The sequence below is a fragment of the Saccopteryx leptura genome, chromosome 1, assembly GCF_036850995.1.
Source record: "Saccopteryx leptura isolate mSacLep1 chromosome 1, mSacLep1_pri_phased_curated, whole genome shotgun sequence".
Classification (NCBI taxonomy): Eukaryota; Metazoa; Chordata; class Mammalia; order Chiroptera; family Emballonuridae; genus Saccopteryx; species Saccopteryx leptura.
The window spans coordinates 41,139,042-41,260,937 of record NC_089503.1 but is presented as its reverse complement, the minus strand read 5'-3'; the positions used below and the strand labels follow the sequence as shown (position 1 = coordinate 41,260,937).

The following is a 121,896-nucleotide window of genomic DNA, read 5'->3' as shown; positions in this document are numbered from 1 at the left end:
CTGGTTGTCGGTGTGTACACACTAATGGTTATGGGTTTCACTGTGTCCATGTGGACTGCGTGTTTATAGGCTGAAGGGAACCTGTCCTTGCGTTTTATCACCGGGTTATGAGAAAATGTGTGTATCCGTGTGTCCAGGACAGGAATGTTCGTGTCTCACCCAAACGTGCCTCTCATCCAGAAACTGGGGTTACACATTGTTCTGGGACGCCTCCGCAGAGCTTTCCCTGGAGGCCCCGCCCTCCGTCCCCTGGGAGCTAAAAGCCCCCCGGGCCTGGCCGGCGTCTCCAGCCAGGCCCCGCCCCCTCGCACTCCAGCCACCCCATTGGCCCGGGCGGTGACGTCGCGGGGATCGCGGACGGAGCCCCTCAGCGCCCTGCGCGCGGGAGGTATTTATTGTCCGTCACCCCGAGCTTTGATACCTCGTCGCCGCCTCACCTGGCACCTGGAGCGTTCTGGGCGCTGCACCCAGAGCCGGGTGCCGGGAGCCGCCGCCATGGTGTCCCCGGTCACCGTGGTGAGTGTGTTCTGCGCGGCCGGAGCCCACCGGCCTGGGTACTGCCCTGCGGCAGGCCAAGCCTCTGGGGGCCGAGGGCAGGGGTCACGCAGTGGCGGCGTCCCTGGGCGGGAGGCGGTCACTGTTGAGGCCTCCGGCTCCCCAGAACCACGGCACCCTTCCGCCGCGCGCCCCCCGCCTGTCAGCGGCAGGGAGGTACTCCGTGGGCACGTGACTCGGAAGCGTGACTTTGTTGATCTCTGTGTCTGGCGCGGGTCGGTGGGATTGCTGCCGGGGACAGGAGCGAGCTGCCGAGTTCTGCGTGGGCAGACTATAGGGAGGCGTGGGAAGGGCAGGGAGGGCAGGCGGGTGACTGGGCCCTCCTGGGAATCCTATCCCAAATTTGTTTCCTCCCCTTCCTCATTTTATAAGTAAGTCTGGGGCGAGGGAGGGGACGCCGCTGTGTCTCAGCATCGTTGGTAACACCCTGTAAAAAGCGGGGTCATTCTCTATTGACAGCTCTCCCTGTTCCCACTTTATCAACTCTAATCTTTGTCTCTTTTCCCCATCTTTCCTCTAGTGCTGAGTTCTCCCTGACTGTTAAAGGTTCCCCAGCTACTGAGCTACTACTGCCTATTTCTTCTAGGAAATATAGCGTTGGGGGAGGGGTATGCAGCAGACGTTGATGCTTCCAGGGCTAGTAGGTGGATGCTGGGGAGAGCTGGGGACAGCGGGGGCTGTTCCTCTCCTTCAGTCTCCCGCTCTACCTGTGCCCTGTCCTGCCCAGCCTGGAAGGGGGGGGATCTCCAGAGGAAGGCAGGCACGTAGTTATCTCTTCTCCTTGCTCTCAATCTGACAGAGCAAGGGCAGGCTTAGACCTGGACCCATCCATCTTCCTCTTCCCAACCTCTTTCTTCACAGTCTGATCAGTCCCTAGGTAACTGGTGGTCTGGGAATCCGAGTATGTCCCCTGAGCCCTGTGCTGGACAGCTCACCCAGACAGAGGCACAGTCACTTTGGGCAGAGTGTGGGTATACAGGGCAGCTCGGCTGCTCTGAATAATGTAGAGATACTGTACCAGAAGCCCAAGAAAAGGAGTTTCAGGGGATCACATACTCGAAATATCTGCAGCAGCCCCCCTCATTCAGCTTGGAGAGTGCCCATAGTGACCTTGGATACAACCTTTCTTTAGCTGCCCTCCCCCCTGCTAATCCAGCTGAGACCAAGTCAGCTGCTACAACTTCCCCCTCTTAGTTCCCCTTCTCCTCACAGCCTGTCTGCTGGCTTCAGATCAAAAGTTGGGAAGAGAACCCCCACTCACTCCTGCTTCTCTTTCTGATGTGCCTTGAGTTGCTCTTGTCCTCTGGGAAATGAGACTGACACAACTCTCCAACCCCCAGATCCCTGAAATTGCTAGTGTTTCAGGGACAGTTTTCTTGCTCTCCATTCATGGGTCCATTTCTTCAGTCAGTATCTCTATCTTCTCTCCTTGCCTGGCATGGTTACCTTTAGGCTAGCTGGGGTGGAAGCTGAGGAGCAGACTGGCTGAGGAGAGAGCCTGTGGGGCCCCAAGTGGTTGGCAGGGCACTACCTCACACATTCCTGGCACTTACCTGGTGTTGCCAGGTCCTTAAACCTGTGTCCTGGCCCCATTACTGAGGATCACGAGTTGGCTGGTTGTGGTGTCTCTGTGGTTTCCTGCTGACTGCACTCTATTCAGACAGCTGAGGGCTGATGCTGGCAGAGAGGGGCTAAAGGGACTTTGGTGAGGCGACAGGAGGGGGGCAGGAAGAGAGAAGCATTTGGGCTGCAGGAGGGGCCATTATCCCAAGGTTTGTTTTCTGCCCTATGAGTGACCATGCTGGTCCTGCCCCAGGGCCAAAAATGGACGAATAGTGGAGCCCTTCTCCCTCCTAATGAATTAAGCCTCAGGGTAGTGATGGGCTTGTTCACATTCTGATGGCTAGTTGGGGCAGGCCAAACTGGTTTGTATGTGTCAATCGATCCTCCCCAGTTGGGAGGTGGGCCTGTCTCTGGGATGAATATCTGGGCTTAAGGTGCTGGCTCTGAGCTCTTCTATGGCCTTCTGAACTCCCAAGCTCTGAGTCCTGCCCTTGTCCTGTGTCCTCCAGGTGAAGAGTGAGGGGCCCAAGCTGGTGCTCTTCTTCAAGGCCACCTGCGTGTATTTTGTGCTCTGGTTGCCCTCGTCCAGCCCATCGTGGGTCAGCGCCCTCATCAAGTGCCTCCCCATCTTCTGCCTCTGGCTCTTCCTTCTGGCCCACGGCCTAGGATTCCTGCTGGCCCACCCCAGTGCCACCCGCATCTTTGTGGGGCTCGTGTTCTCCGCCCTAGGTGATGCTTTCCTCATCTGGCAGGACCAGGGCTACTTTGTGCACGGTCAGTTACTACAGTAGCTACCTGGGAGAAATCCTGGGGGTTGGGGATTAGAAAGTCCTAGGGGGCCAAGGATTTGGGAGCTTTGAACAAGAATATGGGGACTCTGAAGGGTTCTGAGACCAAAAACTGTGGTGCCCCTGTTGGAGGATGACCTCGCTGGTGATCTGGTGATAGTTCTGGAGTTCCTTAGGAGAGTCAGTGGTGGTGGTGGGGGGTGTCTTTACCTTTATAGATGTCTTCCTACCCCCAAAACAAAGATCCTGGGTTATCCCAAACACTCCACTCCACCCCAGCCCCTGTTACTCATTACTCACCTGAGCCTGCCCTCAGCACCCCTCATTCTCTTACTCCCAGGTCTACTGATGTTTGCTGTGACCCACATGCTCTACGCCTCAGCTTTTGGCATGCAGCCATTGGCTCTTCGGACAGGTCTGGTGATGGCAGTGCTGTCGTGCCTGTTCTATGCCTTCCTCTACCCGGGCCTCTCAGGTGCCTTCACCTACTTGGTGGGAGTCTATGTGGCGCTTGTCAGCTTCATGGGCTGGCGGGCTCTAGCCGGGCTACGGCTGCTCGGGGCAGCCTGGCGCTGGACTGAGCTGGCAGCGGGCAGTGGTGCAGTGCTCTTTATCATCTCAGACCTGACCATCGCCATCAACAAGTTCTGCTTTCCTGTGCCCTACTCGCGGGCACTCATCATGTCCACCTACTATGCTGCCCAGATGCTCATTGCCTTGTCAGCTGTCGAGAGCCGGGAGCCAGCACAAGACTACAAACTGAGCAAGGCCAACTGAGGGGCTAGGGTCTGGTCACCCCTCTCTTCTCCTGGGACTGGGACCCAGAACCTAGGAACCTGCAAGAGCTGGTTCAGGATGGCTGCAGTTCCAGCCTGAAGCAGCAAGTACCTCCTGGAAAATACAAGTTTGAGGGGGTGAGCAGGAAAAGATCTCTCTAGCAAAGCTAGAGGTCCAGGACAATGCCGAGAGCTAAAAAGAGCCAGACAAATGCTCCTTGCTGGAGCCCGAAGTAGACATCTCCCCACCTCAGCCCCATTGGGATCGTCATAGCCCCTCTGGAGGGCGATGGTGCTCAGCTCCTTGACCTCTCCCCTGTTCTACTAAGTAGAGGAGTCTGGCTCACCCACTGCCGCTCTTTCTGATCAATGTAGAGCTGAGGGGAAGGAGAGAAATTTGTGCCAGGGCTTGTAGCCCCTTTTGAAGGCCCCTCGCTGGGAAGATTGGATAGTGGTGGAGTCTCCCTTTCCCTCATCTATCCTTGTTACTTGAACAATCTCAGTCTCTTATGTGATGGGTGGGAAGGTGTCAGTCCAGGTAGGCAAAAGACGGGACTTGTTTGGCCTGGGAGCTTGGGGTATCAAGAATTCAAGTTGGTCCCGTCTCTCTCAGAGGCCAGCCCAGAGCTCAGGCCCCACATCACCACCCTCAGACCCTGTCCCCAGGGCTAGGGTGAACCATGCCAAAGGAAGGGGCCAACCTGTGTGGGTCTGTGTGTGTGCAATCTGTCTCCCCGCCTGTGTCTTTCTCTGCCATCTGTGTTCTGCTGTCTGTTAAAGTCTTATAGGGAGAGGCCTCAGGGAGCTGCTGGAAGGGTGCGGAGCCTGGCTCGGAGAGCTGGAAGTCCCCGAGCCCCCCTGCCCCCCGTGCTTTTCTCCCTGCTACTGCTGCACTGGGAGCAAGAGGAGGGGGGCTCCGATGACACTCTAGGGTCATAAGACCCGAGGCACATTCAATGCAAGGTGAGCAAGGATGGGACAACTCCATCCTTTACTGTTCATATGAAAAAATAAAAACCAAGGGCCATGCTGCCCCGCTTGTCTATCTTTCTGTCTGGATCATGCCTCCCTGGAGAGGAGGGTGTGGGGGCATGGAGCCAGGGGCCCTGGATGTCCTCACAGCCTGGGTCACAGTACTGGCCAGTGCATCTTGGCGCCAGGCTGGCTCCCTGGCTCTGGTAACACTGCTGGTTGGAGAGGGTTTCACTTCCCTGGTCACGTGTGTGGGTGAGGATGTAGTTGAGGAGGACGGGGGGATGGGTAGTATTTGCCACTGTCCAAATTTGTCCTTGATGCACTGGCCTGTGCACGGGTGCCCAGCACTTTTGGTGATCCTTCGTTACCCAGTGTCCCCCTTCCTGCTGTAGTCTCCTCCCTAACCCACCCTAGACTTGCTGTCTGCTCCAAAATGATGCAGGTTCCCTTCAGCCATCTTCTCTTTTCTTGGACTCAGGGCTCAGTTGAACAGCTGGGAGGAATAGGATTAGACTGGGTGATTCATACTTTTGATGTGAAGCCCTGGCAGAATAATGTGTCCCCCACATTCCAGGGACATTTGCATCTTAATGGGCAGTGCTCTGACCCAGAATTCAAAGGGAAGCCTTGGGTGGTGTTGAATACTCCCTTAGTAGAGAGGTTGTACAGTTTGTACAGTTGTGGGAATGTGATAGAAGGCAACTCAAGTCCCTTGTGGGTGTTGGATGAATCAGTGATTTTCAAAAATGGACTTTTATGAAAATATTTAGTGGATGGTAGCAAAAGAGTAAGTGGAGAAATGAGGTGCAAAGACCCTTATCCTTGTTTTAGGCCCAGGAGCTTCTTAAGGTTTTTTTTTTATACAGAGACAGAGAAAGTCAGAGAGAGGGATAGACAGGGACAGACAGACAGGAACGGAGAGAGATGAGAAGCATCAATCATCAGTTTTTTGTTGCGACACCTTAGTTGTTCATTGATTGCTTTCTCATATGTGCCTTGACCATGGAGCTACAGCAGACCGAGTAACCCCTTGCTCAAGCCAGCGCCCTTGGGTCCAAGCTGGTGAGCTTTGCTCAAACCAGATGAGCCCGTGCTCAAGCTGGTGACCTCAGGGTCTCGAAGCTGGGTCCTCCGTATCCCAGTCCGATGCTCTATCCACTGTGCAACCACCTGGTCAGGCTTAAGGTGTTTTTAAAGTAAAGATTCCACTGCAAAAACACAAGCGTTGAAACCTAGAGCTGGATGACTCATCCTTTCTAGCCCTGAGATGCTCTAGTTCTCAAACAGTGGGAACCCTGGACACGAACGAGGAAAGGTCCTGATCCCCTCGAACCCCAGAACTCTGATGACAGACCTACCTGGTATGAAAAAATGGGAGGAAGCAGGACGGGGAGAAGGATGACTCAGGTAAGACTTGCCCACCCGTGCCCTGAGAGGGGAGGGTGCAGTGTGGCTATGGAGGAGGGGAAGGCAAGGGCCCAGTTAAAAGGAGGCAGGTCATTCCCTGTGTGGGTGAGTTTGGACCAGGCTCTCAGCAGTCTGGGTTCTGTCATCCCCACTCCAATTCTGTCTACTCCCATCTTCTTGGTCCCTGCTATATACCAGCTGTACAGGACCCTCAAGAACAGTAAAGGGTGAGCTCGGTCAGTTTATTGTCCCACCCCTTCACTGAGTGTTTACACTGACATGCACCAGACAGCAAACTGGGCTTCCCTTACTGGGGCCAGGCAGAGGACAGGCTAAGATGCCCCACATCACAGCATCCTGTGGCCTGGACTGGGCTGGGCTCACATAAGGTACTTTGATTTCTTCTGGAGGCTCTCGGTGACTGATGCTAGAATTGATTTGTCATCTTTGTCTGAAAGAGCAAAGCAAGTATTTGTTTTAGTGATGCCAGGGGCAAGGGAAACCCCACAATGCTGGACTAGTAGTCACTATGTAGGAACCAGGGGTTGGACCCTACCTGGGACCCTCAATTCTTCCCCATGCTGGGTCCCCACTCCAGTCTCCCAAGGTCAGCTGAGTGTGTGTAGCCAAGAGCTGCCAATGATTCAGCACTTAATATTCGCCAGACACTTCCATACACTATCTCATTTAAGCCTCGCAACAACCCTCAGAAGCAGATGAGAAATAGGCTCAGAGTGGTTTGCCAAGGTCACACCATTGGTCAGTGGTGGAGCCAGGACCTTGCGCCTATGGCTTACAACCAGAATGGAGTTGTCAGCAGCCGTGGTATGAAAGGTAGCTCTCTCCCACAGTGCAATCAATAAACAACTAAAGTGAAGCAATCACGAGTTGATTCTTCTCCTTCCCTCCCTCTCTTTCTCCCCTCTCTCTAAAAATAAAAAAATCTAAAAAAATATTTTTTTGTAACATAAAGATGCCTTTCATGACCCTGCTGGAGAGATTGAGATTGGTGAGTCTGGTTTAAGACTGACCAGTGTCTTTTTCTAGGCAAGTCCAGGCCTACCAAGGATTGCAAACTACGGTCTGCTGAGCATTTGTAAACTCCCAAATGTCTGCAGGGGCCCGAGACATAACGAATGACATTGAGGGTGCAGAATGTACCAACTATGACCAATGTCTACACCACCTGATGGCAGATTAAATGAAAAACTTTGCCAACCATACGAAGAGAGTCAACAACCAACAAGACCACTATTTTGTGCCACTGACCCAGATGGGAGGCAGCCTTCCTCCACCCCACCCCCATCCCCACCCCCATGCCACCCCACCCCATCCTGTAGCCTTCTCACCATAGACGGTGAGCATGCAGCTGCTGCGGTCCTTGCCCAGCTCATTCTCCACCAGCACGCTGTATTCTCCGCTGTCCTTGAGTGTGCAGGTGGGGATGACAATTGTGCACACGCCGCTGGTGGAGTTGTACCAGAACTTGGAGTTAGCCGTGATGTTAACGTCACCCTTGTAGAGGGTCACCGTGGGCCTCGGGTTCCCAAGGAAGGCACAGGTCATGGTGCAGTCTTGACCGCGAAGCACCGTGTGTGGCTTGAGCAGAGTCAGGAAGCGTGGTGCATGGCGCCAGTCCTTCTGTTGGTATGGCTTTAGCTTGGAGCTCAGGTCTTCGACTGCATGGGTGAGATGCAGAGGCCGTGAGCTCCTCCAGGCCCCTACCCACCACTGGTCAGAGCTTGGAAGGAACCCTTGAGCTCTTGGAATTCCAGTGACCTGGGTTACATTCCCAGACACCACCAACTCTGGGGATTGACTTTTTACTGGTTCCTAAAGTTCCTCCTCCACCCCTTGCTGCTTTAGGGTTCCATGACCCAATCCAGCTTCATAGGGTTTTACTTTTCCAGACCTTGGAGTCCTAGACTTCAGCCACCAGCTGCCCAGACCCGAGTTGTTACCCTGCTCTTAATTCCCTCTCTAAGTTTTTCTCAGGGTCCTCCCAGCCTCCATGGGCTCAGCCCTGCATTAGCCCTGCATCTCACTCTTCCTGACACTGTCCCACCCGTCATCCCTGCCCTCCACGGTTGCTGGACTTCACGTTGCTCCCTGCTCCTGGGAGACCCTTCCAGTCCTCACTGCCTTCAGCCCCTGGGCTCAGAGAGGACCCCTCTCAGTACTACACCCCGCCCTTCCCTCTAGCCCCACACCACCGCCCTGTCCCCAAAGGCACCTCCTCACCTCCACCTTAGTCCCACCCCTCAGTGTACCCCACAGGTATCTTCTCCCCTAGGCTTCCTGACCTTTACTTTCCTGCTCGACTTCACAGTGCTCACCCTCAGCCTCAGTGGTGCTCTGATTTTACCTCAGATCTCGGGTAACTCTTGTAAACCCTGACGTCCCATCGGGGATCTCAGATGTAACCTGAACCCTCAAATACCCTGACTCACTCTTGTCCTTGTTGACAAGCCAAGTATCCTTGGAGTCCAGCGGGTCACTGTCTCCGACTTCATTCCGGGCCAACACTCGGAAGTAGTACTTCCTGCCAGGGAGCAACCCAGTCACGGTGTACTTGTTGCTGAAGACGCGCTCTGCTGCTGTGAACCAGGTGGCGGTGCTGGCATCCCGTTTCAAGATGACGTAGTGGGCCTCTCCGTCCTCCTGCACGTCGGGGCTGTGGTTCCAGGTCAGAGTCACTGTGTTGGGGACCTCCTCAAACAGCTGGAGGTTTGTGGGTGGCCGTGGAAAATCTGGAACAGTTAGAGGATCTGTCAGCCACCCTGGGGGGCCTGAAATATTGGCCCCCACACTAGCCACCTGCCAAACCCTTTGAGTCTCAGGTGACTGGTGTCTTGGAGTCAGAAAGACCTGTTTCTAAGGTGTAGCTCTGCCATTTACGAGCCCTGAGAACTTGGCAAATTGTTTTTTCTGAGACTCAATTCCTCATTTGCAAAGTAGGACTAACAACTATCAGAGAAATGTTGGGTAAGTGCCTGGCATGTGGCAGCTGTTCAACAAAAGTTCATTCTTTCATCCATTGGGGGTTTGAGACTTGATTTAAAGCTTCCGCCCCTAAGAGGTTGCCCCAATTTTTAATGGATTATCTTCATCTGTCCCTCCTGCCTGTCACCCATCCTCTACTTTTTTTTTTTGGACCTACTCTACATATGTCCTGAAGCTCACCAGGGATGACTGCAGAAACTGAAACAAGGGTTTGGTCCTAGTTCAATGGCCCTGGGACTTCAGGACCCTCTGCATTAAGGCAAAGGCTGATAAAAATCTCACTTGGCTGCACTGAAGAAGCCTTCACTATTTCAAGGCGGAACTTCATAGTGATAGGAACTCAAGCAGGAGTGGGAGCTATATTTTGGAGAGTGTGCAGGGATGTTCCCTGAGGCCTCTGCCCACTGTCATACCTGTCACTCGTACATGGATGTCATAGTGTGCCTCTCCAAACTCATTCTGGAGCAAGATGCGGTACACTCCAGAGTCAGAGCGCTTGGTGCTGTTGATGAGGAACTGGGAGTGGTTTTTGCCCTTGGAGATGGCTTCCCTGCCCTTGGTGGGGATGCCATCTTTCTGCCAGATCACATTGGGTGGTGGTGAGCCCTGGAGGTGACAGGAGATGGTACCAGGGGTCACCTAGGTGGTATTTGGGGGCAGGCTCTCCCCCAATGTTGAGGAGTCTCCTGCCAGGCTCTAGTGTCAGGTGTCTGGCGAGGGGCAGAATCAGAGGCAGAGACTATGAGAGCTATAGCAGCCATCAGTGAAATAGTGGGCACCTGGGGTCAGGGTCAGGAATGACTCACAGAGAAGGCAGCATGGATGCAGAGGGCTGTTCCAGCACGGACCACCATGTGACTCTTCAGCCGGGCACTGAGGTCAAACTTGGGGGCCGCTGAGATAAAGGAGACAGAGGTTGGGACATGGACCTCTCTTTCCAGAAGACTGAGTTTTAGGCCTTCCTTCCAAAACCTTTCCCAACCTCTCCTCCTCCATGCCCCTGTTACAGGCCATACAGACATCTAACAGCCTGCATCACTATGAAGCATTTATTTGTTTTCTCATCTGTCTCTCTAAGAGTATGTAAGACCCTTGAGGGCAGGTCCAGTGTCTTATTTGTTTCTATATATCTCACACCTATTTTGGCACATAATGATTTTTTCTTTGGTGGGGAAGCCCCTAGGGTCACTCCTGACTCTGTCCAGGCACAACAAATACGATGACTTTTTCTGGATCACAGCATGACCCAATTTTCTCTGAGGTCCCAAGGAGGAAGGTCTAGAAGCTGAGTACTGGGGCCTAAGCCCCTAGCCCTCTGTGTCCTCACCTGGTGGTGGCATGGCACGGACCCCCTCGTCCAGCTCCACAGGCTCCCCAACGCCAGCCTCATTCACAGCCCGGATTCGGAAGAAGTATTTCTGCCTCTCGGTGAGGCCTCCCACCGTGTAGCAGGTGCCCGAGATGGGGATCTTTGTGCACTTGGACCACTCCTTGCTGTCTTCAGCCCGCATCTCCAGGATGTAGCCGGAGGGTGGGTCTCCCTCCGCAGGCTCCCGCCAGGCCAAGGATATGCTGGAGTTGGAGGAATCCGACACGTGCAAGCCCTGCACCAGGCCTGGGGGTTCTGGAGCACAACACATATCCAGTCAGCCCCCAAACTCATCTCCACTCAACCCCATGCCAGTGCCCACACTCAACAGTCCCGAAACCTAACTTTACAACTTCTATCTCCAACTCCCACAGTTAAGACTCTCAATACCTGGCCTTGTACACTCAACGACCTCCAAATTCAATTCTCTCACTGACAACACTTTCACCCTTGAAGTCAGTATCCTCCAAAATCAACAGTCTACCTATTCAAACCCTCTGTATTCAAAACCCCAACCTTTGATTCATCTGTCTCCACCACATCCATTCACATGCAGTACCCCCACCTCAACTCCTAAGCAACATCCTCCCAACCATCCACCTAGCGCCCCTACTTCACGCTCGACCATGTTTCTACTAGCCCAGGATCAGAAATACTCAAGGTTTTATAAAAAAACTTTTTTTTCCAACCTGCCTCCTCACTATCTTTGGTTCTCAATCTTCATTTGCTGACTATGTGTCTGAATTCTGTTCCTTCAGTAAGCTGACAGCTCCCACAAAGTGAAGACTCTTTGATATCACCCCTCCCATTAGACTTTCCCAGAGAAGAAATCCTCTCACTATTGTGAATGGGCTAATTCCACTATGGGTTGGGGCCTGGCAGCCCCAAACTCACTGACAGGGTCTTTGGCCACCACCGAGTTGGATGGTATACTGGGATGTCCGGGGCCCGCCTTATTCACAGCTATAACTCGGAATTCATATTCTGTATCCTCCAGGAGACCATCCACTGTGCACTTGGTGTCTGAAATGGGAATTGGAGGGGTCATGAGGCCAGGAGGTCCATGAGGTAGGAGGGCATGAAGGGAGGGTCATGGGATGCTGCTAAAATCCCCAAAGGAGTGAGGGGAGCGAGTATGTTCAGAGAAGCAGGGGTACATAGTCCACCCAGCAAAGCCTCCCTTACTTCCTCCTGGGCCTCTGTCCCTAGGAACTCACCCTGGATGGGGTCCTTGTTGACAGGCACCCACAGGTTGCTGCCTTTCTTCCTTCGTTCCACAATATAGCCGAGTACTGGGGCTCCCCCATCCTGGGTGGGGGCATTCCATGTGATGGTCATGGCCTCTTTGGTCACATCAGTCACTTGAGGCTGGGAGGCAAGACCAGGGGGCTCTACAGGGCAGAAGTTGAGAGAGGGAGCTTATAGACAGTTGTCCACTCCATGCTAACTTCTGGCCTCCTCCTTAAAAAACGATTAAATCCATGATTCTTAACTCTAGTTGCATATTAATCTGAAGTAGGAAGTTAAAAAAGAAACATACCAATAACTAGTGTCTACCTCCAGATATTTTAATTTGATTGGTCTGGGGTAGAGGTCAGGCACCAGCATTTAAAATTTTTATTTATTGATTGATTTTAGAGAGAGAAGATGGGAAAGAAAGAAAAACATCAATTTGTTGTTCCACTTATGCATTCATTGATTGATTCTTGTATGTGACCTGATGGGATTGAACCAACAACCTTGGCATATCGGGATGATGCTCTAACCAACTGAGCTACCCAGCCAAGGCCAGGCACCGACATTTTAAAAAAGATCTTCAGTGAGCCTGACCAGGCGGTGGCGCAGTGGATAGAGTATTGACCTAGGATGCTGAGGACCCAGGTTCAAAACCACGAGGTTGCTGGCCTAAGCCTGGGCTCACCAGCTTGAGCACAGGGTTACGGTCTTGAATGTGGGATCATAGACATGACCTCATGGTCTCTGACTTGAGCCCAAAGGTTGCTGGCTTGAGCCTAAGGTCACTGGCTTGAGCAAGGGGTCATCAGCTCAGCTGGAGCCCCCAGGTCAAAGCACGTATGAGAAAGCAATCAATGAACAATTAAAGTGCCACAACTAAGAATTGATGTTTCTCATCTCTCTCCCTTCCTCTCTGTCCCCCATTCTGTCTCTCTCTTTTGCTAAAAAAAAAAAAAAAAAAAAAAAAAAGAATAAAAATAAAAAATAAAAAGACTTCAAGTGATTCTACTGTGTAGCCAAGATTGAGAATCACTGACATAAACCTTCTAACCTGTGTCACCTCCAATGCTCTTAAGGTACTGTCTTGACACACTAGGACATGGAGATCAGTTGGAAGAAATGTAGAAAGTAATTAAATAGTAATCATAAGTAAAATATTGAAGTTGTCACAGACTTTTTTTTTTTTTGTATTTTTCTGAAGTGAGAAGCAGGGAGGCAGAGAGACAGACTCCTGCATGTGCTCGACCGGGATCCACCCGGCATGCCCACCAGGGGGCAATGCTCTGCCCATCTGGGTTGTTGCTTCACTGCAACCAGAGCCATTCTAGCACCTGAGGCAGAGGCCATGGAGCCATCTTCAGCACCTGGGCCAACTTTGCTCCAATGGAGCCTTGGCTGTGGGAGAGGAAGAGAGAGATAGAGAGAAGGGAGAGGGGGAAGGGTGAAGAAGCAGATGGGTGTTTCTCCTGTGTGCTCTGGCCGGGAATCAAACCCAGGACTTCTACACACCGGTCCAATGCTTTACCACTGAGCCAACTGGCCAGGGTATCAAAGATTTTCTTTGGAAAAATACTTAGCATGGATTCAAGGTTATCCTTAAAGTAACATCATAAGTGGAATCGGGTCCCTGGAATTGCGCCATTTCGGATATACACACAAGAGTATGTTGTGCATGTGGTCTGATTGGAAAAAGTTGAGAATTCATGCCCCAAACGATGTTCAGCTCTTACTCTGGAATTCATCTGTCTCATGGAGTGGTTAGAGAAATGACACTGTGAAATTCCCCACAGACCAGCATTCCTCACTGGCTGAATGCCCCTATCCTGACCCCTGGATTCCCTGAGGAGCATGGGGCTCTCTCACTGACCGATAGGATTTCCTGCAAACACTTCATCTGACTCCAGAGGGTCGCTCACTCCTTCTGAATTGACGGCCAGAATTCGAAACTGATAGGCTTTTCCCTCTTCCACTTTGTTGGTAGAGAACTTGGTGACTTTGCTGTCCACTTCGCCTATTTTAATCCAGGATTTCTTGCCAACTGCCCTCCGTTCCACTATGAACTGTGTCACAGGCCGCCCTCCGTTGTCCTTTGGGGCCTTCCATTTCATGTGCACACAATTACCTGAGAGCTCCAGAAACTCCACACGGCCCTGGGGGGGCTTGGGACGGTCTGAGGACAGAAGATGGCATCAGAATGGGGGCTTTGGAGCAAATGGTCAGAATGATTCATCTCACTCACCAGAGGTTCAGCCAGACTGGAACATAGGTAGATTCTGAACTTTCTGGATCCCTCACCCTTCCCTGTGTCCACTGACCCTCCTTCTAAGACTTGTCCAAAGAATTTAATCTCCCCTCACCCCCCGTGAGACTCCTGTCTGCCTAGGTGTGAGCAGACTAAAGACCTGAGGGGCCTTGGCAGATACTCCCTCATCCCCCTTCCCAACAACAACGTCTCTCTCTCTCTCCTGAGCTTCCAGAATTCCAGTGTTCTCTGGTATTATCGTCTGTCTTATGTTATAATTACATGTCTACTGGTCCCTTTTGGGTTGAGGGACAGCTGGGGATACTTTACCTCTGTGGCCTCAGGACTGAGAACACTGAGGAGGCGCTAAGTCTTGCTGCTGAGCTGGACTTGACACCCCACAGCTTGGTGGGGATGCAGGAAGAGGGGTGGGGATGGTGTGTATGTGTGTTGCATATGGAAAGAGTTCGTAAGTCCAACTTCTTATCTCTCTCATTAACCTTATGTTCTGACTATCTCAAATCCCATTTCCACCCTTATTCTATCTTTTTCTCCAACTTCATTTAACCCTATCTCCCATCCCCGTACTGTTTCACTTACAACCCAATACCCCACCAACCTCACTTCCATCCCTAAAATCCCACTTATTTCACCTCATTGCCACCGTACTTCCAACCATGTTCTCATCTGTAAGTCAATGAATACATTTGAAGGTCTATTATGTGGTGTGCATTCTGCTGTGTGTTTTAGTCTCTTGAAATAGATACTTAAACACACACACACAAAACCAACAACACCTGTTCTACAAGAGAAACTGAGGTTTTGATAGGTTAATTGACTTGCCCAAGGCCACCTAATTAGGGAAGTGAGCTTCTGGCTACAAAGCCAGCAGCCCAATCCCATTCTCAACCTGAACTCTAACTCTGTCTCCAGTCTACCTCCTACTCTGAACACTGGGCAGCAGGTGCCCTCAGCCCAGCCCAGCCAGGGTCCTGCCCTCACCCAGCACGTTGAGGTGCACAGTGGCCGTGGCTGAGCCGTGGTCATTCTTGAGCCTGAGCATGACAAGGCCGCTGTCTTCCCGCACGCAGTCGGAAATGGTGAGCAGCGCCTGGTCTTCCTTGCGCTCCATGGACACGCGTTCCTCCTCTGTCACCTCCACACCGTCCTTGTACCACGTTACTTTGGGAAGTGGCTTTGCCCGGAAGGGCACCTTGATGTTCGCAGTGTGGCCCACCTTCACAGTCACTGGGTGGGCGGCGAGCGCCTCCAGGACGGAGGGATCGATGGTAGGCGGATCTGGAGGGCGGGGCGGTAAGGAAGGCTAGCCCAGCAGGGGTGGGGGGAGGAGTCCGGGGTGGAGGAGGAGCTATGAACATGTGGGCGGGGCAGGCTTGGTTGAGGTTTGTGCACAATGGGTGGCGACCTTACCTGCAATAAATACCGAGGCTTCGCTCTCTGCGCCTTTGGCTCGGAATGTGTACTTGCCCTCGTACTCTGGGCCCATTCTGGGGAAGATAATCTTGTGTACTGCACCCTGCTTCACGATCTGCACGCCTGGCAAGTCCGTGACCGTGATCTGGGGGGCGAGGGGTGGGCGTGTGTGCGAGTGTATACCCGCTGACCCCCTTCCTCCTTGGTCCCCTTCCCTAGCTAGCCCTTGCTCCAACCTCCTTGCCATCCTTCAGCCACACACCCTCCACCTTCTCGTCGTTCAGCACTACGCACAGCTCAGCCGGGCTGCCGGTGGACGCGTGCACGTCGGACATGCCACTCTTCACCGTGGCCAGACGCTCTGAGAAGAAAGGGAGCGGAGACTTCGGGAAGGGGCAGGTGTGCAGTGTCTATCAAAATCGTTTATGATGAGCAGGAGGTTTGGAAATGGTCAATGGGCGACTGGAAAATGGTCAGTGTGGGGATAGAAGCAAGTAAGTGAGGGCTGGGGAAAGTCAGAGGCATTGGGAAACAGCAACCAGGAAGACTGGGAGATGACTAATCTGGGGGGTGGGTAGCTGATCATCAGAGAATAGTCATGGGGATTTAGGATGCTCAGTGAAGATGGGGAATAGTTGGTGGGGATGCAGGTGGTTAGTGGAATTGGGATGTTTAGTTTTGGTTTTGCTGGTTTGTGGGATGCCCAGGGTTACTGGGAATTGAGGGTAGTATGGGTCTGTGGGGAATTGACAGGGCTAGTGAGTAGGAGGAGTTGGTCAGGGTCAAGTGATGTGGGATGATCGTGGTTGCTGGGGACAGAGGTTGGAAGTAAAGGATGAAGTCAAGGGATTTCAGATAGAGTTTGAGAGGTGGGGGATGATCTGGGTCAAGGAGGTAGAGATGTTCAGGACCTGGGAAGTCAGAGATGGTTAGAATTTAGGAGCTGGGAGTGGTCAGAGTGAAGAAGTAGAAACTGAGCATTGTCTGGGGGAGGGTTGGAATCAATAGGGGGGCTGCTCCATGTCCAGATTAGGGAACTGTTAGGGTCAGAGTTGATCAGTGGGGACAGACAGGGTGGGTGTGTACCCTCTACAGTGACCACGGCAGTACTGCAGTATTCCGTGGGGTCTCCATCCTGCATGGCCACCACGGTGTACTCGCCACCATCACGGAGCTGGGCATCCTCAATGATCAGCTCTGCTCGCTTGCCCTCATGACTCATGCTGTACTTGGTGCCACGCTCCAGCAGCTGCCCATCCTTCTTCCAGCGCAGTGTCACATCCTTGGACGTCAGCTCACACTCCAGGCACGCACGGCTCCTCTCTTTCACGCGTACATTCTTGAGGGTGCTCACAAACTTGATGGGGATGCCTGCAGACAGATAAACACTTGGACTTGCCCCCAACCTGCTACATCCTTTCCTGCAGCTACATGCTGCCCTGCTTCTCTTTTTGGCCCCAGAAAACACAGGGACTTGTGACATAGAGTGTGTTTATGTGCAACATGTGACCCATGGAGGCATCTTTCAGGAAGAGTCCCAGCTCTGCCCCTTATTTGCTAGCTGACTGTATGCAATGCATTCATTCCATGAGTCTCAGTTTCCTCATAAGTAAAACTGAGCCTGTAACTGCAGCCATAACTGCATTGTCTCTTTGGTGTCTGGGTCTTTACACATGCTATTCCCTCTGCTGAGAATGTCCTCTCCTCTTCCTGCTTCTCTGAAAGCTGAACTACTTTTTGTTCTTGTTAGTGAAGCTTGGCCATCACCTCATCCTATTCTTTTCACCATATTCATTGCCAGGTGGTGTCTCTTCTTTAGGCTCCTACAGCTTCTGTGTCTCTCTCTTCATCACAGTAATAAAACATGTCACATGTGTCATGTGGTTCACATGTGTGACATGCTTCTTGGTGTACCCACCATAATGTGCGATTCTCCAAACTAGTTATAACAATGTGAGTAATCAAGAGTGATGTGCTGTAATATATGATAATAGAGCCACAAAGGCTAGTCATTTCTTGGCCTATGATTTCCCAGCTGACAATAGGACCCCAGTTTATTTTGGCTCCTTGCTTGAAAGCTTCTGTTCTAACTGCATTTCCACATGTGCCTCTCCCACTATACTTGGAGTTAGTGGAGGGGCAAACCCTCTTTCTTTCTAGTACCCATCACAGGGTCCTGCAAAGAGGAGATGGATGGGTGGATGGAGGGATAGATGGAGGGTTGAATGAATGGATGGATGACTGCTCACATGGAGGTTTCTGTGGCATAAAGCCCACCCCTCAAGCCCTGGCCCAACCACTCACGGTCAATAGTGAGCTGGGCCTTCTGGACCAGGTTCCCCACCTCCGCAGAGAACTCGCCACTGTCACTGAGCCTGGCATCCTTAATCTTGAGGGTGTGGGTCAGACCATCCTCGGACACTGTGATTTCATATTTTTCATCCCTCTTCAGCTCCTTCCCATTGAATTTCCACACGAAGTCGGGCACTTTCTTGGAGAGGCGGATCTCGAATACTGCTGTCTGGCGCTCTGTCACCTTCATTGGCTTCATCTCTCCCAAGAACTTCAGCGGTTCATCTGCAGCAAAAAGTAGTCATTGGACTGCAGCCTTAGTCTCTCCTGGGGAGTAGGATGGTGAAGGGGGCATGAGACTCAGATGTCATTGGCCTCTTGTAGCCCACAGGTGGGGAAAATGTCCTTTCTCTCATTCTGCTTGTGAATCCTAGAGTCCCCTCACACGGTATTTATATGATCTTCTCCCCAGTGACCTTAACAGCAATTTTAAAGAGTATTTGTGTAGTTTAAGATATGTGCTAGGCCCTCTTCTAGCCAATGTGTACATTTTAATGCATCCAATTCTCACACAGATAGATTCTACTATTATTGCCCACTTTATATATGGGGAAACTGGGGCAAAGAGAAGTTAAATAACTTGCCCCAAATCATACAGCTCATAAGTGAGAGAAGCTGGAACTTGAACCCCAATACTCTAATTCCAGAGACTGTGCTCTTCACCACTATGCTACACTGGCCCAAGGCACCTATTATCTCATAGTGCTCTCCCTTATACCACATGTCTCCCTGCCCCATGAACTCCCAGCCCAATTCAGTCCTTTCCTGCATAGCCCCACAGTCCTCTCTTCCATATTCCCAGGGACTGCATCCCTGGCTATTCCTCCCCCTTGGCCTCCTGTACCCCCAGATGCCCACGCTCATACCCAGCACTCTGAGCTCTGCAGTCATCCGCTTGTCGCCCACGGACAGGCTGTAGATGCCTGCATCGTTTGTGTTCACATTGGTAATAACCAGCATGTACTTGGTGCCCAGCTGCTTCACATCATACTTGCCCAGGGAGTACTGGATCCTCAGTGGTTCAGTACCCTGCCTCATGAAACAGGTAGAAAAGCAGATGAAGTGGTTTAGGAGACTTCTAGAGGTTCCCAAGGCCAGTCTGAGCTTGTGCCATGTCATGGCAAGTGTCATGTATACCTCTCTAAGATCCTAAAACACAGCTGGAGGCCCCTAAGATCTCTCTAGCCTTGTCATCTGGCTCAGTGAGATCTAGGGTCCCTACCTTCCCTAAGGCCTGAACTCATAAGATGGATGAGTTCATTTGATGCTTTCTCTTGGAGGCACAGATCCTCAGTGACCTTCAGGACCATCTAGCCCAGCCTTTTCAGATGGGTATACTGAAACAGGGAGAGGAAGGAAACTATCTCAATCTAAACAGCAAAGTGGCAGGACAGCTAAGACTAGAGGCCAGCTCCCAGCCCGTTTCAATCATACCAGGAAGCATCCTCTTGATGGGATAGAAGAGAGGACGTGGCTGATGGACAATAAGAGGGTCTGTGAAGGGACGGGGTACAAAGAGGAAATGATATTGCCAGGCTGGCCCTGACTAGATGCTCTCCCACCTTGACCCATGTCATCTTGATATTGGGGTCCTTCAGCTCCATGATGCATTCAAAGGTCACTGTGGTGTCAATCTTGGTCTCTATGTCTTCCAGGGGCTTCAGAATCCGGATAGTCTAAGAGATTGCGATAATAAAATGGCAGTGTCGGGGCCACCTAAAGCCTGCCCAGTCTGTGTCCCCAGTCCTGGAAGAACTCCCCAAAAGTCTGACTAGACTGATTAGATAGCCATGCTTTTCCGACCTCCTGCCACCGATCAACTGGAAGATCTGGGGGAGACAGATATACTAGGGGAAGAGAAAAGCACCGTCATTCATAGTATGGTTACAGCGAACCTGGGCCCATTACCCAGGTTTTCTACTTCCAGTGTAGATGCTTAATAATGACAAGTTGGTTGAGTAAATGAATGACAACAACAACACAAAAACAACTGAAAGAGGAAAGTATAGTTTCATCTGGCAGATGAGGAAACTGAGGTTCAGAGAGATGCTCAATTTCACATAGTTAATGAGGCAGTAGAACTGGGGTTCGAACCCAGGTCTGACTCCAAGTCCATGCAAGTATTAGGGAGTGGTGAAGAGAGGAGTGGTAGAAGGGAGACAACTTGAGTTCCTTTTCCGCTTTTGCTGTAGAACGCATGCCTTTGAGTATGAGTGTGCAGGCCAGGCACTCGTGCTTTTGGGGAGACCCAGGCCCATCCTGCAGGCCCCTCCCCTAGATTGGCACTGACCTCCACCTCTACTTTTTTCATCCCTTTGAGCTTCTTGAGCAGTCCCCGGAAGTCAGTGAAACCATACTCCATGCAGACCTTCTCAAAATCCTTCTTGGGCACGTTGGCCAAAATCTCCAACATCTCTTTCTCATCCGTCACCTTCTTCTGCTCCTTCTTGGGAGCAGGGGTAGTCCTGGGAGGAGATGGGAGCCACGCTTGGACTCAGCAACTCCCTCTGAAGACAGAGGGAGCCTTTCCTAACCTTGAGCTACCCCTCCCCACTCCATGGATTCTTGGAGCCTGGGCCTTTAAATCAGAGCCCTGTTGAAAGGCCTTCGAGAAGCTCCAGCCTGCAGGGCAGGGGGACAGCACCCTTCACAAAGGACCCTTCAGCCTCACCTCTTCTTCAACATCTTTTTGAAATCCATTTTCTCTTGACCTGAGGACAGAAAGAGGAACAGGGTCAGACAGGGGGGCTCTGACCCTTAAGAAGAAAGGTCAGGAGGGGGGGGCTGGCTCACCCTCTGTCACCAGCAAGGACACAGTATAGATGGCATCTGCATGGTCATTGCTCGCTATGCACTTGTAGTTGTCAGAGTCATCCGAGGTCAGTGGCTCCAGCTGGATCAGATTCAGGCCATTAGTAAGGGACAAGGGAGGGGACCGTAAGGAGACTTTCTGTGAGAAAGAAAGGTGTATTTGGGGGAATGGGGGAGCCGAGTTTTGGGTGTATGTGTGGAGGACTAAACAGCCTCTATGGTTTGGAGGTCTGAGGTAGCAGTGTGTCTGTGTTTGTAGTCTGATTCTGCCGGAGATTCTCCCACTCGGCTATGAGCTCTTGGAAGACAGGGATTTTCTCCGGGTTGTTATTTTATCTGCCGTTCCTGACAATGGGCTGAGTATTCCTTCCTTTAACACATTGTTACTCCTATGTAGTAGGCACTGTGCTGAGCCCCTGAAGAAATAGTGGTGACTAAGACTGTCTTGGTGCCTGTAGCATGGTAATGATATCCCAGGGGGCTCTAAGAAGGGGCTTACTGTGTGAATGAGTTTTTTGTTGTTGTTGTTATTGTTGTTTTTTGTTGTTGTTTTTACAGAGAGAGAGAGAGAGAGAGAGAGAGTGTGTCAGAGAGAGGGATAGATAGGGACAGACAGACAGGAATGGAGAGAGATGAGAAGCATCAATCATCAGTTTTTCGTTGTGATACCTTAGTTGTTCATTGATTGCTTTCTTATATGTGCCTTGACCAGGGGGCTACAGCAGACTGAATAACCCCTTCATCAAGCCAGCGACCTTGGGTCCAAGCTAGTGAGCTTTGCTCAAACCAGATGAGCCCGCGCTCAAGCCAGCGACCTCAGGGTCTCAAATCTGGGTCCTCTGCATCCCAGTCTGACGCTCTATCCACTGCGTCACCGCCTGGACAGACTGAATGAGTTTGTTGTGTAAGGGGTGGCAAGTAGGGCACTCTGGGGGGCTGAGGGTCCAATGATGGGTCTTTGTGAGGAGAGGGAACTGACTTGGGTCTCTGGGGGAGCAGGGAAGCTATTTGCTTTTCACAGTGGGAATAGGGGCAGGATCAAGTGGAACGAGAATAATTATAGGCCTAGGTCTCCCCTAGGGACCCATCCCTCCTTTTCCGCAAAGGGTCAGGAGCCAGAGGTTACAGAAGCTGGTTAGACCTAAGGATTATCCGACCTTGATAAGGCTCTTCTGGAAAAGTCCAGGAACCCAACCCTCACTCCTCCTCTATGACCAGCGCCTCCCTCCATCTCTCCAACTCAGCATCCCTCACCCACTGTGGCCCCGCCCCTTTCTAGCCACGCCCATAGCTTGGTCTCATGGTTCCTCAGGCTCACTCTCCATCTGGGATGCTCCTTCTTTCCCATTTGTGCCAGCCCCTCCTTGTTCCAGCATAGCTCGAGGTCTGCCTTGCTCTGCCCCTAATTTTGGTCCCCTGTTCACCCCTGGAAAGGCCCACTTCCTGACTGGACTCTCTTATCCTGCCCCTCGTCTAGGGCAGCGACGGTCTTTTTTCCCACCTCCCAGTTCTGGGGTCTCGCTGTGACTGTCCGTGGGTGAGAGGACCCAGGCGCGCGCGCGCGCGCGCGTGTGTGTGTGTGTGTGTGTGTGTGTGTGTGTGTGTCCCCTGTCTCTGGGCTCATGGCAACTGGATCTCAGGCTCAGGCCGGCACCTTCAGCACGTGCTCCTTGTTAACGCTGTCGTAGAACATCTTGGCGGACTCCTTGATGGGGATGCCACTTTCCCTCTTCCAGGAGATGTTGGGTTTGGGGTTCCCCTTGACCTGGGCTCGGAACACAGCTTTATCCCCTGCAGTGGGCACAGGACCACGTTCACCTCTTAGCCTCCAGGCTGTACCTTCTGCCTGCTCCCTGCCGCCCTCCGGGGATCTCGCCCCAGCCCAGGCAGGAGAGGGACCCTTGGCGTGTATCTGCCAGTGTTTATATATTGGGGACTGTGGAGGTGCTGGCGGTGGGGTGGCTGGGACACTGGGGAAGAAAGGGGATATCCAGGGGCCTGGGAGACATGGGGTGGGAGCGACGTACCCTCGGGCGCCGTGACCGGGTGAGGCTTCTCCACAAATTCCGGGACACTTTCGCCCTCAGGGATGTTGGTACTCCGAGTCACCAAACTGAAGAACTCGACAGTGCTTGACGATTTCCTCGTCACGACTTCCTCTGTAGCGGCAGGCGAGAGGTCAGAATGGGCTCCAGGCGGAGCTCAGGCCTGGACTGAAGGACCGGCCTTTTCTAAGGTGGGACACCTTAGGCCAGCTTGGGGACCGGCTTTGGCCATGAAAGGAGGTCCTATAGTCGGTGAGTCATTGTATTATGGCAAGTTTCAACCATCAGGGGGCGCCAAAACCCCCACCCCGCCCCCAATAGTCAATCACCCTTTTTGGGCCAGGGCCCTGAGTCCCCATTTTTTTTTTAAGGAGACGTCATTTTGGGGAATTTCTTGATCTCTTGTGCCTCTCTCCTGGAAGTCCTTGTCCCCCAGTAGTATTAGAAGGGGCGGGCCTGCTCCTGCTTGAAAGGCCTGGTCACTTAGCTGAGCTCTGCTGTGGGCCTTCTCCCTGCCCTCCTGTGGGTTCAGCAGTCATTGCCACTATTTCTGAGTGAAGGACAGGTAACAGCAGTCCAGTAGGACAATATATGGGAATCTCATGATCTGAGGGAGCATATTCCATGTGGTAATATAATTTTATACATGGGAAACAAAACTGTTTTTCAGTGTACACTAGACTACACAAAATCTTGTTGTCTAGTGTGTTCATAACAATTGCTCTGAATCATGGAGCCCCTCCTTTTGTCAGGAACTGTACTAAGCATATTTCAGAGATTATTTTATTTAATCCTTACAACGGCCCAGTGAAGGAGGTGCCTTTATTATCCCCACCAGTCAGAATGACAGAGAAAAGCATGTTAAGAAGCCCTGCGGCATGCTGTTAAATAGTGAGCAGAGGTCTCAGATAAGCAGTGTGCAGTTCCACTCAGCCTCCACATGTATTTTATTTGACCTCTACAATGTTTAAACAAAAAGTAGACCTATGGCCCTAGCCCGGTAGAGCGTCGTCCCATCATGCCAAGGTTGTGGGTTTGATCCCTGGTCAGGGCACATACAAGAATCAACCTATTAATGCATAAATAAGTGGAACAACAAATTGATGTTTCTCTATCTCCCTTTCTCTCTCTCTCTCTCTCTAAAAATTAATAATAAAAAAAATTAAAAGTAGCCCTATACCTAGGAATTGTGAGATTTCATATAAAAATTCAGACTTCTGGATTCTCATTGTTTTTCATATGGTAATGACCAGCAGGAGATAATATGGCTTCCCTTTTAGATGGGGTATGCCCTCTCTGGTTCACTTGTCTTTTCTCATGCATTTATGTTCCCTGCCTGGACCCTGTTGGCCAGTGATTTTAAACTCTAGCTGCATAGCAGAATCTCTGGAGAGTTTTAAAAACAAACACCTGGTTTAACAGTTGGGTGAGGCTCAGGTATTGCTATTTTTTTCACTCCTCTCCCTCTTAGCACCACACTAAGATGTCTCTCATGTGCAGCCAGCGCTGAGAATCATTGCTCTAATCACTTGAATTTGCAACTTCTGGTCTCAGGTTCCCCTCTATTTGCTCTGCCTCACAGACCAGGAGGGCTTGGTACAGCATGCTTATCTGGCCTTGATTTCTGTGCACAGAAGCCTTTGAAGGACTGCTTCTGCAGGCCGTTGAGGGAGAAGCAACGGTTGGGAGGACTGGTATTCAATATCCTGGCCCCTAGCTATCTTTTAATCACTTTTCTCTAGAGACGTGACTAAAACAATCTGTTCTGCTCTGAGACCATTTCTCAGCTTTCCTTCGGATCTGCTCCTCCCCCTGTCTGGTCCCCAAGGGCTGAGAGCCTGGAAGCTTAGGTCACTTGTTTATCTGTTCATCCTCTCTCTATGGGCAGCTCAAAGTCTTCTATATCCTAAGTGGAACAGGTTCAACATTATTCATATGCAGACAAGGATGATACCTCCCTAACTTCCTCCAGGCTGAAATTCTACCTTTGGAGATGCATGTGTTTGCCTGTGGCACTGATTTCCTCAAGTAATTACGAGTTCATCAGGCACTCACATACAGCAGTGTGATTGATTTTCCCTAAACTGTTTTCCTGGAGTGCTGATCTATGGGTGAACATATGGTTGGCTGAAGCTTTATCAAGGCACAGCTTGGAAGCACAGGCTGGGATAGGATTGCTCTTGGTATCTTGAGGGGCCCAGTTGTCACAAAGACTGAGGCTGCCCAGGGGGTGGATGTGGAAGAAGAAAGCCTGCCCCTTCCTGATCCCCCACCCCCATTCTACTTGCCTCCCATGATCTTGGTCGTCTGGGAGAAGGTCTGCACGTGGGTGGTGGAGCTGGAGAACTCCATGGACATGTGCTCCTGCAGCATCTGCTTGTGTTGAATGGTTGTCATGGTAACAGCAGGCGTGGGCACTCACCTGGGAGGACAGAGAGAATGAGGCCATGAAGGACAAGGGAGTAGGAGGGAGATTCAGAGATGTTTGTGTGTGTGTGTGTGTGTGTGTGTGTGTGTGTGTGAGAGAGAGAGAGAGAGAGAGAGAGAGAGAGAGGGGGGGGGGAGGACAGGGCAGGTGAACACACGGGGTAATAGCAGTGCACAGGAGAGGGTCAAAGATCAGGCTGCAAGCCTCTTCTGGCCTCTCTTCTTCCCTTCCTACCTCACTTTCCAAGCCTGGTTACAAGGACCAATGGGCTTGTCCCTTACGGAGTAATCCCAAACCATTTCAAGTTCTGAGAGGAGAGCATGTAGGGCTGAGGTTTATCTGGAGAACCAAGGAAGGCCCAAGGGAGTTGAAGATACTTATTGACAGCAACATGGAACTAGGGAGACAGTGCTGGAGGTTTTCTCAGAAGGAAATCAAGTCAGACTTAAGATGGAACTTCCTGACTAAGCCATACTGCAGCAAGCTTTGGAAGGAAGCCGTGGATTTTCTTCCTGGGCCCTGAGGACCTCTGGCATTGGTGGAATGCTAAGACAGGTGACAGCTCATTTCTACAGCTTTTTCTTTGTGACTTAGTTAAGACACAGGTTGAGTTTTTCTTATACTTTTTTTTTGAATTGGTAATTCAATCACATAGTTAGAAAAACAACAATATAGACATCTTTATGAAGAGGCTCCCTTCCACTCTAGAGCCCCTCCATATCCCAAACCCTCCCCCAACAGCTAAGCACTGGTGGTCTCTAGGCCTTTGTGAAAAATACATCTTTGTCCTTGTTCCCCTTTTTAATATGTAAGGTAGTCTACTATCCACTATTCAACCCCCTTTCTTCACGTCATACCTCCTGGAGGTCTCTCCATACCAGCTCATAAACACCCTCCTTCTTGTTAATAGCTATACAGTATTTCAGGGAATGCATGTGCCCACCATCTTTTATCTAACCAGCAGGGCAGTTTTTAAACCCCTGTCTGTATAGGAGGAAACTGATGTCTGAGAGATACAACCAGTCCAAGGTCACTCAGATTGGAATCCTGGCCTCCTGACTCGGAGTCTAGTGCCCTTCCTGGTCCCCCAAAAGCCCTGTTCTGAGCTAGGCAGTGGGAGGTAAACTTCACCCCCCACCCCACCACGATGCTATATCTCTGCCTGTCGTGTTTCTCCCTCTAGGTTCTGAGACCACCTCTTCCCAGCTCCTGCTGTCCCTCTCCGGGCTCAGAAGGTAGCAGGCTCTGCTCCTTCTTGAGGGATGAGGGAAATCTTACCTTTGTGTAACCAGTCCCTCCGAACCTTCAAACGCTGTGTCCACGGCTTTGGAGGTGCAGCTAGTACCCGGGCTGTAGGCCGGCCAGTCTCCTCCTTCCTTTGCCCCAACAGTGAGGCCACCAGGAGTCACCGGTTCCTTAAATGTCTGGCCCCCTGGGGGCAATCCCTTACTCACTCTGCAGCTGCCCCAGCTAGATGACACAGTGCTTTAGGAGGGGGAGGGTTGGGGGGCTTGAGGCTGGGCTCATGCTGGAGGAAGTGCTGCGATGAGCAGGCGGGAGGCGGAGGGTGGTGGCCAAGGGGTGCTTTACCTGACCCCTTGTGGCAGAGGTTGTGTCTCTCACTGCTGCTGGGTAGGAAATCTCAGTTGGTGGGCTTAGGGTAGAGTGTGTGTGTGTGTATGTGTGCACACAGTCCAATGGGAAGGTCAAGGGCCATTTTGCACAAACTCAGGGGGACACCATTCATTTATATATGGTGCCTGCACAGCCTGGGTGGCCTCATGGGATCTCCCTGGGAGAGGACAGGGAAATATTAGCCCTCCTTCCCCTTCCCACTCCTACAGCCCACTCCCCCAATCTGGGTAGAAGGGTAGGAGGGCCCTCCTGCTGTTGGGAGGGGGAGCTGGACAGTATGCCCTACCCTGACCTCCATCCAAACTGTTCAAACCATTTGCTATCCTTTCCTCACTGTCTGTAGCACAGCTGTGTGGCTAGATCCTCGGCCAGCACACCAACAGGAACCTGTAAGGACCTGCAGGTTGACCAGTAGCCCTGCCCTGGGCCCCCTCCTGCCCTGAAATGACCCGCCTGCCAGCCTTGGAGTCACAGCTACTTTTGCTGCATCCCTAGGGGCAGGGGCAAGAATAGAGCAGGAGTGTCCAGAATCTGAACCATGGGCAGATTCTCCAGGTCCCTTGAGAGGCACTACTCTCAGCCCAGGCCTTAAAAGGGAAATTGCCAGGTTGCAGCTGCTGTTGGGACCTGTAGGGCTAACATGGGATGTGCTAGCCAGCAGGGAGGGGTCGGGGGAGGGGGTGACCTGAATGACCCCCTGCTCCAGCACTGGCTTCTCTGGCCCATCTTCCAGAACCGGTGCCCTGCCAGCCACCATGCCTCTGTAGAAGGCTTCCACACCTGTTTTGGAGGCTCCCCCTGTCCCAGGGCTTCTGGCTGGACTGGGGTGAAGATGTGGATTAGCTCCATACTCCCAATGTCCACAAGGGGGCGTTAGGGAGATTGAGAGCCAGGCCGCTAGCAAGTGTGCATGTGCGTGTATAAAATGTGTATCTATATATAGAAGACGGGTATAGGGAGGCCAGGAATGAAGCGGAGAGGCAATCACACAGACCCAGGAGGCTGGTTTGCTCAAAATGCTCTGTTTATTGCTCTATTCAATGACCACGAGCACATTATAAAAAGACACCAAATGTCCCTCTGCCATGGAATAAATATTTAAAGTCAGCAATAAAAACACGTGGCTCCAAGATAACACATGTTGCCAAAGAGTCATGCATGCCCCGCTGATGGGCTCTCAACACACGCATGGACACAGGAACACACGCGGAACTACACACAGCAAGACTTCTGGGAAGGTTTCACAGTGACACAGAAAAATGTTTCACACAGATCCGGGCCCGAGTCCCCACCCCACCCTCGGAGCTCCACCTCTCCCTCCTGCCCCCACCGGGGCCCAGGTCCTCTGGGTTCAGAGCCCCCATCTGTCCCAGTCCTCCCCAGTGCCTCACAGGCTGGTCACTGCCTCCTGAGGGCGTCTGACACCCAGAGGACATTCAGGCTGATACTCCTCTCCCCGGCCAACCCAGAGACCTCTCTCCCAGCTGAGACCTCTCCCCCTACTCAGGAGCTCCCCATGCCTGACCTTCAGGTCCTCAGGCCCTTCTCCACACCTGGTCCGAGGAACTGGGGACAAAATGCGATCTGCCTGCTGGGAGAAGTGGGGTGGGGGCCCGAGCCAGGCACCTCTGCCTGGGCTACTCAGGGGCTGGGGCTCGTTACCCCTGTCCCAGGCCGAGGAGACACAGTGTCCGGTACAGACAGCAGAGATGGACGGACAGACAGGACGCGCTGTGGCAGGGCACTTGGAGTGCAGCACAGAAACACTTTGGATTAAGTAGCAATGGAACCGCCATTAAAAACCGAGGCCCCAGGTCTGCGTGGTGTGGGTCAGGTCCTGGGGCCCCAGGCCTAGCCTGGCACATCCCTCCCCTCCCCTGTTCCCTCCCCAATATATACAGTAAGAAGAGTAATGTTGGGGGGCAGGGGCCAGGCTAGAGAGAAGGAAACAGGAGGAGCAGGGCAGGGAGCAGGATGGGACCCCCGGCAGGGCCCTTGGGGGTGTGGCTGGGGTGAGGACCCAGACTCAGGCTGGGTGGCATCCAGGGGACCTCGGGGTAGCAGTGAGGTCACTCCAGGGACTGGCGAGACAGCTGCTTCTCATAGAGGCTCATGACATGATGCACAAACTGGTACTGCTCACAAGTCTGGATCATGCCGCCCCTGCCCGGCAGAGATGCACAGTGGGGAGGGGGTTGCTGAGGGACTGGCTGTGGGAGGCTGTCCCCCAAGCCCACAGAGCACCAGCCATTCGTGAGGGACCATGTCTCTGCAGCCGGGAGAGGCCAACCCTATTCAGCACTCCTCCCTGCTCCATCTTGTCCCGTAGCTCTGGCAGGTAGCAGGGACAGAGATGGCATGTCCCACCACTCTCGGTCCCTGTCCTGGTCACCAGCTGTTTTTCTTCCCTCTTCATCCAGCCACCAGAGCCAGCTGAGCAGAGCCAGCCCCCTACCTGTCTTCCCTACCCCACCACCCAGCTGGTCCATACCCAGTGTGTTCTCCTGCCCCTCACCCCATGTACGGTCAGTCTCTCCCTTCTTCCCCTAGGGCTCAAGCTCTCCAGGTGACCCTGCCCTGCCCATGGGCTGACCTGTCCTGACGGAGCTGGCATGTGGTCTTCAGGATGTCCACCACGCCCTCCTGCCGCAGCTGCTGGCAGCAGATGCTGGTGGCAATGAAGCAGCCAGTCCTGCCAATCCCTGCACTGAGGGCCGAGGGGATGGCTGGGGTGAGGGGGCGGGACAGCAGGGGGCGGGGCTGCCCTGCCCCTGCGGGTGGCTGGGAAGACCCACCTGCAGTGCACGATGATGGGGGCGCAGTTGGGCCCCTCCTGCTGGGCGGCCTCCTCTACCTCCTGCACCAGGTGCAGGAGTGGGGGGGCCCGGTCTGGGGTCTTCTGGTCAGGCCAGGATGTAAACCAGTAATGCTTCAGGCCTCGCTCTTCCATCCCGCTCTGTCCAGGAGACAGAGGCCCACCCCAGAAATACGTGAGCTCTGAGCCCACAAAGCAGCCCAGAGAGGGGGACGGGATGGAAGGGAGAACACAGAAGGGAGGACAGGGAGTGGGACCTCTGATCTCTGCCATCTACACCACACTGCACGGTGGCACCAGACAGAGACCCAAAGCCAGCTTGGTAGTGGGCGCTGGCCAGCGGCATTGGCATTGCTCTTCACATCAGTTCTGCCCTAGCAGCACCAGCAAACAAGAGGCAGAGTCCCTTCTCCATTTCATTCCCATTATCGTAACACATAGCGCCGTCACCCCTTCGTCACAGAACCAGAGCTCCGGGACCCTTCCTCTCACCTGGCTGCCCACCCACCCCACCCCAGCAGGTGTTCGTTTCCCTCTTCTCCCTGCCCTGCCCCCTCCCACTTCTTCCACTTCGGCGGCTTTTATCATCTCTCCCCTGTTCAGACCTCTTCCTCCCCCGACAGACTCATCGCCACTCCAGTCAGAACGACCTGTCTGCAGCATGAATCGGGACATGCTGCTCTCCTGCTCAAAACCCTTCCACGGTTCTCCTTGCTCTCTGAACAAAACCCACTCTCCTTAGTCTTCAGCCTAGTAAGTAAGACACACTCTGGAGGATCTACCCTTCCACGCCTGTCTCCAGTCCCTGTGTACAGGTACTCATGCTCTCGCATTTCAAATGGTTTGTAGATGAAAACCTTTGCCATGCATGCGCGTGCGCACAAACACACACACACACACACACGCACACACGCACGCACACGCACAGGTGCAGCTGTTTAATCTTTCATGCTCTTTCTTTTACCTTTGCCTGCAAGGCAGAGGAAAAAACCTCTTTTTGTTTGCCCCTTGGTCAACTCTCATTCATCCTTCAGAACTCCCTTCAGTATCACCACTTCCAGGAAGCCCTCAGGAGAACACAGGAGGACACAGGGAACATCCCAGCTGGCAGTGTTCTCTTTCTGTGTTCTCACCTTTCTCTAGCTCAGAACTTACCATTTTATGGGTGCTCCTTGAGGAGAGGACAGGCTTTAGTCAGCTCTGTTCCCATTACCCAACCCAGACCCAGGCCCCGGGAAGATGCTTAGAAAGGTTTACGGAGAGAAGTAAATGCCTCCAACCCCCAAACTGCCCTGGCTCTTCTCTGACCGGTCCTGTGCACGGAGAAGATGCGCCAGCCCCGCCTTTCCTCAGCCTTTCTCAGGAAACGGGCAGCTGGCTCCTTGGGCGTCTGGGTTATCTGACTGTGACAGTACCACAGCCTCTGTCTCCCCACTTCCTGGCCCTTTCTGCCCTCCGGCCAGGCCTGTATTTCAGCTGTTTGGGTGGGCACTGCCCCCTGGGGGGGCTGAGTACTCCCTGACACCCTACATTGCATCCTCTCCAGTGGGAGAGGGGGCAGCTCGAGGAACAGGTCTCAGTGCTAGAACTGGTGGCTGCCAGCATGGCTGGACTTCCCAAGCTGTTTCTGTATCTGGTGTCAGCTTCCTGGTGCCCGGCCCACCTCTTCTCCAAACATGGCTCTCCTCATTTCTCAAAAGGAGAACCCACTGAGCCTCCTGATTCCAAAGGAACAGTCTCTTCTATTATGCTGCTCCTGGAAGAAGCACAACTTCACGGTGGGAGGATGCCTTCCCCCACTCTTCTCGGCTGTTTTGTATTGCTCACATTTTGGGTCTCCCTTTTTTCCCTTTTTCTGTAATCACTATTTCCTCATGCAACCCAAATGCAGTAAGGAGTGTCTGCCCTCTGTTGGAAAGATTGGTTACTACAGTCCAGAAGGGCAGAATCCCAGGTAGAGCAGATGCTTCTAGTCGGGATCTCAAAGTCACCATGGTATTTCAGTTACAAGGGCAGTGCTGGAGGCGGCTGGGGACCCCTTCTCCAGACAGTCCTGAATTTGGGTGCAACTGAAGCACAGCTGGAAGGCATTATGCATGACAGTGTAGACACACAGAGAGCCAAACAGCATGAAATACAACTGAGGTTTGGTCCTGCTTCTGTCCCCCAAGTCCATTCACCCTTCCCTCATCTCCGCTTATCAATAAATCCTGGAAGACCCAGGACTTGATTTCAACTAGAATGGACTCCGAAACCCTGTTCTCCGTGGTCCTGAATAACGCCCTTACCCCTGTCCACTCAGCCCAGCCCCAGGCCTCACCCTGAGGGAGATGAGTCGCAGCCGGTAATCCTCAGTCTGAATGACTTTCCGCACCACGATCTCGACACCATCGTACACCACCTGCTCCTCCGGCCAGTATTCGGTGCACTTCTGTCGGGGCCAAGATCAGGCTGCAACACACTCCCAACCACACTGTCCCCAGTGCCCTTCTAGGGGCAGCAGGGGGTGAGATAAAATGGCAACAGGTCTGCACTGAGAGTACTGGGTTTAAATCGCAGCTTCATAACCTTTAAGTTACTCCCCTTTCCTGAGCCTTAGTTTTATTACCTGGAAAATGGGAGGAATATCCATCTTGAAGGACTTCTCTAGGGGTTCAACCAAAGGGATTGTTATGGGTCTGGGAGTGGCCAGCATCAGTGCCGGCAGCCTCGGAGGCACAGAGCATCCCGCTTAAGGTCCTGGACACTGGAGGCAGAGAAGCCAGCTCCAGGCTCTGCCTCTGACTCTCCGTGTAGTCCTGAGCAAACGACTTAATCTTGCTAAGCCTCATACTTCCTCATCTTCTCAGTGGAGTAAACACTATCAACCTCACAAGACTGTTGTAACAATTTGGGAACAAGAGGTTTAGTGTGGTCACAAAGCAGCAGACGCTTGGTGACGGGACAGAGGTGCCTACCTCGTTCATCTCCTCGATGTTGGTGATCATGACAATGATGGGCGTGTGCTCCTGCCACACCATGCGCCAGAAGTCACCGACCGTGCTGACGATGGGTCCCTGAGTGGCAATGTACACCTTCTCCTCCCCACCGTAGCCCTGCGGCCAGCCAAGTCCAGGTGGTCAGGGTCAGCCGCAGTGTTCCCCGGGGCCCAGTCCCCACACTCAGTTCCTCCTGGGGGCTGGCAGCAGCCACCCTGTCTGAGGGACAAGCCTGGAGGATGGAGCCCACCAGCCTGGGCCTCCTTTTCAGGGAGTGGCCGTCGGGACCGGGCTACGTACCCGGATGTAGTTGGCGTTGATGTAGGAATTCAGAGGGTCGTCAGGGTCTGGTGAAGTCAGACACACTCTGCTGTGAGGGTCTGGAGTGGGGGAAGACAGGAGAGGCTTGGATCTGTAATCCCCTTGGGCAGGGCCTATCTTGCTTGGCCCACATTCCTTCTGGGACTCTTAAGAGTGCCTCTTTCCCCTGCCCAGTAGCTAAACACTGAGCCTTCCCCATGGCCCACCGAGGCCGGTGAGGGCCCAGGCTGAAGAGGAGGGGGGAGTGTGAGAGTGGAGAGCCTCCACCCCTGTAATATCACTGCTTGCCCCTTGCCCGTGCCCCTTAAACTGCCCTGCACTCACTGTGCCTCATGCTCTGGAGAGAAGAGGAGTCAAGAAAGCTGTTCAGGGCACACATACTGGCCAGCAAGGCCAGCAAGGGTTTGAGTGTACACTCTTGCCAGCGGACTGGGTATGTCCGCAGAGCACATGGCCTTTCTAAGGCTCAGTTTTCCCGTTTGTAACATGGGGGCAAAGAGACCGACACTTCCTGGGATTGTTGGGACGACACACGAGGAAGCAGCTGTGAAAGTGCTATGTAAACCGCAAGGCGCTTCGTCACTAGGCAGGGCTGCTACGATCCAGGGGAGGAAAGCCGAGGAAGAATACTGGGATAAAGGAGGAAAGCCTTCCACGTCTGAGACGAGACTGTAGGGTCTCAGCTGCAGACACAAAGAACTTTGTTTTCTTTTCAATTCTTCCGCACATCAAATCCCATAGTAAGAGATCCTCGTGACATCTTGCTCTTCTCCCTGGAGTCGAGTCTGTTTTGTCCCAGCGACAGCCTCTGGGTGCGGACTACTCTGTCAGCCTGCAGAGGCTGGGGCTGAGGGAAGGCAGGCGTGTGGGGCGGGCAGGAAGCTGGCTCGGGTCGGGGGTCGTGGCTACAGCCCAGCTTTGTCACCAGCTCACTGTCTTATCCCTTCTCTGGGCCTCGGTGTCTCTCCTTACACGGAGCGGTGGATTAAAGGTACTTCAGACGTGTGCGACCTGGGCTCTCAAAGTATAGGGGAGTGGTTAAGAGTCTACACCATTGAACCAGTCAGCCTGGGTTCAAATCCTGGCTCTGACTTACCATCTATGTCAGCACGGACCATTTACTTAATCTCCCTGTGCCTTATCTGTAAACTGGGGACATCCCTTTCATCAGAACCTTGTAAAGGTTGAGTCCTTAGTCCAGTGACTTAGCCCAGCATACAGAAAACACTCTGTAGCAAGTTGCTGCTGTTACTGCTGTCATTACAAGTATTACCGTAAGTCAGCTGGTAAAAAGAAGGGGAACTCAGGGTGACCAGCAGAAGAGAGGAGCAGGGCGTGCCGCATGGGTCATCTCCCTTTTCCTTGTCAGTGCCTGCCCAGCTTAGGGGCCCAAGTGGGCACTGCCCCCTCTGGACAGACACCAGGGTCTCCGGTATTCAAGAACCACTGTGGGAACAGGAGTGGTCCTACTGGCCCTACTGACCCTGCTTCTGTGCCTGAGAGTGGGAACTCCGAGATAAACAAGACACAGTCCCTGCCCCTAACTGTTCAGCAGGAAGACAAGCAGCGTGTGGCCCGTGAGTACTGGGGCTGAGGGAACAGAGGAGGCCCTTGACTCAGTTAGGGTGTAACCCTAGCTTCCCAGAAGAGGTGGCACCTGGACTAGGTTTGAGGGACCATAGAAGGAGGGGTAGAGAACACGGTTATGTCTGACTCAAGTGCCCAGGGCCGGGCGGGGGGCTGGAGAGAGTCGAGCCAGAGAGGACCAGCTGACAAAGGGTCTCGTAAACCGTGCTGATCAGGCCGCACCTGAGCCCGAGGAGTCTGCGTTTAGGGAGGACAGAGACATAACTGGATTCTGGTTTTGCATCATGTTGGTGACAATGGTAGAAGACGGACAGGAGGCAGGATGTGGGAGTCAGACCAGTTAGGGAAGATTACTGCAATGGTCCAAGTAGGAAACGTCAGGGGTCAGAGGGCTGCCTGCCCTGCCGAACCCCAGGTGGCATTAAATGTCAGTGCAGTCTCTGTAAATGGCACCGCCTGGAACTGCGGGAGTACCCTTCTACCCCTAAAAGGCCACCTGGCAGTGAGAATGGAAAAGGAGGGCTAGATTCGTTAACTCAGACGGGTGCAAATGTCTATGTGCCAGGCAGTGCTGGCGTTTGGACCCAGTGGCGAAACGGACAGGCTTGCTCCCCTGCACCTTGCTCTCTGTGCTGTCTGCTGGGTTACTGGTCACCCTGTGCTGTGACTGTCCATGGATCTGTCTCTCCCACTAGCCTGTGAGCTCCCTGTGCAGAGTCTGTGTCTCATTCACGTCTGAATCCTCAGCCCTGGGGGCAGGGGCTCAGGAAACGAGCAAAATGAATGTGAGAACAAACCTCAGGGGGTCCTGACTCTGAGGGGGTCTCTGTCAAGCCTTCCCTGCCCTCTGTCACTGCCCCTCATTCCCTCAGCCCCAGCCCAGTCTCTGAGGGCACAGGGTCAATTCTTGCTGGACACAGAACACATTCTCTGTTGACCTTAGAGGCCTGGAGGCTCAAGACGGCTCAAGGCCTCTCAGCAATCCAGTGCCCCGTGGCGTGATGGCCTGACCCGCACCCTCCCGCAGTGGCCTCTCTGAATGGACAGCAAAGGCCTAGGTTCTGAGGCCCCTGAGCCGCCCCTCCCTCCAGGTGGGGCTAGGTGGGTGTGGGGGAGCAAGATGAGGAAAGAGGGGAGCGGCCCTGAGCAGTGCATCCTGGCCTTACATGGTGCTTTGTTTAACCGGAACTACCTAGAGACTATTGTAACCATAGCAACCACAAGTAGATATTTTCAAAGTTAAAAATAAGTCATGACATCTTATGTGTTGTTGGAGATGCTGACAGCAAAACTGCTTTTTAAAAGCCTCGTCACTCCATAAACTGAGTGGAGTAGGTTTGTGGAGATCCACTTTCAATAAGTCACCACCCCAGCCCTGCCCCGCAGCTAGGCCTGGGGCCAGGGGCCAGAACTTGATATGATTAAAATTACCTGAAGGTGACACCCCAGGGTGGAAAGAGAAACATCAGGTCACCTGGTCTACCCCCCACGCCCCTCCCGGCAAAGGGGAAAATCCCCAGCAGGCCTTCCAGGGGACAGCTCACGCTCACGCAGACTTGTCTGGACTGAGTGATGAGGCACATCCCACCCGCCGGGCGGCTCATGCCCTCGTGGGGCTGCTCTGCCTGTGAGAGGATGCACGACGACCTGGACAAACTAAACCCGAGGCAGACACAGGAGTCCAGTTCTGGGGTGGCAGAGGCCTGGTTTGAACTCAGTTCTGTGCTTCCTAGACGTGCGACTGTGGGTGAGCCACTTAACCTCTCTGAGACTTAACTGCCTCTCCTTAAACCTGCCCACTCGGAGGAGACAGAGAAGGTGAAAACACTTTGCTGTCACCACGCACTGTGTAGGAGCTGCTGTTATTGTCACTCTTTCTTTCTTTCTTTCTTTCTTTCTTTCTCTCTTTCCTTCCTTTCTCTCTCTCTCTCTCTCTCTCTTTCTGGGATCCACGGAGCGCAGCATAACTAACGTGGCCAGGGCAAGGGTCGGGAGGGTGCCGTGTGAAGGAACGAACGAGTCTGCCCGCGCTTCGCGGGAGTTCCCCTTCACTGGGCACTGCCACCCTCCATCCCTTCCTGTGACCCTGGAGGCCCAGCTCTGGGGTTAAGGTCTTTCTCAGGGTGACGAGTCACCCAGGGGAGGCTGAGCCTGTCCCCGTCCCCGTTCCTCCCCAGGGCGGTGTGTACTCACTGGGAAGGATGGTTTTGTACCGGTTCTTCCGTACCAGCCCAGGGATGTCATACTCCTTCGGATCCACAAAGTTCATGGGGACTTCCTGCAGGAAGAAGAAACAGGGGTGTGAGCGGCTGTGGGTGGACCTCACAGGCATGGGAACCCAGTGGCTGCTGTGCCCCCAACTTCTCGTCCAGGGGCTGGCTTGAGTGTATGTGTTCAACATATACTACCAAATGACTTAGTGCATATACAAAAAGCATTCAGAATAGTGTCTGATACACATCAAGTATATAATAAATGTCATTACTACTGTCTATTGAAGATCAGTCTGGTCGCTAAGGAAGAACTAGAGTTTGAAAAGCAACCTGGCCTGTCATCACCATCTTCCACAATCCCTGCTCTGCAGCCAAACTGAGGGGCTTTGCTGATCTATGTTCCCACCCTAGACATCCCCACCTCAGACTTCGGGTTGTGCTCACTCGGGCTCCACCCCACCCTCATCTTCTCAAGTCCTGTCCCTCTTAAATGCTACCTCCTCCAACAAGCCTTCCCTGATTCTCTAGCAAGCAAGGAACCACCTGATCTCCCAGCGCTGTTTCTGTACTTCCCAACACTCTGTGTCAAGAGCGCCAAGTCTGGATTTCTCTACCTTGGATGTGAACGAAGTCTTCTGGGACCTGGTCTTTCTGGGACCCGCTTTGGACAGACCCACCCTCTAGATATGCCCATCTCTTCTTGTTGCCAGTATGCCATTTCCCATCTGGCCTCCAGGTCTGGGATCGGGGCATTCCCCTTGTAGGGAGCAGCCCTGTTCAGTTCTCCACCTCATTCCCACCTTGAAGGCTCCGCTGGCCTCACCCGTGTCCTCTGGGATGGCTCCCCAGTGCCTCTCGCCTCCAGCCCCTTGCTGTCTGTCCACGCAGAGTAGCACCGGACCACATACAGTTCGACAATGTTGTGTTTGGGACCACTAAGTATGTCTTTTGTAAAATGAGGATCATAATATTCACTTTCTAGGGTTGTTTTGAGACGCAAAAGAATAAAAAACAAGTGCAAAAGCGCCGTGGAGTGGGTGTGCAGGCTGTGCTCCTCTTCCTCTGGGCAAGATCGACAACGATCTACTGAACATACTCAGCAGGAAATGACAGAGAGGGCCCAAGTCCTTTCTTCAAGGGGAGCAGGGGCTGGGGTGGTCCAGGAAGGCTTTCTAGGGCATCAGGGGTGGGGCATGGTGTGTGAAAAAGTCCAGGAGGAGAAGGACACGGGGCAGGGGTCTAGCCTAGTTGGAAGCCCCAGTCCCTGCAGGGGCTGGGGACATAAAGCTAGAAACAGGGGCTGGGCTAGCCAACTGATGCCGGCCAAACCAAGTTCTGCAGAATTTGGAGCAGTGGGTCACAGGGTGATGAGGGCTTCTCAGAGAGTCATCTGGTGGCAGGGGGCAGGGTGGGCTCGGGTAAGGGGAGTGACGAGGGAGGCACATTGGTTCCCCATCCCTCTGGCTTTGCCCAGGAGGGACTCTCCTCAAATACTCAGGGCCCCTTACCCGTCCTGCCCACAGAGGTGGGCAAGCAACCTGATGGGTATGTTTGAATGAGGACTGAGCTTTTGGGCCCCAGCTCCCTCCTTCCTCCTCCTCTTGGGCCCTCCTGCCAGGAAAGAATTATAGGGTTGCCCCTGGGTCCCAGGATGTGGCAGTACTACCTGGGGTGGGTAGGAGGTTCAATACTGGGGGTTGGTTTTAAGTTGCTCACTGTTGCTACCTACGAAAGCCTCATTGTAAACTTGGTCTTTATCAACAAAAATACAGGTGGCATTGTGTGATCTCCTAGGTCTTAGTTCTTAACTGGTTGAGTGCTCAGGCAGGTAAAACAGAGGTGTCATTTCTTCAGTCCCTCCAAGTCCAACAGGAGGCAGCTGGGGGCTGTTGCAAAGTCTACAGAGGAAGTGATTAGGACCACCCTGAGCCACAGCCACAGGGGTCTCTGGGAGAGAATTCAAAGGGGAATGAACAAAGCTTGGTGGTGTCGGGCAGGAGGGTGGGAAAGCAGCAGTCAGAATGGAAGGTTTTCTACGGCTTTCAAAGCACAGGGCTGGGCACTGAAGACTGGGGAATGCCACTGAACACCAAGCCCCCAGACGGGTGCTTGTTCGTGGTCCTTTAATCCTTGCAACATCCCCATTACCCTTATCCCTGTTTTCTAGATGAGGCCCGGAGGGGAAGCAGCTTGCCCAAAACAAGAGGAGAGCTGATCATGAAATGCAGTTCATCTATCAGCTGCGAGCTCTGGGCACCCCACTCCACTGCCTTGTTAGGCGACAGGCATGAGCAGAGGCCCCACAGCGGGGCAGCCAGGTCAGGGGACTCACAAAGAATTCTGCCTGCAGCAGGAAGGTGTCCAGGGCCTTTTCGTGGAGCTCCTCGGCCTGGAGGACGCGGGAGGCACTGAGCAGGTACTCTCGGGCTGACTCCTCATGTGGGGACATGAGGTAGCCGAAGCCCTCCTCGTTGCAGCCGGGTGTGCACATGTCCAGGGTCAGGGAGACGTTGGAGCCCCTCCTAGAAGGACCGGGAGAGGGGGACTGAGTCTCGGTGGCAGGGAGGGGCATCAGCTGGGCCTTGGAGTGGGAAGGTGAGGAACGGAGGGTCAGGGAGACGTTGGAGCCCCTCCTAGAAGGACCGGGAAAGGGGGACTGAGTCTCGGTGGCAGGGAGGGGCATCAGCTGGGCCTCGGAGTGGGAAGGTGAGGAATGGAGAGATCAGGCGTAGGAACAGGGAGGGCTCCAGGAGGAAGAGTGGAGGCGTGACAGCACCCCTGACATGAGACGCACAGGTCTCACCCCAAGGCTGGAGACTGACTCCCTGCCTCCTGCAGTGGAGTAGCTAACGGAGTGGGGGTTGGGGGCCCCAGTTCCTAAGGTTCCATCTGAGGAGCCTTCACACAGCCCTCCCCTGACTCTCTGTCACCACTGGAGGCAGTGTGCCCAGCTCTGCGACCCCAGGAAGCTTCCAGGGAGTGGGCACCTGCTTGGGTCAGAAAAGCAGGCTTGACCCTCAGTATCCTGGTCCTGAGCCAGTAATCTGGGGTGAGGTTGCCAATGAGTCAAGGACATCTCACCCAGGAGAGGCTGGGGCCCCGGCTGTCAGGGAAAGAGGGGATTCCAAGGGCAGCATAGCTGCAGCAAGGATGTCTCCCCCGAACAAACTCTACTGAGCTCAGTGTCTAAAGGCCCAGAACAGGGAGGGCTCTCGTTATACAGACGGGGAAACCAAGCCCCAGAGAGGGAACGAGGACTGCAGCTCAGGCACTGAGCAGGTAGCAGAGCTGAAACCGAACACTAGGTTTACTGACTCCTCAGACAGTGCTCTGTCCCCACCATGTGGGCAACTCACACCTCGTGCGATCTGGCTTACCCAGCTCGTCTCAGGAGAGAGGGTGTCAACACCTCTCGAAGTACGATCTGTGGAACACTATGGCATACGCTACATAAGTGGGGTGCTTTGGTCAAGTGACTGCCCCCTTATTGATTTACAATGAACACAAGCATGTTAAAGATCCCGACACGTCCTGCAATAAAGAAACCTACCCAAACTTACTTGAGCACAGAAGCGTACGTGTGAGTGTGCTCGTGTATACGCTTGTGGATGCCTATGTGCCGTGTGCAGTAACGGCAAACACCCACCTTGGGGCATCGTGAGCTACGCGCATCAGACCCAAACAGCCTGTGTTTACACTGGCTAAGCTCTGAGAGCAGCTCAGTCCTGGGCGCTGGGAGTTAGAGTCAGGCACCTGCCCTTCCGCCTGGGGGCTGAGAGCTCCAGAGCCCACACAGCCCAGCCCTCCTCCACTCCTACCTCTCCTGCAGACCCACGGACTTGACGGTCAGTGAGGCGGGGTCGGCCTCAGGCTTGATGTCCATCACGCAGTCAAACACGGGAGTCTCCGGGACGGGGTCCAGGTCCAGGAAGTCGTCCTCGACCTTCTCTTCCATCCACTCCGAGTAGGTGAAGGAGGGCTGGCGGCTCACCGACTGGCGCCTGTCCTCGGGGGGCAGCGGGGTGGGGGGCTCTGCGGAAGGCCTCAGGAGATGCCACACCTAGTGGGAGGCATGTGACAGCATGCATGGACCGGGACCACGCCGCTGCCCCCTGGCTGACGGGCTGCCCATAGGAAGCAGCCGCTTGCCCCTCGCTTGGTCTCTGGCAGCCCTGCTCTCGTGGGAGCTCTCTGGACAGCACTGCCCCTCACGCAGACAGGAGGCTCCACTCCTCACCTTGACCTCCACTCCCCTGACCCTCCCTCCCTAACCCCTCAGCTTCTGAGGGGGGAGTATGAGGGCTCCTCCTTCAGTCTTCTCTCTGCCTCAGCCCCTCCCCTGCCTAGAACCCTGTAAATCAATTTTGAAGGTGCCCTCACCCCCTGCTGGGCACCCTGGTGGGAGGAGACGGACACCCCGTCCTCAGCGCTCTCCAGAACGAAAGGGAGCTGGCGGGGTCAGGCCTCGGGGTCAGAGGGGAGCACTGAGGTCAGGTCAGGAGGCGCCTTACCAGGGTGGTAACAAGGAGCACAGAGAGAGACACCAGCAGCAGGCTGGGGACTTCCCAGGTCCCCACGTTCATCCAGACCTGGGGAGTATCAGACAGACAGGTCAGGGTGGCGTTGGGGGGCAGAGTTCTCGTGTGTCTCAACAGGGACGGAACTGAGGCTCTGAACATTCCAGACCAGGTCGGGGTGGGGAGCAGGGAGAAGAGCCTCAGGGGAATGAGGTACCTTCGGAACTCAGAGGCGCGCCCTGCAGGCGCTGGTGGGCTGGAGGCCCCCACCTGCTCCCGCCCAGCCAGAGTCCCCGAGCTTCCTCACCTTGGGCTCCTCCTGCTCCTCCTGCTCCACGAGTGTGGCATTCCGTGACGAGCGGGAGCCATAGCTGCTGAGCCAGAGCACCCCGCAGGCAAGCTGGGACAGGGGACCGAGTTCAGAGCCCGGGCTTTTTGCCCCCATGTTCCCCTGTGTAGAGCCCACCTCAGCCTGGCCCCCCAAGGTCCAGACTGTGCAGCTAAGGGAAGGGCCCAGGTGCTGTGTGTCCAAAAAAGGCCTGAGGACTCTCTCTGGGGAAAAACTGACTAAAGGGAGCCAAGAGAAAGCCCTTCCCAGGGACCCCCCCCCCTCCAGCTACATACATCAAAAGAGAAGTCTCCCAGAGATGCCTCCATAGACAGGAAGTCCTCAGAGCTCAGAGACCCCTGCAGGGCCAGAGGTTGGGGGGGGGGGCGTGTCTAGCTTCTGGAGTTAGGGAGGGCAGGGTGTGAGGGGCTTAGCTATGGAGACTGTTGCTCAAGACTCCAACCTCCTCCTCATGCCAGCCTGAGGGTGGGAGTCACAGGGGGACACTGACAAGGCCCTTCATCTCTCTGCCTGGTGGCCCGGTGGCAGTGCGCTTGGGAATAAAGTGAAGGGCTGTCCCTCAACCCGTACTCTCTCCAGGCCCTCCTGAAGCCTGTGATGTCCTTACCAGGAGCTGGAAGGTAGCTAACAGGCACAGGCTGCTCTTGATCGTGAGGAAGTGTCTCTCGGCAACTTCAGGTGGCTTCTCGGCTGGATCTGAGGGTGGCGAGGGAGGGGGTGGCAGCGGCATTTCTCTCTGTGACTCTGAGTCCGTGGTTCCTTCGGCTCCAGCGGAGTCCCGTGGGCCCAGGGTCTCCATCATCATCGACTGGGGGGGACCTGGGGAAGGCGGACAGCAGGCGGCTGACGCGGGCCTCCCGACCCGCGACTCTCACGCAGCCACCCCTTCTGGGGCGGCCGCGGCTTCCTCTCTATCCGGATCAGTCAGCGTGGCTCCACTTCCAGCAGTCACCCTCGATTAGCAAAGCAATATTCACCTACCTTCGTCAGAAACAGCTAAGTGTGGGTGGACAAATTATTTCTCTTTTATTTCTCCAGTAACAGAGTTAAAATGGCAGGAGGTTTTTCAGGGAGTTTAACATCGCTGTGTTTACGCAGATTCATTCTTTTCCATTTCTTAAGGAAACAAAAAACCACTGCTTTCAAACTTAATTAAAGAGAGAGAGTGAGAAAAAGAAGGCACAACCAGGTTGTGACCTCCTGAGCAACCCACCTACGCCTGCCCCTCTGGGTTTTTTTAAATGCATATATTTATTTATTTTATTTTATTTTAATTGAATTTTATTGGGGTGATACTGGTTAACATAATTATTCAGGTTTCAGGTGCCCAATTCTACAACACATCTCTGTACACCACATGGTGTATTCACAATCGCCCACCAGACCCTCTAGATTAAAAACAATTTTATTTCCATTGGTGGTGGGGGAGAGAGAGAGAGAGAGAGAGAGAGGGAGGCGAAGCATCAACGCATTGTTCCATTTAGTTGTTCAACTTAGTTGTGCACTCACTGATTGCTTCTTGTAGGGGGATCAAACCCGCAACCTTGGTGCACCAGGATGACACTTCGTCCCCATTCCACATACTGAGTTTCCTTTCAGATTATTTCAGCAAAGGGTTCCACTACTAAAATAGTTTGAACACCACTAGCTTAGATCTGAGGCCCTGACTGTCGTCCAGGGATTGTAGCAGCAACCACCTTAGTGAGTCCCAGATGTTGAAGGTCCCTATCCAAACCTACATGGTCTACTGCCCAGAAGAGAGGGACCAGCAACAGGGATGTGAGCTCCTTGACAGTGGGGGTGGGACTGCCCACGCATCACTGTGGATATAGGAGAACGGGCTCCTTTTCTGGTTGGGCAGCAATGGAATTCCCACAGCCAGGACCACATGAGGCCAATGGAGTTGTCTGTCCACGTGCTTGCTCGCTCACGCGACACTGACCGAGCATCTCCCTTGGCATGGACCAACAGTGCGCTGCAGAGCCCAGGTCCCGGAAACAGCTGCAGCTCCATCACAGGCTCTTCCTTGCCAGGTGCTGACCCTGTATGGCTCCCCACCTGCTGTTCCAGCCACACTCTGCACTCCTCAGGTGAGCCCACTCACGGTACTTTGCACATGCTATTCCCTCTGCCTGGAACATCCCTCCAATACCCTGCTCCCCTCCCCTGCCACCCCCCCCCCCCCACACACACACACTCTGTCAAGTTAAATTCATCTTACAGAACTCATTCAAATGTCACCAGATGGAGGTCTTGCCCTATCCTATGGGCCTGGCGCCTATGCCTCCTCCTTCATCCCACCAGCAGCAACAGGACACCTGGAATGTGCAAGGCCTTGCTTTGTGTTTGCTAGTTTACTCACTCCTCACAGTGCCTCTATGAAGCTGGCACTACTAGTGTAATAGCCTCTTTTTACAGAAGACCAACACGAGGTACAGAGAGCTTAGGAGACTTGCACAAGGTCTGTTAGCTAATGAGTGGCTGAGGTGGGTTTAAACTGAGGCAGTTGGACAGGCTCTCGGCTATATTATGCTCACTAGAGTTTGTAAAAATTATTTGTTGAATATTATCTTCCTATTCATCTCTGAGTTCCACAGAGACAGGAGTGGTTATCAGTTTTGTTCATCATGACTGTCCACAACACTTAACACAAGTTCTGGCACATAAGCCTATAGTAAATACTTATTAAACAGGCATATGAGGATGAGTAAGTGATAATCTTTTACTCAGTTTCTTTATTGATAAGTGGGGATAATCATTTATACTTTGAAAAGCTGTTATGAGGACTACAGATAAAATACCCGGCCGGGCACCTGGCATCTAGAAGGTGCATGATAAATGTCAGATTATAATAATGATGACATATGATTCCCAGTCTCCTGGGTAAAAGAGATGGGTGGATATGTGTTTACAATACCGTGTATCAAGTGAAAATTATGAGAGCTGCTGGAGTTGATGGGGGCAAGGGGAGGGCAATCTATCTTTGTCCATAAAGGCTACAGTTACTAACAACAGGAACGCACAGCTCAGATCCTGGCCCGCAATGGGGGGGGGGGGGCTGCTAAGAGATGGATCATGCAGGAAGCCAAGAGTTTCCACTATTGATAAGCAGAGGGTTGGTTACTCAAGTGGCAAGGTCTCCACTCACACCCTCTGAAAAAGCAATTGAGGGATGCTGCCAACTATGGAAGGTTGGGAGGGGTGCAGGCCAGGGTCACGTGGCTTGGCTTTGCAACATACATGCTGTGTACTGTGGACAATCTCTTCTTTGCCTTGGGTCTAAGGTGCCTTATCTGTCAAAAGAGGGGCCTGATCTAGAACTCAGTGCTTTTCAGTTGTTCCTGCCATCCTACGGGGCTAGGGGACTTGGGTTTTGGGGGCATAACAACAAGTCCACGCAAGCCTGACCTTGGTTGCTTCCCCCCCCCCGAAGTTAGAAGCGGGGAGGCAAAGAGACAGACTCCCGCATGTGCCCGACCAGGATCCACCCAGCATGCCCACTAGGGGGCGATGCTCTGCCCATCTGGGATGTTGCTCCATTGCAACTGGAGCCATTCTAGTGCCTGAGGTGAGGCCATGATGCTATCCTCAGTGCCCCAGCCAACTTTTTGCTCCAATGGAGCCTTAGGTGCGGGAGGGGAAGAGACAGAGAGGAAGGAGAAGGGGAAGGGTGGAGAAGCAGATGGTTGCTTTTCCTGTGTGCCCGGGCCGGGAATCAAACCTGGGACTTCCACACATCAGGCCAACACTACACCACTGAGCCAACTGGCCAGGACCTTGGTTGCTTTGTTTTAAAATTCATCGGTATTCTCTATTTTATGCTATGGTATATATGCACTTGTTTGGATAATAAAGTAATATGGGTGTGTGTGTATGTTTCCTCCCAAAGCTTTGAGTCAAATTTATGCTTCAGGAGAATATGCTACATTTATCCTGTGGCTCTGCCCTCAGGGGTACACGCACCCCAGTCTGAGAAGCATGGAATTTGCCTGCAATAAAACATTATGTTGCTCTTATAAATGATTCTGTAGATGAATATTTAATAACGAAAGAAAATTTAATGCTATGGAGCGAAAAAGGCAAGGTTATAAAACAGTATGATCCCCTTGGTCTTAAATTAAGAAAGTATAAATGTGCATATGAAGAGGTGAAGTATTCTCGCTGCAAGACAAGAGGACAAGAAGTTAACATGAGGTGGTGCTTGTAGAGCACATGGCAGTGAATGTCTGGCACACAGAAGTGCTCCATAAATGCACACGGTTGACGGGAAGAACAGAAGCCAGGTATTAACAACAGTTCTTTAGAGGAGTGGGAAATTAGAGGTGATTTTTTTTCATTGTTTATATATCGAGATTTCTTCCAATACATACATACATATATAGATATATATGTATATACCTATATACTATACATATGAAAATACTCATACACACATTTATTTTTAGTAAGAAAAAATATTTTAATTAAGGTGATCACACATTCACTCTGCTTACTCACTGACTCACCCAGAGCAACTTCCGGTTCTGCAAGCTCCATTCCTGAAAGCATAAATGAAAAAAAGAGAAAACATATAAATTATCTGGATTACTTTTTCTCCTTATCTGGGTTTGGACATTTATAGTGGCTGAGAGACAACTCCTTTGAGCAATGACAATTATACTGAAAGTAAAGAACAAAGGGAAGTATATAAGTGCTAAAAAGGTGACTATCAGATGACATCAGAGTAATGGCAGCATGAGAGATAGTCCTGATCTCTCTCCTTGAAATTTCAACAAATTGAACAACTATAACGCATGAAGTAACCCCAGCTGGGCTCATTGGCATGCCTGAAAGACCCATGCACCGAGTGGACTAAAGGTGGGACTGGTGCAAAGGGGGGTGGAAGATAAAATGCATTCGCTGTGGGCTTTGAAGAGGAAACAAACTGGGAGTGACTTCCTCTGCTGGAATATGGGGAGGAGGGAAGTTTGGGCTCTCTGGATTTTGTCTGTAGGGTATAGAGAGGGAAACTCAGAGTGACTGGGTCTCCTTCTGCTGGGAGGAGCAGTGAGATAGAGGGGCAGAGGGGGAGATAAACCAAAGTGGTCTGAGTGAGTGGTCATGGCCAGTGTTCCCATGGTCAGCCTGCAGCTGGCACTTGGCACAGACAGAGAAAGCTCAAGTGCAGCCCCCAGCCTCCCAGATCCTGCCTCTCTCACCTTGCAGTATGGAAAGTGGCAGAGACAAACCCCACACCTAGCTCTCCAGAGCCATTCTCTCCCCTGAAGAACAGAGGTGCTCGGATTCCGGTCCGCAGGTCTATTGAGACGTGGAGAGGAGTGCCTGGAAACCTGAGATCGCCTTTGCTAGAGCCGAAGCCATAAGGCCAACGCCGGGAGGCCCTCACAACATGCCCCACCCACCAACGCAACTGTGGCCCTGCCTACATCATTGTCACAGCAACATCTCATCAATGTACAGCCAGGAACTTCACAGAGCTAAAAGTTCAAGACAGCGACACCTTCTGGAAGAAATCTCTTAAAGCTGAAATTTATTTTTTCCTTCTTATTCTTTTCTTTTTCTCTTTTGAATTACATCTTTTAAAATTTTATTTTTTCCTTACTTTTTGTGGTGTTTTGTTTTTGATTTTTTGTTTGCTTTTGATCTTTTTTTTCTGTTTTTTTTTTCTTGGTCATAATTTTTAAATTTTTATATTTTTTATTGTACTTTTAATTTTAGTTTTTAATTTTTTTAGTTGTTTTTTTTTTGTTAGGGTTCTTAACAATACCACTCTTGAATGCCATCAAGAAAGAAGAAATCGAATATCATGACTACACAAGACAGAGATGTAGTTCCTTTCAGAAAAAAATCTCAATCACATGGAAACTTTGGAGTTAAATGATAGAGAATTCAAAATTGAAGATTTGAAAATACTCGACGAGATGTGAGAAGACACCAATAGGCAACTTAATGAGCTCAGAAAATAAATTAATGAATAAAAGGAATACCTCACTAAGGAGACTGAAACTTTAAAACAGAGATAAAAAGTTCAATACATGAATTGAAGACTGAGATAGCAAGTTTAGCTAATAGAATAAGCTTGATAGAGAAAAGAATCAGTGATATCAAAGACAGGCAACAAGAGATGCTACAGAGAGGAGAGAGACTCACGAATTAAAAAAAACTAAGAGAGCTCTACAAGAATTGTCTGACTCCACCAGAAAGAGCAATATAAGAATAATGGGTATATCAGAAGAAGAGAGGAGGAAGGGAATGGAGAGCCTACTCAAAAGATAATTGATAAGAATTTCCCAAGCCTATGGAATGAATTAAAGCCTTGAATCCAAGGAGCAAACAATGCCAAGACACTGCAACTCAAGCTGATCTTCTCCAAGGCACATTGTAATAAAACTGTCAAAAATCAACGACAAAGAAAGAATCCCCAAGGCAGTTAGGGAAAAAGAAGAACATAACATATAAAGGAAAGCCCATTAGGTTATCATCAGACTTCTCAGCAGAAACTCTACAAGCCAGAAGAGAGTGGACCCAAACACTCAAAGTACTGAAAGATAGGACTTACCAGCCAAGAATACTATATCCATCAAAGTTATTCTTCAAATATGAAGGAGAAATAAAAACTTTTACAGACATGCAGAAGCTGAGGGAATTAATTACCAAAAAACTCCCACTACAGAACTACTCAACGGGGTTATTCGACCAGATAAAAAGAACAAAATAAATCAAACCTACAAGTAAAAGCTCCAACAAGGTCACAATACAAACGAGGAACATTTGACAACAGTAACACAAAAGGGGAGAGGACAAAGATCTGCAGTAGGAAAGAAGAATGGAGTGCAGAAGCACCCATAAGACAAACGATTCTTTTTCCTATGAACATTTTTCTCTTAGTAACCTAAAGGTGACCACCCATGAAAAAGCCACCACTGAAACACACAGCTTAAAAAAAAAAGAAACAGTGGAAAAAAGTATGGAACACTGCCAAACAAAACACCAAACAAAAACAAACGACAGAAACAAAAAAGAGAAGAACCAAACAAGACACACATTACCAGAAAACAAAACATAAAATGGCTCTAGGAAATACTCAAGTGTCAATAATTACTGTAAATGTAAATAGACCGAACCCACCAATAAAGAGGCACAGAGTAGCAGATTAGATTAGAAGGCAAAACCCAACCATGTGCTGTCTTCAAGAGACACATCTAAGCTCCCAGGACAAAAGTAGATTCTAAGTGAAAAGTTGGAAAATGGTTCTCAAAGCAAATAATATTCAAAGAAAAGCAGATGGCCCTGGCCGGCTGGCTCAGTGGTAGAGCGTCGGCCTGGCGTACAGAAGTCCTGGGTTCGATTCCCAGCCAGGGCACACAGGAGAAGCGCCCATCTGCTTCTCCACCCCTCCCCCTCTCCTTCCTCTCTGTCTCTCTCTTTCCCTCCCGCAGCCGAGGCTCCACTGGAGCAAAGATGGCCCGGATGCTGGGGATGGCTCCTTGGCCTCTGCCCCAGGCGCTAGAGTGGCTCTGGTCCCAACAGAGCGACACCCCGGAGGGGCAGAGCATTGCCCCCTGGTGGGCGTGCCGGGTGGATTCCGGTCGGGCGCATGCGGGAATCTGTCTGACTGTCTCTCCCCGTTTCCGGCTTCAGAAAAATACAGAAAGAAAAGAAAAAAAGAAAAAAAAAAAAAAAAAAAAAAAAAAAGAAAAGCAGATGTAGCCATACTCATATTTGACAATGCTAGCTTCAAGACAACAAAGGTAACCAGAGACAAAGCCGGTCATTTTATAATGATAAAGAGAACATTGTATCAAACAGATATAACATTTCTTAATATATATGCACCAAACCAAGGAGCACCAAAACATATAAGACATCTACTAACTGATCTAAAAATAGAAGCAGACAAAAACACAATCATACTTGGAGATTTCAACACATGATTGATGGCTTTAGATAGATCATCCAAACAGAAAATCAATACAGAAATATTGACATTAAATGACACTCTGGACCAAATGGACATAATCGACACTTATAGGACATTTCATCCCAAAATGTCAGACTATAGATATTGATCGACTTATGACCTATGCAACTTACAACCATTCGACTTTACGACCACAATCACTAGCCACGACTGCTCCGCGTGTGGTAGCGTAAGCGTTGCCCAGCTGGGTGTACGACAGTGCGGACCAGCTTCTGACAGCACTACCATCTCCACGTGCACTATTTCAACTGTTATCCCACACTCGGTACAGCAATTTGTGTTTTGTGTCTTGGATATTTTTTATCAACCCCCCCCCCCCCAAGATGTCCACCAAGAAGAAATTGTCTTTGTCTACGCCTCAGCCTGCCAAGAAGGAAAGAAAGGCCATTGATCTCCACACAAAAATGAGCGCGGGCTCATCCGATTTGAGCATGGGTTCACCAGCTTGAGTGCAGGGGTGCTGGCTTGAGCATGGGATAATAGACATGACCCAATGGTCGCTGGTTTGAGCCCAAGGTCACTGGCTTGAGCAAGAAGGGGCCACTTGTTCTGTTGTAACCCCTTGGTCAAGGCACATATAAGAAAGAAATCAATGAACAAGTACAAAGGAGGAAAGAAAGTGAATGTGATCACACATGTTTATGAAAAAACCAACTCCGGTAACCCCAACTGCTGCCTCAGATGACAACATCAACGATCCGCAGTCAAGCACTAGCGGCCAATAAAATGTTTCGTACATGTTTATATATTTTGATATGTTTCGCAATTGGGAAAATGTTTCCTATGGTATTTTTTACACCTGTATTTTGTAATTTTGTATGCACCTGTATTTTGTAATTTTGTATGTTTTGCAAATATTAAACCAGTTGTACTGGTAATGCAGTGTTTTACATAAACCTGATGAATGTAAAAATAAGAAACAAAATGGTGCAGAGATAATACAAATGGCATAAAATGAACAAAGAAAATTATGATATATAATAATTAAAGAAAATTATGATAAAATATGACTTAAAGATTTTTATAACATCATTTCACAGTACTGTACATACAGCCTACTCAACTTACAACCAAATCGTGTTACAACTGATCTGTCAGAACCAATCACGGTCGTAAGTCGAGCACTAGCTATATACATTCTTCTCCAGTGTGCATGGAACATTCTCAAGGATAAACCATATGTTGGGCCACAAAACTAAAATCAACAAATTCAGGAAGATTGAAATTATACCAAGCATATTTTCTGATCATAAGACTTTGAAATTAGAATTCAACTGTAAAAAGTAAGTAAAGAAACCCACAAAAATGTGGAAATTAAACAACATACTTCTAAAAAATGACTGTGTCAAAGAAGAAATAAAAGCAGAGATCAAAAGATATACACAGACAAATGAAAATGACAAAATGACATATCAAAATTTCCAGGATGCAGCCTGACTAGGCAGTGGTGCAGTGGATAGAGCGTTGGACTGGAATGCGGAGGACCCAGGTTCGAGACCCTGAGGTTGCCAGGTTGAACGCGGGCTCATCTGGTTTGAGCAAAGCTCACCAGCTTGGACCCAAGGTCGCTGGCTTGAGTAAGGGGTTACTCAGTCTGCGAAAGGCCCACGGTCAAGGCACATATGAGAAAGCAATCAATGAACAACTAAGGTGTCACAACAAAAAACTGATGATTTGATGCTTCTCATCTCTCTCCATTCCTGTCTGTCTGTCCCTATCTCTCTCTCTGACTCTCTCTCTGTCTCTGAAAAAAAAAATTTCCAGGATGCAGCAAAAGCAGTAAGAAGAGGAAAGTTTTTATCATTACAGGCTTATATCAAGAAACAAGAAAGATCCCAAGTAAACTACCTAACATCACACCATAGGAAACAAGAAAAAGAAGAACAAAGGCAACCCAAAGTCAGCAGAAGAAAGGAAATAGTAAAAATTAGAGCAGAACTAAATGAAATAGAAATAAACTATAAAAAAATTAATACAACCAAGAACTGGTTCTTTGAAAAGATCAATAATATTGACAAACCACTGGCTAGACTCACTAAGGAAAAAAGAGAAAGGATTCATATAAACAAAATCCAAAATTAAAAAGGAGAAATTACTGCAGACATTATGGATATATAAAGGATCATAGTGGAATATTATGAAAAATTATATGCCACCAAATTCAACAACCTAGAGGAAATGGATAAATTCCTAGAACTATACAATCTTCCTAGACTGAGTCACGAAGAAGTAGAAAACCTAAATAGACCTATAAGCAGGGAAGAAATAGAAATAGGCTATCAAAAACCTCCCCCAAAACAAAAGACCAAGACCAGATAGCTACACTGGTGAATTCTACCAAACATTCAAAGAAGAGTTGTCACCTATCCAAAAAATAGAAGAAGCAATACTCCCCAACACATTTTATGAGGCCAACATAACCCTCATACCAAAACCTAGCAAGGACAACACACAAAAAAGAAAATTACAGACCAGTATCTCTAATAGATACAGATGCAAAAGTCCTAAACAAAGTACTAGCAAATCAAATACAACAACACATTAAAAAAATAACACACCATGATCAAGTGGGATTCATTTCAGGAGGAGAAGGATGGTTCAACATACAGAAATCAACCAATGTAATACACCACATCAACAAAACAAAGAACAAAAATCATATGATCCTATCAATCATATGATGCAGAAAAGGCATTCAATAAGACAGAACATCCCTTTATGTTTAAAACACTCAATAAAATCGGAATAGAAGGAAAGTACCTCAACATAATAAAGGCCATATATTACAAACTGTCAGCTAATATCATATGAAATGGTGAAAAAAATGAAGGCTTTTCCTCTAAAATCAAGAACAAGACAAGGCTGCCCAATCTCTACACTCTTATTCAACATAGCTCTGGAAGTTTTAGCCAGAGTGATCAGTCAAGAGAGAGAAATAAAAGGCATCCATATCAGGAAAGAAGAAGTAAAGTTAACACTTTTTGCAAATGACATGATCTTGTACATAGAAAACCCCAAAGACTCCAATAAAAAACGAATAGAAACAACAAACCAATACAGTAAAGTTAAAGGATGGAAAAATCAATATACAAAAGTCCACTGTTTTCCTATATGCCAACGATGAAACACCTCACACCTGTTAGATCAGCTATTATCAACAAGACAGGTAATAACAAGAGTTGGAGAGGCTGTAGAGAAAAAGGAACCCTCATCCACTGTTGGTGGGAATGTAAAGTAGTACAACCATTATGGAAGGAAATATAGTGGCTCCTCAAAAAACTAAGAATAGAACTATCATATGACCCAGCAATCCCTCTACTGGGTATATACTCCCAAAACTCGAAAACATTTGTACATAAAGACACATGCACCCCCATGTTAATCACAGCATTGTTCACAGGGGCCAAGACATGAAAATAACCAAAGTGTCCCTTGACAGAGGATTGGATAAAAAAGATGTGGTACACATATACAATGGAATACTACTCAGCCATAAGAAATGATGACATAGTGACATTTACAACAACATGGATGGACCTTGAGAACATTATACTGAGTGAAATAAGTAAATTAGAAAAAGCTAAGAACTGTATAATTTCAAACATAGGTGGGATATAAAACTGAAACTCTTAGACATAGATAAAAATGAAGTGGTTATCAAGGGAAGGGGATGTGATTGAAGAGGATGGGGGAGGGGTAGAGGGAAGGGGATGTGGGTAAAGGGGATGGAGGAGGGGTGGGGGGAAGGGTGTAAAGAGGGACAAATATAAGGTGATGGAAAATGATTTGACTTTGGGTGATGGGTATACAACATAATCAACAATTCAAATGCTATAGAAATGTTTACCTGAAACCTGTGTACTCTTATTGATCAATGCTACCTATTAAATTTGATTTTCTAAATAAAATTTAACAATAAAAAAAAATAAAAAAGGAGATTACTAGTTTGAATTTAGATACCATGAGGCCTAGTTAATATCCCCAGGTTCTGGGCCCTGACTACATCTGTCACATCTAAATGGATAGAAGCACAGACCAAAGGGATGGTTACCCAGAAGGGAGGGGGTGGGGGGATAGGTGAAAAGGGGAAGGAGAATATAGTCAATATAATATTATGGTGGTAAGTATGCACAGTGACAGATAATAATTACTAGATTGAGCAGAGAGATAACACTGTAAGGTATAAAAATGCTGAATCACTATTGTATACCTGAAACTAATATAACCAATATAAGATTGTATACCAACTATACTTAAAATTTATTTTGAAATCTCAAAAAAATTGTACTGGGTAGGACATAAAAGATTGAAAGAGCGTGACCAGGTGGTGGCACAGTGGATAGGATGTCGGACTGGGACACAGAGGACCCATGTTTGAAACACTATGGTTGCTGACTTGAGCCCAAGGTCAAGGCTTGGCTGGAGCCCCCTGGTCAAGGCACATATGGAATCATCAATGAACAACTAAAGTGATGCAACCACGAGCTGATGTTTCTTCTCTCCCCCTTTTTCGGCTCTGTCTCCCTCCCTGTCTTTCTCTCTCTCTCAAAAAAAAAAAAAAAAAAGCTTGAAAGAGTGTGCGTGTCTGTTTGAAACTCACCCAGCCACAGAACAGCCCCTCAGAGGACAGGCCCGTGGTGATGTATGATCATTACTTTTGCATGAAAGAGGGCAGGTTAACTAATTTGCAGAAAAGAAAACCTGCAGGCTGGTGGGACCCTGTATGTACATCTCAGAGACAGAGGTGGGGAATGTTTTTGTTGTTTTTTTTCTTTTTTAAATCCACAGGTACCTGGAAGTTCTGGAAGCCAAATGAATCCAAGTGGCGGGTCTTCACTGAGCCCGGGGTAGATGCCCGCCTTTCAGAGCAGGGTTTACTTAAAAGTTTTTCTGGGCAGAACTCTAACACTTCTTCTTTTTTTTTTTTTTTTTTGTATTTTTCTGAAGCTAGAAACTGGGAGAGACAGTCAGACAGACTCCCGCATGCGCCCGACCGGGATCCACCCGGCACGCCCACCAGGGGGCGACGCTCTGCCCACCAGGGGGCGATGCTCTGCCCCTCCGGGGCGTCACTCTGCCACGACCAGAGCCACTCTAGCGCCTGGGGCAGAGGCCAAGGAGCCATCCCCAGCGCCCGGGCCATCTTTGCTCCAGTGGAGCCTTGGCTCGGGAGGGGAAGAAAGAGACAGAGAGGAAGGAGAGGGGGAGGGGTGGAGAAGCAAATGGGTGCTTCTCCTGTGTGCCCTGGCCGGGAATCGAACCTGGGACTTCTACACGCCAGGCCGACGCTCTACCACTGAGCCAAACGGCCAGGGCCTTCTAACACTTCTTTAATTAGGAAAACACATTTTCAAACACACAATATATTCCCCATTCAGTTGTGGAGGGGGATCCATGAACCTCAGGCTAAGAGCCTGGTCTCAGCAGTGGGGAGTAGAGGTCTGTGACGGAAAATCGTGAAAGTGGGGGAGGCGGAGAACTGGGCTGACCTCGGTCTCTGCTCACTCCTGTGTGCGTCCAGTTCATGTCTACCAAGCACCAATTACATACTTTGCCAAGGATGAGGGCAGGTTCAAAACAGTCCCTGCCTGCATGGACCATGGTGTTCCTAGGCCCTCTTGTCCTATTGGTCTCTGGTCCCACTCCTGGAGATGACCTCAGTGCTTCCTCTTGTCCAGCACACTGCTCCACTCACTATCTTGCTTTGGGAATGACAGGGCCACTGCGCTGGGCAGGCTCTGTGCAGCTCCCAAAGCGCTCCTGCACATGCAGCTGCTTGCGTCTGCTTCTCTCCGCTTCTCTTGGCAGCGGCCCTGCGAGGTAGATATTGTCATCATCAGCCCCGTTTTGTCGGTGAGAGGCGGCTGCTTGTGTCAAGGGCTGGCTGGCTTTTTAATAGTTCACAGTGAGGTAGCTGCTCTGCCACGCACGCACGCACGAAGCCCTGACTCAGAGGCAGCTTGCTGACAGCGCTGTCCTGACGCACCAGCTCCTCACGCACTTGTCTCTTACGCAGAGTGAAGGGGACTTTCCAGGCGTGGGAACTGAGGCTTAGCGAGGTTAAGTGATACCCAAGGAAGTGCAGACCTGACGTTCGAACACACCAAATGATCTTTCCATTTTGCCATATTGTGTCTCAGGAAAGGGTCACGGCAGCCAAGGCAGGGAGATGGTGAGAGCCTGGGAGGGAGGAGGGGAGGGAGTCCTCGCATCTGGGGGAACCTGGAACCATGACCAGCTGTGCGGGCGTGGGGGTGGTACAGCTCTGGTGCCTGATTCCCCCCGCTGAAGGCTCCTCAAAGGCCGTCTGGTATGGAGGGAAGATGTCCTGGACGACAGACGCTCCAGCTCCCAGGCCAAAGCCCTAGGGACCTGGGTAAGGCCTGCAGACAAAGGGCCTTCAGATTTACCTGCGGCATGTGGGAATACTATGGTCCCTCTCCTGTCACTTCCTCCTGAATCCCACCATTAAACTCTGCAGCTACGTGTGCCCTGGGGCTGGCGGCTCCAGTCAGTGACTCATCCTGGAGCTGCCAGCTGCCAGCCCACCAGAACCGGAGCAGGGCCGGCTCAGCTGTTCCTGTTTACATGAGCAGGGAGGCTGGTTCTGTCCCATTCAGCTTTTCTTCCCTTCCTGAATGTGGGCAGGGTGACCTCCCAGCCATGCCCAGTCACAGGGAGCCCGGACCCCCAGAACATCACACTCAGTCCTCCTGGGCTTCTAGAAACAAGGACATCAGAGCCTGACAGGCCCTGAGAGGCCTTTGGTCCAGTCTGCTAATTTCTTTTTTAATTTCTTTTTAAGTTTTAAAATTTATTGATTGATTTTAGAGAGACAGAGAGAGGGAGAGAAAAAGAAAGGGAGAGAAAGAAGCACTCATTTGTTGTTCTACTTAGTTGTGCATTCATTGGTTGCTTCCCATATGTGCCTTGACCGGGGATTGAATCAGCAACCTTGGTGGTTTGGAATGATGCTCTAACTGACTGAGCTAACTGGCCAGGGCCTAATCTGCTAATTTATTAGATGGGGAAACTAAAGTCCAGAGATGGGAAGTGGCCTTCTCAAGGCCAACAGCTGACCAATGGTAGAGCCGGAACACTGGCTGTTACCATGACCACCATTAGCTAACATATAACGAGTGCTTACCATGTTCTGGGCACTGCTCTAAGCGCTTGACATATACTAACACAGTTTTTACAACAATCCTAGAAGGCAAGTGCTACTCTTACTTTCATTTTATAGAAGAAAACACTGAGGCACAGGGAGGTCAAGTCACTTGGCCAAAGTCAGCTACCAAATGCGTAAACTGAGACTAGAACTCAGGCAATCTGTTTCTAGCACTCACACCATTAACCCACACACTAGATGACTTGCTCAGGTACTCTACTCTCCACTCCACATCCTCTTTAAGACATCGCCAAGATTCTCACTCCTCAGTGTTTCAGAAGTATGGCCTCATCTATCTGGGAGGTGGTGCTGGGCCCCACAGCTCAACACTGTGTCTGAAATCCTACCACCAGACACAGGCATTTGTCTATAGGATTACTGCTCCAATCTCATTGTGAGGATGGGGGGGGGGGGAGTGCAGGAGGGATGAGGGGACAGCCGGAGAAGTTTTCTAACAGCTCCCATCTTTGTTAGAGAGGTTAAACACCAGGGAAGACTCACCCTCCATCTTGCTCCTACTCTGCCAGCTCTGGGCCAGGCCTATCACGAGCCTTATGCTATTCAATACCTATAACCATGCTGTGGGTTGACACTGTTGTCTAATCTCACATGTGGTGCCACAGGGGTACAGAGAGATTAAGTCACTTGCCTAGGGTCACAGAGACAGGAAGTGGAAGGACTGGGATTTTTTTTTTTTTTTTTTTTTTTTGTATTTTTCTGAAGCTGGAAACAGGGAGAGACAGTCAGACAGACTCCCGCATGCGCCCGACTGGGATCCACCCGGCACGCCCACCAGGGGGCGTCGCTCTGTCGCAACCAGAGCCACTCTAGCGCCTGGGGCAGAGGCCAAGGAGCCATCCCCAGCGCCCGGGCCATCTTCGCTCTAATGGAGCCTTGGCTGCGGGAGGGGAAGAGAGAGACAGAGAGGAAGGAGAGGGGGAGGGGTGGAGAAGCAGATGGGCGCTTCTCCTGTGTGCTCTGGCCGGGAATCGAACCCGGGACTTCTGTACGCCAGGCTGACGCTCTACCACTGAGCCAACTGGCCAGGGCCGGAGGACTGGAATTTGAACTTAGCCCTGTGGGCCTCCACAGTTCATGATCTTTCTGCTATTCCATGGAAAGATGTAGAAACTCACTAGGGATTGGGGTAGGGCAGGCCAACGAGGTCTATTTTAAACTTTTGCTTGGGGAGGCCCTGAATGCAGAAATAAGGGAGGTGTTGCTAGGGGAATGAAGGGATGGAAGAGTCTAGAAGAAATAGTCCTGCTCAGCCATTTCTACCATCGCAATCACTACACTGCTCAGCACTGCTCTGGGCTCTGAGAGGACAGCCTGGTCTCACCGGGCACAGCACTGCTATGGCCCCGTCCTCACCAGGAGAGGCTGCAGCAATGGCCCCGAAGTCTGCTTTCCTTTGGGGGGCTATACAGCAGGCAAACCAGGAGTCAGAGAAGATGTACCGGGATGACTGAAAATTCCCCAAAACAACATTTTCACTTGGCAAACATTTACTGTGCACCTGCTCTGGACCTTTGGGACGTTTTATGTCTCAGTACTAATGCTGACAAGCAGGACTCCTAGGAGTGAGGGCAGCCCTGGTGAAAAAAACTGTCTAGCCCCTCTGGGCAAAGGCAAACTGACGGGAGGTGAGGGGCTCTGGGAATTTGCACTGGCTTTTCATGACACCTCCAGCTCCTCAGTTCTGCTGACCAGTGAGCCCCACAGCTAACAAGTCCACAGAAGGAGGTCGTGAGACGACAAGGACCCAGGCTGGGTGCTTGATCCCTTCAGATCATAAGCTGGCTGAGGTCAGGGCCTTGTTCATCTCAGCAGCCCCCCAGCAGGCAGGATGGTGTAGGAAAAGGAAACCCATTTTGACATAAGAGGATTCTGGAATGGAACACGGGTGCTCACCATTTATAAATCACATGACTTGAGCAGGCTGTTTAACCTCTCTGCAACTTGATTCCTGGGCTGGTCTTCAAATGTGTCTGTGAATCTTCAACACTCCTCCCACCAAGAGGGGGCATTTCTGTCCTTACCCCTGGAACTGGGTGACTGCCTTAAAGATGGGAACGTGGCAGGAGGGATGCTATGTGATGTTGAGGTTAGGTTAGAAAAGTCCATGTGGCTTCTGCTGGGTCTCAGGACACTGACCCTAGAAACCTCCAGCAGCCACATAAGAAATCTGGGCACCTGAGGCTGCTTTATGGAGACAGAGAGAAGAAAGAGAGAGGGAGGGAGAGAGAGAGAAAATGGGAATGAGAGAACATGAGAGAGAGCCAGTTCATCAGATGCAGCGGTGCTCAGGAAATTTTGAATGCTGGGTTGAAGTGATCAGCCCAGACACTGAGTAGATGGGCAGTGAAGCAGGAAGGGACCTGCACCACAGGCCCAAGAGGACAGTCAAAAAGCCATTTGTATGGGACTTCTGTGTGTTGTCATCATTATGGGAACTCACCTCAAGTGAGGTGAGAACATTGTACAACAAGGAGAAGGTAGGCAGGCGGCTGTACTGTCCTCCCTCCTGTCTGATGCAGAACGCTCCCCAGCAACTTTCTTCAGCTGGAGACCCTGGTTCTCTGACTGAAACAAGGTGCAAGCCTGTGGGTCTGAGGTTTGGGTTAAGCAAGCTCTGCTTCTTCCAAGTCGCAGACTTTTCTATATTTTTTTTAATTTTTATTTTTAAGCGAGAGACAGACAGATAGGGACAGAGACAGGAAGGGAGAGAGATGACGAGAAGCATCAATTCTTTGTTGCAGCACTTTAGTTGTTCACTGATTGCTGTCTTATATGTACCTTGACCAGGGGATTCCAGCCAAGGCAGTGACCCCTTGCTCAAGCCAGCGATCTTGGGCTTCAAGCCAGCGACTCCATGCTCAAGCCAGATGAGCCTGTGCTCAAGTCAGTGACCTTGGGGTTTTGAACGTGGGTCCTCAGTGTCCCAGGGCGATGCTCTATTCATTGCGCCACTGCCTGGTCAGGCATATACTGTCCTTTCTCTTAACAATCCTAGCAAGACATAGTGCTCAGTGCCCCAGTGACTTGACCAAGATTGACTTGTTGAGTCCTTATAACCATCATATCAGAGAGATGAGAGGACTGTCCTCATTTTACAGACAGAAAAAACAGAAGTCTGAGAGATTAAGCGACTTGCCCAAGGTCATCACAGCTTGTGGACAGAGAGCCAGGACCCAGACCCAGGCAGTTGGATCTGTCCCCTTAAGCAGACTCTGAAGTTAGGCCCCTTAACCAGGCGGGGCCTCTGCTGCTGCTTCCTCTTCCTTCTGGGGGGGGAAGTCAGTCTGAGAAGGAGCTGCTCCCCTCCCCCCCCCCGCAGTCTATCTGCCACACCCAGCACGTGGAGGATGGGGGCAGAGAAAAGCCAGATTGGAACCAGGATGATGGGAAGGTCTGGGAACCACATGTGTTGGATGGTTAGTCTGGAGAGGGGGAGGTTGGGTGGAGGGCAGGGGGCTGAATGCTGTTTGCAGACCCCCGAGAGGATGTGCTAGGGAAGGGGCAGGTCAAGAGGCAAGAGTGGGACCCATGTGTGGACACTCCTGGTAGGCAGATTTCCAAGTTACAAGAAATTTCTGTAAGACCTGACCCTAGAAGGCTGTACTGCAGCTCTTCCTGTCCCAACAGGTGGCTTTGTTTCCAGGGAGGTAGCTTTTCGTAGTGGCTCACAGTAAAAGCTTTGGAGTCACACGGACGGAGGTTTGAGGCCTACCTTTGCCATTTACTACCTATGAGACCTTGGTAAATGACTCTGGACAATACAAGGACAACCTGCCTCTTGGATTCTGAGGATACCATAGAGTAAAACATGCAAAGAGCTTAGCCTGGAGCCTGGCACACGTGGATGCTCAATAAATTGTAGCGAGAATTGAGAGAGGAGGGGAAGACGGGGAGGAAAAGGAGGCTGTGGCAGAGGCAGAAGCAGCAGTAAGGACGTCCCTTTCATTTGCCAGGGGGGCCCCCAGGAGACAATGGGTCCCCACCCCACGTGGGCAGGGGCTTTGAGGCTGTAGGCTGGCAACTGGAGTCGTAGTGGAGTGGGCGTGGATGGGGGTGGCAGAAGTGGGGCAGCTTTGTCTCTGCCAGTGATTTAAAACCAGAATGCTAACAAGCTTTCAAAACAAAACGCAACTCAAGTACTCTTTGGATGGGATATAATGAAACGGTTCTATCTGAAACAGAACCAAACAGCTTTGTTGCTGCAAAGGCGCAGTTCTTTATGCCTCCCTGGAGCGGAGGCCCAGATGTGCAAGGGTGAGAGGTCAGTGTAACTCTGAGATGCACTGTCCCCTCCCCCACTGAGAACTAAAAGAACCCTCAGAGAGGCCTTGGGGCGATGAGGAACCAGGGATCTCAAGGGCTCCAGACTTAAATGCACGGGGAAGAAGGGACAGACTTGAGAGGGCATCTTGTTCCATCCTCCCATTTCACAGATGAGGAAACTGAGGTCCAGAGACTATGAACCAGGATTGGCATGTAGGTTTTTAATCCCCTGGTTCAGTTCTCACCCATTAACGCAGCATGGGAAGTTTCACAGTGGGTATATGAAGGTCTGAGGTCCAATGGCAGAAGACTAGGTCCTGGCTTGGGGTTCTTTGGTGGGTTCTGGTAAGTGTCCTCAGAGGTCTAGGAGAGTCCAGGTGACAGGAGGAGAGCAGCACCAACACATCACAAGCCTCCAGAGGCTGCTGCCCTCTGATGGCCCTACAGCCTGGAGCATCACAGTTTTGGCAAAGGGGCAGCTCAGCTCTGCCTCTAGAGGACCGAGTGACCCCAGGCTCCTCAAAGACTGTGGACCTCTGAAGCCTTCTGTAAACCGAGGGTGACACAGGGTCTTTCAGGGCCCTTCCAGGACTAAAGACCCACTTCCACCTTAAAAAACAATCTGAGCCCAGCTTTAGTTTAATCAGTGGCTTCCCCTTATTCTTAGGATAAAGACCAACATTCTTGCCTGGGCCGACAGAAAAGGACCAGCCTTCACAGGCATGTTCCTTCTCCTGGTGAGAAGTCCCCAGAGCCAGAAACACAGGGACAATCCCCCCTTTAGAATGCATACTGGGTAGCAAACACAAACCTCAGATTTTGCTGCCCCAACAGTCCTGAGTCTGATTCCTGGGCCTGTGTGACCTTCTTTCCTGACTACTGTGCTGCTTGTGCATCTCTAGGGCTGGCCAGGAAGTAACTGTTTGCAAGAGGGTATGTTTGGAGCTTGGATGTATGGGCTGGAGTACCATCCAAAAAGTGTGCACAAGGGCCCTGGTGATGGTGGACAGAGCCAGGGTGGCAGGGACTGCTTTTCCCTAGGTTCCATATTTTGGTGCAGAAATACGAGGAGTCAGAATTCTAAATTTGAACCTCGCTTTTAGCTCCTTACAAAGAATTATTTGTCAAGGGAGGAGGATAGAATATATTTCATTCAGAAGTTTGTTAGCCAGACCAGATGGTGGCACAGTGGACAGAGCATCGACCTAGGATTCTGAGGACCAAGTTCAAAATCCCAAGGTCACTGGCTTGAACACAGGGTCCCCAGCTTGAGTGTGGTATCATAGACATGACCCCGTGTTCACTAGCTAGAGTCCAGAAAGGTTGCTGGCTTGAAGCCCAAGGTCACTGGCTTGATCAAGGGGTCACTGGCTCAGCTGGAGCCCCCTGGTCAAGGCACATATGAGAAAGCAATCAATGAGCAACTAACGTGCCACAACAAGTTGATGCTTCTCATCTTTCTCCCTTCCTCTCTGTCTGTACTTGTCTGTCCCTCTCTCTCTCTCTTGCAAAATAAAAAAGTTTGTTCGCCTATGGCACACAAAGAAAGCTGTTATAAGAGGGAAATTCATAGCATTACAGGTCTACCTCAAGAAACAAGAAAAATTTTAAATAATCCAAGTAAACACTTAAAAGAATGAGAAAAAGAACAAAGCCCAAAGTGACTAGAAGAAAGAAAATAAAAAAGATCAGAGCAAAAATAAATGAAATAGAGTCTAAAAAAAGCAATACAAGACATCAATGAAACCAAAAGCTAGTTCTTTGAAAAGATCAACAAGATTGACAACCTTTTAACTAGATGCATCAATAAAAAGGGAGAGGACCCAAATAAATAAAATCAGAAATAAAAGAGAAGAGGTAACAACTGACCCCAAAGAAATACAAAGAACTGTAAGAAGATATTAGAAATAACTATATGCCAACAAATTGGACAATATGGACGAAATGGATAAATTCCTACAATCTTTCAATACAGAATCAGGAAGAGTCAGAAAACTTGAACAGACTGATTACAACCAATAAAATTGAAGTAGTAATGAAAAAAAATTACCAACAAACAAAAGTCCTGGACCAGATGGCTTTAAAGGTGAATTTTAGCAAACATTCAAGAAACTAACACTTACCTTTTCAAACTTCTCTAGAAAATTCAAGAGGAGGGATGACTCCCAAGCTCATTTCACGAGGCTAGCATTATCCTAATTGTAAAACCAGATAGAGACACTACAAAGAAAAAAATTATAGGCCAATATCCCTAATGAACATAGGTGCTAAAATCCTCAACAAAATATTAGCAAACCAGAGCCAGCAGTACATTAAAAAGATCATACACCATGATCAAGTGGAATTTATTCCAGGGTTGCTAGGTTGGTACGATATCCAAAAATTGATAAACATGATTCATTACATTAACTAAGTAAAGGATAAAAATCACATGATCATATTAATAGATGCTGGAAGAGCATTTGATAAACCTACCCATTTATGAAAAAAACTCTCAGGAAAGTGGGAATAGAGAGAACACACCTCAATGTAATACAGGCCATACATGACAAACCCACAGCCAATATCACACTCAATGGGCTGAAACTAAAAGTGTTTCTCTCAAAGTCAGGAACAAGACAGGGATGTCTGCTTTCACCACTCTTATTCAACATAGTACTGGAAGTCCTAGCCACAGCAGACAAGAAGAAAAAATAAAAGGCATCCAAAAGGAAGAAGTAAAACTATCATTATTTGCAGATGACCATAATACTGTGTATAGAGAACCCTGAAGATTCCACCAAAAAACCTACTTACTGGAACTGATCAATTCAGTCAAGTAGTAGGATACAAAATAAATATCCAGAAATCAGTTGCATTTTTATACACCAATAATGAAATATCAGAAAAGGACACTAAGAAAACATTCCTATTTACAACTGCATCAGAAAAAAAAAACCCTATGAAAAATTTAACCAAGAATGCAAAAAACCTGTACTTAAAACACTGTAAGACACTGAAGATACAAATAAGTGGAAGTGTATATACTGTGTTCATGGATAGGAAGAATGAACATCATTGAAATGTCCACACTACCCAAAGCAATCTATAGATTCAATGCAATTTCTACCAAGATACCAATGGCATATTTCCCAGAACTAGAATATTCCAAAAATTTATATGGAACCACAAAAGACCCTGAATAACAATCCTGAGAAAGAAGAGCAAAGTTGGAGGAATCATGCTGCCTGATATCAAACTATATTACAAGGCCATAATAGTCTAAACAGCATGGTACTGGTATAAAAAAAGACATTTACATCAACGAAACAGAATAGGGAGCCCAGAAATAAACCCACGCCTTTATAGTCAATTAATATTTGACAAAAGAGGCAAGAACTTACAACGGGGTAAAGACAATTTCTATCCAATAAATGGGGTTGGGAAAATTGGACATATACATGCAAAAAAATTGAAACTAGACCACCTTCTCACACCACGCACAAGAATAAACTCAAAATGGATTCAAGATTTAATGTTAGATCTGAAACCAAAAAAATACTAGAAGAAAACATGGGCAGTAAAATCTTGGACTTTTGTCATAGCAATATTTTTTCTGATATATCTCCTTGGGCAAGGGAAACAAAAGGAATAATAAGCAAATAGGACTTCATCAAAGTAAGAAGTTTTTGCACAGCAAAGGAAACCATCAACAAAATAAAAACACAACCCACTGAATGGGAGACCATATCTGCCAATGATGCATCTGATAAGGGGTTAATAGCCAAAATTTATAAAGAACTTAACACCAAAAAAGCAGTCCAATTAAGAAATGGGCAAAGAACCTGAATAGACACTTCTCCAAAGAGTAGATACAGAGAGCTAACAGATATATGAAAAAATGCTCAACATCCCTAATCATCAGAGAAATGCAAATTAAAACCACAATGAGATATTACTTCACACCTGTGAGGATGGTTACCATCAATAAGTCAATAAACAAGAGTTGGCGAGGGTGTGGAGAAAAGGGAACCCTCCTGCACTGCTGGTGGGAATGCAGATTGGTGCAGCCATACCTGCTGAGGAAAACAGTATGGCGTTTTCTCAAAAAAATTAAAACTGGAACTGCCTCATGACCCAGTGGTTCTACTTCAGGGAATTTATCCAAAGAAACATGAAACACTGATTCAAAAGAATATATGCACCCTTGTGCTCATTACAGCATTATTTACAGCAGCCAAGATTTGGAAGCAGCCCAAGTGCCCATCCGTAGATGAGTGGACAAAAATCTGTGGTATATTTACACAATGAAATATTACTTGACTATTAAAAAAAAAAGGAAAATTTACCTTTTGCAACAGCATGGATGGAGCTGAACAGTGTTATGATAATTGAAATAAACCAGTCAGAGAAAGACAAATACCATTTGATTTCACTCACATATGGAATCTAATGAACAAAATAAGCTAACAAACTAAACAGAAACAGACTCACAGATATAGAGAATAGACTGACAGTGGTTAGAGGGGATGGGGGTTGGAGGGTGGGGGTGGGGGAATGGGTAAAAAAAAAAGTGAAGGGACTAAGAAAAATTAAAAACTAACTCACAGACACAGATAACAGTATGGCGTTTACCAGAGAAAAAGGGGGTGGGTGGGAGAGGTAGACGAGGCTAATGGGGGGGGGGGGGAGATGGTGCTAGAAAGAGACTTAACTTGGGGTAGTGAACACACAATACAATATAATACAGATGAGGTATTGTAGAATTGTACACTCGAAACCCATATAATTTTATTAAGCAATGTTACCCCAATAATTCAGTAAAAATTAAAAATAAATGTTTGTTAGCTTGATCTCTAACGTTTAACTATTTGGACACAAGCATAATACAAATGGCCCTACAAATGTTAGGGGTGGGCCTGCTTATGGCTGTGCTTGCTGAAGATTTCAACTACAAAGGGTGAGTAGATTAAGTAATGGGAGGCCTGGGGGAAAGAACAGGACATGAGCCGGAGTTGGAAGGAAGGAAGATTTAGGGAAGGAAGAAGTTAGGATTAGGAATGTGAAAGCTTATAAAAGAGAAAGCTCTGGTGGATAAAAAATGTCCACAGGCTCTCAGCACTCCTATCAAAAGGTGAAACTGATTTCCCTCCCCTCGAATCTTGGCTGGCCCCATGACAGGCTTTGACCAATAAAATGTGGCGAAGTGACACTATGTAACTTCTGAGGCTGGGCCTTACTTCTGTTTTTGCCCCTGTTAGAACATTCCTTCTTGGAAATCAGCTGCCATATTAGAAATCAGTCTACCTTGAGACCACCATGCTTTGAAGAAGTCCAAGTTGGCTGCATGGAGAAAGAGGCGAAATGGAGGAGCACTGAGATCCCAGACATGTAAGGAAAGCTCTTTTGGATCTCCTATCCCAGACCAGCACCAGGTGAATAGAGCTGAGCGAATGACCTCAGCTGATGCCACATGGAACAAAAGAACCACCAGCTGAGCCCTGCCTGACGCTCCAAATCATGAGCAAATAAAATGGTTTGTTACGTCACTAAGTTTTGAGATAGTTTATTAGATAGCAACAGAGTGCCAAAACAGGTGCTGAGACCTGAAAAGGTGAAATATATTTAAATTGGAAGTTTGAGATTTTTTAAAGGTATAAACAACTTCCTGAGAGCTGAGGTAATTAGTCCCTGGCCAGGCCAAAGAGAAAGGTGACAGCATCTGTCACCGAATGTGTCAGGAATACAATGGATGCCCATTTCTCTGAAAGGGCTTTAGCATCAACCTGTGTGGAGGCAGAGGACTGGACCAGATGGCCTTTCTTCCAGTTGCAAAAACTCTTTCTAGTTTCCTCACACATCCATATCTCCCCAGAATAGCAGAACTGTTTCCACCCTGGTGAAGGAAAATGGATGACTGCCCTGTCCTGCAACTCTGGCTCGTCTTCCCACCTGACTCTTCAGGTAGACAACACTCCTGCATATGTCTGGGCTGGTGTTGAGTCCCAGGCCTGTGGTGAGGAGTCATGAAAGAGCCCCAAAGCTATACTGTGCACTCCACTGCTGAAGGACTGGCCTGGGCTCTGGGAACATGCACAGGTTTTCTGTTCACACTCCATATCCTAGAACACTCTTTACCATCATTATCACCTACCTTTTATCAAATACTGAGTAATAAGCATCTTACATGCATTGACTCATTTAATCTCACAAAATCTCTGTGAAGATCTTATCATATTATCACTCTCATTTTAGAGTGAAGAGTTCAGAGCTCAAAGTAGTCAGATTAATTTACCTGAGGTCAATTGGTCAGTGGCAGAGCTGGGATTTGAACCCAGGTCTCTCTGCCTCCCCATAGCATCCCAATACCCAGCTACCTGGGCTACTGCCTCCATAACTGTCTGGGTGTCTGAGAACAGTTAACCTCTACCATTGCTAACCACTGAGTGCTTGGCTTTGAACTTTCACTCAATGCAGTGGTGTCCTTACAGAATACTATCCAGTTAAGGTTCTTAGCACATCCAAGAGGTATTTTGTTGTTTTTTTAAAATTTCCATTCCGAAGACTCAAGTCAAAAACAATTCATTGTATCATCAGGCACAATAAACACCCCTAAATGCATTATAAGTCTTGAGTGAAAACAAAACCATCTGTTAAATAAACAAAAAAGTTGGCCCTGGCAGATAGATCACTGGATAGAGCATTGGCCCATTGTATGGATGTCCCATGTTCGATTACCAGTCAGGGCACACTGGAGAGGCAACCATCTGCTTCTCCTCTCACTCCCTTCTCTCCCTCTTCCCTTTCCACAGCCAGTGGCTCAACTGGTTTGAGTGCGGCCCTGGGCATTGAGGAAAGCTTGGTTGGTGTGAGCATCACCCTCAGGCACTAAAAATAGCTTGGTACTTGAGCATTGGCCATAGATGTTTGGTTGCAGGTGGATCCTGGTTGGGGTGTATGTGAGAGTCTGCCTCACTATCTCCCTCCTCTCACCTTAAAAAAACAAATAAATAAATAAAAAGAAAAAAAGTTAATAGAGCCAAAAAAAAAAAAAAAAAAGTCAACACAGCCCTGGCTGGGTTGGTTAGCTTACTTGGTTTAAGCATTGTCTGGATACACCAAGGTTGTGGGTTCAATCCTTGGTCAGGGCACAAACAAGAATCAACCAATAAATGCATAAATGAGTGGAACAACAAATCAATGTTTCTCTCTCTCCCTCTCTTTCTAAAAAATCAATCAGTAAATAATTTTTAAAAAGTCAATAGAACCTAAGCTACTGAGTGGTGACAGACATGAGTGACATCTCAGCAATAATATTATATCCAGGTCTGTCTTCTTTATGTATGTTCATCTGGGCACCTGCCCCCAGACCAGTTTGAACCAGTACTCGACACCAGACTGGGCAGCTCTGAGAGAACAGGCGTTGGCAGATGGAGGTCAAGGTCCATTTATGAGGTTAACTTATTCCTTAAAATGCTTTAATAGCTGGTTCCTAAAAACATGAACCAGGACCCTCTTCATCCTTCAGGTCATAGTTTAAAGGCCATTTCTTCAAGGAAGCCTTCTGTGACCCCCCACTATAGGGTTGCATTACTGCTGCACCCTTCCATGGAGTCCTGTCCTCTTTGAGAACAAGTACCAGGTCTGTATTGCTCATTTCTGTGTCATCAGTACTTGGCACAGCATTAGGTATGGGCACAGAGTACATGCTCAATAAAAAGTCATCCAATCAGTAAAAGAATTGGGCTTCCTTTTCTTTCTTTTCTTTTCTTTTTTTTTTTTTTTTTGTATTTTTCTGAAGCTGGAAACGGGGAGAGACAGTCAGACAGACTCCCTCATGCACCCGACTGGGATCCACCCGGCACGTCCACCAGGGGGCGATGCTCTGCCCACCAGGGGGCGATGCTCTGCCCCTCCAGGGTGTCGCTCTGCTGCGACCAGAGCCACTCTAGCGCCTGGGGCAGAGGCCAAGGAGCCATCCCCAGCACCCGGGCCATCTTTGCTCCAATGGAGCCTTGGCTGCGGGAGGGGAAGAGAGAGACAGAGAGGAAGGAGAGGGGGAGGGATGGAGAGGCAGATGGGCGCCTCGCCTGTGTGCCCTGGCCGGGAATTGAACCCAGGACCTCTGCACGCCAGGCCGACGCTCTACCACTGAGCCAACCGGCCAGGGCCGCGGGCTGCCTTTCCAATTGGCCCTCGTTGGCTTCTGGCCTAAGCCCTTATCCATGCCATGGTGGTATGGTCGTGAGAGCTATGACCTACCCTCCCTGATGGCCAGGGGGAATCGCTGCAGGATTAGAATAGCAAAGGCTTCCTAACATAGGTCTCCTCTTTACTTTATAAAAGGCTACCCATGACAGGCAGTGGCATCTTGCTGAGACCTAGACTTTGTCTCCCTCAAAGAAGGATCCAGTTGATACCCATGAGGACACAGAGCCTAAGGCTGGGGGAGGGCAGACTTCAAGGCACTGGGATTAGGTAGGAGTAGGTACCAGAGCTGCTGGCCCAAGAGGGCAGCTGCTCCTACCAAATGAGCAATGGCCTACTCAGGTCTCAGGTCTACTCACAACCTTGAATACAGCTAGCTCTTCATGACACACTCAAATCTCAGGCGGCAGTGACATCATGGCTCCGGCCAGCGGCCAGCCATAGGAGGGCAGTGTTGTTCTTAGACCTGCGCTCTATGTTCCCTCTCCTGGCTGTGCTGCTCCACATGGGTGAGAAGTCCATAGGGCCCAGCAGGGTGCCCAAGGCCCCCTTTCCAGGCCATGCTCTGGCTACAGGGACTCCAGAGCTCCTGGCCTATGGCCTGAAGGCTGCATGTGTGCAGGTGCACCCTTCTAAGGGTGGACATGACCTCCAGCCTGGGGATCTTTAGGCTTGAGGGGTGGCCAAGGAAGAGCAACTGGGGTAGGGATGGACCACACTTAGATGTACAGACCGCCATGCCCTCATGCATGCACATACAGGCCCTTGCAGTGTAGGACTGAGCAGTGGGGTGATGCAGTCCGGCTTCTGTCCCTGCAAATGTCAGGAGCAGGCCTGGCCACTGAAGACACAGAGCAACACTTGGTGATGCCATGCCATTCCAGAAGCTGCAGCTGCCTTACCTGCCTCCCTCCTCTGCCCTGTACCCCTGAAGAAGCTGCTGGTCCCAAGCCAGACCCACAGTGGCGTTGGCTGGGGAAGGAGCGGAGGCCCCAGCACCAGCAGGGTTGCTTGGTTTCTTGCGAATGTGAACACCTACGCGTGGAAGAGGGGGAGTGTGAGTTGGAATGTATAAATGTGTTTGGGTGACAGTGAGCAAATAAGTGAGCAAGCAAGGGGGAGTGAAAAAGAAGTAAAAGGAGGGTGACCATGTGAAAAAGAGTGTTCATGAAGGGAAAAGGAAAATAAAGGTGTGCATGTGCACGGAGTAGGGGAGACACCGGGTACACAGCACGCACCTGCCACAGTACCTGAGAACTGTGCGTACTGAGAGCTGGGGAACAGGGTGGAGAACGGGAGGAAGGAGTGTGCCTGCTCGTCTGTCTGTGCGCGCGAGAAGAGGTGTGGTTGTGGGAGAGAAAGAGACCTAGAGAAGGAAGGAGAGAGCAAGCAAGTCTGTCCATCTCTAACAGCACGTCTAGTGGAAGGGAGTGCACGGCAGAGTCATGGAGCTAAGACAGCCTGAGTGTGCAAGAGGAAGAAGACGGGCAGTGGCGGAGCCTGAGGGTGGGCGTGGCCTCCACAGGGCTCTGTGAGACTGAGGGAGACAGGGCACGTGCCTGGGACTGTGTATGCCGTGCGCACGTGAGTACATGAGCATAAGGCTTGACATGTGAGAACACATACAAGTGTGCGCAACATGTGTGGAGTGCCCCACAGCTGGGAAGGCATACCTGTCCCTGCGCGGCTGTGGGGGTTGCCTGGGGGGTTGGCGATGCCTGAGGAGGATTTCACTTGGGAACTCAACCTGGGAGGACTGTATGACCTGCTCAGTGACGGCTCAGGTCCACCAGGTGACTGTGCCTGGGAGCGTTGGCAATGCTGCCCCAGCCTGGCAGTGTGGTACGTGTAAGAATAAGTGAGTCACCAGGTATGGCCGGTCCCCACTCAGCCTTGCCTTCGGTCATGCCCAGCAGGGAAGACAGCTGGGAAGGGGAGAGATTACTCAAGGGCTGGATTTTTACACCATCATTATGCAATTGCTTGTAGTGCCCACTGGCTCACTCTAAAGGGTCAGCACCCCAATCCTCTTGGCCTTACACTGCCATCTTTTTTTATGTCCAAGTTGCAATTCAGGAGCAATTACAATCTCTTAACAGCAAATGCCTGTGCAGCACTTGCTATATACCTAACACCGTTCTAATCTCTCTCTCTATTAATTCATTTAGTCCTCCAACAACCCTACATGGAAGTGAATGTTATTCTTGCCATTTTGTAAACGGGTTGCACAGAAAGGTTAAGTAGCTTACCCATGATCACCCCAGGGTAAGTGTGGAGCCAAGCCCTGTCAAGTCAAGCGTCCCTGTTGTTAACCAGTACACAACACTGGTTTGTGAGGGGAGAAATACCTTCAGCGCTTACAAGAATGCTCAGCATGCCTGACCAGTGGTGGCATAGTGGACAGAGCCTCAACCTAGAATGCTAAGGTCCCTGGTTTGAAACCCTGGGGTTGTCGATTTGAGCACGGGCTCATCAGCTTGAATGCAGAGCTGCCAGCTTGAGTGTGAGATCATCAGCATTCATCAGCACGATCTCAAGGTTGCTGGCTTGAGCAAGGGGTCATTGGCTCAGCTTGAGCCCTCTGGTCAAGGCACGTATGAAAAAGCAATCAATGAACAACTGAAGTGCAGCAACTATGAGTTGATGCTTCTCATCTCTCTCCCTCTCAAAGCAACAATAATAAAAAAAGAGTGCTCAGCACATGTAGGTGCTCAATGAATAAACAGTGAACAAATGAAGAAATCAGTGGATGAAATGTTGGACACGGAGGATGAAACAGAGAGGTACTTGCCTTCAAGGAGCTCAGGGTCCCATAGAGGAAACAGAGAAAGCTGCTTCAATATCACATCAAGATGGTATCCTGGTAGCTACAGGGACACACAACTTGCCTGGGCTCTGGAAGGCAGGGCTTCCCAGAGGAAGGACACAGAAGGGGATATGCACAGTGACATCACCCACCTCCTCCAACCTCCCCCCTGGGAACAGATAGCCCTTAGTTCTTCCTACCTCTATTTACAGGATTCTAGAAGATGATAGTGGCTTCTGGTGACAATGGAAGCACAATGGGCTAGTGGCCAGGAACATGAACACTGAAGAGACCACCTGCAATGAATTCTCACTCTACCAAACACTAGCTAAGTGACCTGGACAGATTCCCTAACCTCCCTGGGCCTTGGTCCTCTCATCTACAATATGGGGATAGCAAATGAAGCTGACTTCTTAGGTTAGTAGAGGGGATTCCATGCCATACACATGTAAAAGCATTCAGAATAGTGCACACAGGACAAGGAAGGCAACGTGCCAGCTCCAATGGAGATAACCAATGCTCCTCTTCCATTCTATAATGGTTGCTGGCTTTCAGGGAGGAATGGGAGAGAAGGGTAGAATTAAACATGTTTATTACTCTAGCCTCTCTGCTGTGGCTTCATCCCATTTTCCAGAAGCAGCTCAAAGCAGGGCAGGGACTATGCTGGCTTTATTCACCACTATTAGCTGTAGCACCTAGTATAGTAGCTGATACATAGTAGGTGCTCAACAAACATTTGTTGAGTAAGTGCTTGTGTGATTACACTATATTTATTTAATCTTTGTGAGGATAAATAGTCAGTGGTGGTGGTTGTTTTCACGTACAAATGAGGAACCAGAGGCCCAGCAATTTAAACGACTTGTCCATTAACACACAGCCTGTAAACAGAACAGCCAACTCAAAGGCCAAACCCATGCTCTTTCCTCCCTGCCATGCTATTCTCTGAACAAATATACATCATGTCCTATTTTCCGCGAATTTCTTTTAGCCAGCGGGGCCATCTCTGGTTGTAGAATCATCTGAAAATTCTATGACTCATATCTGAATCACAGAACGGTTCAGTACTTGATAGGGGCTTTTGATGTCATCATGACCTCCCCCCGCCACCCCTGTGGAAATTTCCTCTCCAATGTCTATCCAAAAAATACTTGAATGCCTCCAGTGATGGAACACTCATTTTCTTCCTCCCGAAATCTCAAGTTCTATGACTGGACCACTTTTAGAGTCAGAAAGAAGGTTCTGTATCTCATGGGCCAACAGGTTTCTCTTCAGTTTCTATGCACTGGGTTTATCCCATCTTCCTAAGATACACACAGGATGAATTGGCTGCCCCCTTCACAAGACATTTTTTCAGATAGTCACAGACAGCTCTCATATCCCTTTGGAGAGGTTTCCTCCCACCCCCCAGCTAGTTGTTTCGGACCCCCACAACAACTCCTGTGCAGTGGCACTCTCTACTATCTCAACAGGCCACCCAAAGTGATTCGAGCTATGGCACCCCCTACTGGATAAAGTGTGAATTGCAACATGGGTTTCAATTGCTTACCGGAGCTTCAGCAGTTGCTGGGGCACTGGTTCAAGGTGTGAATAAATTAACTGCTTATTTTAAAGTTGTCACTTTAGAGGCATACCTAGTTATTTTAAATGTTTATCTTGGCCCTGGCCAGTTGGCTCAGTGGTTGGGCATCACCCGGCGTGTGGAAGTTCCAGGTTCAATTTCCAGTCAGGACACAGGAGAAGCAACCATTTGCTTCTCTACCCCACCCCCTTCTCTCTTTCTTTCCCCACCCTCCCTGCCCCTCCTGCAGCCATGGCTCAACTAATTTCAGCAAGACGGTCCCAGGCGCTAAGAATGGCTCCAAGGCCTCTGCTCAAGTGCTAAAAATAGCTCAGTTGCCAAGCAATGGAGCAACGCCCTAGATGGGCAGAGCATCGCCCCATAGAGGGCTTGCTGGATAGATCCTGGTCAAGGCATATGTGAGAGACTATCTCTCTCTCTGCCTACCCTGCTCATGCTTAATTAAAAAAAAAATGTTTATCTTAAAGAATGTTGCGAATGGTCCATTTGAAGGTTCCTTGCCAATCATGTATTTTTGACAAGCTATAGATTTAGGACTTCAAAATTGTTTTTTAAACAAAAAGGTTTGGAAGGAGAGATATGAAAACATATGTTGTATACAGGATTACAGTAATTTTTATTTTCTTTTTCTCATTTATCTTTATTTTCTAATATTTCTGTAATGGTTATTTGTTATGAGAAGAAAAAAAATAAAAAGTTTCTAAAAAGAAAAAAAAAACCCACTAAAATCTTTCCCTGCTTCTTTCCCTTTATTCTTTCCATGGCTGTTGGTCACCACTTGGGTATTTGGTCTACAACTGGAGCACCTGCCCCAAAGGGCAGGAGTGCCTTGGTAATACCTCTGTGGTGACACGGTCCGTGGCTCTGACAGCCAGGCTCCCCCCAAGTGTGGTCAGCCAGACTCAAGCATCACAATTTCACAGTCACTACCAGGCTTCTCAGCAGGTAGTTTCTCCACATTATGCACCCACCTTGGGTTCATGCCCCAGTCAGGTTGTATTTCCCAATCTGACCTCTTAAAATCTGCCCAGCACAACCACAGGTCAGTGGCCATGTCCGAATCAGCCCTGGACAGCCCAGTTCTTCACCCGTCTCTCCACCCTCCCAACACATCCTTAGCTACCTGCTCTTCCCCTTCATGGGAGCCAGAGCAGCTCCAAATGATAAGAGGGCAGAAAGACAATGGCGATTAGAAAAACAAATCCCCTTTTAAATGAAGATCTATGGACCAGCTGAGTCATTCCTCTCAAACAAGTTCACAATTAACCAGGCTTAACTCCAGCCCGTGTCATCTGGGGCTCTCGTCCTCCATCTGGATCTCTGAGGGGCATCTGGGTGCTGGGAAGACTCACCGGGCAGCCTCTCAGTGCAGCACAGGTCCTGGGCCCCTCCCTCGGAGTCATCAGCAGCGAGGGCCCGGGCCCCTCCCTCAGAGTCATCAGCAGCGTGGACCCGGGCCCCTCCCTCAGAGTCATCAGCAGCGTGGACCGGGGCCCCTCCCTCAGAATCATCAGCAGCGTGGACCGGGGCCCCTCCCTCGGAGTCATCAGCAGTGTGGGCTTCACTCTCGGTCCTGCAGCAGGATGAAAAAACGGGAGATGAGGTTGTTGAGCTGGGATCAAGACAGAACTGTGAGCAAACATAAAAAGCCTTCCTTTCTTGCACTGTGTCCCTCTGAATAATGCCACCCCACCCCATCAGAGGGACCCTAGGAAAAGACCAACCTACAGAGGGGTCAGGCTACAGAGACAGGAAAATTCTGCAGGTACCTTCCATCTGGAATCAGTAACAGCAGTGTCACTATGACCATCATCATCATCATCTCTACCGTTCAAAGAGGGATTACCATGTGCAAAGCACTAACCAACTTTATCATACCGAGTCTTCACTGTGACCCCATGAATTAGGAACCATTAAACAGGCTCAGAGAAGTTAAATAACTTGCCCAAGGTCACACGACTCATTAGGGTGGAGCTGGGTATGAAATTAGTCTAGGACTTCAGGCTCATGCTCTCTGCTGTGCTGCTCTGCCTCTTAGTTCCTGTGGGTTTAAAGTTGAAAGCATGGGTGAGCAAGTAGAGGGGTTTGGGTGACAGTCTGTGTCCAGCTCCCCAAGGACAGCAAGTGCCCTGTGCCTCAGGCAGTAGACAGTGGCATGCAAAACTACTGCAGAAATAGCTAGAAGTAGCTCTATGTATTTTTTTTTTTTTGTATTCTAAATGTTCTATTTCTTTCTGAAATCAGAAAAACCTCTTTGTAGACCCTAAGGGCACCTTCTAGGACCATACTGGGGTCAATTTTTTCTCGTTTACCCCATAAGCTGGAAAAATGTTGCTGTGGATCAGGCAGAAGCCTTGAAGTGTCTGTAGACAGACATATCTGAGGGTAACTGCGCAGCTCACAGGGGCTCCTGGCTCTGAGAATGGCCTGAAATGCAGGTGTGGCTGTGATGGCCTGACTGCCCTTCATGTCTGACCCCTGGCAGTAGATGGCTGATTCAGGTTGGGTCAAACAGATGTTCCTTTTTTTATTTTTATTTTTTCAAGCGAGAGAAAGACAGAGGGGACAGACAGACAAGAAGGGAGAGAGATGAGAAGCATCAATTCTTCATTGCGACACCATAATTGTTTACTGATTGCTTTCTCATATGTGCCTTGACTGGGGGGCTCCAGCTGAGCCAGTGACCCCTTGCTCAAGCCAGCAAACTTGGGTTCAAGCCAGCAACCCTGAGCTCAAGTTGGTGAGAATGCACTCAAGCCAGTGACCTCAGGGTTTTGAACCTGGGTCCTCAGCATCCCAGGTTGATGCTCTATCCACTGTACCACTGCCTGGTTGGATTCAAACAGATGTTCTTGCCTGCACTTTGCAAACGCACTCTGGTTGCTGGGGCTGACTCACATTCGGTACAGCGCCCTGGAGAAAAGGCCCCAAACACCTGCTGTCGAGGGCCTCGGTGCTGCTGCATTTCTGTCCATCCAGGTCTTGATCGGGCAACATGTCCATCAAGGTAACAAGATGCCCCAAAATCCTTCCAATAAATTCCAACATTTTAGCTTAACCTAGTGGCATTTGATTTCTGAGATTGGCAACCAAGAGAGACTGTAATATAGCCTCAGTAGCTTACTACTTTCAAGAAGTCCAAGAGGCCCTGGCCAGTTGGCTCAGTGGTAGAGCGTTGGCCTGGCATGTGGAAGTCCCGGGTTCGATTCCCGGTCAGGGCACACAGAAGTGCCCATCTGCTTCTCCACCCCTTCCCCTCTCACTTCTCTCTCTCTCCTCTCTCTAAAATGAATAAAAATTAAAAAAAAAAGTCCAAGAGGTCAGCTGCCTCTCTGCCCCCCGGTTCTGCAAGCCTGCCTCTTGGACTGGTCCTGAGGTTAATTTCAGGCCGGGCTTCAGCTCTCAAGTAATGAGGGCAGACAGGCAGGATGAAGGTGCTCACAATTTGGGTTGTATTATTATATTTTTTCCTCCTTGCAATTGGCAAGGTCTCTGAGAATCCCAAATCTCAGAGCCGAACTGTCCTGCAAAAAGGGCCTTTAAATGTCTCTCATGTCCCTCCACCTTCCTCCTGCTCTCCCTCCTCCATCTTGGTCCAAGCCCAGCACCTCTCGCTTGGATCACTGAGGCAATCCTTTAACGGGTCTCTGGCACCGACTCACGCTGGCCTTCAGAACATTCTCCATGTGTTCCAATACAGACATATGGCTGTACAGGTTGCGTGGCTTACAACCTGCACAACTGAATGTGGCAGTTTGGAGCTAGAGGCACCTGCTTCCAAACTCAACATTTCTATGTAACCTTCCTTGAAAAACTACTTTAATGGCATCATGCTGCACTTGGAACAAAGATAAAAATCCTTTAACAACGTTTACTAGCTCTTGCATAGTCTGACCCTTGTTTATCTCGACAACTATACTTCATGCTCCCTTTCCTCAATTTCTTTTTTTTTTGAGAGAGACAAAGATGAGAAGTATCAACTCATAGTTGCATCATTTTAGTTGTTCACTGATTGCTTCTGAAATGTGCCTTTACTGGGGGGCTCCAGCCAAGCCAGTGACCTTGAGTTTCAGGCCAGCGACCTTTGGGCTAAAACCAGCAACCATAGGATCATGTCTGTGATCCCACACTCCAGCTGGCAACCTGCATTCAAACTGGTGACCTTGGGGTTTCGAACCTGGGACCTAGGTAGACCAGGTCGACACTATCTACTGTATCACCACTGGTCAGGCCCCTTTTCCACTTGACCTCTGTACTGTGGTCTGGTTCTTTTTTTTCATAACGAGTTTGGACATGTTTTTCTCTCTACCTGGAAAGCTCTTCCACCTCTACTCAGTACTTTTTACTCATAGCACTGTATACAATTTGAAATTTCATTTTGACTTATGCCACTCTTTATTTTTAAAATTTTTTTATTTATTTATTCATTTTTTTAGAGAGGAGAGGGAGAGACAGAGAGAGACAGAAAGAGAGAGAGAGAGAGAGAAGGGGGGGAGGAGCTGGAAGCATCAACTCCCATATGTGCCTTGACCAGGCAAGCCCAGGGTTTCAAACCAGTGACCTCAGCATTTCCAGGTTGACGCTTTATCCACTGCGCCACCACAGGTCAGGCTTATGCCACTCTTTGACTAACATCTATCTCAACCATTAGACCGTAAGTTACATGAGGGCAGGGACCACCATTTCTGTTTTATTTTCAAACATAGTGCCTGGCTCTATGTAGGTGTGCACTAAATAAATGCATGCTGAATAAATGAATATTGCCCTATCTTGAAAAAAACATCAGGAACCTCAAATACATGGCTATCACCTGAGCTGCCTGGTGCGCAGATCTTTGTTAAGCCACTTGGAACCTTCCTCCAGAGCTGTTGTCAAGAGCAGTCACAGAATCACACATCTGAGGGAGTGATTTTGCAGAAGAGGAAAAAGGCATAAAATGGGGGTCTGACTTGCCCCAGGTCATACATCACCGTCATGGAAATTGGGATAAAAAATGCCTATCCCTAATCTCCCGATCCTGAGAAAGAGCTTCTTCTTCAGCCTAGAGGGCACTCCGGCCCGAGGACAGTCCGTGAGGGCTGGCCCCTGATTGGGTACACAGAGGTATCCATATACCAATGGAAGGGGCTCCAGGGATGACTCACAGATGCTTTTGCACCTTAAGCCTCTCCGGCCCCAAGCCATGTTCAGAATAGCTTGGTGCTGCGTGTGTGCAGAGGGCTCTATAAATAAGCTTCCTAGAAAATGACTAATTTCATAATCAGAAAAGCAGAAAAGAGTAGCACCTTGCGTTTGTGGAGGAAAGTGGAGCAAGAACTTGCTGCTCGGTCCTGCGGTCAGGTTAACTCCAGGTACTCTCAGCCCAAACCCACATGTCTAGGCTGTCCAGCGGAAGGTCTTAATTGGATCCTCAAAGAGAAGAGAGGGTCCATTCAGGCTAAATGGAGAAGCCCAGTCTCTGGGCATCGCCTTCCTTCCTCCTCGCCAAGAGCAGAAATAGCTGCGTGCAGCGGATTGCTACAGGCTCTTCTATCTTCTCCAGTTCTATCAGTGGGCAAAGGAGCAGAAAACTGGCCCTGACAACAGGCAGCAACTTGCTGGAGTGGCCCACCACGCTGCTCTTCAAGCCAGAAAACTCTAGAGATGAAGGGATGAAGGGACATCACCTAGCCTGTCCCTCTCTCAGTGATGGAGACTGTCTGGGAGGGCGGAAAACCTTCACAAGGCCACTGCTTCATTCAACAAGCATTTGCTGAGCACCTCCTATGAGCAAGGCACCAAAGCTGTCCCAGGAATACAGCGACGAAGAGCCAGGCCCCTCCCCCCACAGCTCCCAGTCCTCCTGGGGAGACACATGTGCGAACACGATGCACCCACACCTGCTTTAATTGACACAGGCACGTGACCTTGGAAAGGGCTCAGCTCAGCTTATGGTGAGGAGGCGGGAGGAGGAAGAAGTCTCCTTCAAGGGAAAGACAGGAGCTGGTTTCTAAAGGATGCTTCTAGGTGGATGAGGCGGTTCCAAGGGAAAGACCTTCCTGAGTAGTGCACACAGCAAGAGCCAGGCACAGAGGCCCGAGATGTATGGAATGCTTAGCAGTCACTGGACGCAGGGTGGTCAGTGGGATGGGGAATGATGGGGGCTGGGCTTCAGCAGAGGGGCATGAGCAAGAAGCAGGCCCGGCCGCCAGCAATCCTGCCTCCAGCGGGGGGGCAGCCCTCTTCCACTCGACCGTGGGGCTCTCCCACACTGAGAGGTGCCACAGGCTCCTCCACCCATGGCCTGGGCTGGGAAGGTCTGTGACAGGAAGTGGAGCCAGCAGCTATGTTTGAGAAATGGACATTAGACCCAGCTTATGATCTGATTTGGTTCCAAACAACTCCCCCTTTTTTTTATTGTGGTGAAATTCACATAATATAAAATTCACTATTTTAAAGTGTACAATTCACTGGCATTTAACACATTCACAGTGTTGTGCAACCACCACCACGATCTAGTTCCAGACACTTTCATCAACCCAGAAGGAAACCCCACACCCAGCAGGGAGTTACTGCCCATTCTCCCCTCTCCCAGCCCCTCACAACCGCCAGTCTGCTTCGTGTCTCTATCCATTTGCCGATTCTAGACATTTCATGTAAATGAAGTCATATTCAGTGTGTGATCTTTTGTGTCTAGCTCCTTTTGTTCAGCATAACATTTCCCAGGTTCATCCAGTTGTAACAGTTCACTCCTTTCTGGCTGAATATTTGACTGTAAGAACATACTACATTGTATTTATCCCTTCATCAGGCGATGACAGCTGGGTTGCTTCTACCTGTTGGCTACTGTGACTAGTGCTGCTATGAACCAAAAGTCTCTTTCAAATTCTGCCCTCAACACGCTTATGACTTTGGGAAACCCTCTCTCACCATGGGATCCTCTGGCCTCATCTATACAATAAGCAGTAGGACTCTTAGGTCCCTGGTACCGTCTGTTCACTCGTATGTGGGAAGGTAATTGAAGACCATGCAGCTACTCTACCCGTGCTGGCTGCTGGAGACTGCCCCATCTTCTAGGGCTGTGCCCGGAGGCTGGGGGAGGGGGGCAGGACTGGCGACTGCTGTGGGCAGGGTGGTATGTTCTTTCAGAGCTCTGTCCAGGATGGGTGAGGGGCACCTCACCTCTCTCTGCGGGTGAGATGGGGGATGAGTAGATGCCAGCTGTGCCCAGGACTTACACAGAGTAATAGCTTACGGGTTTGGGGTGGGATGTAGAGGAGCAGCTTGGGTGCCGAAGCCAGTATTCCTGGGAAGGACGCTAAGCCCCCAGGAACCTCCTGATGCGACCCCAGGCTGACATGCCTTCTACCTTGGGCTTCACACTCTTGAGGCCGCCAGGGCCCTCTAGACACCCCCCAATGTTGATACGGAGCCCCTACCACCCTCTGAAAGCCCTGGCCCCAGCAGACTCCTCCATTTCCTGAATCAGACCTGTCTACTCCCACCTCCAGGCTTTTTGTTCATGATGTTCCCTCAGCCTAGAATTTCCTTTCCCCTTCTGCCCAGTCTTACTCATTCTCACCGTCACCTCTCCCATGGAACACGCCCTGATCTCCCAGGAAGAATCAAGCCCTCCCCTCTCTGGGCTCCCCCACACCTTTATCTCACACTTCTGCCTCTTACTTTGTTCTGCTGCTATACTTAGCTGTTTGTGCACCTGCCTCCTCCACCAGGCTTCCAGTGACTTGGAGCATCCCAACCCCCTCAGCCACCTCTGCACTCCAGGTGTTCAGCACAGGACTTGAGTCTGTAGATATACACGTTAAAGATCAAATGGAAGACACGGCAGGGCCTTGGGGTTGGTGGCTCTGACGGCTCTGGAAGGGCAGGCTAGCTAGGAGCTTGCAACCTGGAGAAGAAGATGGCCAGACCATGGCCAAGAAGAGCCCACATGCCATCCAGATTTTCATCTGCATGGTCAGTGTGTAGGGACAGAGGACACGTTGGTTCCAGGAGAAGAAGTGGTCGGGCTGACTACTGCATGCACATGGGTCCCAAGTCCCAGAGCATGCACATGGAGAAGGCTTGCCCCCTTAATGGGATGGACCACACACACCCTCACTCACCTTGTTAGCTCATAACTCATTTCCAAGATGGGGAAAGACGTCATCTAGGACCAGGGCAGGGAGCTTGCTCAGCAAGAAGCACACTGGAAACGTGGAGGAGAGAGGCCCGCTTTAGAACGTTCAGGTAGAAAGACCAAGGCAAGAGAGGTTAGTTAAGTGATTTGTGTCAGGTCACACAGTGTATGGACAGTTATCTTCAGTTAGTTAACAGAATCCTGATTTCATTTTAGGAGTTACCAATCTCTTCTTCTGGTGCCCTGCCTGTCCCTTGTCACAGGAAGGGCCCAAGAAGACCAGAGGTCAGTTACCTGTCATTCTGTGTCATGTCCCAAAGCTTTCTGATGAGTAGCATTTCTGTCTAAGTAACTAAGAGTTAGTTTCTGTTGCTAGCCAAAGGACCCAGACTGATACATGCAGCAAACTTGTGGAACAGATAGGCTCTGAGCCCAGGACTCCCAATGCTTAGTTCACTGCTATTTCTATCCTGCCAAGCTGCCTACCCTCCATGCCCAGCTGTCCACTGTCCAGCCATCTGTCCCCACGTCTGAGCAGACTGCAAACTTGGAGCGTTCTGCATCCTAAACACAGGGTCTGAGTGTTCTCTGCTTGGGATGTGCCCAGATAAATGATGACTTCTCTTCTGTCCTGCACTGTTGGTGGGAGATGGGGGCGTGAGTGCGGCAGAGACCCAAGGGAAGGGAAGATGGAAGTGTGCCGGAGAGGCCCAGCCTCTAGAGGGGCTCTAGGCTGGCCTTTCCTTAAGGTCAAGCTTCAATTCTGGGGCTGTCAAGGTTTAATGAGGTGGATGGTGGTGGAGCAGCAGGAAACCAGCAGAGGGAGCTCGCAGCACCAGGGAAACCAGGCCCTGGGCCCGGGAGCCGGGGCGAAGGCTGCCCCACCTTCAAGTGTGGAGGGAGGACCCAGCCCGAGCCAGTTACTGATAGCTTGTTCAACTGTATTGATAAGTACCTGCTGTGGCTAGTCCTACCCATGTGTTGGACAGAACCCCAAAATAAGATCAACTGAAGAGCAGGATTTCAGAGTTCAAAGGTCATCTGGTTTAACTATGTTCTCCAAGACTGGAAACACTCCTTTCGGCTCCCTCTCTCTACCTCCTCTCCACTCCCCAGGTATACAGCTTAATTTTTTTTTTTTTTTGGTATTTTCTTTATAAAATTAAATTTAATAGGGTGACCTTGTGAGCCATAAGAGTATATAGGTTTCAGGTAAACATTTCTATAGCATTTGAACTGTTGATTGATTTACAAGGAGGAAACAGGCAATCACAAACGTGAAGGTGAGATCACACTTGTTGTAGGGGTGTTCCAGTATTTCCATTTAGCATTTCCATTTAGTTAGATCAGGGGTCCCCAAACTATGGCCCATGGGCCACATGCGGCCCCCTGAGGCCATTTATCCGGCCCCCGCCGCACTTCCGGAAGGGGCACCTCTTTCATTGGTGGTCAGTGAGAGGAGCACAGTTCCCACTGAAATACTGGTCAGTTTGTTGATTTAAATTTACTTGTTCTTTATTTTAAATATTGTATTTGTTCCCATTTTGTTTTTTTACTTTAAAATAAGATATGTGCAGTGTGCATAGGGATTTGTTCATAATTTTTTTATAGTCCGGCCCTCCAACGGTCTGAGGGACAGTGAACTGGCCCCCTGTGAAAAAGCCTGGGGACCCTGAGTTAAATGCTTGCTCTTACGAATAATGCCTTGGAATGCACTTTTTTCTCAATGGAAAAGGCCCCTTCCCCCACCTCTGCTCGGAAAACTCTTTCAGACTCTTACAAGACCCTGTTCAAATGTCATCACCCCAGCGGAACCCTCCCTGACTCCCTTAAGAAGACCTGGGTCCTCCCTCTGTTCTCACTTGCCTGTTTGGTAATCATCTCTTGGTGCCTGTGGTTTCTAATCCCTGCAGTCTCCTTTAATCGAGTGTTTACTGTGTGCTGGGTACCATACCAAGCACTATGCATGACATCATTCCTTTCTCACAATAACACTATGAGCTAAACACAGTTATCACCCCCTCCTACACATGTGGATGCTGGCACCTGGAGAGACTGAGTCACTTGCTCAAGGTCACACAGTTGGTAAGTGGCAGAAGTAGGCTTCAAACTGAGTTTACCTCAACCCTAGGTCCAGCACTTATTTAAACCATTAGGTTTACAGCCTTTTATATACACTTTCCTGTTCTCCATGCTTAATACTCTATCAGGCACCAGGCAGATATTCATGACATAGTTCTTGGGGGAAAAAAAAGTGGGCTAGAGTTTGAGCATGGAGAAATAGCTCATTCAAATCACCACAAAGCACAGGCTTTGGGATTGGGTTGCCTGAGCATGAACCAAGGCTCCCCCATCAGCTGCCTGATCTTGAGCAAGATACTTGACTTCTCTGTTTCATTTTTCTCATCTGTAAAATGGACTGGCAATAGTACCTAACTCATAACACTGTTGTGATGAGTACACAGGATGCTCTTAGAAAAATACCTTGTACATAGTGCACTATGTGTTTACTAGTATTACTGTTGCTAAGAGGTTTTTTTTTTTTTTTGTATTTTTCTGAAGCTAGAAACTGGGAGAGACAGTTAGACAGACTCCCGCATGCGCCCGACCGGGATCCACCCGGCACGCCCACCAGGGGGCGATGCTCTGCCCCTCCGGGGGCGTCGCTCTATTGCGACCAGAGCCACTCCAGCGCCTGGGGCAGAGGCCAAGGAGCCATCCCCAGCGCCCGGGCCATCTTTGCTCCAATGGAGCCTCGGCTGCGGGAGGGGAAGAGAGAGACAGAGAGGAAGGAGAGGGGGAGGGGTGGAGAAGCAGATGGGCGCTTCTCCTGTGTGCCCTGGCCGGGAATCGAACCCGGGACTTCCACACGCCAGGCCGACGCTCTACCACTGAGCCAACCGGCCAGGGCTGTTGCTAAGAGTTTTAATTATACTCGGCCTCACTGCTGCTTGTCTGGCTCTGATACTGGCCCAGTCCTAGCACCTGGCCTTTTGCCTCATGCCCTGGAAGGCAGTCTCTGTCTTGGTCATCTGCCTTCTAGGATGGAGGCCTATCCACTCTTGTAGCTCTCCCCACCCACCTGGAGCTAGAATTCCAGTCTAGCCTGTGCTGGTTACATACCCACTCTCTCACAAATGATTTTGTACTCTGGTCTCTATGTGCCTCTTGTTTCAGCCCTACCTGTCCCTGATGCCAAGCCTTGGCCTGGACTGCCAGGGCCACCTGTTCCTTGCTCCATATTGTCCAGAATGATCCCTTTTGACATCTGTTCTGAGCTTCACTGCGTATAAAACCACTTTTCATGGGGCTTGGAGCACTCACAGAGGGGAAAGCTGGAGTGCAGAGCTAGGTTTGCTCCCACCCACAGCTAGGGGGCCCCTGGCTCCTGCTCATCTCCAATGAGGGTCTAGTCCTCTGTCAGTCCCCACCCCAGTATCTGATTTAACCCTCTGTGCTCAGGCCCAGCTAGCTGTGGCAGCACAGGCTGGGAAGGTTCTGGTACTTTAGGATCTGAAGGAAGAGGCAGAAAAACTGATTCAGAAGCAGGGCCTGGCAGGGGCTGCATTAGCTGGCCTGAGGCTCCTTCGCCAGGAGAGACAAGAGTGTGAACCAGGAAGTCAAATGGAATGGGAAAGAAAAAAAATAAGCCACATGGAACCAGGAGTCAAGGTTGGAAAGGGTCTAAATTCAGACTGAGTAAGTTTCAGCTGTATACCTATGATGTGCCATGTACTTTCCCAATCCCTTATTTCATTAGACCCTGTGAGAATCTTGTGAAGAAGGCATCATTACTCCACTTTGCACAGGAGCTAACAGGCACTGGCACACGAGCAGGTAAGTGATCACGCTGGTCCTACGCAGGTGCCCAATGGAGAATACAGGATGGAGCCTGGTCCTGGGCTGAAAATGGTTGATTCTCTCACTGCCTTGTGCCAGTGGACGTCTGGAAACCTGGGGCCTAGAGTGGGCTCAGTCACGGGCAGAATCCTTCAAAACACGACAGACTGACCATCCTGAGGTCACACCTAAGGCAGGGGTCGGGAACCTTGTTGGCTGAGAGAGCCATGAATGCCACATATTTTAAAATGTAATTCCGTGAGAGCCATATAACAACCCGTGTATGCTATGCATTATCCAATAAAAATTTAGTGTTGTCCCGGAGGACAGCTGTGATTGGCTCCAGCCACCCGCAACCATGAACATGAGCGGTAGGAAATGAATGGATTGTAATACATGAGAATGTTTTATATTTTTAACATTATTATTTTTTTTAATTAAAGATTTGTCTGCGAGCCAGATGCAGCCATCAAAAGAGCCACATCTGGCTCGTGAGCCATAGGTTCCCAACCCCTGCCTTAAGGCAACCGTGGTGCTCTGGAAAAAGGATGGATGTGGAGGCAGAGAGAACAGGTAGAAACGCTATGTCCTGCCACCTTCTCCCCCGGGCCCTGGGCCGGTGTCTGAGCCTTTCTGAGCCTGTTTCTTCCTCTGGGATGTGGGAGTAGCAAGAGCTGCCTGTTGCAGGGGAGTGGTAAAGACCACTTTTGTGGTCTGCTCTTCCTAGAATGCTTTTTCCTCAGGTCCCCTCCTCACTTCATTCATCCAAATATCACCTCCTTAAAGACAATTCCATTGAAGAGCCAATATCTTCTTTTACTCTTGTCCCCAGTCACTCCTCCCCCAGCTTAATTATCTCCAGAGACTTGCTCACCCCCTTGAAATGTTGTATCTTTACTTATATTTTATTTTCTGTCTACCTTGGTAGAGCTTGGGCAGGAAGTTTGTCTTTTCCAACAATGTGTCCCTAGAGCAACCTGGCATGTAACAGATGTTTATATATATTTGAGAATAAAAGAATGAACAAACCAGCTCTTAACAGTTTGGGGGTTTGGGGTGCCCGCTGAGCCAGCTTGGCAGTAGGAGTTTTTATGGTTCCCTATCAGATCCATGGCCTCCACTCCGAAGCCTCCCCACTCTTCCCCATTGAGCTTTGCCTGTGCCACGTAGGCTCAAAACCTTGTCATCACTTTCCACTCCTGCCTTCCTCTAGCATACACAGTCATTCAGCTGCCAATTTTGGTGACAGGCAGCCTCCTGCATCAACTCCTTTATCTCTTCATTCTTACAACCCCCAGTCCAGACCCTCCTTAGCGCTCACCTGGACCACTACCACAGTTTCTTACCTAGGTTCCCTGCCGGCAGGTTTTCTCCACAGGGCAGTCAGAGAGTTCCCTAATGGCCAGGTTTGAGCATATCTCTCCCATACACAAAAACTAAAGGCCTATCCTAACTTAGCACTCCATGCCCCCAGCAACCGTCTTCCCCACCCCCCAGCCTTCTTTCTCACTGCTCCTCCTTTGACCTTTTTGCACCAGTTGAAATGAACCTCTTTCTAGTTTCCACATGTGCCCTAGGACCCTGGTCGGCAAACCGCTGGTTGCGAGCCACATGCGGCTCTTTGGCTCCTTGAGTGTGGCTCTTCCACAAAATACCACGTGCGGGCACTGCCTCCATAAGGAATGTACCTACCTATATAGTTTAAGTTTAAAAAGTTTGGCTCTCAAAAGAAATTTTAATCATTGTACTGTTGATATTTGGTTCTGTTGACTAATGAGTTTGCCGACCACTGCTCTAGGACCTTCCTCCCCCACAGCTGTTCTCTGCTCATGCTGTTTTCACTACTTGCAAAAATTTCCCCCCTTTCTTCTATTGAACAAATTATTTAGACCCAGCTCAAATGCTACCTGACTTCTCCAAGAAGCCACTCCAGATCTTCCAGAAGAATAAAACCAGGGGTCCCCAAACTACGGCCTGCGGGCCACATGCGGCCCCCTGAGGCCATTTATCCGGCCCCTGCCGCACTTCCGGAAGGGGCACCTCTTTCATTGGTGGTCAGTGAGAGGAGCATAGTTCCCATTAAAATACTGGTCAGTTTGTTGACTTAAATTTACTTGTTCTTTATTTTAAGTATTGTATTTGTTCCCGTTTTGTTTTTTTACTTTAAAATAAGATATGTGCAGTGTGCATAGGGATTTGTTCATAATTTTTTTTATAGTCTGGCCCTCCAATGGTCTGAGGGACAGTGAACTGGCCCCCTGTGTAAAAAGTTTGGGGACCCCTGAATAAAACCCTTCCTTCTTCTGAACTCTTTCCAGGGGGTTATCAGTCTCTCTTTTAGGGCAGGTCTTGGAAAAGGACAGGCTATGTGACACAGAAGAAAGAGTTCAGAATCTGGAGTCAGATAATCGGAGGCACAGCTCTCTAGCTCTGAGACTTTCACAGTACTCCCCCCACCCCCATAAATAAGTTAACTTCCCTATCTGTAAAATGGCAACAATAATTCTATGAACCTCATGGGTGTGTTATGAGGATTAAGTATAAGTGACAGAGTGTAAGAAAAGCTTTGACACTATATAAATTAATAAATTCAATCACGCTTAAATGTAAAATACCTGATTCAAAAAAATGCAACTTCTCCCAGGGAGGCTGCATGAATGACTTATGCTGGCGGAGCCCCAGATCCAGGAACAGGTCTGCAGGGGAGGGATTTTTAGGAAGAGGGACTTTCAGGCCCTAAAATCTCATGTCCTTGGGCAATCTGAAAAAGGAAAGAAGTGGAGGGTATAGCCATAAAGCTGGGGCCCCAATGGTATTAATAGCTACCAATTCCTGAGCTTTTCTATGCTCCAGGCACTGTGCTAAATACCCTACATACATTATTTCATCTCCTTTTCTTCCTTCACAGAGTAAGAGAAGAGGAAAACCAGGCCCGCAGCAGTTATATAAATAAGTGTCGTGTCTACCCACCCCCCCACTTCCCGCCAACAGTTCAGACTGGAAAGATACCCTGAAACTCTTCAATCCAGTGATTTTATTTTTTGGATGGAGGAACTGAGACCCAGAGATGTTAAGAGCATTTACTAACACTGTCCAACCTGTGAAGAGGAAGCCGGGCTTGGAACCCAGATCTCTTCACTCTCAGGGTGGGAGCCTCTGCATTGCAAAAGCCAGGGGCTACTACTTATGAAGTCTATGCAAATGGTGCTTCTGGAGCACAATACCATCTAGGTGGACTACCATATGAATGGTGGATCCTGGCATTACGTCACTGGTCACCCTGGCTCTGATCCATGCCAGGATGTTCACCCCAATCAAGAAGGAAGCTCTTGAGACAAGAGCCTCAGGCCCCTAGAGACGAACATTGATCGCCTTCCTTGCCAACTATTCCAACCAATGGAGTCTCCTCAAAGGTGACTGACATTACCTAGTCACCATCCTGCTTGCACTCCTTCACCTTACCTCTCTGGGCACCCTCTCTGTGCCAGCTGTGGGGACACTCTACTGCCCTTGAGGGAGGCTTGCCCTGAGCTGCCACGAGAGCCTGCTAAGGCCATAAGCTTCCCTAGCAGCTCTGTCAGCAACACTCAGCAAACATTAGAAGGAAGAAGTGCCCCGACATGATTGGGATGAAAGGGGCCTGGCTGGATTAAAGACCTAGGCCTTCACAGAGGAGGGAAGTGTGACTGGGACGGTATGCAGTAAGGTCAGAGTGGGGAGAGGGGACGACTCCTTGGATGCTACATCACTTGGTCCAACTGAGGACACAGGCTCAGTGACTCCTGGGAGAACCAGGATGAACACCCTGGTATCTGATCTCTCCTCTAGGACTGATTCATTCTCCCAAACTAAATCCCAAACCCGGAGTGCTTGCGTAAGAGAGTTCTCTGAGGCAGAAAGAGGCAATATAAAGGCTAACCTTTGTTGGTTTTTTTTTTTTTTCCCCACAGTAAGGATGGCAGCAAATGGATGGCACCTGACGATCCAAGCAGGGACAGGGCAGGAATTACAAAGACTAAGCCGGTACACTCAGATGAATTTTGGAGTTCTGAGGCTTCAATGGGAATTAGAATCGAATTGTATAAAGGGGAAATGAGTATAAAAGCCACGAACCTTAAATTTTAACGCAGGCTTTGCCACTAACTCTCCAGTGACCTTTGTCAAACCATCTCACTGGGACTCAGTTTCCCCATCTGTAAAATGAGGGGGTTAAATGAGTTCCAAAGGTTCCGCTGGTCTTGACCCTCTAAGCCACGTGATCCTTCGTGAAGTAGCCCCTCGGGGCTCTGACCCAGACAATCTGTAGGTTTTGCAGGAGCCTGGGCCTCATCTAGGAAAAAGGGGCATGCTGGGGGAGGGGAATGCATTGGGCTTTTAATATGGTGGTGGTGGGAAAAGGGTAGTTTATGCTACACGGTCCGGGGGTGGCGAAGCAGGGAAGGCTGGGAGCCGCAGTGTACAAGCCAACAGGCTAGCGGCGATTTCCAGTCTTCCTTTGGAGCTGCAGACCCTGGAGAGGCGATGCAGCCAAGAGCCGCGCGCCAGCCTCAGCCGCAGAGGCTCGGACCCGGGACCACTACCCCAATCCCTCCCTGGAATCGCATCAGAGCTCCGTGGGAGTGACTGCTGCTCCTTCCCGGCTCTTCAACGCCCGGTCCCCTCCCCAGGTGGGAACCCCTCCCCCAGTCCCGGGGCGCCCGTAGCCCCATGGGGGCGTGGCGGGGTCGGGCATCCGTTTTGCTGTCCTGAGGGCTAAAGGAGGTCTCACTTGCAAGGCCGCTCAGGGAGGAACCCCGTGCCCTCCGCCTTCCGGCTCCCCACACAAAGGCGCCGACGGAAACGCCACACTTACCGGCTGGAGCGGGCTCTGGGCGCCGGCGAGCGGGCGGGCCGGCAGGCTGGCGGGAGGATGTGCGCGCGCGAGTGCGCGTGTACCTGCGTGTCACTGTGTCTGCGTGAGTGTGTATGCGCGCGCGTGAGTGCGGGACAGGGGCCGCGCCGAGGTCTGTGCGTCTGCGTGTGCGGGGGCGTCCATCCGTCGGTTTGTCCGTCTGGCGCTCAGTCCCGCGCTCCGTGCGCGCTCCTCCGCCGGACCGCCCCACCAAATGCGCCTCAGCTGTAGAGTCGCCGGCGCAGCCGCGGGGTGGGGTCGGCACCCCCAACTCAGCCCCGGCCCCGCCCTGGCTCCGGGCGGGCTTGCGCCGCTCCCGGGAATTGCGCAGGACTGGCGGGGCTGGCGGGCGGGGGGCGGAGAGGTCTGGTAGCGCGCAGGGGCCGAGTGGGGCCGTTTGCAGACCCTTAATCCCCGACTCGGATCTCGGGCGCCCCCTCTCCCCGATTCGGCTCAGAGTTCCCGCAGGCACCGCCCCCGCGCCGAGGTTGCCTGGACCAGGAAGGTGGGGGAACAGAAGCACTGCATCCATTTCATTCATGATTTTCTCCTCTTGGGAGCCCTGGGCCCGGCTGCGCCGCTACGGCGCCCGCCAGAGAGATCTCGGCGGGGCCGTGCGAGCCGAAACCTGTGGGAGACGGACGGGCAGACAGATGAGAATAAGGGAAAGTGACACAAAGGGGTCAGAGCTGTGGGCGGGGGTGTTGAAACGAGGGGGGGGTACCGTGGCTCGGTCACACGATACCCACAGCTGCGCGGGCGGAGACGTTGCGTACCGGGGCGCACACAGTGCAGTGTGCCTAGGACCCGCTCCAGGACTGGGAGTAGGCACCCTCCTTCCCACCCTTTCCTGTTCAGTCTCTGGGGAGCAAGCCACCCCTCCGTCAGTTCTCACCCTCTCCTGACGCGTGATGTGGTGCACACCTGTCTTGGCTTTCTCTTGCGCATCAGGTGCCAGACACACAAGGAGCTGCCCCCAAATCCCACATTCCCCAGGCTGGCATCCTGTTGACCAGAGGTACCAATGTTTTGTTTTGTTGTTTTGTTTTTGTTTTGAAGCGTTGGGCTGCACACAGTGTGGGGATCCTAAGCTCCATTTTTACATGAGGAAACCTCCAGTCGTCGTCCTATATTGCCTGGCTGTCCACAATATCCTCCTTACTGGTCTCCCTGCTTCCACCCTTGGCTCCTTGCAATTGATTCTCTACAGAGCAGTTCAGAGCTATCCTTTTAAAACGTAAGTCAGATCACGCTGCTCCTTTACTAGAAATCCTACAATGCTCTCCATTTCATCCAAGTGAAAGCTCAAGCCTATGTCATGCCCTGCAAGGCCTCTGTTGAGCTGTCTCCTTTTTAACTTTCTAACCTTTTTACCACCCCAATCACATTGGCCTTTTTAATGCATTACCAACATGGCAACCACCCTGGTGGCCTCAGGACCTTTGCACTGGTATTATCTCTGCTTGAAAATTTCCCCCAGGTAGTCACGTGACTTGCTCCTTAACCTCCTGTGTTACTTCAAAGAGGCTTTCTGTGATCATCCTATTTTAAATTGCAGGCCCACCCCACCCCCATTTTTTTGTGGTAATCATGATCTTTATTTTGTGTTCCCTGCCCTTCAGGCTCACTAGCTCTTCATTGCCAGTGCTCACCTCGGGCCTCTGGTATCCCAGCCCTCCTGCCTTACCCGACTACTCTGTTCTCTAATCAAACCCCACATTTGTAGCCTTTATTCATGCTGTGCGTTCAGCCTGGAATGCCTCCCCCCCTGTCTTACCTACTTTTTAAGGTCCAGTTCAAATACCTTCTTCTCCATGGAGCCTTCCTTATCTTCCAAAGTACTCTTGGCCCTCATTCCTTTCTGTTTGCCGTAACGGCCATTACTTGCCTTTTCCCCCAAGTATACTATGAGCTCCTGGGATAGGGCTGGGTCTTCTCTCTCCCCAGTTCCCAGCACAGAAGGGACCAGCAATACCTGTTTGTGGATCAATGGCAGTGAATGGGAGGCCCTGGCCTTGGCCTTGATTAGTCTTTTTTTCCTAGTTAGGGCACAGTGCCCAGCTAACTTGTTATTTCCAGGTAGTTTCCTGTGTGGTGGTGATTGGGGGGATAAAATGTCAGATAACCAGGCTGTAATGCTCAGCCTGTATGGAAGTGTGGGGTAGACATGTCAGCTGGGGCCCAAGGACCCGCTCTCCCCACTAGAGAGCATCATCTCGTGGTTCAGCCACCATGAGGCTGATTCTCCCCCCCCCCCCCCAAAGCATCAGGGTAACAGTAGCAGCTACCATAATGAATGCTATGTGTGTTTTCAGTGTACTGGTTTATTTTATCTTTGTGGCAACTCTGAGAGGAAGGCATTTTAATATATCCATTTTCAGAAGAGGAACAGGTCTTCCTGTTGATATGTGAGGGATGTGTGTTTCAAATTCAGGTCTAGCTAATACCAAAGGTTATAGAGTAGGGATGCCTTAACAGGGAGGACCCTGAGGGCTGATGGAGGTGAAGCAAGGGGCTTAGGAAGCCTTAGCAAGGTCAGCCTGGCCTATCTTCTTGCTGAACTCAGCTCTGGAGTCACAGAGACACAGTCCTCCAGCAAGGCCTGGAACGCAGGGGTTTCTGTCAGTGGTTCCTGTGATGTCCTGTGGTGGAAACTAGTCCTTGCCCTTTATAAAGTTCGTTTCAGAAGAGCAGAACTGCCTCTCACACATGCCTAGTGTGGTCTGGGTTCAAGCCCAGTTCCAGCTGTCCGATGTGGATAGCAATGTCTATGTCAAAGGGTTATGGCTAAGAAGAAGCCTGATGTGGGAGGAGCTGAAGAATGATCGTTCCCCTTTACTTCCTGCAGGGCATTCCTATCATACAGGGCTATACCCACACTAGCCTTCTCGGGTGTCTGCCCTGCATACCCTCTTACGGAGGAGTTCCCTATTCCTGTAGTCTGTGCAGTGTTGTGCTGGGGTGTAGGTAAGGGAGGGAAGTCTAGCATTTATTGTGGGTTTTACCAGTCAGCTGTCCGTGTTGCTTTCCTTCATTCTCTTCTTTCATCTGCACAGGCACCTGAGGAGGGAGGGACTCATTACTGACAGGAAACCCATGGCCCAGGGAGGTCCAGGGTCTTCTGCAGGGCCACAGCACTCACTCGTTAAGGGCAGTAATGAGATTCTAACCTATGTCTGACTGTGCGCTGAGCTGAGCGAGCACCTTCTTCTTCCTTAATCCCATCAATCCCATCGCCATGGAAAGCAACCCCATCGAGTTCCTTTCTGATGAGGAAGAAGGAAAGTTCTCTGGAACCCAGGGCAATGAAGTGCTTGTGAGATTGGGAGGCATTATTTGGTGTGACTCTACCCTCTCTCTCTCTCTAATTTATTGATTTCAGTGAGAGGGGAAAGGAGAGAGAAAGAGACAGGATCATTGATCTGTTCCTGTATGTGCCCTGACTGGGGATCAAACTGGCCACCACTGCGCTTCCAGATAATGCGCTAACCAAGTGAGCTATCCAGCCAGGGCTCCTTATTTATTTTATTATTATTTTTTAAAGATTTTATTTATTGACTTTTTAGAGAGGAGAGAGAGAGAGAGAGAGAGAGAGAGAGAGAGAGAGAAGGGTTGGGGAGGTGGGAAGCATCAACTCGTAGTTGTTGTTCCTCATATGTGCCTTGACCAGGCAATCCCGGGTTTTGAACCAGTAACCTCGGCATTCCAGGTCAGTGCTCTGTCCACTGCTCTACCCTCTCTTTATGGAGGGAAGAAGAGAGGTTTGGGAAAGAGAGCTGGTCTGGGCTGGTAATCAGAGAGTGCCTTGTTGGTGGTTTTTTGATGGATGGTTAGAGATTAGAGCCAATATTTTTTGCTTTTGGCATCACTTGCAATTCACCCTATTGTAATGAAATGCTTTGCTTCAGTGAAAATGTTCCTCTATCTAGATTTTTATTTATTTACATATTTATAACCCACCCTAATCCAGAAAGGATTTGAGGTAGCCTACCACAAGAGCAGAAACCATAAAACCATGTTAAAATATCAAGAAGGATAGAGAATCAAGTCCAAGGAAAATGTAAATTAACTTTGAGACAAGACGAAGGCTCGATAATTACAGCTGGATTTTGCTGGGTTCTTCTTGTGTGCAAAGGAATTTATGTACATTATTTCATTTAACCCTTAAAAGAGCTCTGTAAGGTCGGTGCTGTTATTATCTTCATTTTGACATACAGGGAAATGAGGGTCAGAGAGATGAAATATGATGCCCAAAGTCACATAAGTAGTAAATAGTAGAGCCAGGATTTGAATCCATTTTGGTATTGAAACCCATATCCTTAACCACTGTCCTGTCCTGCCTCTCCAAGGGAGAAAAGACCACAAATTTGCAGACCACAGGAGCCTCTGTAGGACTGAGCCTCAAATTTGGTTCTGATCATCTTGGATGCAAAACAGAAAGGGAAAGAGTCAGTTGCATAGAACTAATGCCCTTACCTCCTTCCAGTCTTTGCTCAAGCATCACTTTCTCAATGAGACCTACCCTGACCACTCTCCATTATTAATCCTGGAGTCTGCCTCTTCCTGCCCCCTTCAGCAGTCTAATCTCCCTTTATCTTCTAACATATTGGACAATTTCTAAATTATATATTCCTCTATTATATATTTCATATAACATAAGATTCTATAATACAGTCTGTATTACTACATTTAGTTAGGAATTACAGATTAGGTAATTTGTCTACTTAGTATGCCCGTTGTTTAATTGTCTTTCTCCTTCCACTAGAATACAAGATCCACATGAGCAGGCATCTTTGATACGTTCCAAGGGTCAAGGACACCGCTTGGTATATAGTAGGCACTCAGGAAGTTTTTGTTGAACATTTGAGTGATTGTTTCAGAGAGGAAGAAACAGAGTAACATATCTAAAGTGGAAAGGTAGGTTGCTTTCTTTACACTAACTCACATTTGCTTTCCCTCCCCTCCTCTTTTCTCCTTTTCTTTCTTTTCATAAAGAACTTGAGCTTGCTCTAGCACTTAGCTCTTAGAGCCAGTCTTCAGGAGGTTTTCTGAGGGCAAACCCTTAGGGTCCCTGTGGCCAATGACCTTAGTATTGTTTCAGCAAATACAGAAATGAGAGTCATGAAGCTGATTTTGGTAGGATCTCAAAGAAGGCCGGACATTATCCCCACACTTAAATCGGCAAAGGTAATTTTTTAAAAAATATTTTACATATTGATTTTAGAGAGTTGAGAGAGAGAAAGAGAGAGATGAAGGGGGGGGAGGGGAGGAATGGGAAGCATCAACTTAAAAAAAATTTTTTTTTAATTCTTTTTAGAGAGAGAGGAGAAAGAGAGAAAAAAGAGAGAGGAGCAGGAAGCATCAACTCCCATATGTGCCTTGACCAGGCAAGCCCCGGGTTTCAAACTGGGGATCTCGGCAATCCACGTCAACGCTCTATCCACTGCGCCACCACAGGTCAGGCCCAAGCATCAGCTTGTAGTACTTGCTTGTCAAATGTGCCTTAACCAGGCAAGCCTAAGGTTTTAAACTGGCAACCTCAGCATTCCAGGTCAACAGGCAAAAATAATTCTCTTAGGTGATATAGGAATAGCGTGCAGTACCCTTCCCCAGGATTTGGGATCGGAACTGATGCTCTGGAGAGGGAGATGAGAAAATAAAAAGCAGTGCTTTTGTGTGAGACAGTTGATTTAAAGGGAGAGGACATTCTTGTGTCCCTGAGAGTTCATCTCTGGAGTCGAATTTCCTGGCTGCAAGCCTGAGAGTGCGAAACCAAGGACGTTAGGGAGGTTGGTTAGGAGAGGATCTGCGCTGGGACCCCCTGTGGGCTGTATGTGGGTGGGGGTGTGATGTGTTCTTGCTGGAGGAGCTTATCACAGACCCAGACCTAGCCTCTGGGGGCCCTCAGACACCACAGCCTGTCAGCTCAAGGTGAAGGCCAAGGGCACCTGGCTGCTGATCCCAGGAAGAACCTTCAGGAATACTTGTCTCAGGAGGAGTGAGGATCAGAAGTTAGTCTCACTACCCGTGGTCCCTGCTCTGGGCTCCTGCAAAGCAGTCATTCAACAGTTATTTTATGAGGGGCCTACTGTGAGGTAGCCAATGTTCCGGAAACGGGCTGCACATTAGATAGCAAGGCAGCTTCTCTGTTCTCATGCAACTTACTCTGGTGGGGACACACTGCCAATGAGCCAGGTTAAAACAATGAAGAAAAAGATCATTTCAAACAGTGTTAAGTGCAATGAAGAAAGGAAAGAGAATGGGGTGGTGAGAGATGGAGAGAAGTCACTTATAATTGGGTGTTCAGAAATGGCCTCGGAGGACACTTGAATAGGGCCTTGAATTTCTAGAAGGAACCAGCTGTGCAGGGAGGGGGAGGAGCGCCCAGGCAGAACTTTCTCTTCCAGACAGGCACCACAGGAAGGCCACAGTGAGAGAGGAGGTGGGTGGCCCAGGCTGCACGGGGCCTTGACGGCTGTGGAGGAGTTTGGGTTTTATTCTAACACGCTCCGAAGCTACGGGAGGTTTCTCTGTGGGGAGAGTGATCAGATCCGGACTTGACCTGTGGGGATCTGTAGAGAGCAGCAGCAGCCTTGGGGCACCAGGAGTCTCAGCCCTGGGCTCTCAGAGAGCCTGAGAAGCTGCGTGGCCCAGAGCCTCCCGCAATACCCACACTGGAAAGCTGGGCGGAAATCAGACTCTGGAAGGGCTCTGGTTGGCCTGCAACCAATTCAAATTAGTTGCCACTGTGAAAAAACTAGGACATTTCAAGTACAGATCCATATTAAAATAAGTAACAATATCTGGCAACTTGAGGCTCACATGCGTACATGATGGTGGCTGAGGGAGCTGGGTGGCAGTTACTCTTTTGAGGCAGGGCATGTCCCGTTTGCCACAGTCCCCATCCTTACCCGTTACCGAGGACACGTAGTATTTGTCAAGACGCTTGCCTTGTTTTCCTGAAGGGGAAAGTCATGTATTTCCTGTAACATAGCTAAAATATCTCTTACCTGACCCATCTTGCTTCATTTCCCTGGCCTGTGAAGGCCTGTGACCCTAGCCTTTCCCCTCTGAATTGCACATTCCTCCTTTGTAAAGTGTGGTATTTGAATTTGGTGGTTCCGAGGCCTTTTCTAGTTCCGGTTTCCGAGGCTCTCTGAGTCTGCACGTCAGAAATGAGTTGTGCTATTGACAATGCTTAATTGTTCTGCAGATGGTGTTTGAGGGATGGCTCACCCTTGACGCTTTTGTCCTTGAGTTATGATTTATCTGAGCCCTTGGAAGAAAAATGCCTTTTGTTTTGGGAATTTATCCTTCATCTTTTGATTTTGAAAAAAAAAAAAACCGAGTACTTCAAACAATGCAGCATAGCTGCAGTTGCTAGGAAGAGAGAGCAGCAACAGAGGCTGCTTGGAGACTGGGCCATCAGAAAACTCTCGTCTTTTCCCTTCCTCCTTCCCTTCCCTTCCCTTCCCTTTGCTTCCCCCCTCCCCCACACCCCTTTGAGCAAAGATGTCCTAGTCAACAGCCCCTTCTAAAAAGATCAATCTTAATCCTCAATGGAGTTTTGGTTGCCCTGAATCCAAAGGGTTATTTCCAAAGAACACCCCCATCCACCAAATGATTCTCAGTGACATGCCCTCCTGGGTTTTTGTTCTGGGTGTTTACTAGATAGTCACTTAATCTTAGACAAGTAATTTATTTTTTTCTTCGGGCCTTAACTTCCCCATCTGTATAAAAGCAGCGTAGAGGGAATGCTGGGGTGCTCCTGTACGTAGTTCCTTCTAGCCCTAACATTTCAGAAGGAGACTGCCAGAGATTTGGAGAACAAGGTAGCGCCAGCAGGTAAAGTCTCTGTGACTCTTCTTCCACGGCTGCAAGGCCCTGGAACCCTTTCGTCTTGAAGCCATGGTATTTCCCCATAGGTCTTTGGCTTGCTGTCTTCTGGCTATTTAATCAGCGGTAAAGGTAGGATTTCTATCCACCCTTCTCAGGAGATGTGATGTGCCCTGGGTATCTGCTTTGCCAGGTAATGTTGTGACATTGTTCCTTTGCTGTAGAACAGGCCAGTGTCAGGACTTAAAGTCTCTATTTATTATTCAAAGCCAGTACCTCGGTCAGACTCGGCTGGTACCCAGCAGCAGGGATGATGAAGTGACGATTTAAGTAACAAGTCTGCCCCCTGGTGACGTATATAAAAATTGCAGAAAGACAGCCATTTAACAAATATTAATCACTGATTTTAAATTCTGCCTCTGCCCAACTCTTAGGATAGAATAAAAGAAATGAACATAAATGTCCTGTAAAGTAATATACACATTAAATACAGGAAAGTTATTGTTCCTAAGCTTGTATTTCTACTCTCAGAGCCACCTTTTGCACATTTGGGATGTCCACTTCTTACCCCTCAGTTCTTGACTTTGCATTTGGGATAGAGCAGTGATTTTCAACCTTTTTCATCTCATGGCACACATAAACTAATTACTAAAATTCTGTGGCAAACCAAAAACTTATTTTTTGCTGATTTGACAAAAATAATAGGTATAATTTTGATTCATTCTAACTGAATGGCTGTTGTTGTGATGGCTGTTGTGCTATTGACAATGTTTTGCAAAGGTTTAAAGTTTTAAACCTTTTTATTTGACAATTTTTTTTATTTGACAATCTATGGGAAAAGAGCCCTGACTAAATAGTCAGGTATTGCATGTTTTAAAAACTCTTGTGGCACACCAGTTGAAAATCACTGGGTTAGAGGGTATGTTGAGTTTGACACTGCCATCCTCCAATTACACCTGTCTCTCTCTCTGTTACAATCATGGAATTGGTTATTTCAAGAGGTGATCAGCTTTCAGTGGTTGGAAATATAGAAACATACGTTTCAAGAGTCCTTCTAAAGGCTAGAAAAGGGCAGATATAAGGTTGAGTCACTTATTCAAATGATTAAACACTTAGTGAGTACCTACCTAGAAACTTCCTACGCGATAAGGTGTACAACAAAACAAAGGCCTTGCTTTATGAGCTTACATTTTATCGGGAGGAAACCACCCCCAATCTTCTTTTTCTACCCAGAGGTTCTAAGATTCATCAGTTCCAAATAACGCTAGTCTGGTTTGACAGAAAATTTTAACAGTGATTTGGCAGGGACTCAGGACGCCAAGGAGATTTGTACTGTATATCAGAGTGAAAGCAATGGAGGCCTCTGGACGGCACCCTGCCAGGCAGGAGCCCTACCCCTGGCAGCTGTTCTGGGTCAGGAAAGTGGAAATTGAGGGAGGCTGGTTCCTCCCTCAGGATAAGTGGAACTGAGGGAGGGTGCTGCCTGTGGATGAGAGGAGAGAGAGGAGCAGATACAGGTATCTGAAGTTGCAGTATTCACAAGTTATCAGAGATAGAAGGCATCTTAGAGATGATCTCTCCTAACGTCCTCGTTTCAGAGGTGAAGTAACTGAGACCCAGGGGGAAGTGCCTTCCTGAAACCACAATGAATGATCATTAACACATTGGAATTAAAAATTGAATTTGTACATATTGATAATGAGAACAAGCACATTACAAATAATTGTATATAGTATGATTCCAATTTAGATTAAAAATCATATGTGGTTATGGTTTGGAGGTGACATTGCAAAGGTTTAAAGTTTTTTGGCATACAGCACTTCCTTCACATCTTTCAATAAACCTGCCAGAGCAGTTTCCCCCCGTGTGAAATATTATGCTTCCAAAATACTTAGAGGCTTCCCTAGTCTTGGGCTTCTTTCTGGTGGCAGGAAATGTAAGGTCTTTTACTTTGAAGGGGATGTCCCAGCTTGCCTAAAACCAATGAACCCCTAAAAACTTCACAGGTGGGTCAGGCGAGCCCCTGGAGTTTTGTAATATCTAACTCCTGGACAGCCAGATTATTTGCCACTTCTTGGTCATCAAGTCAAACTAATATGATATCATCAATATAGTGGACCATAGTATTTTCTGGAATGTCCAAATGGTCCATGCCTTCTCAGAGTAATATAGTCAGAGAGTATAATCCCATCTGAAACAAACTTTTGATTCTCCTTGATGGCTATTAAAAATAGTGCATTTGACAGATCAAGAGCAACGCCATGTAACAGAGGCCATGTCGCTATGGTCTAGTAGAGATGCCAAATCTAGTACAGCAGTTGCACTTGTAGTACAGCTTGGCAGATGTTAGCAGTCCACTGTCATCTGCCATAGTCATCTGCTTTTTACAAGGTCAGACTCATGAATGAAATGGAATATGATTGAGACAATCACCCCTGCATCATTTAAATCTTTGAAGGCAGTCCCTGTCTGTCATTCCCCCTGGAATGCAACGTTGTTTTTTATTTATTATTTTGCTAGAAGAGGGTATGGTTTCAGGGACTTTCACTTGATCTTTCGGTAGCTTTTACTCCATAGGTTAAAGAACCAATATGGGGCTTTTGCTAACTGCTAGGTAAGGCCATTACAATTACATACTCAAGAGCAGGGAAGGTGACTACCAGTTGGTTTGTGAACTCAGTGGGTTCACTGTGAGATGGCCTAGGACTCTATTCATTACTTGACTTCCTTGTGCCACTTCTCTAACAAGGGACAGTGATGGGATTTGGGTCCCTGGGTCTCTGTCAGCTCAGACTCTGTATATAACGGTTCTCAAAAGATCTAGGTATTCCCTTTTACACAAATATCGGCAATCTAGTTACCCAGAAACTGGAGGATTTGCTACTGTATATATATACTGTGGTATTTCAGGGTACTTCCCCAAGGGAAATCAGCCTTTCTTTCTTTAAAAAAAATAAAAAACAGCCTGACCGGGTGGTGGTGCAGTGGATAGAGCGTCAGACTGGGATGCAGAGGACCCAGGTTCGAGACCCTGAGGTTGCCAGCTTAAGCGCGGGCTCATCTGGTTTGAGCAAAACTCACCAGCTTGGACCCAAGGTCGCTGGCTTGAGCAAGGGGTTACTCGGTCTGCTGAAGGCCCACGGTCAAGGCACATATGAGAAAGTAATCAATGAACAACTAAGGTGTCGCAACGAAAAACTAATGATTGATGCTTCTCATCTCTCTTCGTTCCTGTCTGTCTGTACCTATCTATCCCTCTCTCTGACTCTCTCTCTGTCACTAAAAAAAATTATAGTTAAAAAAAAATTTTTTACAAAAAGGATTTTATTTTTAAACATTTTCAAACTTGCAGAAAAGTTGCAAGAATAGTATAAGGAAATCTCATGTACCCTCTCCCAGAAATCCCAGGCAAGTCTTGTCAAGAATGTCCTTTAGCCTGACCAGTGGTGGTGGATTCTGAGGTCCCTAGTTCAAAGTCCTAAAGTTGCTGGCTAGAGCACAAGCTTGCCAGCTTGCACATAAAATTGCCGGCTTGAGCATTGGCTTGCTGGCTTGAGCGAGGGGACACCAGCTTGAACATAGGGTCACTGGTTTGAATGTGGGATCATTGACATGATCCCAAGGTCACCGTCCTAAGCCCAAAGGTCACGGATTTGAAGCCCAAGGTTGCTGGCTTGACCAAGGGGTCTCTGGCTCACCTTGAGCCCCCCAGTCAAGGCATGTATAAGAAGCAATCAATAAACAGTTAAAGTGAAGCAACTATGAGTTGATACTTCTTATCTCTCTCCTCCCCCTTTCCAGCTCCCTTCCTGTCTCTCTCACTCTCCTCAAAAAAAAAAAAAAAAAAAAAAAAAAAGGTTCTTTATAGCAAAAAGATCTAGTTCAGGATCACATGTTGCATTCACATATCATGTCTCTATGGTTTCTTTCAACCTGCAACAGCTCCTCTGTCCTTTTTAACTTTCATGATTTTGACATGTTTTTGAAGATCACAGGCCAGTCATTTTATAGAATGTCCATCAACATGATGTGTTGAGTATTTCCACATGATTAGATGTAGGTTTTACGTTTTGGCCAAAATACCATAGAAGTGATTCTGTGTCCTCATTGCAATTCCACATGGCCCAGATTTGTCCTATAACTGTGGTATTAATTTGGTCACTTGATGAAAGTGGTGTCCACCGTGTTTCCCTACTATTAGTTACTTTTCTCTCCTTTGTAAATAGTAAGAATTCTGTGGGGGAAATAACTTTGAGGTTATATTAAATTCCATTCCTCACCCCATTTTAATCTTCTAGTTTCAGCATCCATTGATACTATGTGCCTGAATTAATTACTTCAGTGGTTGCCAAATGTTGACTTTCTAATTTGATCCATCTTCAGTTGGCATTCTACCACAAGGAAACACTTTTTCTTCTCCCCGTTTATTTATTTTTTCATTTTTATGTTTATGTCATTGTGGACTCATTGATTCCTATTATTCAATGAGTTGTAATCTGGTACTATCATTATTTATTTGGATGCTTATATGTCCCAGACTTTTCCAATGAAAGCCCCTTTAAGCTGCTTTCTGTTTTGTTTTACACACTCCATCATTCTTTGAGCATTTTCTTACTTTCTAGAATAATAAGACTTTTTTTTTTTATACAGAGGCAGAGAGAAAGAGTCAGAGAGAGGGATAGATAGGGACAGATAGACAGGAATGGAGAGAGATGAGAAGCATCAATCATTAGTTTTTCGTTGCAACACCTTAGTTGTTCATTGATTGCTTTCTCATATGTGCCTTGACTGTGGGCCTTCAGCAGACTGAGTAACCCCTTGCTCAAGCCAGCGACCTTGGGTCCAAGCTGGTGAGCTTTGCTCAAACCGGATGAGCCTGTGCTCAAGCTGGCGACCTCAGGGTCTTGAACCTGGGTCCTCCTCATTCCAGTCTGATGCTCTATCCACTTCACCACTGCCTGGTCAGGTGAATAATAAGACTTTTTCAGGGTCACCTTTTTCTCTTCCTGCCCTAGTCCTAGAATCAGTCTCCCCCTCCCCCACGTAGCCTTACTGTCTTTACATGGAAAATGGTATTTAGAAACTAAACTCTATTGGAGTATGTCTGTTTCCAGCCCCCTGCCTCTCTGCCAAGTTGTTTGAGCTATAATATATGTGTGTATGTGTACACATTTATCAATATATATCTGCATATGCACATACATACGGATAAATGTGGATATTTCTGTATTTATATGTATACATTGAAAACCATTAGCTTGCATCTATATCTCCAATTCTAATCTAACACCTGGCCAACAGGGTTCACAGCTTTCCCTGTATTTATTTGTGTTTGCCTTTTCCAATGGGAGAAATATGGCTCCCGTTATACTCTTATCTGTTTACTTATTTTCTAAAACCCCTTGCATATGACCAATAACTGGACCCCACTGGGCCAGCACTCTGCTTGGATGCCCTCCTCATGCAGGCCCTGACCCAGCTGGCCCTGGTCTGGGTGACTACCCTGCTCTGACATCCTTGCATGGGCTCATCAGCCTTCCTTTCAGTTGGTGGGTTCTGGGTCTGAGACCTGGCTCAGGTCTGAAAACTGGGTAAAGCATCCTGACACCTGGTTGCGGTGGCTGACCTCAATCTTCTGCTCACTCACTCTTGGTTTCTTTTGATTATACATGTTAAGTGATATCTTGAATGTCTGTAAATCTTTATTGCCCCGAGGAATATTGTGCTCTATTATCCAGCTCCACAGAGTCATCAAGGTCAGGCCCCCAGGCTGCTGTCTGACCTTGCTGCTCATTGTGGTAATTAAAGTCAGCTTGCCTCTGATGATCAATGCAGCCATTTGGGCCCTGCGACTCCAGAATCCTATCATCCCTGCTGAAACCAGGAGCTCAGCTGTGTAACAACACCTCCTACAACCAGCTCCAGCCTGCAGAGCGCACCAGCACTGAGCTCCTCAACCACGCCGACACCTCCCTCACTCTTCATTCCTTTCCATCCTGGTAGAAGTAGCATCCTCTGAGCTGTGGTGAGGAGCAGAGCCCAAATTGGGGATTCCTGTGCAAGAGATTAGTTAACGGAGTGTCCAGCAGGAACCTGTGAGAAAGTGAGGGAAGCAGAATGGGAGGGGGCAGAGCTAAGCGTGGAAATGGTTTCAGGTAAAGTCATGTTTCATTTTGATCTTGAGTATAAATTGTATTATGGAGTCTGTGCCATCTTGAGGCAAGAAAGAAGGGTCCCCCTCGGTCAAGCATCTCAGGGTGAGGTGGCTCCATTCACTCAAGGACAAGCCTCTGGAGAAAGTTGCAGATTTGAGCCATTGGCAGTGGCACCCGCACAGCTGGTGGATGGACAAATGGAATAAAAACAACAGAAGGAGTCTCAGGGCATCTGGACAGGTCACCCACAGTATCTGCTATACCCAGACAGGCTGTAACCCTTGTTGACTCTGAATCTGCTTATTTTGTTCTGCACCCTGACAGTGGTCATGACTGGAGAAGGAATCCAAGATTGGCATCACTTTAAAAATGACCAACAGCTTCTATGTATATACAATGGTATATTATTCTGCCATAAAAAAGAATGAAATCTTACCATTGGTGACAGCATGAATAGACCTAGAGAGTATTATGCTCTAAGTGAAGTAAATCAGGCAGAGGGGACCACTTTGTAAAGTATATGATTGTCTAGCTACTACGATGCACACCTGAAACTAATGCAAAATAATGCTGAATGTAAATTGTAATTGAAAAGTACAATAAGATAAATGACTGACAGCTTCAAGTGAAGCCTTAGTACTGCCAGACCATTATAGCATATTTCCCTAATCCATCTCTTGTTCTAGATGGCTTTTCATGACTTCCTCTTTCCTTAAGCCTCCAACTCCTTCTCCATCATCCTCACTGTCAACTTATGACCTTAGCTGGGACAACGGGAAGAATCAGAAGAGAAATTCTTCAAAGCTCTACCTCTACATCTATTACCTACCCTCCAACATCATCAACCATTTACCTTCTCTTCCTTTCTGTTACTGTAGGTGAACTATTACTATTCCTACTAAGGCTAACCCCATGCAGTAGGAGAGTGAATGGTTGGAGGATGAAGCCCCACACAGATGGCACTGTCACCTCAGTAGGGACTACTCTTACCCAAGACTGAGGACTGTACTGCCCAGAGCTGGGAGGGAGCAAAGGAAGAAATATCTTGGCCACTCTTTCCAGCTCTCTGATCTCCCATTGGCTGAACCAAGAAAGCCCATGCATTGAGTCAGTGGAAAGTAGCCTCTTGGGACACAGAGAAGGGCAGAGAAAGGTGGAAAATTAGTGAGGTGGGGGCAAATGGATAATAGCCAGCACAAATGGGATCCACTACGGATTTCCACATTTCACCTCCACAAGAACCTCTTAATTCCAGACTCACTTATCTACTTGCTGATTGTATTAGTTAATCTATTGCTACATAACGGATTACCATGAATTATTGGATTACCATGAATACAGGATTCAGGGCTGTTCTGGGCCTCCCCCTGGTGTGACTGCAGCCATTGTCATCTGATTGTGAGACATCTGTGGTCTTTCTTCACACCCATTTGCTGTGATGCTGAACCTCAGGTTTTCCAGAAGGGGGAGCTGTGAGAATAAGTCTATGGGTGAACAGGACTATATTGGTTATAAAAGGGTCCTGATATTTCATTTTACTTGGTAGTGATGCAGGGGTCTCGCACATGTGGGTAGACAGGTCCCACAGTTTGGCATAACCCAAATTAATAGAAAAAAATTCTGGCACCCTGGCAACTGGGGAAAACAATGTCTAATCAACTCAACTTTCCAGACCATCTGGCCAAACATTCTGGCTTCTACTTACTTTTCCATCCTCATTTACTATTTCTTATCTCCTGTTTTCTGGCATCATCCTCCAAAACCGCACCCATGGAAGACATGGTTAATGGAGCTCAGAACCTGCCACACCTAGTCTGGCTGGACCTGGTGAATTCCTCGGAAGACAGCACTACACACACTTTACCAACCACATCATTCAGTGCTTTCTATATTGTTTTGTGCCTTTCTTGAACTTACCCTGTGTCCACTTGCTTTCTTTGTTGCCATCTCTTCAGGTAGAAAATTTTGTCTTAAACGTAGGCACCTCCTAGGATTGTTATGAGTATCAAAAAAAATAAGAAAAATAGCTGTTAGGAACTGGCTTTGTAAATGAAGGGCTGTATAAGGGTAGGAGCTTTGCTCTCAAATTCCAGGCCAGGGGTCGGGAACCTATGGCTCGCGAGCCAGATGTGGCTCTTTTGATGGCTGCATCTGGCTCACAGACAAATCTTTAATAAAAAAAATAATGTTAAAAATATAAAACATTCTCATGTATTACAATCCATTCATTTCTTACCGCTCATCTTCATGGTTGCGGGTGGCTGGAGCCAATCATAGCTGTCCTCCGGGGCAACACCAAATTTTTATTGGATAATGTGTAACGTACATGGGTCGTTGTATGGCTCTCACAGAATTACATTTTAAAATATGTGGCGTTCATGGCTCTCTCAGCCAAAAAGGTTCCCAACCCCTGTTCCAGGCCTTTCCTGAAGCTGCCCCAAGTTTGCACACCCACTCAACAGAGTCCTAATCAACCTCACCCTCTGTGCTCAGCTGGCTCTCGGATGGTTGTTACTGATAGCCAACATCTCTGCCCTCAGGAGAAGACCCATTTCTGCATCTCTCAGAGGATCAATCAGAGTGCTTTACCAATATTGATACTCTATACTTACTTATTAATCAGTGGATGATTGGACAGACATGGCTGTTTATCCAGCAGAATGTGCAATGTGGTGTCAGGCCAAATTCCAAGACAGGGCAGCATAGGTCTGAATAAAAACATCATGTATTTGACACTAGTTTGTGTGGCTGGCTGGCTGGCTCACAAATCCTTCATTCTCCATGTTTGGAACTACAACTCTTTCTCTTTTGCTGGTGATATATCCCACTTTGCTGAAAAGGGATAGTAGTTTTTATTTTTAATTTAATTTATTTTATTTTTTGTATTTTTCTGAAGCTGGAAATGGGGAGAGATAGTCAGACAGACTCCCGCATGCGCCCGACCGGGATCCACCCGGCACGCCAACCAGGGGTGACGCTCTGCCCACCAGGGGGCGATGCTCTGCCCCTCCGGGGGGTCGCTTCGCCGCGACCAGAGCCACTCTAGCGCCTGGGGCAGAGGCCAAGGAGCCATCCCCAGTGCCCGGGCCATCTTTGCTCCAATGGAGCCTTGGCTGCGGGAGGGGAAGAGAGAGACAGAGAGGAAGGAGGGGGGGGGTGGAGAAGCAAATGAGCGCTTCTCCTATGTGCCCTGGCCAGGAATCGAACCCGGGTCCCCCGCACGCCAGGCCGATGCTCTACTGCTGAGCCAACCGACCAGGGCCAGGATAGTAGTTTTTAAGTACAGGGTTATCCTCGGGTTAAAATAGTCTCGACATATGACGTTTTGAGCTTACGACGCTCAGTCCTATAAAAACTGAAAAAAATTGAGACGTGAGTGTTTCTCTTACCTGTTAGTGTTGTACTTACGGACTATGTGGACGAACTAGTTTGGTTGCGCACAGCAAAAGAATAGGCAGTAATGCAGGTGTGAGTGAGGGAGTTGGCATCCCCCAGTCTGCTTACCTACACCATTTTGGACTGTTAAAAGTGCAATTGTTCTGTTTGTGTTAGGCTAGAGCAGGGGTCTCAAACTCGCGGCCCGCGGGCCGCATGCGGCCCGCCGAACAATTTTGTGCGGCCCGCAGACTAATCCACGAAGTTCAAAATATTTTCGATAAAATTAAGTAAGCCTAGGGGCCTACTTGTATTTTTCATTTCTCTAGCATCCTAGCTAGATACTAGCTTAGTTAACAGCAGTTGTGATGCAAACTACAGTTTCTGGTCGTTTTGTGACACTGAGTAAACTGCATGTACGATTGTGCTTGTTGTACTGATTTTTTTTTGTTTTCAACTGCAGTGAGAAAAATGTTGCGTAACAGTTGCCTTTTGTAGACCTAGTGCGGCCCGCCGAACAGCTGTGATCTTGCTCTGCGGCCCACATGCTGAGTTGAGTTTGAGACCCCTGGGCTAGGGTGTGTTTCGACTTACACCAAAATTCGGGTTACTTCACTGTCATAGAAAGGGAACTGTGCCTGACCTGTGGTGGCGCAGTGGATAAAGCGTCGACCTGGAAATGCTGAGGTCGCCGGTTCAAAACCCTGGGCTTGCCGGTCAAGGCACATATGGGAGTTGATGCTTCCTGCCCCCCCCTTCTCTCTCTCCTCTCACTCTCTTCCCCTCCCCCCGTTCTAAAATGAATAAATTAAAAAAAAAATTTGCTGACCTGTGGTGGCGCGGTGGATAAAGCGTCGACCTGGAAATGCTGAGGTCGCCGGTTCAAAACCCTGGGCTTGCCTGGTCAAGGCACATATGGGAGTTGATGCTTCCAGCTCCTCCCCCCCTTCTCTCTCTCTGTCTCTCCTCTCTCTCTGTCTCTCCCTCTCCTCTCTAAAAAAAAAAAAAAAAAAAAAAAAAGAAAGGGAACTGTGTCGTAACCTGCAGACCCCCTGTAAATAATTTGAGAATGCCCCACACCCTGTCTCTAGTGATTGGTCCACGGGTTACGTGATCCGAGCAGGATCGTGATCTGATCCGATGTGCGTCGCCCACTGAAATTTTTCTAACTGAAGGTGACTTTTCAGACAGAGCCTCTAGGAAATTTCAGGGGATAGTGCTTTAACTCCAGAGATCACGATTATGAGAGCTATTTCTGTCTGCTCCAGGGGACGTTTTAGCCTGACTGGTGGTGGTGCAGTGGATAGATGTAGGCCCAGGATGCTGAGGGCCTGGTTCAAAACCCTGAGGTCACTGGCTAGAGCATGGGCTCCTAGGCTGGAGCTTAGGCATGCTAGCTTGAGCATGGGGCCACCCAGCTTGAGCACAGGATCATCGACATGATCTGATCCCAAGGTTGCTGGCTTGAGCAGAGGGGTCACTGGCTCGGCTTGAGCCCCCACAGTCAGGGCACACATTAGAAACCATCAATTAAAAAAAAAGCAACTAAAGTGAAACAACTATGAGTTGATGCTTCTCATCTCTCTCCTCCTCCCTCCCTTCCTATCTCTCTAAAAACAAAAAAATAACAAAATAAAATAATGCTATGGCCGTCAATATAATATTGAATGCCATCAGTAGTTGAAAAAAACTTTAAAAATCTTTTACTCATTTTAAAAATTAATTTGTTGTTGCCCGACCAGGCAGTGGTGCAGTGGATAGAGCGTTGGACTGGGATGCGGAGGACTCAGGTTCGAGACTCTGAGGTTGCCAGGTTGAGCGCGGGCTCATCTGGTTTGAGCAAAAGCTCACCAGCTTGAACCCAAGGTCGCTGGCTCCAGCGAGGGGTTACTTGGTCTGCTGAAGGCCCGCGGTCAGGGCACATATGGAAGGGCAATCAATGAACAACTAAGGTGTTGCAACGTGCAATGAAAAACTAATGATTGATGCTTCTCATCTCTCTCCGTTCCTGTCTGTCTGTCTCTGTCTATCCCTCTCTCTGACTCACTCTCTGTCTCTGTAAAAAAAAAAAAAAAATTTATTTGTTTTCTTGTTATTAAGTTGTGAGTTTTTTATGTATTCTTGATATAAATTAATCTATGTTTACAAAATAAAAAATACTGTGGCCAATGGAATTTATGTTTCTGACAAAACCTGTTTCCAGGTGGGCTGTATGCATGCCTAGGGGGTATGTACGCTTCCCCGAGTGTGGAAATCTTGGTCTTCATTTTAAGCCTTGTATGTGGTTTAAGTTTCCTGGACTATTGGAGTCACTCAGCTTGTTTCCAGATTTCTCTCAGAGGGAATGAATTCTCTGTGGGAGGAGGGAAAGTCAGCTGCCTCCTATCCAGCCATCATACTCAGTAGTATTGTATTTCTGTATTCTAGCAATGAACAATTGGAAAATGAATAAAAAAAATCTCATACAAAAGCGTCAGAAAACAAAATATTAATTTGGCCAAAGTTGTGCAAGACTTATAGAATAGAAACTACACAGAATTGCTGGGAAAAATTTAGAAAGACTTAAATGAATAGCAAGATATACCGTGTTTGTGAATTCAAGGCCTCTTTAGTCTAAAATGTCAATTATTTTATCTCCAAATTAATTAATAGATTCAACACAGTCAAAATTTCATCAGGATTTTTATAGTATTTTGAGAATTTTATTCTAAAATGTATATACAAATGCAAAAACCCTAGGTAGCTAAAATAATCCTGAAGAAGAAAAACAAAGAGGATATGTACTACCTGATTTTAAGACTTAGCACAAAGCTACAGTCATCAGAACAATGGAATTCACCAGAGATCAGCAAACTTAGTAAAGGGCTAGATCAGGGTAGTCAACCTTTTTATACCTACCGCCCACTTTTGTATCTCTGTTAGCAGTACAATTTTCTAACCTCTCACTGGTTCCACAGTAATGGTGATTTATAAAGTAGGGAAGTAATTTTACTTTATAAAATTTATAAAGCAGAGTTACAGCAAGTTAAAGCATATATTAATAATTACTTACCAAGTACTTTATGTCGGATTTTCGCTAAGTTTGACAGAATAAATCTTTATAAAACAACTTACTATAGTTAAATCTATCTTTTTATTTATACTTTGGTTGCTCCACTACCGCCCATCATGAAAGCTGGAACGCCCACTAGTGGGCGGTAGGGACCAGGTTGACCACCACTGGGCTAGATAATCAATATTTTGGCCTTTGTGGCCATAGAGTCTCTAACAGCTACTCAACCCTACTGTTGTAGCATGAAAGTAGCCAAGGTAGTATGTAAACAAATGGGCATGGCTATTATTTACAAAAATAGGCATTCAGCCGAATTTGGCCTATGAGCTAACTCCTTGAATAGACTTACAGAACAAATAAGAATGCCCAGAAATATTCTCATATTTATTAGGATAGTTTTTTACTTATTTATTTTTTTAAATTTAATTAGTTTACATAGATTCTAGGGTCACCCTGAATGCATCCCCCCTCCCCCCTATTCCCCTCAACATCTCCCTAACCCCCCTTCCCACAGCGCCCTCCCCCCTTCCCTTCAGGTTTATCCCATCCTATCATCCCCTTTCCCTCTGTCCTCTTTTCCTCTGGTCCCTTTGATCCCTCCTCTCTCTCAATTCCATCCCTCAGTTCTCATTATTCCTTGGATTCCTCTATGAGTGAGGACATTTTTCTTTCTCTGCTTGGCTTATTTCACTCAACATAATAGTTTCCAGGTCCCTCCATATTGTTGCAAAAGGTAATATTTCCTTCTTTTTCATAGCCCCATAGTATTCCATTGTATATATGTACCACAGCTTTTTAATCCACTTGTCCACTGATGGACACCTTTTAAATGTAAATCGTGAAACCATAAGCATCCTAGAAGAAAACATAGGCAGTAAGCTCACCGACATCTATCGCAGCAATATATTTGCTGATTTATCTCCACAGGCAAATGAAATAAAAGACAGGATAAACAAATGGGACTTTATCAAACTAAAAAGCTTTTGCACAGCTAAAGACAATATGAACAGAATAAAAAGACAAACCACACAATGGGAGAACATATTCGACAATACATCTGATAAGGGATTAATAACCAAAATTTATAAGGATAGTTTTTGACAAAGGGGCTAAATGATTCAATAGGGAGAAAATGTTTTTTCAACAAATGTGCGGGAACAACTAGATAACTGTATGGGGGAAAAATAATAAATGAACTCTGACTCTTACCTCAAACTCTGCACAAAAATGTATTTGAAATGGCTTCGACATCTAAAGGTAATTTTGCTTTAATTTTTTTAAAAATTTTTATAAAAAGCAAAAATTATAATACAGTTAGAAGAAAGCATTGGAGGATAGCTTTGTTTCCTTGGGAGTGGGCGAAGATTTCTAAGTATGCATAAAGCACTAAACATAAAAGAAAAAACATTAATAAATTTGATTTCATAAAAAACATAAACTTCTGCCCATCAAAAATATGTCAAAAATGAATAGGCAAGTCCCAGACTGGGGAAATAATATTTGCAATACATAAATCTGACAAAGGAATTTTATTTAGAATATTTAAAGAACACCAAAAAATCAATGTGAAAATAGACAACCCAGTAAAAATGGATAGCTGACTTGAACAGGTGTTTCACAAAAGATATACAAATGGTCCAAAGCACAGGAAAAGATGTATCCTCTTTTAGGAAAAAGGTTGGTATGTTTCAGGTATAAGTGAAATAGGTATCATGTTAAGGAGACAGTTGAATTTGCTTTATCATCTTTATTTAGAATTAATTATGATTTAATGAGGTATGTGTGGGTGCCAAGTTGACAAGGGGTAGACTGATGGGTTTGAAAATGTCAACTTGGCTAGGCTGAACCATTTTTCCCAGAATTCCTTTTCCTTCCTTGTGTGTTTCCAGTTAGGGTGGGCATTAAGAGACAGTGCACATAAGATTTGGTAGTTGGGAGTGAAGCAGCCGCTGCATTGCTTTTATGCATGGAAGCTTAGTGTAAGGGCACCAGGGTGCGCATGCGTGCTTATCGCAGTGATGTGAGGCAGCAGCTGGGTCTGCAGCCGCTCCACCCTCCTTTGGGTCCTCTTTCAGTGTCTCCACTCTGGACCAGGTGTGTGTTTGGCTCCATGATGAGGGGAGCCAACTTCTGCAGAACTCTCATATCATCAAAATGCAGGTACCAGTCTGACCAGGCGGTGGCGCAGTGGATAGAGCGTCGGACTGGGATGCAGAGGACCCAGGTTCGAGACCCTGAGGTCGCCAGCTTGAGCGTGGGCTCATGTGGTTTGAGCAAAGCTCACCAGCTTGGACCCAAGGTTGCTGGCCTAAGCAAGGGGTTACTCGGTCTGCTGGAGGCCCACAGTCAAGGCACATATGAGAAAGCAATCAATGAACAACTAAGGTCTTGCAATGAAAAAAACTGATGATTGATGCTTCTTATCTCTCTCCATTCCTGTCTGTCTGTCCCTATCTATCCCCCTCTCTCTGTGTCTATAAAAAAAAAAAAGTAAAATGTTATGCTAAAAGAAAAAAAAATGCAGGTACCAGCCCTGGCTGGTTGGCTCAGTGGTAGAGCGTCGGCCTGCCTGGCATGCAGGAGTCCTGGGTTTGATTCCCGGCCAGGGCACACAGGAGAAGCGCCCATCTGCTTCTCCACCCCTCCCCCCTCTCCTTCTTCTCTGTCTCTCTCTTCCCCTCCCGCAGCCAAGGCTCCATTGGAGCAAAGTTGGCCCAGGCGCTGAGGATGGCTCTATGGCCTCTGCCTCAGGTGCTAGAATGGCTCTGGTTGTAACAGAGCAACGCCCCTGATGGGCAGAGTATCACCCCCTGGTGGGCATGCCAAGTGGATCCCGGTAGGGCACATGCGGGAGTCTGTCTGACTGCCTCCCCGTTTCCAGCTTTGGAAAAATACAAAAAAAAAAAAAAATGCAGGCACTGAGAAATGCTGACATGAATTCTGGTCAGATATCATGGGTTTTAGCTCACGCTCCTGGGTTCTAGCTTGCCCTGCTGACTTTAAACTCTAGAATCAGATAGACAACAATCTTAGAGGCAGTTAACAATATGTATGTATGTATGTATATATATAATCTCCTTACACTATACATAGGTATTTTATACAATTATATATAAATGTCTATAAGTGCTGCTTCTTTGAACCCTGCGTGAAAGAGACTCACTCTGTGAAGCTGCTTCCGGGAAGCTCCCTGGTTTCCTGAGGAAGGCTGCCCCCACAGCTCTTCGCCTCAGCCACATCCTCCAAAGCCCTCTGGAGAACCAGTGTGAGGGCTCCCGCAGCTGCTGCTGCCGCCACCACTGCCTAAAGGAGCCAACAAAAAAGTAAATGATGGGGTTGGCGCAGCTGTTAGGACTAGATGGGATAATCCCAGTCCTTCTAAGAAAATATGAAATGTACTGCTACCATTCTAATCCAGTAGCACAGGAACCACTTGTGGCCAAAAGGCAGGCCGCAGAGGAGGAAGCCCAGCACCGTGAGCAGGGTGGTCACACAGAGCCCGGTCAGCTGCACCCGCTGGGAGCCACACAGCAGTCTGGTCAGCAGGGCCAGGTTGGACCCAGAGAGAAGCACAAATGACAAAGTCAGCCAGGTGACAATGATGAAATCAAATGGCTGACACCAAGTTTGGTTACGATTCCTTACCAGGAAGCCACAGTAGTTCCCTTCCAGGAAGTTTAGCAGCAAGGAGAGAGCCCAGAGGTGGACACACATGACCCCTAACGTGTCTGGGGCGGTGGCAGCGGTACCAGATGGGCCACAAGACCGACAGTGCTCCGTGCTAAAGGCACTGAGAATGCTCAGGCCTGTGATGTAGGCAAAGATCAACACAGTGATGCAAATGCAGGGGATGGAAATGCACATGGAGTGGAAACTGTTGATGAGTGTCTCCAAGGAATATATAACCTGGCAGCAGAGGAAGAGGAAGTCAGCTGCCTCCAGGTTGAGGATGTAGATGGAGAAGGCGTTCCTCCCTGTGTGGAAGCCCAGGAGCCAGAGCACAGCTGTGTTTCCAGGCAGCCCAGCCAGGGCAATGATGAAGACCAGAACGGTTGGGATCAGGGGGACCATGTCACATTTAGGAAGGGCCTGGTGTGAGTTCCATTTGTTGGTGTGAGTTCAGTCCCCCAGACTGTGATAGTCGTATTTGCTCAGAAACCTTGTGATGATGACTCTGGGGAAAAAAACCCAAGATTTGAGCAACTGGTAGCATCACTGATTCTCACAGCCACCTTCCTATGTGGCTATTACTATCCCGTGTTAAGGCTTCCAGAGATTAAGATAATTATGGAAGGCCACACAGCCTTGGAGTCCTGAAACCTGGATTCAAACCCAGGTCTTTGTCTGACTGTAGAGCAGGGCTCTCTCTAGTGGAACACAGGCCCTCTACCGACATGGGAATAGTCTGTAGTCCCATCCTGCCCCACCCCCACTCCAGCTCCCACTCACTGTCCAGAGGTAATGTGCTTTCCCCAAACTTTTCTCAGGAAGGAGATCAATTTCTGTGATAGAATCTGAGAGACCAGGACAGAGTTATGGGCCCAAGTTTTACTTCTGTCCTGGGCTGGAATTTCCTCCTTGGCTGCATGAAGTCAGAAGACACAGAGATGACCAGGCTCCGCCGTCATGACTAACGGGCCCATCCACCCAGGAGAAAGACAATACTTTAGGGACATGTAGGGAATGTGATCTCCAGCTAGATGGCCGGGCCAGGTGGCTCAGAATGGCTTAGTGTGTCAGCTCTGTGAAGAAGAAGCACTTTTTGTCCCCAGTGCCTAGTGTGTGGAGCACCCAGTATGTTCTCCATAGATATTTATTCAATGAAAGAATAAATCAGTGAGTGTAATGGCTGTGGAAGACTGAAGATAAATGTATAAAAGAGTAAAAACACAATTAAAAGTGTCAGAACACACGTGTGCAAGGAAGAGGGGGCCACCACCACCACCATGAAGAAGGGCTCTCACTGTGAAGAGTGGCCACTACCAGTCCTGGTCTTCTGAAGTACTGTCCTGGGATTTCCCCACTATTCTCTATTATGTTGTTCATTATTACTGAGGAGATCCCCCAAAATTTTAATGTGAACTCAGAACGTGGTCACAAAATGATTCTGAGTGTTTTAAGACGAGAGAAAGAAACCCATTTTCAATTCCCTTGATAAGGATGACACCATATGACTAGGGGCTGGCCAGTAGGAGGTGAGCAGAAGTGATATAAGCAATCCCTGGGTCAGGCGTTTAATGCAAGCAGCATGGCTTCCCCTTCCCTTCTTTCTCTGTCTGGGGCTGAGTGCTGATGTGTCTGGGAGCCACGTAGGACCATGGGAGTGAGGGCACCTGTCAGGGATAGAGAGAAGCGAGTCAGAAGGAATGCTCACGTCTGAAGGCATTGGAGCCTCTAGTCTAGGACGAATACACTTTCTCTCTTGTTTAAGTCTTTATTATAACAGGTCTCTGTTACATGAACCAACCATATACTCTAACCATAAAGAATATATTTTTCTTTTAAATTATGTTCCAAAGGCAAGGCATTTTTAATGAACATAGGTGATTGATTCATAAAAGTGAAACTAGAGAAAAATGGTGTCAACAGAAGGAAAAAATAACTCTGAGGGTGATGAGATGAGAAACGATTCAATGACATTGAAATAAAGAAAAACCCAGGAATTAGAAAATGATGAGAAGGTCAAGGAGATGTGAGGGAAAGTGTGCATGTGCCCTGAGGACCCCCTTTTCATCCTTCTCTACCCTGTTTGCCATCCTTCTGATTTCCATTTGAATTGAGCTCCCAGGAGACTGCAGGGCAGGGAAAGAGAGATTTGGGCTTTTCATCTCCTGGTTCTCTCCCTGCTGGGTGGTGTTGGCAGTGGCCCTGCTTGTCACCTGGCTGGTGGTCCTCTCCTATCACTACTGTAATGGCTACGGCTCCATTCTCTCTGTACCTGCCCCTTCCCTGGTCCCTTTAAGCCTTGGGGTGGAAACAGTGCTCCGCTGTTGCTTGTTTTAGGGTGCTATACCATGCGTTGTCACTTTCCTTTAAACCTGCTCACTAGTCCCCCATGAAACACTCTTCATTTATCTCAGTTTGGGTGTTTACTCCTGATGCTTTTTGCACTCCTGATGCTTTTTGCCAGATCCACATGAGAAGAATTTTCAAGACAACGAAATCTGGGTTAATAGCAGTTCTGACTGGGAAGCAATGCTTACATTTTACATTGCTCCCTAAATTAGTGTAAGAGACAGCATTCTCCCCATGACAAACAGATTTGAATGATTGGAATGAAGCGGAGCGTATGGGGAGATGGATCAGAACAGAGATAGGTTTATTTACATCTCTGACGGCCAGAGCTGCTATAGCCAAAGATGCTAGAGAAGAGCTTTGTGCCTTCTGCCTTTTCCTGGAGGATGCACCATGACTCCTACATGTAGCACCCAAAGAAGAATCATGCGGATGAGACCTTAGAGAAAAAACCATTACTGGCTTTGGACATAAGCCAGTTCTGGGTGTACAGTCTTACCTTTCTTCCATTCTTCTGGCCACAGGTGGAAAGCTGTCCTGTGCTGAAAGGGTGAGCCTTTCTGGGATTGAGTGATGCCAGAGGATACTTCTCTGTCCTATAAATTGGGAGATGTGTGCAGGAGCTGAGGTGAAAGCTGGTGACCAGGCAAGGTTTATCAAGATGTTGGAGAAATCTTGCAATTTCCTGTGCAGGGACTGTGGTCAAGTCAGAGACCAGAGCTGTTTGAGACATGATCCTTCACCAAGATGTTTCTCATCATTTCTCCCTTTCTGCCGACATGTCAGCCACTCCCATCCTACCCCATCTGGTCATCCTGCCAGTGAGTAATCACTGTTTTGGAGCCTCAGGTTGACAACTCTGAGCCTGGGAGCAATGTGAAGTAATATGAGTTTGCATTGTGAGGCTTTAAAACTAAAGAATAAAGTATATCACATAATGATTGAAATTTCACTGTGATTGAACCTACTTTTTTTGTTTGTTAGTTTTTATTATCACAGCAATATGCATTTATGAGTATATATTTTTCCCAAATGATAGAGAAGTGTATACAAGGTGACAGTCTCCCTGAATCCCATTCTCTGGAGGCCACCTATTCTAATGTCCTTTATTATTATAAGCTCTGAACCATAAACTTACAATTATATTTCTAATTTATCATCATTGAGAAGTGGATTGATTAACTTTCTTTATAAAATGTAAGGAATTCAGCATACCTAACACATTTTTCTTTTTTCCTCTTCCATTTCATATAATTTAAAAACTTTTTTTTCATTTGGTGTAAATATTGAAAATTTAAGTCTTATCCCTATGTTTTCCTTTCATGTACCTCATGCTACAATTAAATGAAGTTACTTGTTAGTTTTTTAATGTCATTTGAATTAGAAAGTATTTCAGATATTCAGTAAAGTTCTTCCATGGGTTCATGTGATAAAATCTCCTAGGATTATACACAATAATAATATATACATGCAAAACTGGGTGAGATCTGAATGAGATGTGTAATGTAGATAATTGTGCCCCACCCAGGTCTGTTGTTTGGTTTTGATATTGGTCTATCTATGTTTGTGTAAGATGTCATCTTGGCAGAGGCTGAGTGATGGACATACAGGAACCCTGTGCACTGATTTTGCAAATCCTTGTTGGTCTATAATGAATTCAGAATGAAATATGAAAGACCAACTGAAAGAGAAATTTGTTGAATTGGCTACCTACATGGCTGTTGTCGTTACCAGGAATGAGGACAAGGTTTATCCTGGAGAGAAGTTTGTAGACCAAGCGAGTAGGCCAGGGGAAAACATAATAAGCGTTCACACAATCACTATTAAAATTAAACAGATATTAAAACTTTGTCACATTTGCTTCCAATCTCTCTTTAAAATTGAATAAATGAAAATTTACAGATACTACTAAAGACCCAACTGCCTGACCAGGTGGTGACACAGTGGATAGAGCATTGACCTGGGATGCTGAGGACCCAGGTTTGAGACCCTAAGGTCGCTGGCTTGAGCATGGGGTCACTGGCTTGAGAATGGGATCAAAGATATGACCCCATGGCTGCTGGCTTGAGCCCAGAGGTTGCTGGCTTGAAGCCCAAGGTCACTGTCTTGAGCCCAAGGTCTCTGGTTTGAGAAAGGGGTCATTGGCTTGGCTGGAGCCTCCTGGTCAAGGCATGTATGAGAAAGCAATCAATGAATAATGGAAGTGCCAAAACTACAAGTTGATGCTTCTCATCTTTCTCCCTTTCTGTCCATCTGTCTGTCTATCTCTCTTGCTCACTCTCTCTATCTCACTCAAAAAGAAACAAAAAGACAAATAAACAAAAAACAACTAAAGGCCCAACTTTCACTGACTGATCTCTTCAAAGCATCTGAAGTTGATATGCCTTATTCTCTCACATGTGGAACAGGATGTTAAAACCCTTTTAGATTTAAATCTCCAGATACTATAGATACTACATTTTGAAAGAGGTGGTAAATGACATGCAGAATTTAAATAGATTTCCGATAACTGGTTACCAACTCTTAAGTCATTATCCATATCAAAGCTATAAAAAATTAGAGTTGAATTTTTACGTCAGGCATAAAACATTGAGCTTAATTTAAAAATGAATCCTCTCTTCAGTTCCTGATGTGGCCTTTCACAGGCAAAAGACTATTAGCCCAGAAGAGGGTGAATTCTTTTATTTTTCCCTTCAAATTTCTTCTTGTCCTTGTTCCACCTGCCTGTTGTTTCTATATGCTGTTCCTGACCCTGTTGGGTTGAGCATATTCCAGAGTCATTGTCAGGAGAGCAGGACTTTCCTTTTTTGGTTTTCCAGCTTGGGATCCTCACTAGCTATATCTAGACTTGACAGTATTGTTGAGTTGACACCAATTCATTTTGAAAAACTTATGCCAAACTCTGTTCCTTAAAGGCCGCAACAGACATTGCTCATTGTTCACTATACTTCAGCTTATGATCCTTCTTAAGAGGGATCTAGCAACCATGACCATATATTTGGGGTGTCACAGGGAATGAAATTTCTTTGCATACTGATCACCATTTCCTAAACAACCTTTGTTCTTGTATTAACAATGCCACTATGAATTGGCTCTTCTTCTGTTTCTATTTGTCCAGTTTCTGTTTATCTTTCCTTGCTTGTCTCAAAAGGTTGATATGGCTGGCCAAAGTGACACAGAATCTGGTCCTTGCTTGGTAAATTGTAAGAGTCGTGGGTTTAAATTCCGAATATTTCAAGAAGTCCTTCCTGATCTACTTGCCATGACATACACACTTAGTAATGAGACCTTCTCCCTCTCCACTCCCATCTCTGTTTGTATCCTGGAGGGATTCGGAATCAATTTACCAATATGATAGGCATGTGTAAAGAGAACTTCTCTTCCACACTCTACTGCAGCGGTTCTCAATCTGTGGGTCGCGACCCCGGCGGGGGGTCGAACGACCGAAACACAGGGGTCGCCTAAAGCCATCGGAAAATACGTATTTATTATACAATACATTTTAAAATAAAATATATATTTCTGATGGCTTTAGGCGACCCCTGTGTTTCGGTCGTTTGACCCCCGCCGGGGTCGCGACCCACAGGTTAAAAACCACTGCTCTACCGTAAGCTTTTGGAGAATAGGAACCAAATCTCACCTATTCTTATAGCATTGACAATATTGGTGCTCATTATTGTAGTCAGATGTAGAGACATGAACGTCTGAGGCTGCCTGACCTGTACCAGGAGTTACCTCCAGTCCACATCTCTGGTAAAAAGCCCTACCACCTTATTCTGAAAACCAACACTCAACCACAAATGGCATACAATTCAGATGGGGCAATTTCATAATCTCACTATCAGCTCGGATTGCCTAAACTGGGCTTGTGACCCAAGTTGCTGATGGAGTCAGTGTGAGAATCTCGGTTTCTTGACTCCATGTTCCCAATCAAACTCTCGCAGGTTCTGTATTCCTGCATATTCTGGGATTTCTGGATGCTAAAGTGGTGGTGGGTGGAGACAGGGGTTTCCATGGCAGGAACACAGGGTTTGGGAATAGGTAGGGGGACAACACCTGTGGCCTAAGCACCTGCAGGCACTCCCCTTGAAAATATTTTTATGAATTGTCAGTTGGCTGATGTCAGAGTGTAGACTAGGTGCTGTTAGCAGATTCAGCATAGTGAGTGTAGTAATTTCATAACTTGTAAATCTTTCGTTGAGGACAGTGTTCATCAAGAGGAACTACCTGGATCTGTGCTGTCATGCTTAGCCCGGGCTGGCTGTCGGGCTCTTCAGTATGGAAGCAAGGCAACTTAGAATTTTTAAATGACCCCTCCTCTGAGCACCACTGACCCCGAAACATAATCTATGATGCCATGTACTATATTGTAGGGCAGTCTGTGCTGCCGTAGACTGCTTCCTTCTACAGCCTGTTTGTTCTTGAATCTCTAGTGCCTGGCACAGGGGCTGGAACATAGAAGGTGCTCAGTTATTATTTATAGAAAGAACAGGAGAATGACTGCATGACTTTGCTATAAAAAGCACACCCGATCCAAGACTACAAGTGGATAGGTTCATTGTAAAGGTCTGTTAAATGGCAATTGTAAAAAAGGATCCATTTGTAATATACATATTATACTTTTACCTAGAATTCATTCACCAAAACTGAAAGAGAGGGGAGGACTTCCCTTTGAGCATGGGTCAGCAAATAGAGTTGTACTCTGTCTTGCTTACAGAAAGCACATCCCTTAAGTGTTGCCTATAATTTGCAATTTAGATGTATTAAGCAGAGATCTTAACATCATAAGTATTGCATTCTGCATGAGGATTTTTGTTAATACTGCTAATTTCTTTTTAATCTAGGATGGTTGTCAGACAATTTTAATAACAATATTTCTAAGACTTGCTTTTCTTGAGCTTTTTAGCATTCCTATTTCTGTTTATTGAAACTATAATTCTCCTTTCAGAATCATATTTCATTGATTTACATTGTGTTTCGATAAATTAGGTAAGTACACAAATAAGTTCAACTGGCATAAACAGTGTTGGAAAGAGATCCAGTTGGTTGTTGTGAGGCAGTTAACTCAGGGCCCTATGTTCATGTGCACCAGAGAGCCAGTGAATGACCCAGAGGACTCAGCATTTATTGGACATCAGCCAATATACTTTCTAGATGTAATAGATAGGGTTAAAGAACTAGAACCTCCTGTCTAGAGATTTTTTTTAAA

The 121,896-nt window shown here is 48.6% G+C and overlaps 3 protein-coding genes across 11 annotated transcripts; 1 reads left to right on the top strand and 2 right to left on the bottom strand.

Annotated features, from left to right (window-relative positions):
* The first annotated feature begins 341 nt into the window (after positions 1-341).
* Positions 342-6,164, top strand: TMEM86A (transmembrane protein 86A). 2 transcript variants are annotated; one of them, XR_010748946.1, is made up of 4 exons: positions 342-516; positions 2,628-2,892; positions 3,247-4,645; positions 5,945-6,164. XR_010748946.1 is itself a non-coding variant. In XM_066364650.1 (3 exons), exons 1-3 carry the CDS (start codon positions 496-498, stop codon positions 3,681-3,683), a joined length of 723 nt encoding a protein of 240 aa, XP_066220747.1. In that variant the 5' UTR covers positions 342-495; the 3' UTR covers positions 3,684-4,727. The 2 variants fall into 2 exon arrangements, 1 of the variants encoding a protein (XP_066220747.1); XM_066364650.1 differs by lacking the exon at positions 5,945-6,164 and having other exon boundaries at positions 3,247-4,727.
* A 137-nt stretch (positions 6,165-6,301) lies between these two features.
* IGSF22 (immunoglobulin superfamily member 22) lies at positions 6,302-26,523 on the bottom strand. Its single transcript, XM_066364637.1, has 23 exons — positions 26,263-26,523; positions 24,845-24,978; positions 22,539-22,670; positions 22,166-22,302; positions 20,494-20,593; positions 20,372-20,411; positions 19,991-20,165; positions 19,263-19,376; positions 18,567-18,729; positions 17,653-17,925; positions 16,435-16,719; positions 15,585-15,709; positions 15,346-15,493; positions 14,917-15,213; positions 13,540-13,842; positions 11,654-11,827; positions 11,331-11,459; positions 10,395-10,691; positions 9,874-9,962; positions 9,481-9,673; positions 8,515-8,814; positions 7,414-7,743; positions 6,302-6,515 (listed from the first exon to the last, which is right to left on the bottom strand). Exons 2-23 carry the CDS (start codon positions 24,951-24,953, stop codon positions 6,445-6,447), a joined length of 3,984 nt encoding a protein of 1,327 aa, XP_066220734.1. The 5' UTR covers positions 24,954-24,978; positions 26,263-26,523; the 3' UTR covers positions 6,302-6,444.
* Positions 26,524-27,351: 828 nt separating this feature from the next.
* PTPN5 (protein tyrosine phosphatase non-receptor type 5) lies at positions 27,352-90,728 on the bottom strand. Of its 8 annotated transcripts, none has more exons than XM_066364627.1 (18): positions 90,216-90,728; positions 89,477-89,556; positions 87,979-88,124; positions 81,510-81,618; positions 74,757-74,977; positions 45,905-45,937; positions 42,007-42,218; positions 41,358-41,450; positions 41,045-41,122; positions 40,352-40,593; positions 38,866-39,055; positions 36,514-36,598; positions 32,713-32,792; positions 32,392-32,529; positions 31,755-31,865; positions 29,415-29,575; positions 29,213-29,287; positions 27,352-28,782 (listed from the first exon to the last, which is right to left on the bottom strand). In XM_066364627.1, exons 4-18 carry the CDS (start codon positions 81,551-81,553, stop codon positions 28,689-28,691), a joined length of 1,857 nt encoding a protein of 618 aa, XP_066220724.1. In that variant the 5' UTR covers positions 81,554-81,618; positions 87,979-88,124; positions 89,477-89,556; positions 90,216-90,728; the 3' UTR covers positions 27,352-28,688. The 8 variants fall into 8 exon arrangements, with proteins under 8 accessions (XP_066220724.1, XP_066220704.1, XP_066220723.1 ...); XM_066364607.1 differs by having other exon boundaries at positions 29,213-29,326; positions 81,510-81,592; positions 90,216-90,727; XM_066364599.1 differs by having other exon boundaries at positions 27,353-28,782; positions 29,213-29,326; positions 90,216-90,726.
* Positions 90,729-121,896: the final 31,168 nt, after the last annotated feature.

What these genes read in the sequence shown, in the direction of transcription:
- TMEM86A (XM_066364650.1), top strand. Translation starts at nt 496, where the DNA reads ATGGTGTCCCCGGTCACCGTG. An exon ending in TGGTGTCCCCGGTCACCGTG is followed by an intron (nt 517 to 2,627) that starts GTGAGTGTGTTC and finishes TGTGTCCTCCAG; the next exon opens with GTGAAGAGTGAGGGGCCCAA. An exon ending in CCAGGGCTACTTTGTGCACG is followed by an intron (nt 2,893 to 3,246) that starts GTCAGTTACTAC and finishes TCTTACTCCCAG; the next exon opens with GTCTACTGATGTTTGCTGTG.
- IGSF22 (XM_066364637.1), bottom strand. Translation starts at nt 24,953, where the DNA reads ATGACAACCATTCAACACAAGCAGATGCTGCAGGAGCACATGTCCATG. An exon ending in CCCGGTCACGGCGCCCGAGG is followed by an intron (nt 22,303 to 22,538) that starts GTACGTCGCTCC and finishes TGCCCACTGCAG; the next exon opens with GGGATAAAGCTGTGTTCCGA. An exon ending in GCTTGTCAACAAGGACAAGA is followed by an intron (nt 7,744 to 8,514) that starts GTGAGTCAGGGT and finishes TCACCCATGCAG; the next exon opens with TCGAAGACCTGAGCTCCAAG.
- PTPN5 (XM_066364607.1), bottom strand. Translation starts at nt 81,553, where the DNA reads ATGACGTCTTTCCCCATCTTGGAAATGAGTTATGAGCTAACAAG. An exon ending in CTGCACTGAGAGGCTGCCCG is followed by an intron (nt 45,938 to 74,756) that starts GTGAGTCTTCCC and finishes TTATGCTTTCAG; the next exon opens with GAATGGAGCTTGCAGAACCG. An exon ending in TGCTCCTTGTTACCACCCTG is followed by an intron (nt 40,594 to 41,044) that starts GTAAGGCGCCTC and finishes GCCTCCCACTAG; the next exon opens with GTGTGGCATCTCCTGAGGCC.